This window comes from Melozone crissalis, unplaced genomic scaffold, assembly GCF_028551555.1.
Source record: "Melozone crissalis strain CALT ecotype California unplaced genomic scaffold, PUWL_Pcris_2 ptg000036l_1, whole genome shotgun sequence".
NCBI lineage: Eukaryota > Metazoa > Chordata > Aves > Passeriformes > Passerellidae > Melozone > Melozone crissalis.
Window position 1 is genome coordinate 890,409 of NW_026535814.1, and position 144,179 is coordinate 1,034,587.

Below are 144,179 nucleotides of genomic sequence, written 5' to 3' on the forward strand. Positions count from 1 at the left end.
ACCCAGTGCACTTGGGGATAGTGCACTGTTCTGTTTTTGGCTCACTGTGTGGGTGCTTGGGCTTATTGTAGGTACTTGGTTCCTTGAAGGTATTTTAATAAATGAGAACATCTTTCTCCAGAGAACATTTGGCCTCATTCATATTGGTAACATTTTTTTGGGAGAACGTCCGGGATAGTCCATGCCCTGAAACAGTTTGGGGTAGCCCAGGACCTGGGAGATGCGTCCAGCCACCTTCTTGGCTGCCAGAGATTGGACTACATCAGACTGCGGAAGGCCTTGCGCCTATACCCGAGGCTGCAGGGAACATAGCGACCCAAACGGTGAGAGCCCTCCAAGAAGGAGCGGGGCTCACGTTGCCTCAGAGCAACGTGAGTGGGGTTAAAAGTAATAGGGGGTGCGAAGTGCGTGTGAGTGAATGAGATGGGGGCTGTGAGTACAGACCCCAGAAGCAAGTGCAGTCCTCTGAGTATCGCAATTCTGAACTCCCACGGGGGGGAACGGAGGGAAGCGAGTACCCCTATGGACCCCCAGGAGTAGGGAAGATGGGGAGTGCCAACCTATAGCTGCCCTTACCCGCGCAGGCTCCCCTTCCTCCAGTGATTGGAGGCTCCTCGGGGTAGTTTGAGTTGTATCCCTCAAACTAGGATCCCATTGGGGGGTCATAGAGGGGGACACACTCGGTATCCCGAACTAGGATCCCACTGGGGGGTCATAAGGGTACCTGAGGGGGTTAGTGGGGCAGGCTTTCCCAGTGAGGAGTAGAGCTCCGACTGCTAGCTCAAACCACGTGGAGGGCTGTTCCTCAGGGATAGACTCAGGGAATCAACTCCCTGAGGAACTAGGACCTTGGGGGTGGGAGAAATAGTCCTATACGGAGACCACTGAACTAAGTGGCCACTGTGTAGGGGAGTGCCCCTTTTCTGAAGCCAGGGAAGGGGAGGGTGCCCAACCAAGGGAAGTAGGGTCCCCTTGAACTACGACCCCAGTGGGAAGGGGGTCATAGAGGGGAAGTAGGCTTACCCTGAGCTAGGATCCCAGCTAAAGAGGGTTGTAGAGGTGGCTGAAAAAAGACTTCACAGGGATGGTGGTGCGCAGGGGGGAGGTGGGCCACCAGCTGTGGAAGGGCCCTTTCAGTCACTAGGGCTGAAGGGGAGGTTAGAACCAGCTTACATTGCGGAGAATTTTTCCTTTTTTTGTATGTTAAGAGTCAGGGCCCCTAAGGAGTGAGGTTTGAAGGTGAGGGCAGGCCAAAAGTCCTTTTACCACTCCTTAGGAATTTTTGAGTTTTCTGTGTGGCGGGCCAAGGAGCGGCCACTTTGAGTTTTCAGTGAGGTGAGCTGAGAAGCGGCCATTTTGAGTTTTCTATGTGGTGGGCCAGGAAGCGGCCATTTTGATTTTCATGTGTGGTAGGCGGGAAGCGGCCATTCTGAGTCTCGTGTGTGGTGTACAGTAGTCATTTTGAGTAAGCGGCTCGTTGAGGCCATTTTGTACTTGGTTGAGTGTGGTGTGTGGAGGCCATTTTGAGTAAGTGGCTTACTGCGTCTATTTTGTATTTAGTTGAGCAGGTAAGTTGTTTCATTTCTTGAAATAGCCATCATTGTTGTTTAGTTTCCCAGCTAAAAGGATAGACAATATATTTCTTTTTGGAATTAACTTAGACATTTTACTATTCTTAGGTTATAAATGTTCATTGGAATTGACATTAATATTCCAAAACCCTTGTTAAACCGCCATAGTTATTTTGTTTCCCACACTAAATATTTCTTTAAGTCGCCATTTTATTTGTTTTGTTTCCCACTAAATCCACCATATTTATTCTGTTTCCCACGTCAAACATTTTTAAAGTTACCATCTTTGTCTTGTCTCTTATGATAAGGAACTTTTTAAAGTAACCATTATTATTACATTTTCCACAATAATTAATATTTTTCTTCTCTTCCTCATTTATAACTAATACATATACCTTATTAGGAAAAAAAATTGTGTTTGGATGCCAATTGCTAGTTAAAGATGGGACAGTGTGCTGGCAAAAATGCCAGCAGAAAGATAAAAGGGAAGGAAGTTTTTAAGAAAATACCTCCTAGTAGTCCTTTAGGTGAACTTTTGAATAATTGGGATACTAATGAGGGAATGAAGGATCTAGATAAGATAAAGATGATAAGATACTGCACAGAAATATGGCCTAAAGAGACTATTGCTGAAGGACCTATTTATTGGCCCTGGTATGGGACAAAAGAAAGATGGCTATGTATAGTTTTAAATAGATATGTCAATACCTGAGTAGAACCTTGCGACAAAGAGATTAGATATGCTAAATGTTGGTTAGAATGGGAGAAACAGGAAGAGGAAATAAAATTATATAAAGTATCCAGAGAAGAAGAAAAAGAAGAAACTAAGCTACCAGAAAGGAGGTGGGATCTTTTAGACCATCTTCCTTCGCCTGCCCCTCCTGATCCCTTAGATTACCTCCTGTTACCTCCTCCTCCAACTCCTCCTATAGATCACCTTCCTGCTCTCCCTCCAACTTTGTACCCCTTGGTACCATCTCAGGGAGGTGGAGATGGTACTAATTTCAGTATCTACTCCCACAGAAGTTTTAAAATCACCTCCACCTTTTAATTCAAGTTGTCCAGCTCCCAGCATCCCGTCATCTGTATCACCTCGCTTCCCAAATATACCAGAACCTGCCCATTCCAGTAGTCCTTCAGTTTTGCAGATTCCCTCCAGTTCCTCGAGTACCCAGACACCAGTCTCTAGCACCACTCAGAGTGTCCATACCCCAGTCTTGGCTCCCAAATCTTTCCAAAATACCCCTCTTTATTTTCCCCCCATAATTCAACCCATAACCCAAAGTACCTCTTCCCCTATTCTTATTCCTGGAACATCACAAAACATTCCTTTTTATTTATCCCCCATATCCCAACATACTGAGAGTCAAAAGCAGGAGCAAAGTTTGCAAACAAAAGGTCAGGGAGTGAAAAAGGCCTGTTGTTATAAAGATATAGAGGAAAAGAAGTTAATTGAACTAGATGAGCATGTAGCAAGCCATCAGTATACTACAAGGTTCCAAGCAAAGAAAATTCAAGATGAATGTGGGAGAACTGAAAAGTTATATCCTCTAAGGGAAGTGCCTATGGGGGGGCCAGAGGTGGTATTGATTTTGTGAATGCCCCATTAGCCGCCTCTGAAGTTAGAAATTTTAAGAAAGAAATTAAAACTGTATTAGAAGACCCAATAGGCATCTCCCAACAATTAGACCAATTCTTAGGGCCTAACATCTTTATGTGGAAGGAATTCAATTCTATCCTAGAAATATTGTTTTCTTCCAAAGAAAGACAAATGATTCATACCGTGGGTATGAGGATTTGAGAAAGAGAAAATAGAGGGGGTCCTAGAGGGGAAGATAAAATACCTGTTAACCCACTTAACTGGGATCCAAACCAGGAAGAGGGAAGAGCGAGCATGAGGCAATATAGGACACTAATTGTAAGAGGGATAAGAGAGGCAGTCCCAAGAACAAATAATGCAAGATTGGCATTTGATAGTCAACAGGAGCAAGATGAATCATCCAGCACCTTAGAAAGATTAGAAAGATTAAAAAGAAACTTTCAGTTATACTCAAGTGTGGATCCAGATAGTCCAGAAGGACAAGTTTTAGTTGAAATTCAATTTGTAACTAAGGTCTGGGTGGATATACGAAGGAAATTGGAAAAGTTAGATGATTGGCAGGAAAAAGAAATGAACGAGTTATTAAGAGAGGTGCAAAAAGTATATCTAAGGAGGGACAAGGAGAAAACCAGGACAAAAGCAAAAATTATGGTAGCAGTAGCTAGAGAGTGTGCTAGATTTGAGAATAGTGAGCCACCAGGAGATGGAAAAAGCGAGTACACAGGTCCAAGAATAAGTGAGTTTAAAGATCAGCCAAGTAGAAGGTATGAGCCAGACAGAGATAATAAATCACCTTGGCCTGAGAGAAGACTACCTTGGGCAGAAATCACATGCTTTTATTTTGGTAAGAAAGGACATACCAGAAATTTCTGCAGAAAAAGAAAGATGGATGAGGCTATTGCTCAGGAACTAGACACCTTAGGGAGAAGGCTGAAAGAAGAGGACTAGGGGTATCAGGGGCTCTACTCTCTGAGGGATGATATTGGACATCAAAAGGAGCCTAGTAAACCTAGAAATTGGCCCTCAGAGTGAGGAAATGGAATTTTTAGTGGATACTGAAGCACATCCTTCAAGTATTTCAAAGTTTCCCAAGGGATGCAAATTAAGTAACTGAACCTGTAAAGTTAAAGGTGCAGAGAATAACCCTTTTGAAGTACCCATGATTGAAGAAGTACATATAAAAGGAAGTTTCAGAGAAGGCTGTGCTGACCTGCTGTATATGCCTGATTTAGACTCTAACCTCTTAGGCTTTAGGGATTTACAAGTGCAGTTAAGAATAGGAGTAGTCCCTGAAGGAAAACGTATGGTAGTGAAAATGATGGTTTTAAAAGAAGAAGATGAGAGAGAGATAGATCCAAGAGTGTGAACAGAAGGAGGAGGTCGTGGACTGTTGGAAATTCCACCCATAGAAATCAAAATGAAACCTGACATTCTCCCAGTAAGAGTTAAACAATGTCCAATTTCTGTAGAAGGGAATGACGGATTAACACCTGTAATTAAAGACTTAATTAAAGAAGGAATTTTAGAACCATGCATGTCTCCACATAACACCCCAATATTACCCATAAAGAAACCCGACGGTACATATCAATTAGTCCAGGATTCATGAGAAGTAAATAAGCAAACTGCTACTCGATATCCAGTAGTAGCCAACCTGTATAATTCATTGAGCAAAGTACCATTGAGACATGCATGGTTTAGTGTTATAGATTTAAAAGATGCTTTTTGGTCCTGTCTGCTTGAGAACGAAAGTAGAAAATGGTTTGCATTTGAATGGGAAGATGAGGAAACCGGGTCAAAACAACAATTACAATGGACAATGTTGCCTCAGGGATTTGCGGAGTCACCAAACCTATTTGGCCAAACCCTAGAAGAACTAATGAAAGAGTTTATACCTGAAGAAGCATCTCAAATCCTACAGTATGTAGATGATCTATTAATTTCTGGGGAACGGAAAGAAGATGTACAAACAGCAACTGATAATTTACTGAACTTCCAAGGGGGAAAGGGGTTAAAAGTATCTAAAAGAAAGTTACAAGTTGTGGAACCAGAAGTAAAGTATCTAGGCCATATAACTGGGAAAGGATATAAGAGATTAGATGCTGACCGAATTGAGGGAATACTGTCATTGCCAGCACCAAAACCAAAAACAGATGTGAGAAAATTAACAGGATTAATTAGGTATTGTAAATTATGGATAGATGGACGCACAAAATTAGTTAAGTTTCTATACAATAAATCAGTTGAAAATGAGCCCATAAGCTGGGATGAAAATGATGAGAAAAAGTTAGAAGACCTAAAAGAAAAGCTGGCAAATGCTCCAGTACTAAGTTTATCAGATTTAAATAGACTATTTGAACTATTCCTCAATGCAGAAGAAGGAATAGCTTGTGGAGTTATTGTACAAGAATGGTGTAGGGTGCGAAAACCCACTGCTTATCTCTCCAAATTGCTGGATCCCGTAGTTAGAGGCTGGCCCACTTGTCTCCAGGCAGTGGCAGGAACTGTAATTCTTGTGGAGGAAGGTTACAAGTTGACATTAGAAAACAAGATCAAGGTCTTTACTCCGCATGATATAAAAGGTATACTAAGTAAGAAAGCCTGTCAATGGATTTCAGATACCAGACTTTTAAAATATGAATTGATATTAAACAAAAGTGAAAATATAGAATTGACAACAACAAGGATCCAAAATCCTGCACAATTTTTATATGGAGAACCAAAAGAAGAATTGGAACATCACTGTCTTGAAACCATAGATTTGCAGATAAAAGTTAGAGAAGATTTATGAGAACTACCTTTACCTGAAGCAGATATACTGCTTATAGATGGTTCATCACGGATAGTAGATGGTAAGCGAGTTTCAGGGTATGCTATTGTAAATGAACGTATGATGACAGTCATAGAAAAAGGAAAGCTTCCCAATAGTTGATCTGCACAATGCTGTGAGCTATATGCATTACTGAAAGGGCTAAAATGGCTTGATCAAAGGAGTGGGACCATATTCACTGACTCTAAATATGCCTATGGGGTAGTATATACTTTTGGGAAGATCTGGGCAGAGAGATGATTTGTTAACTCAAAGGGAAAAACCCTAATTCATGGAGGCCTTATAAAGGCAGTGTTAGAAGCCTTGAAAAGACCAAAAGAAATTGCAATGGTACATATAAAGGGACATCAAAAAGGCAATACTAGAGAAATAAAAGGGAGCAACTTGGCAGACGTAACTGCAAAAAAGGCCCCTCTAGAAGATTCTGAAAAGATCTTCAGGTTAAATTAGGTAGGAGATGGGAATGAGGAAGATCAAGAAAAGGAGGAGATTCTCTATATTTAATGAAAAAGAACAAGAGGAGTTACTAAAACATGGTGCAGTCCAAAACGGAAAAGGAGAATGGAGGATGCCAGACGGTAGACAAGTATTAAACAAGGCATTAACCAGAAAGATATTACAGGACCTACATGCCTCAACCAATTGGGGTACTCAAGCTTTACATGATCAGTTTATGAGAACTTACATGTGTATCGGGGTGTGGGAAATTGCCAAGATAATAACTTGAGAATGCATGGTATGTCAGAAGATAAATAGAAAAACTAATGAGAAAATTACCTCAAGGAGGTAGAGAATTAGCGAAAAGACCATTTCAATGTGTACAGATAGACTTTACAGAATTACCACAAGTACAGAGATATAAGTATTTACTGGTGATAATAGATCATCTAACTCATTGGGTGGAGGCACACCCAACCACAACAGCCAAGACTGTAAGTAAAATCTTATTAGAAGAAATCATACCCCAATATGGAATGATTAATACTATTGACTCTGATAGAGGTCCTCATTTTACCACCAAGATATTACAACAAATAACAGAGGCCTTAAATATCATCTGAAGATTTCATACCCCATGGAGACCTCAAAGTTCCAGAACAGTAAAGAGAATGAACGAGACTCTTAAGATAACTCTCACAAAATTAACAGAAGAAACAAAAATGAATTGGTTAAGATGTCTCCCTCTGGCATTATTGAGAATAAGGACTAAACCAAGGGCGGATATTGGGATTTCTCCATATGAGATGATGTTTGGCTTACCTTTCTTAACTACTCCAGGTAATACAGGAACATATGAAGAAGGAGAATTAGGCATGAGAAAATATATAAAGACCATAACCTGCACTTTAGAGGAGTTAAGGAACAAGGGATACCTTCCTCAAACTACTCCTATTGATTTTAAAATCCACAAATTCCAGTCTGGTGACTGGGTGTTAATTAAGATCTGGAAAGAACAACCACTAACTCCAAAATGGGAAGGTCTATTTCAAGTTTTACTCATCACAGAAATGGTCATTAGGATGCAAGAACGAGGATGGACACGTCACCAGAGTAAAAGGGCCAGTTTCTGCTCCTGAGAGACGATCCCCCACTACAGATAAGTTAAAGAAGACATCAGGAACACCATAAGAACCACATAAGCTATAAGTTATAATAAGAACTTTGTTAGATTTATTATAAGATATTTAATTGAGAAGTTTTTAACATTCTTTTAATTTAAGGAAACGGTGTTTATATATGGGAGTGAGATTATATGAATTATCAAAAACATGTTTTAATCTCTGGCATTCCCTGTTACAGATCCTGTGATCCGAGAAGCGATAGAGCATTCTCCCAGGCACCTAGCAATCTGGCCCTAAAAGAAAGGAAGAACAGGTTGATACAAAAGGGGAAGTAGACTCCTGCAACAGTAACCAGTAAGAACAGCACAGTAGCAAGGAAAGGGAAGGGGGGAGGGGGGCACGACCAGATCAGGATATAGTCTTGCCGAAAGGAGTCACTTATCCTCTGTGGAGGGGAGACATCAATGAGAGAGTAGCCTGTTCTATTGATCCTCCTACTTATCAGCATCAATAAGGGGGAGATACAACTGTGTGAAAAATGCTATCATCCTCTGTATGCAGGAGAGTCTCGGACTGCTGTCCTCAGAACACACTTGAATCCGAGCCCCCAGTTGCATCAATTTTTTATCATTAACCGCCTGTATAGCGGACGGCGAAGTGTATTGGCTATTCAAAAATATAGGAAATTTTAAACAGAAGTTGTTTGGGGAATGCCCTATGAAAGAAGATCTATTCAGAAAGGAAGCAGATTAAAGGAGAAGTAAGACATGGGGCTTATGAACCAGATTTAACAGAACTATTTATAAATCAGAAAAGCAACCCCAATTTTGGAAAGCCCCAAAAAGTCTTTATTGGTTATGTGAAAGAACTGCTTGTGCCATGTTTAATCCCAGTTATCACGAAAACAGTACTCAGCTCCCTCAAACTTAGCCTGAAGGCTGGAGCCAAGAATGGAAAGACAAAGAACATCCTGCTATAACAGGAGCATGAAGTAGGAACTGCCCAATGTTCAGAGGCTATAGACACACCTGGTGAAATATATAGCAAATACTGGACGTTGAGACAACTATACACGATTGAAAAGAAAACATGTTAAAGAACTGATTAAAGGACTGGTTAAGAAAGTAATTAAATAACTGTCAAGAGACTGTTAAGAGGTTGATGCAGGCTAAAGTCCAATCAAAGTTTTAGAGGGGGGAGTTGTTATAGGTAAAAGCTAAGTTATGCTAAATTAGGGTATAGTTCAATTATATTGTAAAAATTATGTTATAGTAATTGCATTATGTTAAGAGTGGGGGTGGTTATTAGAATGTTCTAGGAGAAGGGTCCAGGGTTTGGTGGAAGGGCGGTCTGGTGGGGCAAGGCGAGGTCAAAGAGGGATTGGATGGGAGATCTGACCAATCATTCGAAGCCCTGCAGAAATGATTGGTACGGAATGAAAGGCGTTAAAGACCAATGAGAAGCCTGGAAATGGACAAATCCTGGACTCAAAGGGGGCTATAAATGGGGGGAGTTCAGTTGGGTCGGGATTCTTCGTTTTGGAAACTTGTTTTCTGGGGAGAACCCAGTGCACTTGAGGGTAGTGCATTGTTCTGTTTTTGGCTTGCTGTGTGGGTGCTTGGGCTTATCCTACGTACTCCTTCCTTTATTTTAATAAACGAGAATCTCTTTCTCTAGAGAAGGTTTGGCCTTGTTCATATTCATAACAGTATTACACACTCACCCCTGAATTATGGTTCTTTTCCTTCTTACAATGCGCTTCCCTTAACTATTTCCCTCTTTACAGCTGTTTTTTAATATCTTCCATTACTAAAACTTTTAACCAGTGTTAAGAGACATTTATTTCCATCTCATTGCTTCTAGACAGGGAATTACTCAGAGAAATCCCACTCAATATATAATATATGCCTTTTGATACCTTTTATCATTAAAAGCTGGGATTTGCTTGTCCTTTTAAATCCTTTTGGAGCAGCAGGATTCTCTCTGAATCAATCTGTAAGTTTGCAGTCAGAACTGTAAGAACTCCTGCTTGAAGTTCTCCTTGGAAGTTCACCGTAACTTCCTAAGGCAGATCCCTATTTAAGCTCTCTATGCTCTCTTGGATCAAAAGGTAAATATCCTTGGAGGTTAATGGGATTGTAACTTTTTCCATGCTGTAAATGTTCTTGTTTGTGCAAGCTGGAGGAGGAATTGTCCTCTGAAGATACTCAAACCTTCCTTTTACAAGGAGGGAGGGCTGATTTTATAGCCTATTCAGATGTACTGTGCTTAGGGCAGAGTCCTGCTCACAGTCTTTATCTGGAAGGTGTTTTTTCATTTCTGCAAGAGAACTATCTCAGATATTGAGCTGTAAGCATGACGGCAGCCTGGTATTTTAACAATAGGACTTTGACTTTCTGGCACTCTAGGAGTGTAATTTCTCAGAGTTGTCACAGGGTTGTAGTGTTGGTACCTCTCAGCTCTGAGAGACCCAATGCACAGTGCTGGAGTCCTTTGAATTAGCACCAACACCTGTCCTTTGCCTACTGGAAAGAGTTTATACGTAAGAACCTCTCATGGTCCTTTCTATGGTACTTTATTGAGTCTGAAAAGATTTGAAACATACTCCCTAATTAGGGTCTGATCCAAACCTACAGGCATGAGCCAATATGTTCTCACATAGGCTTCAAAAGACTGCCAGACCAGGCTGCAAATTTCTCCTGGACAATTTAAAAATGCTCTCTTTCTGCCTGCTTGTCTCCACATTTGAGCTTAAAACTGTCTTTATGGCAATTTCTCACTTTACTAAGAAAATGGTTTATGCAATCTACCAGATTAATATCAAAGTGTTATGTCAGACTGGCCTCCTTCCTGCCCATATTCCAGAAACTGGACCTTGGATATAGATCCTTATATTATCTAGAAATGATTCCTCAGAGAATGAACTAGAAATTTGCTACTGATGGGATAGCAGTTGCTTCTGGAAAGTAGGTATCTTACTTTTTCAGTGGAGATGATAACTGTCATCTAAATTTTAGATACTTAGGGCAATTTCATCACACAATCTATTGTTAGGTTTACAAGGTTAAGCTTCCTCTTAAACAAAAGATGTCCAGGATTCTGGTAGTACATAGTCTTCTCTGTATGACTCCAGAAAAAAATAATAAAATATTTTGTTTTAAAAATTAATTTGTCTACAATATTTTTACAGATATAGGAAGAGTAGAAAGCATGTGCATTATCACATGAGAATAATTCCCTTGCTTAAAAAAATAATTGTAAAAAATCATTGTACAACACATACTATTGTGATGGACAAAGACTGGAGGTTTTGCATAAATAATGGATAATTTCTTTACATATGTGTGGAGTGTAGAAAAAATATCTTTTATTTGCTAGGGCAACTTATGAATTGATCCATACTAACTTTTCGGATTGTGAAGTCTGTCTTTACTCATAGTATAAATTAGAGAATTTATAGAGAACATAATTGTATGTTTTCTACATCCAGATGAGAAATTTGTAGCTGAAAGAAAACCTGACTGTTGGAATGAATTTCAGCTTTCACCTGGAGACCTGAAAAAAACTACTCCTCATGAGGCATCTCACTTGTTGCTGTCCTTATAATGTCTTTATTGTGATTTTCTTTCTTTTTACAGTGATGTTCTAAAAAAAGCCCTGCAACCAGCTGTAGTGCTGAGAATATATAAATACAAAATATATTATCTGTATGCATCCAGGATATTGTATTGCTATGCTTTGAAACAATGACTGTTAAAAACTAAAAGTTTTAATGGAAAAATATATTTTGAAAGTTGCCCTTGAAAACACACTAAATAAATCTTTGAGTTGTGATGGTTTCACTGGTTGAGTGTTCAGGATAATAGCAAAAAACTTAGCTTTACCTTCTTATTCTTATTCTCAGAAGTGGCCTTCAGTGATGTTAGGATATACCTCTTTTTTACAGTAAAACCCATACAAGCCCCTTCTCTTGACCCTCTCAAACCATTTCCCATCTGATATGACCAGTCCAAAATATCTCATCATTTTGGTCCTGAAGGAGTTACTTGAAAGGCTCCTTAGGACACATAAATTGTTTCTTCCTAAATTATGTATGTAAAAGAACCTAAAGCCATTTGATAAAAAATACTGCTTGTTTTTTCCTTCCTGTTTCTGTGTCTCATCATCATGGTAAATTAAAATGTGGGAAAATTCAGATATTGCTTCCCTGATTCCTTCGGGAGAGCTCACTGGAGGATTCAAAAACATAGTCTGTAAGCATATAACACATAATACAAAGGGCAGAGAATTAATAATCTTAACAAAGACCATCTTTTATGCCTGAAGGTTTCTAAGGCCCTCAGATAAAATAATAATGGATGGAAAAGAAGTTTTAAAAGGAGTAGTGAAGATAATTCTTTCTATGGCAGTACTATTACTTTTTGAGCTAGCAGAGGAAGTTCTTACAAAAGCATACGTAAGACATGGATTTTGAATTTGTATACCAAAAAAAACCCCAAAAGAAATTATTTTAAAAAATTCTTCTCATAGACACTTCTTACACCATACAAATGAAAAAGAGAAAGGAATCTAGTTTGTTTCTTTCTTTTTACAAGTCATCCCTAAGACAGATTTCTCTACAGCGCAATCTTACTAGTGCAGGTTTACGCAGACACACATTTTATGCTTTACAGAAAAGCATAGTTATATCTCTTCAGCTCCTAGTAAAGATTTAATAGGAGATGCCAGAATTTAGTTGTAGAATCACTGAATCATAGATAATTTGTATTGTAAGAGACCTTAAAAGTCATCTAGTTCCAATCCCCCCTTACCCTAGACCAGGTTGCTCCAAGCCCCATCCAACCTGCCCTTGAATACTTCCAGGGATGAGGCATCCACAGCTTCTCTGGGCAATCTGTGCCAGGGTGTCACCACCCTCACAGTAAAGAGCATCCTCCTAATATCTATCCTAAACTTTTTTTTTTTTTCAGTTTGAATCCATTCCCCTTTGCCATGTCACTTCCAGTTTAGGAAGGATGTTGAGATGCTGGAGTGTGTTCAGAAAAGGACAACAAGGCTGGTAAAGGGCTTAGAAGACCTATCAGGAGTGGCTGCGGGAGCTGGGGTTGTTGTTGTCATGGTTTGACACTGGCACAACGCCAGTGCCCCCATGAGAATACCCTCTCCCTGGTGTCTGCTGTGAGATGTGACCAGGAATAAGCAAAGTAGGCTCTTACTTAGAAATAAAGAAAACTGTATTAACTAAACTACAAGAAAATAGCTAAACTACAAGGAAAGACAAAAACACACAAGGAAAATGCAAACCTTACAAAAACATTTTCCTCCTCCCCCCACCAAATTCTAATACAATACATCTCCCAAATCACCAACTCTTGGGCCGGCACCACCCTTTAGAATACTCAATCCTCAGTTCATCAAGATGAGAAGGAGTCTTTCTTTGTGCCATGGACTTCTTGTTACACGTAGCACCACCCGGAGATCATTTGCCATCGTGACATCTTCCTTCCATGCCAATTGCTCTCACCACTGCGCATGGACCAGGGCTGCTTCTAGGGTTCCTCTTTTAAGGAATGCCTTGTCTCCTTCCAAAAAGGCACAGTCTCAACTTTGGGGCATCTGTCCCCCCCATGTTTTTTGCACCCCCTGGGGCCAAGGGGTACCCACACTGAACCCTCCTGGTTCTGAGGCATTGTCCACCCTGGAAGCAATCTCTGTATCACAAGGAAACAGTCTATGGCCATACAAAAAAAAGAGTCCAGCAAAAAATGCCACTCCATCTTCTCTATTTTTCCAGCATGTCTCTCTCTGCCCAGACCTTCATCACTCTTGTAGGAAGGGTTAATGTTCTGTAAAGTTTTCATTGCCCACAAAGGGGTTAAAAGCTCCCACAAGCGGCTGGACACATCGCTGCCTCCTTTGCCTCCTTCCCCCCCCCTTTCCTCCTTCTCAGCTGTGCTGCCTGCTGCCGCACTTGTTTATCAAGTTTCAAGGTAACTCTCAGGCACAGCTCTGTTTCTCTCTCTGTCTCTGTGTCCCAGAAGTGGGAGGGGGGAATACTTCTCAGTAGTTCTTCGATGCTTCCACCCTTGGGCCCCTCAGCCGTGGCTCTCCCCTCCGCCCAGCAGCTGGGTCAGGGGAGGAGTTGAACTCTCTCCCGCCAGAAATCCCAAAGAGAACCTTCCAGGGAGGAGCCCTGCTTTTAACCCTGTGTTAAAAGGGCTCTCAGAGGCGGATCCAAATGTCCCAATGGCCACATCAGGTGCCAATATTAAAATCTGAGCACCCATTGGTTTCACTACAGCATCCCAGAAATCCCATTTCCAGTCAAACCACCACACTGTGCCAGGGTGTCACCACCCTCACAGTAAAGAACATCCTCCTAATATTTATCCTAAACTTAAATTTTTTTCAGTTTGAATCCATTCCCGTTTGCCATGTCACTCCATGCTCTCATCAAAAGGCAACTTGTAGCCTTTTTTATACTGGAAGGTACTATATTACTAGGTCATCTAGAGTCTTTTTAGAAATCCCACACACTGGAAGAAAATAAGCAAAAAAAAGAAGAAAGAAAATCAACCCCAGTTTAGGAAGGATGTTGAGATGCTGGAGTGTGTCCAGAAAAGGACAACAAGGCTGGGGAAGGGCTTAGAAGACCTATCAGGAGCAGCTACGGGAGCTGGGGTTGCTGATCTGGCAGAAAAGGAGGCTTGAGGGAGATCTTATCACTCTACAACTGCCTGAGAGGAGAGTGTAGCCAGGTGAGGCTTGATCTGTTCTTCCAGGCAACAGGTGACAGGATGAGAGGACACAGACTTAAGCTGCACCAGGAGAAGTTTTGGCTGGACATTAGGAAGAAGGTCTTCACAGAAGGGTTGATTTGGCATTGGAATGGGCTGCCCAGGGAGGTAGTGGAGTCACTTTCCCTGGAGTTGTTTAAGAAAAGACTGGATATGGCACTCAGTGCCATGGTATAGGTGACAAGGTGGCGTTAAGTCACAGGTTGGACTCTAAGGTCTCTTTCAGCATAGCTGATTCTGTGATTCCCTGATTCTGTGAAAATAAATAAAATAGTCAGTTAGAAAAAGTGTATTTTGTGACTTTTTAAATTTTTCTTTAATTGTATCTGTTGATTTACATAGGTTTGAATGAGGACAGTGGTTAAAAGGATATGGCATCATCAACTATGATTTTGCACAGCATTAAATTCAGGTCCATATAGATGAATCTTGTTGGAACGCAGGACATTCCTATGGCTGCCCTGGAGGGCTCAAGCCCCTGCCCAGGGGGCTCAGAGACCTTGGCACAGGGCCCAAGACCCCTGTGCCTTTGATTTAGCTCTAGGAAAAAATAATTACCAACCTTATATGAAGAATTACAAGCCACAAAAGTTTAAGTAGAATGATAGGGAATTTATCACGGGGAAAAAAATAGATTTTTGGGGTTTTTTAAATGGAAGTTCAGGGGGAAAGATGGAGGAATCTGGGCGTGTCCAGCCTTCCTCCTTCTTCTTCCTGGCCTCCATCTTTTGCTGTGATGTTGGCACTTTTAGATTGGTTTAGAGTAGAAGCTCACTGTCTAACATAAGTGATAAGTATTGGAAAGTAATTGCAAATATTGTACAAATATTTGTGTAATACTAAATATGACACAATATTTACAATTACACAATTAATATTGTGTAATTGTAAATATTATACACATATACATAGTTTTAGTATAAAAAGATAACACCGCCCTGGGGGAGGCAGAGTGCCTCTGATTGTCTTGCTGAGCAGGCCTCTGTGACAGTGGTCACAAGGATTTTTCAGGATGAAGAGAGAGGTAAGAATGTTGACCTCATGTTCAGAAGGCTTGAGGCTTTATTATTTTATGATATATATACTACATTATGACTATACTAAAAGGAAATAGAAGGAAAAGTTCTCAGAAGGCTAGCTAAGCTAAGAATAGGAAAGAATGAATAACAAAGCTCTGTCTCTCGGCAGAGAGCAAGACCCATCTCTGCCGTGAGTGGTCAGTAAATCCAAACATCCACAGGAGACCAATCTTGGATCCACCTGTTGCATTCCACAGCAGCAGATAACCATTGTTTACATTTTGTTGCTGAGGCCATAGTTTCTCAGAAGGGAGAAAAATCCCAAGAAAGGATTTTTCACAAAAGATGTCTGTGACAGGCCTCGGCTGGACAAGAGAAAGAATTTTATACATAAGGTACAATAAACAATCTTGAGACCAAGAAATGAAGAGTTCTGACTCCTTCTTTGACTGATGCACTAGGAAAAGAGATTTTCTAACTTATCTTGGAGTCGCTCTGACCAGCTAGAGACCCCGAGAGAATCTGTCAGGTAAAATTCAATGAAAATTTAGTCTTGATTCTGTCTCACTGATCTCATCAGCTCTACTAAAGGCTTCTGACTTTGGGGTTATACTGAACCACACTAAAATAAATATATACCAGTCAGACATAAACAGGAAGAGTTTCCCCCTATTCAATCTAATATTAATCTTAATTTTCAACACCAGTTTAATATTTTATTCTGTCAAAAGTTTGTTTATTGTATTTCTTTCAATATGTGGTCTTTTCATAGCTGCTTTGTAGCTACTAATTCTAATTGAAGTAATAAAATCTCATTTTTGTCTACATAAAAAATGGTCATGTGTTATGCATTATTCTGCTCAGAATGACTGCATATGAAATGCAGCACTGCTTTCCCCAGAACATCAGAAGAGGTGCAGTAATAACTCATTACAATAATTTATTTTGAGATGAGCCTTATGAAAAACCTTTTGAGATATTTTGAAGTGTCTTGGGCACGGCTGTTGTCTCTGCCCCAAGATGCGTGGGATGGTTCTGGGGCAGCCCACGCTCGGAAGAAGGAGACTGGACTCTTCACTTTTCTGTCTTCAGGTTGTTTATTATTTGTTATCTAAAAAATTTTCTTTCTGCCCAGCCAAGGTCTGAACAGCAAGGCAGCCAAAGGCACTCTGACTGTCCCTGAGGCATTGTTGTCTTTATATACTACGAACTATGTGTATCATATTTACTTTTAATTCCCAATACCTATCATCTATGTTAGACAGTGCACTTCTACTCTAAACCAATCCCCAAGTGCTAACATCATCACAGAAAATGGATGACAAGAAGAAGAAATAGGAAGGACGAGACATGACCTGATTCCTCCATCTTGTCCCCATAACCCCTATACCAAAAACCTTAAAATCTAGATTTTCACCCTGTAAATATATCGTTCCTGCACCATTCAAACCCGTGTGACTCTCCTGTCCTCATACACAGGTGGCAAATCACTAGAAGGATGAAAGTCAAGCTACCAGGTGCTCCTGGCAACATTCCAGGACTTCTGAGCCCCCCCAAGAGGGTTCTCGGCAACTCTGGACATCCGGAGGGATGTGCTGAGTTCCCACAGAAGTACATATTTATCAAGAGTTAAGAGTTTGCTGGCTTAATATTTGTTTACTTCATGAGGGACAAAAGGGACCTTGCCTGTTTCCCTATGGGCAGAAATTACCATGTCATCAAACCATGAACTAGTGCATGCAATTCATGTATTTACAGTGTTGAGACCAGGTAAAAAGGAATTCTTTGTCCTATTGAGCAAATACAGTGTCAGAAACCCTGAACTTTTTCATGGAATTTCATGAACTTTCATGAACTTCCTGAACTGTTTCAATGGAAAGTAGTAAGAGAGTGACTCAACACACCCAAGAGTTTTTCACAAGGGTTTAGGTTATTAGAGGAACTTAGCTGATTGGGAAGGCTATAACTGGATGTTATTAATCTGGACCTTAAAGCAACTTAATTAATAAAATAGGATTTTTCACATAAAATCTCCAATTACTCTAGCAATCAGAGTAATCCAATAAATTTTCTCAATTACAGATAGTAGGAAAATAAAAGAAAATCTGCTATTGGCTAAATAACTTACTTTTTTGTGATTTTGAAGAGCAAGTGAGGGTAGACTGATAAATAAGTTGTTGGGCCAAAAAATTAGAACCTCTCTCCATTCTGTTTCATATTAATGGAGGCCATTCAACAGATATTTTAATGGTAAACTGTTAGATAATGTTTAATTTTTTTTTCTAGGCTATTACTAAGATACAAATTTATCTAGTGATTCTGAGTGGACTGCTGCGACAGCATTTAAAACAGTATATCAAATGTGACTCATTGAATTATACCATTTTAGTAAATGAAACTTTTCTTAATTTTCCTTATTTCTCATTATTTCATTAATTATTTCACATTTCAATTTTCATTATTTCTCATAATTTCATTAATTTACATGTTTAGCTATTTAAATAATTAAGGTTTTAAAGAAATGGGTTAACAAATTTGAGGTGGTGCTAGGTTCAACATCACTCTAGTAAAGAAGGGAAAATATTTGTCAAGTGTTCACAAATTGAAAATTCACGTCCATTTCAGTGTTCAAGTCCTAATTCAAAGCTATTTGACTCCATGAATTTTACTCATGCGGAAGACTTACTGAACAATCACCCTTGGAAGGTTCATGGCTAATAGACATCTTGTGAAATGCTAGCAAGTTAAATATTCTTCTCTTGAGAGCTGCCTCATTCCAGGTAACTGCAAAACCTCTATGATCTCTCTCCATGCCAAACCAACATCTTGTATGTGAAGGATTTACTAAAAGACTTCCATACACTGTTGGGTTGCATTTTCATGGGTAGAACAGTGTAGAAATTGGCACTTGGTCGATGTTCTCAGCAGCACTGATAGAACAGGCAAGCACAGGAAGAATAGTCATGGTCAGAACTGTAGAATGTCTCTTACAATGTAAGAGATAAGGAGAAAAAAAAAAAGGTCTAATCCTGCTGCTCTTCTCCATGCATCATGATACCCCACCTCCTACCCATATGAATTAGTCCTCAGAAAGCTAAACCAGTCAATCACATAATAATCAGGTTCTTTATAAAGCTTCTGAGTCTCAGTAGTATTGATAAATAGAGGAAGTGGAAGGGTTTTTTTCTGAGCAAAGTGGCTGGGGATAGATTTAGCCTCGACACGCTGTCTTTCTTCAGGGAAAGTGATTCTCACAAAAAATAAATGGCACAACAGTAAAGGTCAAAAACATGGCTTACATTGTTATCTAAGAGGCTTTTTGGTACCAGTATGATAGGTTAATCCAACCAGCAGGGAGAATCCTGTGGTGGTGCTGGTGGAGAAAATACAGGATGTTATTCAGTCTGGTAATCATGTTATTCAGTCTGGTAATCATAGTGAGGAGTAGCTCTGATGGACAGTGAGGTATACTGATTATACAGGCAGAACAAATGCATGTGGGCTTATTCAGCTACTCACCACATAAAGCATAATTTTCAAGAGTCAGACACACAGATGCAATGTCTTATGGGATTGCTTGGCAAGCTTTTGAATGAAGAGGTTAGGCAAAGGGAGAGATCTACACAATTATATGTAGACTGCATACTAGTGGGAACTCATGGGAAGGTGGACAAAATGTTGGATTTTGTGTTTTTCCTGGAAATTGGCCTGGCATTTTTCTGTCTGCATCATCATCTGCAGTACCTCTTTCTGCTTCCACCCAGATTTCCATTTGTTGATCAATGTAACCTCAAAGTAGAAAAGGGACTAACATATGCACTCATGGTCCACACTGTAATAGAATTAGGAATGTCAAAATACTTCCTCATTTTAATGAGGTTTGTTACATGGTACTGTGCAGTCCACTTCTTTTCTAGGAGTTCTTCAGAACTGAGGCAAATGGAAGATCAGGGATTATTTTAAACTCAAAAATACAATGTCTTAATGCCCAGGCTGTGGTACAACAAAAGGAATATTGGAAGAGAGACAGTTAAATTTTACATCCCATCCTCACTGATGCTTTAGTGTAGAAGATGAGGAAAGAAGACATGGGATCACATCTCTAATTGGCTTGAGATGTATTGGGTACACAGCCAATATAATATATTTTCTTAAAACACGTGTCATCTGTCCCACAGGAAAGGGAATGAGATGCCCTACCTTATGGGAGTAGGTTAATTTGTTTTTCATGGGTCTTTTTTATATTTACTTATGTTTGGAATAAAGTCTGCTACGAATTTATAGTACTTCATTTATAGTATATCATTAAGATTTGCAGATAGTTTGAAGCTGATTTCTGCCATAGATGGTCAGGATATACTTCTAGGAAATATACACGAAGATATTACAGTATGACAGAGAAAATACATTTTTCTGCCTCTTTTTTCATTAACTTCTGTTTAAGTCTTGCTGTTGATGAAAAGTAATATATTGATTTCTATGGAGAGGCAGAAGTCTTAGCTTCCCCCAAGTCAGTGTGTAAGCCTGGGAGATGCAAGAGCAGGAGTTTATTTTTGTAAGCTTTTGCAAAATATGTTTCAACTGAAACATGTCATGTTTTCAATATGGCATGAGCGTTCTTAGAGTCTCAAGTACTAGGAATTCGGAGCTGCATTCATGGCACATGGGTTATGCTGCCTGGCCCCACAACCCAGAGATCTGTACTTCAGTTTGGTACTTGGTCTGAAGTGACTGATTTCTTTACTACAGGAAACATTTCACACGCATGGCCATATTCACAACACCTTGCCATGTATTTACAATTCTCTACCTTGAATATTTAATTTTATGCAAATGTTCACTAGATTTTAGAAACAGTTTTACCTAGGTTTTCTTTGAATTGTCATTTCCTATACCAGTTTTTACGGACCAGTGGAAGCTTATTTTTCTTGTTTATTCTGCTGTATTTATTTTGAAAGCAATATGTGAGCAAATCAAGAGTTTCATAAAATTAAAAAAACTAAAATTATGACTGTGAAACCAAAGGCAGTCTGAACTATAATCAAACAGGAGGATATAGATGTTCATAAAATTTCTAGATATTCATAAATTTTCTTGAGCACAATATTTTGTTCTCTTACTGCAGTCCAACTCATGTTGGTTTGTGCCATGCCCAGAAGTCCCTGTTGCTCTGATTCCATAAGTCCACATCTAATGGTTTCTGCACAGCATCAAAATAAGCAGGGAAGGGTGATGAAGAGCAAGCTTCATGGTCTTCCTCTGTGCTTTGGTAACCATGAGACCCTAATTACTTTTCTCTCTCCCTGTCTCTCCTCACAAGCTAGCATACATCTGCAGGAACAGGCAGTATTTAGACAAATCCACCAATAGAAACTGTTTTTTCAGACTTATATCTCCAATTTATTGTGACTTCCCTGTTTCCAAATTCAGAGTAATAGAATCTGAAGATCATTAGTAGACATATTTTTTCTAGAATTCAATATTTTATGTTTGAAAGAGATCGTATTTGTACATGTAAGATCTTCAGGAAGACCTTAGAGCACCTCCCAGTAACTAAAGGAGTTCTAAGACAGCTGAAGAGGGATTTTTGACAAAGGCATCGAGTGATATTCAAGTAGGAAAAGTAGGAATCGCTTAAAATGGACAGTAGTTAGGTTTAGATTAGATATTAGGAGGATGTTTGTTGTGAGGATGGTGAAGCTCTGGCACATATATCCCAGAAAACCTATGGATGCCCCTTCCTTGGAAGTGTTTGAGACCAAGTTGAAGAGGGCTTGGAGCAACCTGGTCTAGCAGAAGGTGTCCCTGTCTAGGGCAGGGGGTTATAGCTACATGGTCTTTTAAGACCCTTACAAGCCAAACCATTGTATAATTCTCTGATTTTATTTTAATTAAAAATACATAGACTCAAGATTCTGCACTGAGTTTTAGAGGTTGTTTAGGTTTGTGAGGATTGCAATCCAAACTCATCCAGAAATGTTAACAAACTGAAGCAATGCCTGGCACACAAGCATTAGCAAAGTTTTTGATGCAGAGACCCACAGTACCTAGTGTTATGTACTGCTGACCTAAAATCCTCACAACATTTTTCAATCTCATTTTTGAGATAGTGGTGTTGAAATCTGCTGCTCTTCCAGCTGGAGTTCAGGTACCTCAACTGTGGACAAATAATAATTTCATAATTAGTATTTGGGTTATGCTCAAATATAATCATAATTTACTTTCCAGCCTGCTGTTTTAAGAAGATCGCTGTGCCAATTTAAGAAATAGCTGTAAAATTAAGCTTGGGCTTAGGTCAGTCTAGTATGCAGGTTTCATAACGGTTTGCTGAAACAAAGGGAATGTGAAGCAAATGGCAAAAGCATCAACAAAAAGACTGATCAACACTTCTATTGAGGCTTGGTTTCACTGAATTTGTGCCTCACATGAGAGTGTCTGGCTCTCACTTAGAAAAGTACTTAGGACTGTATCTAGGAACACATGAAGCAATTTGAAGTTATTAAAAATTCTTATTTGAAAAAGGGGACATGGCTTTAGCTATAAAAACATTACCAAAGCCACCTTCAACAAATTTGCTACTGTTTTGTGTATTTGCTTGCCATTACCTGGAAATGAAAATCACTCTAACAATATTAACCATGAGTGGAAATATGACAGTCAAAATTTTAAGTATGTTATTCATTTGTGGTCAGGACCCTGGACGCAAAGGAACACTAACACATCTTATCTGTTTGGAGGAGGGGTGGAAGGGGTTTAATTCTTAGAAAATTTATTATTTGGTCAGACTTAAAATTCTTACTGAGTGAGCTTATTCCGCATCTGCTGATACAAATTATTAAAAGATCAAGAAATAGAATTAAATGTCATTGAATTTCAGAATACAAGAAATTAACTGCTAAAATAAAAACACGCTCTATGTTAGTATGTTATATGAACTGATTTTCTGTAGTGCTGAATTCCTAGTGAGGTTGCTTGGAGCTGTATTAACTTGCATCTTTAAATATCCAAGGTAAGATTCTATGGCAATCAATTACAAAATTTTTCTGATTTTAAAAGAAGAAAATTCTCTCATAAGTTCACTCTACATGTTAGACATTCATATTTGAAAATATAATGTGGAAATATTTTGTAATAATTTAGAAAGATGAAGGTCTGACTTAGAACTTTGTACTAAAGCAGGACAGAGCCTTCCAATGTCTTGGGTACACATATCCTAATGGAAGTGGAAGGTTAACCAGTTAACATCTCACATGATCCTTTCTGAAAGTGTCTATTTTGGGGAAAAGAGATTAAAATGTGATGATTAAAATGTTCATAAATGTTCATAAGATGTTCATTAAAATATTCATAAATGTTCATTAAAATGTTCATAAATGATGATGATTAAAATATGATGAAAAGAGATTAAAATGTGATGATTAAAACGTTCATAAGGATGAAAATTTTTTCCAGGTTTCTGAAATTTTCATTTTTCATGAGATGTTCTTTTTCTTGACTTATTATTTGGAAAAAAATCATTTAAGTCTTTCCAGGTAATACACAGGAATCCCATGTGGTCCTGTTGGATTGCACTGCAGTTAGATGCATCAGAAAGGGACATTGTCTAAAGCCTGCATCAAGACATTTGCTGTGATGCTGTAGTTGTGTTATACCCACAAAACTTACCCACACTTGTCGCCATGCTATTTTAAATTTAGAGAACAGGTGACTTCACTGTTAGTAGGCACCATGACTGAACAAGAGATGAGCTGAAAAAAATGCAAACAAATTGAATTTTAAATGCTATGAAATAATCCAGAAATCTCAACAGGGGGGTTATACTCACCTTTCTCACCTTCTGCATGGAGATAATTCAGAATATATGATACTAGGCAAGGAAATTCTTTCTATTTCTTGGGAAAGTGTACAGAATAAATATGTATCCTGTGTTACTAAAAAGTGATATAATCAACAGGAATTGTGTCACAACAGTTATTTTATAATTCCTTACTAGTGACACAGTTTTTGAGGTCTTAATTGCACAGTTTTTTCCATTACATGTCTTTCTAAAATATACACAGAGAGTATGAGAAGGTTATATGTGTTTCTGAGTGACAGCATGAATAATTTTAGATTCAATACAAAAAGGTATGAACATATCACAGTTTTGGGGTTTTTTTCTCAAGCTCCTTAGGAGAAGAATGATTCCATTTTAGTTAAGTCAAATTTTAAAAAGGACACTTTAAAAATATGCTATCAGTCTGTGTGTAACATGAGCTTCAATAAATAGTAGTATTCTGAGGTGAGGTTGTGTTCTGGTGGCGCCCAGTCAATTCTGCTTCACATTATGAAATGGTGAGTAACAGAAGAAAACTACAGCTGTGAGCTGCCATATAACAGATACAGTATTTTATTGCGCAAGATTGACATGTCAGAAGCTGATCTAGCATATCCACCTGCAAAACTTTTCAGATAATAACTTTTCAGTGGACACAGGGATATTGTCTTTAAAATTTGCCTTAGTTTCAAAAAGAGAAAACTGTGATTATCCTAAAGGGCTCTTTCAACCCAAATTATTCTAAAGGATAGACATGAAATTCTGAATGGCTTGGGCAATATGAAAACCTCTTTTTCTAGTAAGCATAATAGTTTAAAACAGTCAATTTGCAAAGGAACTGCCTCTTATGTTATTTCCCAGGTAGCATATCTCCTACTGCAGGGAATTTTTAATTTTTTTTTTAAATCTGAATGTCTTCTGTCTAGGTGATGGGAGCCCATGTCTCCCATTTCCCACGACAGTTTAATGTAGTCAGTGGGGTATGCATTTCAAAAATTGTTAACGTACCTCTAAAGACTGTATTTACCTCTCCTTGTGCCTGCACTGTCCCAGCAGAGCAAAGCTGTGCTGTGGGAGGAGGGTGACTGGGCAATGGATGCTTCTCCAGCCAACCCTGAAGAGACCAAGGAAGAAATTTTGTGTTTGACCTGGGAATGAGAACTGTCACTTCTGCTGCTGATTAACTTGCTGCTGATCTGGCCATGGCTTTCTCAAGGGTAGGGCTTTTATGCCAGGTACAAAGAGGTGCAATACTTAAGACTGGCAGTGGCAAATAAGGGGATCAGTGTGATTAGTACCCAAATTTAGAAGGAGGAAAGTCACTCCTTTTGGAGGATAAATTTCTTAATATCTCTTACTATTTACTGTAAAAATATGGTGTGTAGCATAACCAGTGTCAGCTGTGTGATGGCTCTTTACCCAGTATCAGGGAGCTCTCTATCCAGGTTTGGAGGCACAGGAACATCAACTCCAGTCACCGTAGTAATCTCAAACAAATTACCAGGTTGGAAAAAATATGCCTACCTGCTAGGCAGGTCTTTTCCTACCACAAATTTTGAAAATAGTAAATAAGTATTTCTGTCCCTAAGACTGTCTGTTTTTTATATTTTGCTGAGTGGTTAAAAAATAAAATAAAAATGAAAAGAAACATCAGGTCTTGCACTGAAATGTGCCTTTTCAAGGAGTGATTTCCTCTCTTCCTAAAGGAGCATTTGATGAGAAATAAAATGCTGGAGAGTTTCTTGGAAAGCTTTTTACAAACCACAGCGAAATAGATACTCAATGATAATGAGAAGAAAGAAATTAAATTTTTTGTGCAAGTGTTCAAAGTGACTTGTCTTCAGCCATAGAAATAATCTCTCTGGGATTTCATTGACAGAAATATGTGCAGTGAGGGTGTTTGCATCACAGTCCCACCTAATACAGCAGATTTATCCTGCATTTTGGCACAAAAGCCAGCAATCATTAGGCACTGCCAACTGGCCAGGTGCAAACCCAGCATACTGTATCTATCTCTCTTTGGTTAGCAACTCATTCACATACCTGCCTAAATGATGGATTTAGCAGTACCTTTTAATTTTAATTTATTTTTAGCAGTCAGATTTTGCTTGCCTTGAAATCCACATGGCTGCTTAGTAGAGTAGAGCTGCTCATGCCCATTTAGCTTTGCTCAACATAACACACCTCATCCTATTGTTTCAGTAGTAGCTACCCTCTCATCAATTGGCAGATGCCCTAACAAGGAACCTGATACTGTAGGTGGCCTTGGCTTTACTCCTATTTGTACTTCTGTGGTACTTTGATACAAAACACAAATGCTGCTTTTCTTATGATGAGCTACGGTAGCCTTCAAATGTGTTTGAAAGGATCATCATGGGAATCCCCACCTCCTAAAATATTCAGGAGCTTTCAAAGCCAAATACGTTCTTCTTTTTCTTCCCCTGCACCCCCCCCCCCCCCCTTTTTTTTATCCCCAATGTGATTGATTTCAGGAGTGAGATTACGTCTTGGCTAGGTACCAGACAGCCTGGTTTGTGTTTTTCAATGTTGTTACCTTCCTAATATGCTGCATTAGCAATAGTAATTACCATCGTATCAGCCAGTCAGTGGCAACAGTCTTAATGAAATGAGTCATTTGTTATTCAGCACAAACTACAGTCTTTGAGATATCAAGCTAGGATATGATTATTTAGTGAACTTTCATTATCCAAATGTGAACAGTCTTTTAGAAAAGAAAAATGTGTAGAACATGATTTTGAATACTAAGCATGAGATGAGAAAAAGGAGTTATTTATACTAATTCTTTTAAATTAAGTCTTACCCAATTTTGCCTGTGTAAAAAGGAAGAAAATTAAATTTGCTTATTCACAACTTAAGGTCCTTCTCAATCTGTTAGAACAAAGTAAATAAAGAGTCTGGTTCAGCTGTGTTTTATGTCTATACTAGTAAACTTAGATTAATTTTGCATGGCAGAGACAGTGAATCTAGTATCACAATACTGTTGTGAACCTGAAAATATAGGTTTTGTGGGAATGGCATTGGCAACATATGCTATTATAAAAGAAAACCTTTTCTTGTAGTATATTGACATGTAGAAATACACATCAATGATTAAAAACTCTCCAGTCAAACCAAATCCACTTCATTTTTCCATAATAAATAAATACAACACAGTTGTTCAAAGGACTGTTTCCAGCTCTGAAAGTGCTGGGAAAGTTCACTGAAATGCCAGATGTTTCACCAAACAATTACCTCAGTGTAGTGTTTTGTTACTTCAGAATTATTTTCTGTGCTTTTCACTAATTTCCCCACGGGGAAAAAACTGGAAAAATGGGAGTGAGGGGACAAACCGTGGGGTAATAGAAAAAGTAAAATAATAAGAACACAAACTGTGAGAAAATATTTAATTTAACTTTTAAGTTAACAAAATGAGGCCAGTTTCAGTTTAAAAAAATACTCAATGCCACTGAATTCTGTCCATGGAAGGGACTGTAACTAAATAGCCTGCAAGGTCTCTTTGAATCCAAACTATTCTATGATTCTATGATTCTATGATTCTGTGGAGTAAGACAGAAAGGGCCTACAAAATCTTGCATGGTGTGAAAATGTGCTTTTGAATATAACCTTATTTTTCCAGTCATTACAAGTTGACAAGGAGCAGGCTACAAATCCCAAGAAAATAGCTTCAGCTATTCTTCTCCAGTGACTACTGAAAGCTATTGGACAATGAGGACTGCCCAAAAGAAAGAGAATAAAATAATTTTTAGCCATTTTGTCTTCTTTTTCTTTTTCTTTTTCTTTTTCTTTTTCTTTTCCTTTTTCTTTTTCTTTTCCTTTTCTCTTTCTCTTTTTTTCCTTTTTATTTCTCTATTTCTTTTTTCTTTTTTTTTCCCGTGGATGTGCTAAGGGTGGGAGCTTTATCCCATTTTGGCATAAATGGGGAGGGAGGGAGCTTTATCATTGCTGAAATTAGAGGGAGATGAGAACCATGAGTTTAGTGAAACCATCTGCAAGTGGAATGCTTCACCACTAGGTTATTAGGATGAATGTGCACTTTATCCCACAGAGGAGTAGGACTTGCTAGGCTACCTCCAACACCAGGAATGCAGGAGCAATAATGTACTTACATGTTTCTGAGTTTTGGAAAATAAAATAAGTTTTGGCATAAAATGCAATGTGGCACTGAGGTAGTTTTGTAGAGGAGAGACAAGAGGAAAGGAGTCTAATGTCAGTGACAGTGGTTTACTCCTGGTTGTGACTTACAGAGGGCAGAGGTGGGACAGTTCGCTGGGATGCCTCTGTGTGGGAGGATGCTTGCACCCCAGAAGCTTCTATCCCAGCCCTGTATCCCAAAGCTGCTACTCTCAGCCCCGCTGGTTGGTCATTCAGAGGCTCCTGACAGCAGCAGTGAACTTGGGAGGGAAATAAGCCACCCTTTCTTGATAGAAAAAATCTGGCAGGTCTGTTGAAATCTCTCATCTTACTCGTGCTGTGTCTTGAGATTCATTATCATCACTGTTGTCGTCATTCTCCTATTCATAAGGTTTTGTCATAAATTACAGTCAGATACTATGCAGGTTTTATGATTGATGCTGTTTACACCTTTCTATAGGATCAATAATGGATCTTCTGTGAGATATAGGTGTGGGGAAGGCGAATGATGGGAATGCCCTTATAAAGGTTAGCTTTCCTTGGATGCTTTCTTCAAGATAATTTCCTCAAGCTTATGCACTGTGATCCTGTTGTACTAAGAAAAATGTGATGTCTGCACAGTGAGAAGGAAGGCAGAGGTATCTGCAAGCCTTTCCACACAAGGACAGTGAAAGGGCTGTCCATGGGTTATGTTACAAGTAAAATGGACCTATGGCTAAACCACTACTGAAGAAGATTGGGCATCATGGAGAGCAGAGGCTAGAGGGATCAGACAGATTTGTGTATTAAAAGATGTCCTGTCCTGCCTAATCCAGTCACATTACCCACTGCCCATCTGCACGTCACATCAGAGGCCTCTTTCCAAGCTAAGCAGAACAGTTCCATAAAATGTTCCAGACCAGGCTGGATGGGGACCTGAGAAACCTGGTTTAGTTGAAGGTGCCCATAGCAGGAGAATTTGAACTAGATGATCTTTAAGGTCCCTTCCAAGTGAAACCATTGTGAGATTCTGTGATTCATATTTAACCCTCTACTTGAGCTATCAATAGCTGTAAGAGCAGTGGCTAGATAACCCTTTACAGTGTATCAAACTACCATATCAGCCAGTAATGCATGAATAAGGGTAAGTTTTGTCTTTTGGCTTCAGGTCCACAAGGAGTAAACAAACACTGTATTCACTCAGATTATAAGAAGGTGTAAAATGGAGATTTTGAGTTGAGACATGGGACTGAGTTTCCCTTGAAATTCTAAACTCTCCACAGCTTTGTCCCTGCAAAAGTCAACTGTGAGCTTATCTAACAATAACATGCAAGATGTGCCTGCTCAAAAATATCCAAAATACAGCCTTTCTGGAGGAAACAATTATAGCATTTTGATTATTGGAATGTGTCATACTCACCTAGCATGAGTGCTCTACAGAGAAGAGTCTATATGCTTGTACACATCCATCTGACTTCCCCAGGTATGCAGGCAGAACTTCCCTTTTCATTTCACCTGGAAAATGTCTTCATAATGCAATTCATCAGTTCCTGAGGATTTTCAAGCCCCTTGCTGTTAGGATTGCACAAAGTGTTCCTCCATTTCATAGGCATATGTTAGCATTGCAACTGTGCCACCATTGCTGTGAATCCCAACCTGTGAAACAGGCTTAAGAAACCCAAACCAACCACACCACACCACACCACACCACTAGAAAATGTAGGGAGAAATATATATATGCACGGTGCACAGTGCATATATATATTTATGCACTGCTGTGGTTTTATTTTTATAACAATATAAGACACTAAGTAACAGATGGCCAAACAGTGACTAAAAAGCAGTAATATGTGAAGGGCTCTGCTCATGTTATGAGCAGTGAAAGCACAGATACAGTAATTTAAAATGAGAACTAATTCAGCTGCACAGATAAAACCAAAATCAACTAGATTCTGATTTTAACTATGCACCCCTCCCATCCCTCTCCAGGAAAATATAAATTAATAAAGTTAAACACAACATCACAACATCACAACATTAAAAGAAAACCAAACAAACAAAAAAAAGAGGGAATAGGCTGTTCTTGCATAATTTCTAGTTTTATTATTTGCAACTCCTAACTTTGGACATGTCAGCTATTGTAAGAAATGAAGGAAGTTCACAAAATAGATACACGAATCTAGTTTTTCTGAAAGTAAATGTGAAAACTGAAATAAAACATTTACCCAAAAGCCCATCATTTCAGTGCCACAGGCCTAAAGATTTATTTGGGCTTTAAATTTTTGAAATATATTTTTCTGAGCTAGCAACCCTCTCTGGAGTCCAAAAGTGGCAAATGTATAATTACAAATCATTTGGCTTCTGAGGTCTCACTGCCCCACCTCTGCAGCAGAAAGCCTCAGCATTCTGAGGTACTGAGTTTTGAAAGTACCTCAGACAAATATAAATCATATCAGCAGAAAACAGGTAACAGCCACAAAAACTGTGCTGGAAACCTCAACCTAGTGCCACAACTTTGAATGCGCTTGAACACAGTTGGAAGGTCATTATGCTGTACCTGTGAAGAGTATTTTCAGATGCAGAAAAACAAGGCTGTAGGAAAAGCTTAAAAATCTCTTATTTGACCAAAAAATATTGTGGAAAAAGATAGAGAGGGGTTGGGCTCACAGTCCTTTCCACAGTTACAATAAAAAACATAAATATCCATTCTTACACAACTTTTTGCAGTCAAGTTCAAGGCATAAATGATGACAAAGTGTTAAAAATTACAATAGTGTAAATCTCCTGAAAACTGATAACAAAGTTAATAAGCAGAAATACTGTATAGAGTGGACAGGTCAATGGTACCTTTTCACATCCTGTTTTGCTTTAAAATACAAAACTAAACAAAATATAATCAATTCCTCATATGGAAAAAAAATTATAGGAGAGTTCTGGTTAGGAAAAAAAAATTTAACATTCGGACCATATCCTAAAGAAGTGGCCAGGGAGTAAGGAAGAATTTGGGACATCAAAATTAAGCCTGGATACTGGAGACAATATAAGGGAGGGACAATACAATGTGAGTGGGGACAAATGAGCTCTTATCATCATTTAGGAGATGTAGGATGGCAGGCTTCCTGAATGCCAAGAGCAACACAGAGAAGGAAAAACAGAGACTCCAGAACTGGAATCAGTAGGAGACAGGAAGAAGAAACTCCACAGGGGTGGGTGGGCCAAGTGGCTGAGTTATGGAATCTGAATTGGAGGGGCTTTGGAAATCTCCAAGTACAGCAGGGGTTCACAGCAGAAAGGGCAGTAAACAAGTCAAGAGTGACAAGGGGAAGAGCGTGCCTTTCAGGTGTTACCAGTTCTTCTTGCAGGGAGTTAATAAAACCTCAAGCAAAATCAGAGAGACCTGGGGATGGAGATGGAGATTTTAAGCAGGAAGTCAGAGGTGGAAATGAGCTTTTGCAGATTAGAAATAGCTGAGTAGATAAGATAGAAGAAATGGAAAGGTCTGGCCAGAGAGAAGATAGGGCTGGAAGGAGAAAAGGAGATACAGTAGAGGGGGAGCAATATTAGAAAGGAGAACAACCCCCTACACACAGAAAGGATCAGGAATAGTCAAAGAATACTCAGATTAGGAATACTCAGAGCTGCAAAAAAATCTACTGTTTTCATCACCACAGTGGCAGCAGTCCCTGGTGTTCTTCATCACTTTGATATTCCTCCAGGTCTCATGAGGGCTTGTCTTCTTCATCTATTTTTTTCTTTCCAGCTCTAATCCCTTCTCATCTCAATCTACCAGTAGAACAATAACAAAGGCATATTGAGTACTGTCTCCTCTCAGCTGTGCAGCAGATGGCTGAAAAGTAGAAAGCCAATGCAGCTCCCATTATTATCCCATTGTTAGCCATGAGAGTGTATCTCTAACTCTTCTGAGCAAATATCACTGCCCACTAATCTGAAACAATTTGCTTCATCCCCACTGGAGGAGCAGAGGCTTCACACCATCTATCATGGCTGGGAGCATTCAAAGAGGAAAAAGTGGGCAACAATGAGGGCTTGGAGCTAGCCCTGCTACAGGAGAGGGGGATTTTAGGAAAGACTTGTTGAGGCAAGGCAGAGGTTCTGCTTGGGAAGGTGGGCATGGTGAGCAAACTACAGCTGTCTCCCACAGGCAGTCATAGCAGAATAAAGACAGCAGTTGAAAGGAGCCACATATATGCAAAAAACCCTCTGTGAGACTTGCTGGTTTTGCTCTGTTTGGGTACCAGACCTGGAACAGCCTGCAGCATAACAGGACTTGAACATCACCTTCACATTTATCCTATTGGATCAGGATGGAATAACATTGCCCATTTAGAAGATAACATGAAGTGACCTATGTTTATATAAATGCTGAATTTTTAAAGCTACAAAGATAAAACTGTAGCATTGATATCCCTATTATTGAGTTTATATTAGAATAAATAGAGGAATGTGTTCTTAAATGTTATTCACTTGGAATTCTTGTTCAAATTTAACAAGGCAAACAAGAATTGAGTTTAAACATTAAAATTGAAAACCATCCTATTTTTTCTCCAAGTACTGTTTCAAATGGCACAGAAAATTTTATACAAACTAAAGGATCCTCTACATATAATTCCTGATAACACTGATATTTCCGCAGCTCCTCTGACAGTTTGGTCAGGTACTGTTGAGTCAACCTAGTTCTGGGACCTTCCTTGCTTAGTTAGGCTACAAATAGCCCTTGACTTTCACTATTTCACTGCTGTGGCATTGAAAACAAAAAGAAAAATAGTTGTCCTGTTGGTTTAGTGCAGCTTATAAGTAATGGCTTAGGATTTCTTAGCATCATGTTTACTGTCTAAAAATCCAAACCTGAAATGCCAGTTCATGTGCAGAAGTGGTTTCTTTTACATGCTGTGGTGTTATTTCTCTCTTGTTTGGGTGCCCTCATGATTATTGGAGGACTCTGAGAGCCTGCGTTTTATAAAACACTAAAATCTAATTTTACTTTCTGCAGAGCAACATGGAGTGTCAAGCTTGTTGCACTGAGGCTTCCAGAAGATCTACTGTGCATGTGTTATACAGCAACACTTCAGTGCTTCACTATTTCTGCTGGTTCATGTCACATACCATGTGAAGCATTCTGCTTCCAGGGAGGAAGAATGTATTAAGACCCCAAAGGAATGCCTTTAAAGAGACATTTTGACCTTCAAAAACCATTGGAGAATATCATTGCCATGTGAAAATATTTGGGCAAGGCAAAAAAGGATGAAGAAAGCCACAAGAGAATTTGAACAGAATATAGCAAGCAAAAATCAAGCAAAAATAAATTTACACCTGAAATGTGAAGATAATCCCAGAAATTTCACCTGGATGGATGACTTTATAGGAATCATGAAGAAAACAAGCCAAAAACAAAAAACCAATTGACCCAATGCTTGATAGAAGCATTCACAGAACTACATCAACTTAAACATGGTTCAATACCAGGGTGATGGCCATCCCATAAGATGGAAGTCTTGTAAAGGTTCTGGTCTAATTTTTCCACATTTTCCTGAGAAAAATTGTGCGCTGCTGAAAATGTGATTATATAAAATCTAGTATCAAATATTACTGAATCTCTGCTGAAAATAACTTCAAGAATTATTGGGAAGAGCAGAGACCAAAAAATATGTTCCCATAAACCCAAGTGTCTTCAATCATACACTGACTTCCACGTGAGACAGATGAAATGTATGAACATCATTCAAGTCTTAAAAACTACATTAGGGAAGGGTACTTAGAGACATCTAATTTGTTCTGTTGTTGTTTGTTTGTTTGTTTTGTGGTTGGGTTGTTTTTTGTTTGTTTTATTTTTGTAGAGCTAAATTCTGATTGTCCAACTCATCTGTTTAAGAAAGCCAATGACAGCAAGTCCACAACTCAAATAGTAACTGAATTGTGTCAATACTATGTTACAGTTAAACAGTCATACTATCTCTCCCAACTCACAGACAGGGTGGTTAAAAATAATTATTTCTTGTGGAGATGGAATGTAGTTTCCTTCCTCACACATTTATTTTTCTTTTAATTTCTTATAATTTTTCACCTATCTTTTAGACCTTATTTATCTCTGAGGAATGTGATAGAAAGATGCCAGCACAAGTACATTTCTCAAAATCACTAAAAGCTAGGTCAAGCCTTACTTCCTCTGTCCAGAAGCTCAAGACAAATTTTCAAAGCTCAACAAAATCTCACTAAGACATAGTGCCTGAAAGTGGATCCTAACTCAAACAGGCATTTTTAACAGTTTGCCTTACCACTTTAAGGTGAAAATGTAATCTTCTAGTCTGTAAATTACCTCATGGAGATGATGGCAAAGTTTAATGAAACCATGGTGGAGAAACCCTGTCATTTTATGATACTGCTGGTAGTGAGGGTACACAAGCAGGACACATATTGTGGAGCTTGTCTGGGTCATCCTGACAAAGAGAATTATTAAAAGAAGACACTTTTATGGCCTTCCTGCATCTTTGCCATTCTGCTCATATATTTGAACCTTAAAATCACTACACATATTTGAGAATAAAGGGATCTAGAGCAGATTCTGAGGGTTTTATGAATCAGGTGAGGAGAAGACTGATACTTCAGTTACATCTTCTTTTTCCTTCAGAACAAAGTATAATTTCTCTTGCCATAGTTAAGGTAAAATATCATTACAACATATTATCACTATGACTCTAAAATATTTCCCCCATGTGGTTGTAAGATAAAGTTAATTTTATACTTACTACTAATGAAGAAAAAATCCACCCTCCAAGATGTATCAAAATAATGAATTCTTACATTTCTTTTATTTTTCTTGAACACTCATTCACACATTGTACTAAACTAATTTTCTTCCATAATTTCATCATGTGTCTGTAGATGAATTTGATAGTAGTAACATAAACATTACTTGCATTTGTCATTAAAAGATGGTCATACAATCATTGTTTAATAACAAAAATAACCTAGCATGGAAATGAATATTTTTATTGAAGAGACTGTGTTAAATTGCTTTTACTGTAAAAAGAGAGAGATAAAAATCAACTCCACATTGTATTGGACTGCAAAATGCTTGTATAGACGAAATCAGAAACATTGAAAATACAAGAAAGCATTTGTGAGGTAGAGGAATTATTCTCAGGCTCTGATCATCATTGCAAAAAGTAAGTAAGGTACTATCAAGCTGATATATGAAAAAAACAGATGATGACAAATAATTCAGTAGTTATTGCCAGATTGGTTCAGTAAAACTTACCAGACAAAAAGGACGAAAAACATCCAACTACTTCTGTGAAAGGGGGAAAAGCACAGGATTTTAACCCATTCCTTCCAGCTTGTCCTTCCATCCAAAGGAAAATTTCAAAGTTGTTCATGGCCAGGATCATCCCTGTCCTCCCTCCACAGGGAACAGGGCACCAGGAACTTTCCCTCTCCCCACCCCCCGGAATTTTGCTGAGCCAGATTCCTCCCCCACCCCTCCCATCCCCCTTAAATTTCATGCAGCTCCCTACAGGGTCGAATTAGGGTAGGGTTTGCTGTCTCTCTGGATGCCTTTTCTCCCTCACACAGAAGGGAATCATCCTAGAAAACACCTTCCTTATCTACTCCAACTGCCCTTTTTATTCCTCCACCCTCACTTTTTTCCCCTTTCTCCCTCTCATTTTTCTTTTCTTTTTTTACTCTTTATTCTATTTTTTTATTTTGGTTAGTTTTTTTTTTTTAATGCTAGGAAATGAACGATCTGCATGTTATAGCCCCTGCACGCAACTAGAGCAGTATGAAGGGGCAGAAAGGCTGCGGGAAGGAGCATGTACAGCATCTCACATATGCACAGTCATACTGCCTTCCCTTAGCTCTGCTGGTCCCCAAAACTGTGTGAACAGTTCTAAGTAACTGTGGAACTATTGGCTTTCACTGTTATGTGTTGACTTTTGCAAATTACTATTAACCACAACAATTTTGATGTAGTACTATTTGTAACCCCTTTTAACTACTTCAATATAGTATAATCTGTCAGCTTTTGTATGCAGACAAATAGTAGTGAGATCAATATATGTTAGTTTATGTTTTAGCAAAACCTGTTAATTTCTGCAGGATGCTTTCATTTTGTAACTAGTCAACAATAGTGAGAATAACTTAGAAATAGCTGAAACTATACCAGTCTGTATGATTAGATAACATTGAAGGAACCACACAGAAAAACTATGTGGAAAAACTCCTGTTACTGACTCTGCATTTGCTGTCTCTCATTGTTAGGAAGTGGCACACACATTGTGAGGAAATGGCATATACATTGTAAGGAAATGATATATTTGAGTCCCCAGAATAAAATCTATACTACGACAGGTCAAGGGTCGAACAAAGATAAAAGAATTCCCAGAAAAAGTAAAAGAACTCACAGGAATGTTTGAATATATATGTATGACCTTATTAATATATATGTAACCAGTGTACTAAAAAGGCACATAAGAAAATCGTTTTAAGCTAACTGTGTGGTTCTGGCATTTACCCTAGGCAATCTAGCACTGGATATTGTCCCTTTTGTGCTTTATTAAACTATCCTAGGGTGATGCTTCTATCCCCAATTGTGTGTTCTATTTATGCTGGATATTTTGTTCTGTGCCTTCAAGACTGGCTCTGAAGGGTGAAGGTTTGTTTTGTTTTGTTTTATTTTCAGCCTGCTCACTCCCCTAACGGTCAGTGGGACACAAGGACAGGGGCAGTACCTAGGGTAGCTTTTGCTTTTTGCTTTGCTTTTTCTTTGCTCTTGCTCCTGCTTTGCCCCTGCTTTGCTCTTGCTTTCGCTTCTGCTCATTAGTTAGTTTAGCTAGGCAGTCCGAATTTTCCCTGGACTGTTTTTCTTTTTCTTTCTTGGAACCACTCAAGCCTGCTCCCCACTGGGAAATACCAAGTTTGCACCTTGTGGCCTGCAGCAGCCATTCCCAGTGCCAGAGGGACCAATAACAGAGTGACCACTCCCAGGAGAGACTTTCTAAATTTGTAATCTTTTTTCAGAGTGGTAAAAGAGTGTTGCCATCCGGTATTGTTCATTTTGTGTGCTGGGGGGTGTTGTGCCTGTTAAATAAACAGGTTCTTTCCACTTCTCTCTGAAGAATCCTTCCCGAACCAGTTCGGGGGAGCGGCTGTGTGGGTTTGTTTTCTGGAGGGGCCCCCTTTGGAGGTTTTCTCCTAAACCAGGACATAAACATTTAAAAATTTTATAGAGCAAGCTGTGTTTCTCATTGAATGATCTAGATACTCTGTGGATAAGGGAAGCTTTTGGGACGTCCTCTGGGAGGGTAGTGCCTGTCCAGTGCGGCTGCAGTCAGTCAAGAAAGGGGTGGGGGGGTCCTTCAGGGGTCTGCCTCCTCTGAGGCTTCCCAGCCGCTTCTTCAGCAGCTGAAACTGTCTTTTGAAACAGAATTTTAAAAATCTAAAAAAACCAAAACAAACCAACAAGCAAACAAAAAAGCCCCACAACATCCCCTCTAAACTACCACCCCCCTCCCCAAACAAACGACTAAAAGAAAAAGACAAACCTAAAAATCTCCATCCACTCTCCCCAGACCAACAAAAGGGAAAGGAACTGAATCACCCCAAACCAGGCCAAGACACACTTCCAAGACAACGTCCAAGAAGCAGGTATTTGCTTTATTCAGCATGCCGGGTGTGTGGGGGATATCTCCTCCTAACACGTGCACATCCAGGCACACAGCAAATCACAACATATGGCGACATGTCATGTATAGTCATTGTTTTCTTTGAAAAGGTGTGGTTATGCAAACTATTTCTTAGTACTTACTATTGCTGGCATAGGCGAAGGTCAGGCACAGTGCACCCTGGTGGTCGCACCGAGGAAGGCTCCGCATCTTCCTCTCGGGTCTCCTAATGAAGGCTGGATGTCTTCCTTGCCGCGCGCTGTTCACCTTTCTCCTCTATGCAAGTGCAGTCTCTTGTTAGCTGTTTCAATTATTTCCTCACTGGTTTTAGAAAGCTCTGTCCTTCATTTTTTGCAAGTTTTGTTGCCTGTTTCTTGACAAGTTTCATCCTGTGTCTCTAGCTTGTGGCTAATATTTGCTAGCTCTTATATTAGTAGTTATAGTGTATCTTATTCTTGCCCAAGTACGTCTAGGCACAATGCTTTTAATCCTTTCAGAACAAAGAAAAACAACAAATAAACAGCAACAGAAAAAAACCTAAAAATGAATTAAAGTAATCTAAAAAGCAACTACTGAAGAAAAGCAGGAGGCAAGGAGGAGGAGGGTGGAGGAGTAAGTATGTGTGTGGTTACTGTCTTGTTTTGCTATGGCCTCCCAGAAGCTCAGGAACATCCTTTCTTGCCAGGACGGGTTGAGTCAGAAAATCCATGTCAGTATTGACTTGATAGAGAAATCACTGAAATGCTATTATTTTTTGCTTTAAAGCAGATGCTTATATTCCTCTGCTCCTTCAGTTCACTTGAAGCTGAAGGAACTATAAACTAAATTTTTTTTAATTGTTAAGCATGTACTGTTAGTTTGGTTATTATATTGTAAAAGGGGTTAAAAGGGTAAGTATAAGAAATACGGTACTCAATGTACTGTACTTCACCTAAGTAAAGTGCACCACACCCCAAGCAAAAGAGCCAGCCTGGACAGAACTGTAATGGGCCAATCAAGTGCCTTAAACCTTCATGAAAATGAAGTCTCTGAAAAGAAACCAATCCAGAGGGACCAAAAAAACAGGATAAAAAGGAGGATCTGACCCACTGAATCCATACCGCTCCACCTGGAACACTGGGGATATCATTGCTGAAGAAGGCCCTGTGCCGGCACTGCAGCATCCTCAATGGGAATGCTCCTGCTCAGCCTACGGACCCCCACACTTTAGGCATTTTTGTTATAATAAATGCTAAAATCACTTTTAGTACCAGGAGTCTGCTCCCATTTTTAACATTAATGATTGTAAATATCAGGACAGCAGTTTGTACTTTGCTCTGCAGAAAACTTTTTAATCAAGCAGATTAAAATATTTTGGAGAATAAAAGGCCTGAATAATTCAATAACCATAGCTATCACCCCCACCCACCATGGAGTTGGGTGTATTGCATGTATTGCATATCCGTACTAAATATTTGTATCCATACTCATGTTTGAGTTACTGATTTGTTTTTCTTTATTTTCTGTTTAGAAATCCAGGATGTTTTATAGATTGCAATTTTCCTTTTTTTTTTTTTGCTAGCAAGAGATGCATTTGCAAAATGACGCAGAAGTCTAGCTTATTATAATCCAGGATCATTCAATTTTACAAAAGTTTAAATTGTTAATTAAAACCACCCTGCATCTAAATCAAAACGTTTCTGTGCAGGGATTTTTCATCTGTTGTTTTAGTCTTGTGCTTCAATCATTGGGAGCACCTGGGGCTTTCCAAACAACACTTTTCTGCTGTGTTTGTCAAGACAGATAAAATGAGCTTGCCTGGGAAAAACCCTAGGTTTTTTGCAGGTATGGTAACTCCTTTATCCAGAGAGGAGAGAAGTCATGGAGAGCTGCCTGGCAGAGCACCAAACATTGTGTGAAGTAAAGGGAATTGTGCTGGTATGTCCAGGCACTTTTTGTTTTGGTAACAGTGCAGCTTGGGGAAGTTAATGGGAAAGGTCTGTTATGTCAGAACCAATGCTTCTGCCAGTGGCTTGAAAGTATTTTGGCTGGGGATACATGGCTACCAAAATCAAGCACCTTAATGCTTTTCATTATTTTGTATTTTTTTCTTGAGAATGGAGGGTTCATTTTATCAATTCAGCAATCAAGGACTGCATGAGATATGTCCCTTGTGGGTGTCAGCAGACTGCACAACTGCTAGAAACTTCTCCTTCCTTCTGCCAGAGCAACACTTTTACCCAGTGGTAAAAAAAAATCTTTGATTGCAGCCTAATTCTGTCAAAATGCAGAATGTTTATGTCAGTTGTTGCAACTATTATCCTTTGGAGTTTAAGAGGAAAAGTTTGCAGTGGTAGGGATTTCCCCCAAAAGAAAGAAATCACGAAGCCAAGCAAAGTTTTAAGGTGTCTTCAGTTCTAAACAAATCAAACATATTCATACAAAATAATGTATTCGCAACAATTTAATTGTAATTAAAAGACCCAAGAATAATGACACAAAGAAGAATTCCTTCTTCAGCCGTATTCTGAAATTCTGTTGGTCAGTAGGATCCAGTTTAAAAAAAACCTGCATGGGAAGCACGAATAGACATCACACAGATGAAACACCAAAATGATTACTGAAGCTTCCATAGCAATTTTGTATGATTCCCGGAAAACTCTTCTGCAAGAGTAGTTTCATTCAACCCATGACCTGCCTTCTACTTTAGCCAGAGGAGCCTGGGGTACCACAGTTGCACTATGCCCTTTGTAGCCTCTGGAAGGGGTGGTAACAACGAAGTGGTGACAGAAGTCTTTATAAAATACTGAAGAGCAGTTTCTTTTTTCATTTTCATTTTTCTTTTCAAAGAAGCTGCTTTGTGCTACTTATGAATTATCTAAACCTTGAAAATTTACCTGCAGAAATCTTTCTAAGTTTCGAGATTTTCTGTGAGGTGATAGTCTAGAGAGGGTGATGTAGATGCTCCCTCTCTGTACTCTTCTTCTAGCCACAGAACATATTCACACCCATCATCTCTGGGAAACAGAAATATGCTTGTGTCTGTGTCCCAAAATGAGTAAAACTTGGCAGGGTTTGAATTGAGCAACTTTGCCACAGAGCTGTGCACACAAGTCTTCTCACAATTCTCATGCTTTCCTTCTGACGTTATTCTATAATAAGGAATGTGAACCAGTCACCTCCCTAATACAGGAACATTTTTGGGTTTGTAGGGCAAGATTTTTGTATAGTGAAATGAATGTAGAATGGCAAAAAGGAAAGGACAAAACCAGGTTAATTAAATACTGTCAAATGCCACACAGGCTTCATTGCTTTGCTGAAAAAAAAAAACCCTGCTAAAAAAGGCAAAGCACCAGTAAAATTCCACCATTTTACTAGGTGAACAGTTCTCTGTTTTTCTAGTCTTGTTTATATACAAGTGAAGAAAACTATTATATCATTGATGATCTAGGTGTTAAGAGCATGTTGGGTTCTCAGCTGCATGTGCTGGTGGAGTGACAGCCACCTCTGAAGGACCAGCAGCGGGAAGCATGTCATAACCTTGCACAGGCTGGAGGTGGAGTGTAAGGGCAGGGGGCCCCTGAACAAATCACTCAGGGCTCACCCTGCAGCCCAGCTTCACTGGTCACCCACTTACCCCCTTCAGCAAGCAATGCACAAGCATCAGACTGATGCCTTGTGAAGGCTGACCTAGAAGAGAGACTAGATGGAGATAAAGAATAAAGTAGGTGTTTATTAGAAGGCCTCAATGGTTACACCTTGGGCAGTACAAGAGCTCAGCCAGGGCTAGACCCAAGATGAACCCAAAATGATCACAAAGTGGATGACTGGTCATGAGGTACCACGCTTTTATAAGTTCTGGTCCATTAGCATATTGGTGTGAATTGTCCAATTATATTTTTAGCTTATGAAGTCCCATCCTTCTTGTTTTTCTCTTTTCAGCCCACAGTTGTTTATGCTTTTGGACCTGAAATTTGGATCATTTGTCCTTGGTCACCAGCTAGAGAAGGACTTGTTTTGTCTAGCTACTCTGTGAAGAGAGCTTACTATGCCCTAATATGAAGCTTAGAACTACACACTAAAGCAGCACAAAATCTGAAAAATATGAAAGCTAAAACCTGAGGCATCAATCCCTCCCTTTAGAGGCTCAAAAAACCTTTACCTTGTTGAGTTTTTATTCTAAATATTTACTAATAATGGGTGTTTAATAACAGATAAGTAACTAACAATAGTAAACAACTATCAATATAAACATCTAATAATAAACATTTAACAGCACATAAATATCTAATAGTAAATAAACATCTAAGACTGGATAAATATCTAATAACAGTAAATATCTAACAGTAAATGTCCAATAATAGGTATATATCTAATAATATTAATAATAAACAATAATAAACAGTAGTAAACATCTAACAACAGTAATGCAGAGTTGGGTATCATGCAAAGAAGAATAATGATTATTGTGGACAGTTCTTTGGGCACAGAAGAGGAATAATTTAAAACAGGTTTTCATCTGCACTAGTCTCTGCTTTTACAGTTGTTTCAGGAGTAGAAGATTTCCTAACTCTGGAGTAGTAAATCCAGGGTCCTTTGCCAGCAGCTTGACTGGTGTGAGGGTGGTCATGAGAAATTGGAGTGGTTCACTCCTCTTGGCTTGTAGGGGATCACTGTCCGCTACTTAGCATAGACCCAGTCTCCAGGCTGGAAGGGATGTACAGGTGTGTTCAGTCCTATGGGTCTGGAGAGCACAATATAATTCTAGAGCTTCTGCAAAGTAGAACCTGAAGCCATTAGATAATTCTGCAAATCAAGTTTCCTCTTCATATGAATTTCACCTGGAATATGTGGAATCTGCTATGGCCTGCCATAGAGAATTTCATAGGGACTGATGTTATCCCTTCACCTTGGCTGTACATGGATTCTTAGTAAAGTTATAGGCAAGGCCTGAACCCATGTCATGGATGTTTTCTGACAAATTTTGCTAATTTGTGTTTTGAGTCCCATTCATACATTCAACTTTACCCCTCAAGACAAGTAAAAAACTCCAAAGTCTTTTACTTTGTAGTGATTACTTCTGGAGTAGTTGCTGACACTTTACCTTCACTCCTGATTTTGTTACTGGGATTGGAGTGTTTCATACTGGAAGCTTGTGGGAACCTTTGTCAATTAAGTTCACTTAGTTCTAATGGGCTTCTTACTTTCCACACATGAGCTGCTATTATTTATAATTATCACCATCAACAACAGCAACAATGTAAAACAAGTCTTTGTGTTTTTCAAATCCATACCTTCCTGAAGAGCCAACATGTTTTTCCCTCTCCTGTGTCAAATGGGAATAAAAAGAAACATTGTAGGATCATCTTGTTAAAATATTGAGTGTTTATAATCACGCTTTTTCCCAAGAGGCTGTTCTTACATATGCAGAACCATTTATTACAGATGAACTTTCAGCTAGCAAATGCAGAAAAAAATTCCCAGAAAAGATACAGTACTGACAATGATGGGCATTGAAATCCTTTATCCAAGACCAGAGGTGATTACTGCTCTCAGCTACTTTTGCATGCCACAGTATCCCCAGCCCCTTGGTAGTCCCATGTAATGTGCCACATGAACAAGACACAGACTAAAAAAATTAGGACCAAAGCCATTTATTAACAATGTCAAGTGTTCAAGTCAATCACAACCTGTTGCTGGGGTTACCCCTGCAGCCAACAACAAAGTACACTGATAGCCATTGGAATATAAAGGCTCAGATCCTCTTCTTTTTTAAATCTATTCTTCTGATGATTTTTATTTAGCTGACACTTTGCAGAGCTCACTTACAGTATATAAGAAATTATTTTGTAAACCTATAAATCTGCAAAGTACTGAAATTATGCAATTCTAAATTAAAAAAAACACCCCACCTTTCTGCTTTGATAAATCAGTCTTTAAAATTATTTGGTTAAGCAGCTGATTAAAGGTACAGAAGTATAAGGCTCTTAGTAATTGGACTCTCAACTTTGATCAGTCAGATACAAAAGCATTTTCATTTCACTAATGACATTTAATTATACTTAATTAAATATATTTCAATTAAGCATACTTAATTATTCTCACTACAAAAAGTGAGTAATTCTGCTCCCTTCATCAATGCATATATTTAAGTCACTTGCAGAGAGACAAGATGTTGCCACTGCATTTTCCAGTCAATTCCAAGAGAAACTGACAGCACAAATGGATTGCCTTCACCTTTTGGCATATATTTACTTTTGTAGCCAAAGGCTCTTATTTTTCTCAGAATGTGAACTTGTTGAATGGTTAAAATGAATCCCAGCAACTTTAACTAAGTTAAAATTTGAGTCTGAGCACTGGTATTTTTGGTTCCTTCATTTTGAGGTGACAAAGAAATAATTAAAAAGAAAACAAAAATTCAGAGTCAGCCAATTATTTTACATTTCAGTGATAAGTTCTCTGTTTTGGACTACTGAAGTTGGCCATGTAGATCTACTTCCTCACCAGAAGTCTCACAGTATATTCATACATCATTGAAAATGAAAATATGTGAAAATTTGTTTGAAAACCATTAAAACATTTGGTTTTGCCTTTTAAAGTTTGGCTGTGAAAAGGCTTCTCATTCTTACACTGCTGAGAACTTTGTCCTGAAAAGATGGTCGTCCACGCTTAGAGTGATTTAGCAAGGGCTTTTTCTGAGCTGTAAATTTCAAAGCAATGCACAAGAAGCTGGCTATTAATATTGATGCAATGGCATGTTCTAGGTGCAGCATGAAGTTTCTAAAACAGTTTTGTTAGCGTTCTTACATAACAACCTCATTCTTTGCTGTGAGTGGTGTGGAACTGGCACAGGGCCAGAGAAGCTGTGGGTGCCCGAGCCCTTAAAGTCCATGCCTAGGTAGGATAGACCTAGGAGCAGCCTGGCCCAGTGGAAGGTCTTCTTGCTCTTGGCATGAGAGTGGAATGTAGGAGCTATAAATTCCTTTCCAAAGCAAAGTATTCTATGATAGCAACAAAGGCCACAAAGCCCCACTTCTCACCTGATTTCACTCTTCCTGTATTTATTTTTGTCATTCTTTGTAAACAAAACAGCTTAGAGGACCCAGGCAAATCAGTCAGGACAGGCTTAAGTTGGAAAGAGAACTTAAAGGGAAGAGCAAGACAGCTGTCTGCTACAGCCATAACCCAGCTGGGCACTCTGAATCTCTCAAAACTAGATGAAGGGAGTTAAATTATCTTTGAAGATGATGGGCAAGGGAGATGCATACACATCCTCTGAGCATTACCACCATGACATCCATAAGCACTGATTGATAGCTCAGTGAAAGAATGAACCATCTATCAATCAAATCGTGCTGCTGGGCCACAGCTCAGCAGCTTTCAGAACGGATTTTTTTTCTGGGAAGTGAAGTCTGGAAACAAGATATATGATATACGAGATGGCAGCAGTTCTCTGCATTCAGAGGGAAGAGGCAGGTAGTAGATAGGAAGGGAGAGAACTACATCAAGAGCTAATCTTTCTGTTTTTCTTTGTCATATACACAACCCTACACATACATACATAGGAAGGGATCAGTGTTCAACAGAAGGTGTAATTAAGACGTAATAACACACAGAGGAGTAACCTGCTGTACTGCCTGAAGATACTAGCAATGGCAGCAATGGCAGGAACAAGGTTTGGGGGAAACATTGCTGGAGCAGGCAGAGGTACCCTAAATAGTAATGATGCTGCTAAATTCTTAGAAAGGAGAGTATGATGAAAACTTGAAGTCATGAAAGGGGGAGGAATACTCCTGATGATGTGGAGTAACCTGTCACCCTAAAGAGGATAAACGGTAGAAAATAATTTTGACAGAAGAGAGAAAAAGTGATGGAAGAAGGTCCCTTGAGATTGTAATTTGTACAACCTTGAAAGAAGGTCCCTTGAGATTATAATTTGTACCTGTGAAATCATGCTGTTGGAAGCTCCAAAGTGGCCCTGAAGAAGATTAATTGTGCTGATTTGTTGGAATAAGCTCTAGGAGAAAACCTGGCACAGCCGGAACAGAATTTTGCAATGGATGCATCTGCCCACCATCCTCAGCAGAGAGCAGGAATCTGAGGGAAAAAATACCTGCAGCATATCTCATATTGTTGCACCTTTTCTGCCACCAATTCCAGTACAGACCTTTTATATTGTCCTTGTTGCTGTATCACATGAATTCTCACCTCTCCTGACATCACTTCTTCCTTCTCTCACCAGGACTTGCACTCATGTTACACCATGTTGTGCTTCAATGGTGGGAATTAAAATTTCCAGTGCTATGGGGGCAGCCAGGGCATAGGGTAGGCATGTATTTACTGAATGGTGGGTAAACTTGGCACACCACACCAAAGGTCAATGAACCTTTGCTGCCTTCCAACTGTCAAATCATGTATGGGCCTGAGAGCACTTTGAGTGGGACTCTTAGCAGGCCTTCCTCACCACCCAGCTGCAACACTTCAAACCTCCAGGAATTTGCAACTTCATGACTAGAATGTCTTAAATTTTATGTATGTGTGTGTAAGATTGTGCATAATTGTATATGACTTACTGCCACTTTTTAACACTCCTTAGTCGTAAAATGTCAGATGCATCCATGGCAACAACGAAAAACCAGTCTGCCAGGCCTTACCAACAGTATTTCAAAATGATAGCTATACAGGGTATGGCATATTGGACAAATGTGTCCTTAACCTAAATGCTCTAAATAGGAAAGTTTAAAGATGCATCATTATGGATAGACCTGAATACTAACACAAATTTTACATGAATACTCTATACTTTTTTTCGTTTTCCTTTGTGTGAATGTTCCCATCAACTTTGAAGGAATCAAAGTGCTGTCACTTGCCTCCAGGCAACCATCCCTTGAGAAAACAAATACACATCTCTGAACAGGCAAACATAAAGTTAGGGAGGTAGAACCAGATAATCCTGCCAATGATCCCTTGCAACCTTACTGTGGTTCTGTTTATGATCTAGGGTTTACACTCATTCAGAAGACAAAATACAATTTGAAGCACAGCTGAGAAGATGTTGAGTTTCAAAAGTTAAAAGCAACACACACACAAAAAAAGACACAGACCATTCCAAATGCGTAATGCTGAAAAGAAAAATCAAGCTTTTGCAATAAAATTAGTGTAAATTTTTTAGGAAATTTTACTTTATTCTGTGTAATATTGACTAGAAAATGCACATTGATAGGATCTGTGAATGCTAGTTATTTCAAGGCAAAATGCCTATAATATAAATCCACAGCTTTGAGGCATTCCTGCCTGACTAGGATGGACAACTGAAATTGCTGCAAATCAAACTAATTTTTTCCCATATTGCTTTTCAAAATGAGATGAAAAAATTGAGGAAAAGCCATTATATATACTCCAAATATCCAAACCACACCATCGCATGAGACAGTTTCTCTACAATTCATAAGACAACTTTGAACAGGAAAATAATTTCATGTCCTGGATAGTTAGTAAAAAAAGTGACAACTTCAGGTTTTTGTGTTTGGGTTATTTTTGTTGTTGTTGTTGGTTTTTTTTTTTTTTAACTAGTATGTAATTTTTTTAAAACTCATTTTTGCAAACTGTTTAGTCATCAGATCTGTGAGGGCAAAATGCACCCTCTTTTTCCACAGCAAGGGGGTTATGCCCCTTTCACATGAATATTGTCACCACCAGGATTGGCATATGGTGGTAGAGCTGCACTGATCCCCCTCCCTTTTGCCTGGCCAGACTGACATATGGGATGCTGTTGCTCACTGGAAATATTTATATAAGCTGAGGAAGACTTATAGCAATAGCACCAACATGCAGATTGGGAAAAAAGACAGGAAAAATTACAAGACCATTTACAGGTTGTTCACACAACCTTGCTAAGAGCTCTACAAAACTCATTGCAATCATGCTGGAGTCACTAACAAATTGAAGCATTTTACAAAACTTGAAGTGCTTCAATAATTCTGAATTGCTCTGAAACACTTGTGCTCCAAACACTCATATTCCATAAAGTCTCTTTCAACCACTGCAGATTTATAAAAGGAATATAGTCAAAATTATGGTAATTCAACTCCTTCAATTGCAGGTGTGAAATGAAATGGTTCTGTATTTTTCTCTTGTAATTTTTGCTATTCACCAAGTAAAAAAAGTGGATTATTTGATGCAAGAAAAAAATAAAAAAAGAAATTACTTTTCTGAATTAAAAAAAATCAGTAATGCAACATTGTCTAAGCTATCATGAATTCTTTTGTTTTTGTTAATATCCACTTCATGACCAAAAAAACACCAAAACATGAAGGGGCTGGACAATCTTCAGAGATTTTCCTTTAGTATTGAAAGCACTTTATGGTCAGGAGAAGATGTACACCTGAAGCAAGTTGTGCTGGGAACTGAAAATATATTAGAAAATACATTAAGCTTACCACTTTTTTTTTTTTCCTATTACACCACACAGCAGAGAGCAACACTGAATTGTCTAGATCAGACATCCTTAACTAGGAAGTTGTGTGAATAAGGCTTATCTCAGTTTAGCTACTAAAACAAAAGAATATTGGTGTGTGGGAAGAAAAATTTCAGAATAACTCAAAAGGACAGGAAAATTTATTCAGCTTCAATTAAGAAATCAATTACAAAAACATACTAAACTAATAAAAATCAAAATAATTAGAAAATATGTGTTTCACCACAGTTATTAATGTAATTCACAAATATCTAAGTTCCTTAAAGAGAGTGGTCCTTTGGATTTTGATTTTAAGAAAACACCACTTCCTCTCATGCTGCTCACTGACAAAGTATAAACTTATCTTCCCAGGAAAATGCATTTCTGCTCACACTGTTGTTCTAAAAATCCTCCTGTCTCTGCTCCAAGAAGAGGCCTGACGAGACATCTGCTGAAGCTGATTATCATGCAGTGGCACAGTATATGAGCAATCCCGAGCTTAAAAGATGCAAAAAACCAGAGAAAGCCGCAAGGGAGAAAAATGAATGCATTGACAGAACTAGATGCAAAAAAACTTCTTTCTTTTTTCTGATTTCTGCCCCATCCCTTTTTTTTTTTTAATCTTTTCTTCCCTCCCTCCCTCCCATCAACTAAATTAATCACAAAATCTAGGTCAGCACAAATGAAAAAGGTGACCCAGCTTCAAACTAAATGGGTAGAACAGCAACAAGTGAGGTTGCTGTGAAGGCCTGTGCCCCAGAGTTCAAATTGCTAGGGAACAGCTTCATGCGGCTCTAACCAATTTTCAAATGTGCTTACTCTTGGTTTTTACAAGTGAGTTTAAAACCACATATTGACCACTAATTTCTGAAATATATCTTTTGATTCATCAGGGACTAAGAGAGCATCTGTCTTGGTTTGAAAGACAAGTGTCAGCTAAGGAAGGCAGGAGCCCCCCTTGAAATGGAAAATGTAAACCCCTTCTCTCCAAATTACTGTAATTTTGAAACCAAGGGGCCATCAGGCAAAGATATGGGGAAAAGGAGTAACAGTTATTTACTAGTATGTATAACAAGGCAAACAAACAATAACAATGGCAATTTAAAAAAACAGAACCAGAAACCCAGTATCAGCCTTCTTGGCAGCAGGCACTTTCCCCTTTGGTGTAGTTACGGTCACAGCCGGCAGGAATAAGCAAAACTCCCGGGCTGGTGGACGATTTATCGGAAGCTCCGCAACTGTAGCTGGAACCACGGGGCCCCTCAGCAGGCAGGGGGTGCAGGGCTACAGTCCGGCGAAGCTCTGGGCACTGGCCAAGTGGCGGGGCGGAGCAGCACGCAGGGCAGCGAAAGGCGGGCTCGGGGTCCGGCCACTCCAGCAGATGATGAAAAGTCTCTTTTTTAGTGAAGCAGCTGTTAATAAGGTCCCAGTTCAGCGGCTGCTTTCATGAGCGGAGGCTCACCCCACAGCAGAGAGAGAGAGAGAGGGAGGAAGAGAGGGAGAGAGAGAGGGAGAAAGGGAGAGGATATCTCTGCCCTACACTGGAAACCTCAGGTAAAGAGTGAGTAGCCAGCTTCTCCGTAGTACAACTTCTTTTCTATTTATTATGTATCCAGTCGTTATGTCTACTAGCGGCATGTATGAGGGAAAATTCCTTAAGTGGAAAAATCCAAAAGGAAAACTCCTAAAACCCCAACAGCATCTGTGCTCAGATTCCCTTAAAAGCTTTTCACACATGAAATCTGTAAAATGTGTATATTTATTGGTGAAACACAAGTTAAAAAAAAAAACCAAAAAAACCCAAAATAACAAAACCAAAACAAACCAGAAAAACCAAACAAAAAAATGCTGTCAGTACATGGCAATTCTCTCAAAGAGTAAGAAAAAGTTTGGAATAAAGGAAGACAAGAACAGGAATTTTTCAGAAGGTTGCATACAAAAAGAAAATACCTGCAAGAGTAAACTACATACATGACAAAACCAGTTCTGTGAAAAGGAACCACATGTGCTACATGAAACAAATGAAGTAACTCTCATGTAGAGATGGATCTCATACCCATCTTTGTCCAGACCATAGAAGGGGAACCTGCTGCCTCCTGGATCATTCCTCATCCTTGGAGAAATATCCAGCCCTCATGCAAAGGGTGACTGTTCATGGGGGAAAATAAAGAATTCAATTGTGATTTGCAATGGGCTAAACACTGCTACATCTAAATCCAGTATCAATGTGCTTCTACTTAACCAACAGAAGACCAGTTAGACACATGCCCGAGTATAAACGTCTGTGGTAATCACATATTCTCTGAACAGAGAGAGACTTAGCTGTCCCAGTATTTTCTTGGGAAGCTGTGAGAAGCTGTGAGAAAGCTCAGAGAAATAATTAAAACAATTATCTCTCTTTTTGTAGCTGTTGTTTATAGATGTGATTCTCCAGAGCGTGCGAATAGTGTGAGAGAAGATTCCTAAAGGCTAATCAGGTCTTGGGTCAAGCATTGTTTCTAGATGAACTGTAAATTTCTAATAATAAAGTGGTTTTTTTCATGCCTTCTGATGATGGGGTCTCTGTATCACATTTGTCTGTCCCCAATACCCCTCCGGTGATAAAAGTCTTAGCAAAACAAGACCAGGGCATACACAAATATTTAAGAACTCATTCTGAGGTGGACAGGCTTGAACATTTCACCCTGTAAAACTCTCTCTCCATGTTTCTAACCATGTAATGGTCTAACATTTACCCACTAAACAATTTAGTCTTGTTCTTCACACAGTGGGCACCAATTGTTCAGGATACAGAAAGATGGGGTCAACTGACTAGGCAATAAAAGGTTTATTGGAAAATCAGTTTCATGGAAGGGTGAGACTGTAAGGTTGTTACATCCAAAGCCATCACGTCAGAAGCCATTCTGATAGTACGATTTACAATTCTTCATTGTAATTCTAGCTACAAGGTCTTTTATAAATTTCTTACACAATCAGCTACTTCCACAAAACTCCTTAGCATCTTCATAGATCAATTGCTAATTGCTACGTTCTACACAATTTGCCGCAATGCATATTTTTCCATCCAATCATATAACTCTACAGAAACTTATTGCTCTATCTTCTACTTTTTACCACCTCTATAACAAGTTCTATTGGTAGACTTTGAAACTATTTTTTTTATTTACAAATTTATTTGCTTACATGAGGCATATTTCTACTTGCTTAAAACACTTCTGCTTAAACTACAAATCTTTATTCTTATTTTGTGCTTGTTTGACTATTCTATTTTAAACCTTCAAGCCTTCTCCAAGGTCTTAGATGAAATACTGTATTCATCTCTATCTCTGAGCTTGTATGTCCGAGGCCTTAGGAACTCTCTGTTCTTGCTCTTTCTCACACATTGCTAGTTCAGATTCATTGCAATATTGCTTGTTCAGGAAATTTAATGTAAAAACCTTTTTAATTGAATGACCTGCTACAAGTATATTAAAGTCATCTCATGATTTTAAAATTTTTTAAAAGAAAGGTTATTTGCACAGTGATCATTTTTCACATGCAAGACCAGTGGCTTTTTTCAGCATTCAGATTCCACATCTTCTTTCTCACCTTATATTTAATTTTTACACCCAGTAGCAGATAGGTTAAAGAGGTTTTCACAACCATGAAATACAGTCAAGTAATTTCAAAAGAGTTTAAAATACAGTTTAAAAGCTAATTTTATATTTTTAAAAACTAAATTTTATATTTAGCTAATTTTATAAAGCTAATTTTATATTTTAAGTCTATGAGGCACTTGTATGTTGTCATTTTCTCAGATGACAAGATATATATAGTACATTGTATCTATATCTATAAATATACATATATATGCATGTATATATGTACACAATATATATAGATATACATTGTACGTTGTCATTTTCTCAGATATATGTATATATGTCTCCCCATAAAGACTTTGCCAAAAATAAAACCTTTACTCTTCTATGTAGTTGAATCAAAAGGTACAGAAGATAGAAGTCAAAACAGGATTGTAGAGACTGAATGCAAATTGAGGAAACAAATTTTATTTAAAAAATAAAATTTGCATATCCTGCCCACTTCAAAGCTTACTCTTCAGTATTTCAGGTTGATGTTTACATACCTAATTGATTTGTTAAAAAGCAGAAATACTACTAAATCCATTTGGGCAAAGAAACCAACTTGCAGGGTACCTCCTCTGTCCTGCTGAAGAGCTGCTCTATTCAGCATAGCTGGGCATCACAGGCATCAGCAGCTGACATTTGGGCACATTTATCTCTAATGCGCATCACAGATACTGCCTTCTTGGCAAATGCCGCCTTCCTTGGTACAGCTCTGCAGTGGAGAGAAAATACCTAGAAGCTTTTTGTGTTGATTAGCAAGTTAAGAGAACACAGACTGAAAGAACTGTGTTAATCAAAATCTGGTAAAAATAATGGTAAAACTGAAAGTAATCATTAATTTTGTAACAAAAATCCTTTTTCTGTGAGTTTAGAATAACTGTATTTTGTAAAGATGCAAACATCAGAAACTTATGGAGCTGCCAGAGATGGGATGTTTTTACAAAAGGCAGCAAGCCTGGACTTAATACAATTTCCCAAAATGATTAATTCATACTGTGGGGTAACTTAGGTATGTTTTAAATTTTGCAACAGCTCTTTCTCTAAAATGTCTAAGAAAAGTGACTTTTCTAGTGGGAGTGAAGAGAGGTGATAAATAACAGTGGATAGGAGAAGCAGTAACATGAAAGGAGAAAATCAGTGCAAGAAGAAAGCTGTATTTCTTTCACAACCAAACTCAAAATGAAAGCAGACAAACAGTACACAAATAAGAGGAAGTATAAGAAGAATCTACCACATGAAGACAGGGGAAAAAGCTAAGAAAGCTGAGAATGTCTGAGGGACAACCGAAATAAGAAGGAAAATTTATAGCTGTCATTTAAGATGGAGACTAAACAAATAAGCTTCTATGATGCCAGGATGATTTTCTGCCTTTTCTTTTATATACCTTTTATATTACTTTTATGTATCCTCAGTATTCTTATATGCATACTTGTAATTCCTTAAGTCTGATAATAGCATAGTCCCAGTATTTTGTTAGGCCAGGAGACCAGACATCCTAAAGGTCTTGTAGTACAAGGCCAGAAACTCTTACATTATCTTGAGAAACTGAGGCCCCCTCTAGAACGTATCCTGTAAACTAGAGATTTGGCCCATCCAGGAGTGTATTCCTCGGACGGGGGAGTATTATGCCATTCATCCAGGCCTTCCAGTGGGGCATCCTTGTTAGATATGCTAATTTGCAAGGTCTATAAATTGTACACACAGTCTATATGTCTGTGCTTTGCAGCACACATCACCTTGGTGAAACAGAGCACCATAAGTATCCTTACTAAAATACAGAGGTAAAAACCCATTATTCCCTAAACCATGTCTGGCTTTTAAATTTTTTCAGACCAGGAAGAGGCATTAGCTGGAATACTCTTGTTTGTTTTTCAAAATGGCAGGCCAGGATACAGGCAAAAAGACTAGGGAATATTAAGACAAATTAAATGTATAGACATAATTAGAAATGCTTGAGGAAACTCACTGGGTACCATGGAGTTGGTGGTCATATCTTAAAAGACATATATGTAAACTTACATATAATGCATGTGTGCATGCACTTCTGTGATGGCAACACATTTCAGTGTTTTCCTTAAGATCTTGGGGACTGGACTACATGACCCTTAAAGGTCCATTTTAGCCCAAACTATTCTATGACTGTAAGATCCTAGTATGTTTCTATAGAAAACAAACAAGCAAACAAAAAGTTAATTTGAATTGAAGTAACTTTGATGCATTGGCGAAATGGTCTAAAATTAGTATTTCTTTAAAAAGAAACACAACAAAGTGCTAACTGTTACACTTAATAAAAATGACAACACATATATATACAAAAAAATGGGAAACAATTGTTTTGAATTAGTACTGTCTAAAAGGAGCTGAGAATTATCAAATATCCATGTAAGAATCAGAGCTGCAAAGTTATTGCAAGACAACAAGTAAAATTAATTGTGATTTGCATTAATAAGGCTACCTAATTAGCACTTGAGAGGTTATTATCTTGGGGGGTAGCATAAGGGGTGGCATGAAAAGACCATGAACACAGCATCCATTAACATCTTCAACAGTACTATTTTGTATGAGTATACACAGCGTGAGTAATAGTTTTGTAAATCTGTAATTACAGATCCATGTAGGACCATTTGTGCCTGGTGGACTTCTTTGTGGGAGACAATGACAAAGGTATGGGATGCAAAGAGAAATGGTAAGTATATACCTGGGCTGCCTGGCCCACTGTGTCTGTGGGAGGACACAGCTGGCACCTTTGGAGATTGCTCCACTGAAAGCAACACTCCTCAGCTAAAAACTGTGGTCAATGGAGTTGAATTCAGCAGCATTTAGAAAATGAATTTTCATAGAAAGTTTTGCCTTTTAAGATATCATGATCTTTAGACAGAGCAAAACTTTTGTATTACCTTACTTTATTTTCAAATTTTTCAAATTTCTATTACCTTTTTACTAGATGCCAGCAAAATTTTAAAATCTCTTACCACTAAAACTTTTTGAAAGCATTAAAAGCAGTGCAGTATAAAAAAATGACAATGCATAGTCTGTGTTAAAGAAATTAGATTTGCGCCTTTAGCGTGGCAAACCAGCCACAGTTGTGCCAATCCAAAAGTTAAAAAATTCCAATCCTAAGAATAGAAATTGATTAAATAGTCATTTATTTGTTGATTTGTTACCCTAGTTTTCCTAGAAAAACACATTAAAAACAATACACACCACCTCATCCTGCAGTTTTACAGCATTAGTCCTACTTCTTCTGTAGTACACAACATCTACTCCAGCTTGCCCCTTGTGTTTTTAGTAACTCTCATTCCTCATATGGAGGATGATGTCTAGCAGCATGCATTGAAATGACAGAAAATCACATTGTATTTTCCTGTGGAAAACAAATCCCTGTCCAGAACAACTGTTTTCATTTTGTAAATTGCAGCCCAAATTTCTTGATATATAACTCAGCTGATGGGGAGCCATGTCCCTTTTCTGTGAGCTCACGCTCTCTATGGAATGGCAGCAACAGCTTAATCTCACTCCATGAAAAGAGGAAATGGCAATCCAGGAAATGTTAAGGCTGAAAATTTTTGTATTTTTCTCTTCTTGTCAGGCTGATACCTAGATTTCACTCAAAGAAAAAAACAGATTGTATGACCAAATCTTGAAGGTTTGTCCTACTCACAATATAAGCCAAATGAATAGGAAGCAAATGGACATTGCTGATGCTTGAAGACCAACCTAACTCCAACTAAGAGCCTGGATTCTTTTAGTTTCTGACAATGCACAAATTCTACACAGTATATTTCTATTACCTATAGAAATGACAACTTTGAGAAGTCATACAAATTTTATACTTGTTAAAAAGCTGCTTTAAAATCTGACAGTTGAGAGGGATGAGAGTTTGGTTATCCAGAACCACTCAAAGTAGCTTGTAAAGCTCAAAATTCAGAGAGAAAAATTCTTTATTTTCCTGTCTGCTTTAAAAAGAGACATATCATGCTCCCTTTTCATAAAAAGCTGACCTTCCCTCAGAGTCAATGGTGCTGCATCCCCCTGGAAAGGAACACTTTAATCTCAACTCGAGAGTTATGTATAAAAAAAACTACTTTCTTTTAACATGGAATGGAGCATGAATACTCCTCTAAAAGAGGGTTTTCTGGTCAATTTCATGATTCACCAGGTAACAGCCTATTAAGGATGCAAGCAACAATAATTGTGTTTCATATTCTTTGAAAAATTGTCAAAAAATCCAAATCAAACCACCTTCAACATTTTCAATCAACATCTTCAACATTTTCTCAGCCCTACCTAGAACAGACAGCACCGGACAGGTGCCAGATGCTTAACCTTTTGTCTGGAGGATACTTCCAGGCTTTCCTCTCCCACAGCATATACTCAGGTAAAATAAACATTTCAAAAGTTTGAATACTCCCTATGGAACTACACTGAATCATGCATGTTTGCATATGACAGCAGAGGTCAGCTGAAGACCTTTTAAGTCCTTTGAATTACAGAGTGTGGACCTGGTGGATTGAAAAGCAAGATTTCATGTGACCCCCAAGGCTTGCTTTTATCGCAGAAGCATACTGCCAAACCTTTCACTGTTGTATTTTGGGCTAAACCATTCAACTGCAAAGTCCAGAGGACTGTCGATTCCAAAGGCAGCCTGAAGCTTCAGGCTGCATGGAGAAAGCAGAAGGCTAAGCTGCCTTCTGAGACATAAGCAGATCTCCCACTATAGTTCTGTTCTTTCCTCTTAACTATCACTTTAACCATGACTAAAAACCATTTTTACACTTTCAGGAAGGGGTCCCACAGCTCAAATGCCTTGTAGACTTTCAAATTCCCCTCCCAAATGTCAACACTGGCTCTTCTCAGCACCACACCACACTTGGCTTCTGCAACACAACTGATGGCTATTGCTGAAGGTGTCTTTGGTAGCACTTTGGGCTTAGGCTAAAGAAGGATGCTTCCTCAAGGATTTTTTTTTTTTTGCAACTGTGGAACTATTTGAGCAATTTTGGCATAATTCACCTGCATTTGTTGCACACATGGAAAGAAAATGCATGCAGAACCAAATCTGGTATTCCAAAAATCAAATTCAAGATGGTTACAACATTATTAAGATTATTAAGTATACTCTTTCTTAGTGCTGCTATGATGAAATGAATAGGAGAGACAATGTAATGATTTTAAATACAATTCTTTTTATAAGAAGCAAACACAACCCCTTTCTAAGCCCTAGGAAGGGCAACAGTCAAGAAGGGTGACAAATCCTTTGAGTGTAAAACCCAGAATTTCCTCCACTTATCATGGTGTACAACCAATCTTTCTCTAGAAATGGTTCAAAAATTTAAATACTTAAATACACAAAAATGGAAACACTCATACGAAATCTGTAATGATTCTTTGTGATTAAACTGCCATCCACATGAATAAGACACTACCTGCATTTAGACTCAAAAAGTATTTATTCTGCTACACCCAAAAGAAGGAGGGAATAAATGGCCTACTCAATTACTTCTAAAAGAAGTAAAAAATTTAGATTCATAGAAAAACTGATAAGAAGTCTGGTTATTACATGCTCTTTGGAGATTTTGCAAGCTGATAAAGAGTAGCATATATCACAAAAAGCAGGAAAAAAGCACACTGGTAGACAATAAAACATTTATTGATCTTTGGCTTTAGAAATTGTCTTATCTTGGATATGGGAAAACCTATGTAAAATAATGAGGTTTTTTTAATTCTTTACAGTGCACAAGTGCAAGGCATGCAGAGTACATGTAAGGATACTAAAATACTATAGGAACATTACTGCAGTAGACATTATATGTCCAACATGGGTTAACGCTTTACAAAGGTAAACAAGTTGATGGAGCCACTTGATAAACAGCATATATCAGTTTCTCTTAGATTTGCTGTGGTATTACCATAAGCAACTAATAGACATAAATTTGCATACATTTTATAATTTTATAACGTATGCATTATGAAAGCAGAGTTAAACTGTAACATTTCAACAAAATTAATAGGGAATAAGAAAGTTGCTTCAGTTTTGTGAAATTTACTGTTGTTAAAGAATTTTAGGCATTTAAATGACAAACCAATTCTTATTATTTTCACATTAATATAAAATGACCAAGGCAAAACTATCTTCTTAAATGCTCTACAGTAAAAAATGTAATGTAACTTCTTAAAAAGTGGTGTAAGGAAATATTTAGCAAGCTTACTGTACCAGGTTTTCCCAAAGAGTGTACTATATGCAGTACGGATTTCTATAGCCACTTTTTAGAGCTAAAAGCTCAACATGCTGTGACAAGCCTTCCTCAGAAGAAGGCTTCCTTTGGTAGATTTGAATCAGCAACACCATCTCAACTTACAAGCACTTCACATACAGAATGTATCATTAACGCAGGAGCAGGGCCCTGTTGTTTCCTCACTTTTTTAACCTCCTTGCTGAACAAGTCAGGTTCTACCTTCAGCTCTTGCATTCCTGAAGGTGGACAAGCAGTTTTAGAGTAAGGGTGGTTTCACTATTGAATACTCTTTAACAGAATTCTACAAAATTTTACAAGGCTCAACTTTTGGAAGCTTGGTGTCAGTCAGCAGTATCACAATTGGTACTCTTTGCGCTCCAAATCCATAAGGATTCAGTGGCCTTCAATGTTGCCTTTCTGAGCCCGGGCAGGACTACTTACCTGGCTGAAATCACCCACGTGCCTGGGGTATAATTAGTGACACCCAGGTGTCACTACAGAACGTTGTACATCAAACCATTCCAAATCTTGTAAATACTTGCCCTCAGTCATACAGAAACCAATGCAGAGGTGGCAGGTGGCAGAGGGAGGGGTGTTAATTTAAATTAGGGGTGTTCAATTATCAGTCATATATGGGCAAAATCATTAGATTACCACTTAAGTAAGAGGAATGGAAAAGATTTCTTCAAAATCGTATTTGTTTCCAATACGTAAATAGCAAAAAACCACACATGGATATTACATAAGCCAAAAACTGTATGAAAAAAATAATTTCCTAGCAAACCCTATTTCAAAGGCTACCAGAATCACCCACAATTAGGCACTTTACAATGTACAAAAAGAATATTGGAGGTTGTTTATTAGCTGTAGTAGTTGTACCCAAGTATTATCCACACCACTAAAAAAACCCAAATATAACCAAAAAACACTCCAAAGCGAGATTTTTCAACTTGTGCTGTGCTTTTCTGATCACAGATCCTGATGAACATTTAAAAGCATAGAAGCCAATTTGGTTTTAAACAACAGGTAATGCAGCACCATATCCATTTAACGCAAACACCACTTGACACCATCCTCATTGTGAAGCATTACAGTCTTAGTACTTGTAAAGCTGTAACTATAAAAATCATTTTAACAGTATTCTTGCAGTAAGAGGAAGCTAAAATTTACATATATAACACCAGTCTTCTCCATTTGGCAAATACTGAAATGAAGGTAGGGGAATCTTTTTGTCTTAGGTCTTTATTCTAGAGCAGAAAGTACTATGTGCTTTTCACTTAAAGACAAAAATAAGTAAGACTATTAACTGATAAACAACATTGAGTTTGTGTGTTCCCAGTAACAATGAGACAAGTAGAAGATTTAAAGTAAAATATTTATAACTTGGAAGATGTTCCCTGTGCAATGTGTAAGATGTCTGCTTTATGAGAAATTTTAGGCTGAAATTATTTAATAGCATCTTTGCATTAATATTTGCTCACATAAATAGGAAGATTGAAACATTAGACAGCTTTCAGTATCTTCTATTACAGAATTTTTTTCCAAGTATAATCCTCCTAGAAAGCCTTACATACTGTTAACAATGGAACAGAGAAATGACCAAAGATAGGAAAAATAAAAACTGTTGGCACATCATGACATGGGTATGAACTGCAGTTATGAAATATAATTTTTGGTGCCTTCTTCTTTGTCCTATGCTTTTATGAAAAATACTGTGAATATGTATTCTGGAAGCTTAGAGCACATACAGGAAGCAGAGTTACTATGAACAGAAGAAGAGAGAATAAGTCTGACTTTAAGGAATTTTAAGCCAGGTTTTAAAAAATATATTGCAGCACAATAAAAGAATAATGGCTTACTACTAAAGAATTTGTAAAAAGCTATTCAAACTATTTTGAGATATGTATTTTATAGACAGCAGGGTCATTATGGATAGTATGTTGTTGTGAAAAAATGCTGCAAGTAAAAATTCTAAGGGCTCTTGACTGATGTGTAATCACATGGAAAAAATCTGGTATTTACAGGCTATTAATACTTCAGCCTAAGCATCAAGCTTTAAAAAAAAATAGCATAGAAGTTTTTGACTTCTAGTTGCAGGCACCGATATTAATTTTAAAAAATAAAAATATGAGCCATGGTATTAGGATTAGAAATAATTTCCAATAAAAACACCATTGAAATCAAAGGTATAAAAATACATATACACTGGCATGCAAAAACAACATCCAGTGCAATATTACCCTCCTGGCAGTCCACAGTGAGAGAATGGAAAAAGTTAAGCGCAGCATATACAGATGTCAGTAAAATCAGCCTGGAACATGTTGGCTTCATGATCTCACCTAGGAAGAAGACCTTTCAATCTAGTACTCAGGAATGCAAATGAGACATGCCATCTACTTCATCATACAGTAATGACTGTATGTGCTGCAAAAGTCACAAAGCATGGCAGGCCTTCCTAGAAAAGTAGTTCCACAAAAATCACTCTGAAGCAGACACCAATCTGAATCAGCCTGCTTGGTGAGATCAGACATCTGGCTTCTAAGCATCTGTTGCCTAGATGCTCTTTAGAGTAGGTATCTGCGAGGTCAAAATATTGCTTTCTTTACCATTTGGGATTTAGGCTGTAGATGCTAAAAATAACAGTCTTACTCATAATTCACATTTAATATTTTATTTGAGATACAAGTAAACTGCTGCTGCCTTCCTCCATTAAGATTTTGCTCAGGCATACAGATTCCTCCAAGAGAACACAGAGTATTCTTTGGCCTTGTTCTTGTTCAATGTCTCCATTTTGTCTGGGCACTCAATTCTTAAACTTTTAGTTGAAGTATCTAGGAACTTTATAGTGACAACATTAACTGTGGGGTTAAGTCTGAGTGTAGAGGTGCTGTGTGGAACAAATTAATGTGCAAAATGTGTCATGAGAAAAATGATGAAGCATAGTATTTAAAAACTGATCAAAATTATCTCCTGAAAAGCTATTTGAGAATAAAGAAACATAAGGCCTTTTACCTTGGAGAACCTTCCAACAGCTTTAATATCAGATGTGCTCAATTTTCTATTTGATATATCCCAAATCCCTATTACCACTTCGGTGTAGTTACTATAAGGAAGCACAGCTCTTTGAATTGTTCCTTGGAAGTTAGCTGAAATTTCCTTACTTGCTAACCCTACACATAGTGAGGTGATGCTACCTAAATGTTGTGTTGATGTCTTGGTAGCATTTTTGTTCTTAAAACAAATTTGACTTTACAATCCAGGGAAGAATGCATTTCTGTTTAAACACCTTGCAGTACTTGTGACCCAAATGAGAAGAACAACTGCAACAGAAATTAATTTTCTGCAAGTATCTTCTGTACAAGGATGTTCTCTTGTACTGATGCTACTATTTAATCTGTGGATCCTTTATGCAAGTGAATTCTGGAGGAGGGAAAGACTGTGCAGCTAAGAAAACCTCAAAAACTGGCATAACCTATAATCTGAGAAGGAATTAAAAGAGGACAAGTGCAGCCTGAGAATGTCACCTACAAAGTGTAAGAATAGGCTTTCTATAGTCTATTCTCCTGTTCTTAATCAATGTCTCTTAGCTCAGAAATAGCCCAGGTGTTATGTTTGGACCTCCCTGAACTTGCTGGAAGACTTGGATTTTTTGCTGTCTTAACCCTTTTTCTAAAGGGACCCACATAATAAAAGTGCAGAGTTTAAACAAATATCAACAAGTTTGTTCATATTTCAGATGGAATTTTAAGTGATTTGAAATATTTAAAGGAACTAATCCTTCAAAAATAGATAAATTCAAACTAAACAGAAGTCAAAATACAATCTTGAACTAGTTTAGCCTACTTGGTTCTGAGAAGGGAACACAGGGACAGTGCTGTAGATCGGCAATGGAAGTCACATCACTAAGAGAGGAAAAGAGATCAGAATCTAAGAAGAAACAGACATGGACTCTTTGCCACAGGAACATTTCCTTCTAAAATCTCTCAGAAACTAAGGGAGATCTCACTGTGGCCTCCCAGTACTTAAAGAGGGCTTATAAAAAAGAGGGAGAATGACTTTTTGCACAGGCAGGAAGTTATAGGACAAGGGGGAATACTTCTAAACTAGAAGAGGGGAGATTTAGATTAGGTGTTAGATGGAGACTCTTGCCTATGAGGGTGGTGAGGCATTAGATAAGGTTAGCCAGAGAAGCTATGGCTGCCCATCTCTGGAAGTGTTCAAGGCCACGTTTGATGAGGCTTGGAGCAACCTGGTCCGGTGAAAAGTGATCCATTCCAGATTCATTCCAACCCAAAACATTCTACAATTTTTTTTATTAAGTAGTGGGCAAAAAGCAAGACAAAATGTTTAAGAAACCTGAGTAACACCTACCAACCTTTCAGCCACATTTTATTGCTTTTCCATTTCTGCAAGATGCTTTCCTCCCATTGCCAGGTGCTGCTAAAGGTCTCCATGAAACAAACAAAAAAGGCATTTGCCAGCTGCTGTTTCAAAGGAACTTACTACAGAAGTAAGCAGATATTCCTTTGACCCTTACACAATATATATGGAAGTCAGGACTATCAGGGTTGCTGATTTACTTTAAATCACATTTTTGATCATATCACATACTTGTCTGAAGCACTGCTCACAACCTTAGCAATATGGTCCCTCTGGTTTCACTGTCACCACATGTTTCAAAGGTTTTTATTAGCATGTTTTAGTTTTTCATAAGCCTTCTGGACTCATGTCAGGATTAAATGGACCCAAAGAAGGACCGTCCCCCACTCACTGCTGACTGGAAGGTCAACCATTCAATTCTGCACAACAATGGTCTGTAGAACAATGGAACAGCTCAGCAGCTACAAGCACTGATCTTCATGTTTGTAACACTAGGTGCCTATTTTTCACTGTGATCAGTATAATGTCTGAATTGTAAGTCAGCATGAGCTCTTAGCAAAAGCTTTGTGCAGTTGAGCTACATGATCCTTATTACTTTTGCTGAATGCATTATTATATAACTACAGTTCACTTTTGCTTATAAGCTTTCAGAATGACTATGTTAGCAAAAACTGTTGCTTAACATTATTTTGAAGTATCTCCAAGTATCCAAAATTTACTTCTTCAGATTTCAACAACAGGTTACATCTCCTATATAGTGAGCTTCATCAGGAGTTCACTATCAGAATCAAACTGTTTTGCATTGTTTTATTTTTCTGAATAAAAGATTGGCATTGAGCACCTAACTCTAACTTAAAAGCTGGCCTTACTAATTCTGTTAGTAATGATGTATCTCGCAATGATATATCTTGAACTAATGTGAAAGCGGGTGCAGTATTACTGGACCTGTCATATTTTGCCATTCAATTATTCATCTGAAAAATACTTCCAAGGAATGACTGAAATTTGAAACTATGAGGTCAAATATTATTCTTTAGGCCAATTCACAGTTAAGCACTTGTCCCTATTAGTTACAAGAAGTTGGTGTGAAAACAACAAAGCTTGCAGTCCCAGTCACACTGAAATACTGCAATGAAACCAGTAGCATCATGCAAGGTGTTCTCAGATGTCCCAAACCCATGCAGTAGGTACTATGCTGGTGTACACAAATCTTTCTCCAGTAAATGCAACTTAACAAACTAATAAATAACTTTAAAAGCTTTCAACACAGCAAGACAGTTTATCACCAGCTTAAAATCTTGACTTTCTGCATTCATTAAGTTTGTTCTCCCATATGGTAGGTTTGCTACATATTAAAAATTAGTTAAGCTTTTCCATTTATAAATGCTTATTATATGCCAAAGCTGTACACAAATTCAAGAGAAAAAGAACAGTAACATAAACCAGCCAGTATTAGCTAAAAAACCCACTGACCTCTGTGAAGTTTAATATTAACTGTTTAAAAAAGCTACTGCATATAAATCCCCATTCCTGTTTTGCAAATACACAAAACATCTGAAAAACTGTAAATAATTTTATGACTGGAATATATCTATCCAGTTAAGCAAAAATTGTAAAGTTAATACTTTGCTCTTTTTCTTACTACATGGCTGTTTTATTATACAGAAAATCTATTTCTGAAGCCAAGATATATTAATTGTCATTATATGGTCAAGTTAGCACAGATTAAAGTGGCAAAAGATGATGATTTGACAGAACAGAAATGTTAAGATTAACAGTTAAGGTAGATCTTTTCTTCCAAGACATAGTAAGTTCTTTAGTATAGTTAAGTACCTCTAAAGAGGCACAAAAACCAAACAGCCCTTTCAACTGAACTGAAAAAAAAAAGAAAAAGAAAAAAAAAAAGAAAAAAATTTAAAAGTTTAATTTCAAAAGGGAATCTTGAAATTATTAGATACATATACATCCCTCTCCTATAGCTCTGTAAGATACATTCAGGAATTTAAAAATTTAAAATAAAGATTCCATATTTCATACCTTCATATATATTATATATTTGATATATAATATATATGTACATTACACATATACATACACTAGCAGTCAGCAGGATTAAGCTGTTTTGTTTTGAAATGTTTGACTGGTGTCACTAATAATTTTCTATTCTTTTGTAAACTCAATGGAATTTATCTACTACCTCAAAAGAAGAAATTTAAAAGATCCAGATGCAATGTGTGGATCAATACTAGCACCAATACAGATGGCCATTAATTCAAATGACTGCAGGGACTGAAATAATATAATTGTTATAACTCTCTTCTTACTGCACAAGCACTCCTGCAAAATATGTAGGCAGCAATACCTGTCAGGTACATACATCTACTCCTGTTTAATTTATATTTTATACAACTTTCCTTACTGTAATATACAGTATCTCTTTTGTCCTGTTGGATTTTTAATTTTCCAAGGAGAAAAGTGATCAATAGCTATCCAACAGATCTATTTTTTAAAATCCCCTCTCTCTCCTTTCACTTGTATGGCTCAGTTTCAGGACTTAATTGATAGGCAGCCACCATCACTATGTCTAGTACCCTTTGAATACAGTTCAGTCAGTGACTGTTGATGCTTAAAAACCAAGTTTTTGAGTTTGGCTCACTGTTTATGGAAACCAAGATACCCAGAGGTCATATCTTTTCAGCATGCTTATCACCAACTACAACACAATAATGTCAGTCAGTCCCAGGACTGTAACTGAATTAGTTACCTACCATTTGGGTAACAAAAATAACCAACCCAGTTGCAATTTTAAACATTTTAAGATTATTCACCCTGAGAACACCAAGGAAGTCTTTAAAAATAATTATGATATGTTTTCTCTTCACATATATAGTTTTCTTTTCTCTTCATCTCCTCTTGGGTACCTGGGATACCTTGTATCTAGAATTTGACCTCACACTTGCTCAGTCAGTTGACTTCATGCCACAGTCAGGTACTGGTGATAGAAGAGACCAAAAAGGCTTGTAGAAAAAAGGCAAGCAGCAATCCACCAAGTGAGGAAAGACAGGAGTCCCCGGAACAGGAGAGGAGTGAAAATATTCTTTAGGCTTCCCAGAGCCATCGTTATTTGTACTGCAGTTACTTTCATCTTTCCATCAGCAGGTGGAGACTCAGAATAAACAGAATTGGGAAGCAGACTGCTTTCTACTGGAGTGTCAGAATTCAATCCTGGGTAGATGCCCCAAGAATAATTACCTGTTAAAAATAAACAAGTAACAGATTTTTGTAGAATTAAATTCAACTTAGGTTAATTCAATCACTCTACAGGTCTTTGATATATTTTTAATAGACACACACACACACGCACACAAAATGCTGCTTTTATAACTTTGTAAATACAAAGTATATTCATCTGCATGACTTCCTGGTCATATCAGGAAGTAGGATGAATCAATCCTACTTCACCCTGGGGTAGGATTCATCTTGTATTTTGACATCCTAACATCTACATGTGATATAGCTGCCTTGAAACCTCTGTATGTCCTGGGTATGACTGATCTTACCAGATGGAGACGTCTCCTCTAAGGCAGGATGAATCACAACTTAATAAAGCCAATCTCTATCCACTGCCTTTTTGCAAAGAGAATGATACAACCGCATGGCAGGCTATGAAATACAAGCCTCACAGGAAAGAAAGAAAGAAAAAAACCCAAACCAGAGCTACTTCAAATCTCCCACTAACTACATGAACCCTCTATCTCACAATTTCCATTCTAAAAGCCTACTAATGATAAAAAAGCTGAAAAATTCGTGTATGAGATGTTAATGAAGTACAGGCAATCATACTTTATACAGTCCACTTTTAAAATACTTCTAAAAAGACAAATATTTCAACAGAGGTAAACAGTTTAATTGATTGCATTACACAATCTCTCAGAAATAAATAAAACAAATTAGCATGTAATTGGAAGATATCAAAAGCAGCAACAGAAATAACTACTTACAAGACACATATGAATGTTTTAAATTACAGGAAACTACAAGATGTTTTTGTATTGCAAGTACTCATGAATTCTAATTCTCTTTAGTCAGGTGAAAATAAAAAAAGCCCCCTGTAGAACAGAATAAACTACTGTTGATCCAATTTTGCCTACCTAGTGTTTTTAAGAGCAGAGTTGTGTGAAGAAGCATTACCAATGGTGCAACATACTGCAGTGCAATTACACAGAGATAATAGAATACCCGAGCCACCTAGAAAAAAGAAAGAGTATAAGTTCATGATTCCTGGTTCATCAAAGCAGACTTTTATGAACATGTCTAGAAAAAAAAATTATTAAAAAAACCAGTATTTATGCACTAAAGCTGTTTTAAAAATTTTCTAGTAACTCCTGGCATGGAACATATTGTCTTCAAAAGACTTAAGAAAGAAATCCCCATAATGAATTCTAGTTTCAGGACATTTACAAAACTGAAAAGAAGGGCTGAAAGAAAATAATAATTAAAAGCATCAAATCTGTTAAAAAATAGAGAATCAATTTTGCTTCTGCAAACTGTATGACATTATTCAATGACTCCTACTTTAATACATCAATAACAAAATTAAATATATATGTTTAATTTTTCAAGTTCCCAGCCATTTACAAGCTAAATCCTATTTCAAAAATGAAGTAGTAGTCTAAAGCCCCATAAAAGGTAAATGAAAGCTTCATTAATATTACAGTCCTTTTTCAAAAGTGAGATATTTTTAAGATTTCCAACTGGAAAACATTTGTATTTTAGAAACAATGATAACTTGAGTTTTCATTAGATCAATAACAGCATTTAAATGATCTTTATTTCAGTCATACACCATGGTTCATCAAAGTCCATTCAGATATATCCCTCCCTCTACTCTCCCACATGTTCCATTTTTCTCAAGATTGTAATATTACGTATTTTCATAAGCTATTGACCAAAAAGATTAAATTAAATAAAGACGGGAAAAAGTGATAAAATAAGAGCAAGCAAGCAGTGAAATAAAACTACTCATATTTTATAAAAGAAGAGAATGCAGGTTGGCAAAAATGATGAAGATAGATGTGATAGTTTTGGGAATACCTCTCAACAGGCTTTTTAATGAGCATGTATCAAAAAATTAACATGAGAAAGAAAAGTAGTAAGACACTGACAGAAGAAAAAGCATGAGACAAAAAAAATTGTCAAAAAATTGATGGAATATGACAAAAATAACAAATTAAAAAGTATTGATCACTGTAGAATGACAGACAGGAAAGAATTCACTGGCACAAATTCCTAAAAAAGGTAAAGCAGGTATGATTAGCAAAACAAAACAAGTCATAGGCCATCTAGTAACTATGGCCTTCTCAAATATGAAGATGGAGAAATGGATATAAGAAATGCCACATGGAGAAGACATTAATATTTTACAGATAGGAATAAAATTCCCAGTATTAAAATAGCACATTTACAGCAACTGGCACAGTTCCATCCTAACCAGCTGCTACTACATGTATTTCGTAGTTTTTTTTCCTGGAACAAATTCCTAGCCACTTTGTAAATAACTACTGCACCTTCAGACTATGGCATTTAGACACTTAGTGTAACTACATGTAATAATGACAATCCTAGAAGAGGAGTCTCTGTCTTACGGCATGATTCAAATATTCTGCCTGAAACAGACCCCAACTCAGCAGAATCATTAGACAGCACTATCATACAACAATAGAAATGTAAGTTTATTTTGCAGACAACACACAACAGCCATTCTATCTCATCCATTTGTTCAAGGTATGCTTTACTACTTTTCTTTAAAAAAAAAGAAACCTTGGAAATTTTGTCTTGTCCACAATATGGTAAGTAATTTTTTAACTAGGCTGGTGCACTTCTAAATGGTCTGACAGAATCAAACATCTGTCATTTTATTCCAAAATATAACCACCTTGTCATAAATTTTCCCTCAATTTAAAAATCATAGTTGGTAACAGTATATTACCCTTCAATAAAAATTCAATTTTTTCTTTCCCATGTTGTAGTTACAGATCACCACTCCTTGGAAGGGATCTTTTATACAAACTTCCAAATAACCCAGGACAAACTACCTGCATAACAGAGATGATACATCTCTCCATATTTTGGTTTGCCGGATTTTTCTGTATTTTTATAGGAGATATAGTCTAGAAAGCTTCATTCAGATTTGAGCTCTGGTGCCACAGAATACAACAAATTAGAAAAAAATCATTTCCACAGTCAAAATACTACAAATACATAATCTAAGTGCCACCATACTTACCATTTTTTGTAAATCAACCATACTTATTCTACCAGCTTCCTTTTTCATCTGGTCCACGCTTTTCTGGGCTAAATTCAGATAGGCCTGTAAATGATGACGCATCATAGCCAACCGTAAAACACACAACAGGATTATAATCCACAATCTGATGGTATCAAATGTATCTTCTGACATTCTGTGGATAAAGAAAAAGGGTAATGCTGTTTTCCAAAGACCACCTACTGCTACAGTTATTTGTTTTTATCATGTGTAAAGTAATCTTGAGACAAACTGTCAAAAACAGTTAACACACAAACTATAGTTATGAAGTTCACATGCAAGTAATGCCTTCTATTTCTCTTTCCCATTACTTCTCAGTAGCCCCACAGCATAGATTCAAATTAGTATTCATTTGTCTGTAAACAATAGCAGTTCTTAACTGCCTAAATTCTAAGAAATGAAGGCTGGACACTAAAAACAAAGATTTCTCAGATAATTAGAGGTTTTTGGACACACTAGATAGTAAATAGTACTAGATTGTAAATGGTAGCACTAAATTGCATCTAGTACTAAATTGTATCTTCAGTTACCTGAGATACCCAGTAAAAGCTCAACCCTTATTTTAAGACAAACTGAGAAACAGAAGACATACAAAATATGTATATCTGTTGTATTTTATGTAATAGCTCAATGGTCAGAGTATCACTTTAGAAGATTATCTCATCCCTTTCAAGTCTATTTTGAATTAGCAAGACTAATTGTGACAATGACAACTCTACTTATACATCATTTCAAATACCACTCTTCCTGGAAACTCTCTCCCTTTCTATATTCTAAATATTTTACCTATCAATTCAATACCACTTCATCCGTATGTAAATATTAAGACAAACCTCCTAGCTTAGTTCTCATGCCAACATATCTTGACTGTTTTCACTGAAACCACTTCTCTCCTACACCAATATGCAAGACATAAGGTTCCAGCAGGTAGCGAGGTGGTATTCCACCCCCACAAAAAACAACACATTACTGCCAAGGAGTCATCAAGAGACAGCAGTTTTTTGGGAGCCACTATCTTAACACTCAACATTCTGCAACTCATTCTTTTGAAATAACAGATGCTCCTTATAATTCAGCTGCATCTTCCACAATACCTCTGACAGCCAATCTATTAAAGTCTTTCACGTTTCTTCAACTTGCAAAGAGCGCTAAGACAATGTTTTGTTCTCAATACCCCAGAAAGAACTTTTAAATGAAATCTTACAAAGGAATGCTCTCTTTGCCCAAAGGTGGGCTCATAATGTAGTCCTTAGTGATTGGTTTTACCCACAGTAGAACCATAAATAAAGGTGCCAAGAAGTTTATATGTAGCAATGTTCTGAAAAAAGAAAAAAACCAGGGAACTTAGTAAATGAAAACAATGACCATACTGTTGAAAGTATATACAGATTCAAAAGGAGAAATATTAACTTTAAAATAATTGGAAGAAAGATAAATAAGAAAATTTCTTCCCTATTTTATAGGTATGGCTTACATTTCAACAAAACAGTAACATTATATATTGTGAAATCACACTGGATTTTGGCTTTAAAAAGAAGAGGATAAACAGTTGTCAGAGGTCAGATTACACAGTTTAATGAAGCATTTTATTTAGAAACCCTGAATAAATTAAAGTTGGTACTTACATTAAAGATACTCAGACCAAAAAAATACTGTATGAAACTGCACAACAAAAATAAAAGTGGTACTCTTTAGTAATTTTTGAGTACAACCTAGCAGAATTTTAAAAGGCGATACAGTTTCTGGAGTTCTCCCTTAAATTAATATCCTTCTTTATTCCTAAACTTCGAAATTTTCTTCTCTATTTCTAAACCCATTTTCCCCAATCATTTTTCGTTACTAAAATGAAATGAGAACAGTTGAAGGGATTGGGTTGTTTTGTTAGCAGTGTTTCCTCACTAATAGTATCAGGTTTGTCTCTACCTTCACTACAGTACTTCTGCACTACAGAAAAAATTATGTAATCAAAAATTGTTCTAAAGAACACAAGACCTTCTTGATTGCCAACTATCAAGCTTCCTAAAACCACTAAAATGTTTGCATAATACAGAAGCTGTCATCAAACACAAATTTAGATCTTTGGTTTCAGATGAAGAAATAAACCCTGCTAGCTATTAAGTGGTGCTTGGGAATGCAACAGCACCAAGGATTGGCCCAAAGCATTTAATTAGATTGTGAAAGCCTTTTACCTGAGCTTCTACCTATTTAGGAGATCCTACTGAGTTAACGGACTGGAGTAATGGACTGCAATGTGCCAAAGGGTGGTGGGAATCTCTATTTTTTTGTTCTTCTTTTTGTTTTGTTTTTGTTTGTGTTTAATGGAACAGGAAGTAAGGCTGAAATACTCTTGATGCAGACTCTGGCAAAGGAGGAAATGTGTATGAAAATTGTACAACTTTGTTAAGAGGACTCCAAATATATGCAAGTAAGGATAATACTGCCAAAGAAAAAAAGTCAAACCAGTTCTCAAAACTGAAAGGGACATCAGATGATTTCTATTCTGTTTACCTAAAAACAATGAACTTACTCCCTACACTCATAAAAGAATCACAATAATAATTTTGAACATATTAGTAAAATAGTTCTTGCTCATTAACCTTTAAGTTTTGGGGCTTTTTGTGGTCAGTGCTCCCTGCAAGTTAAGTGTTCCATTCCATTAAGGAATAGATTTTGTGTTGGATATTTTTGAGTTGTTTTGTTTTGGTTCTTTTGTTGGGTTTTAAGAGAGATTTGTGGGTTTTTCGGGCAGCTTAAGGGATGTGGGGGCTTTTAGCTTGATTATGGTTTTTTCTTTGGTCTAAGCTGTTTTTGTATTTTGTTTAGTTGGTGAGCTTTTTCTTTGCAGTTGTTTTGGTTGAGGTTTTTTAAGTAGAGTATGTATTTGACTGCAAAGATAGACATTGTTTTAGTACCCAACTTAGAGAGCTTCTATCAGTGACAAGTCATCCTCATTTACAACCCCCCCTCTTTAATCACTGTCGAACAAGTGTAGTCAATAACACTAGCAAAAATGCATCAGCAAGGACAAGTTCTGTTCTTCAGGTTTGTTAGAACCTATCACTTGACAAATATTTTTTATAATGGCTTTATCTAATTATATGGATACCTTATCATGTATCCATTTAATACTCATTTAGTGTAATTTTCACATTGTACCAGTTGAATAGTCTATTGGTAGACTTTCAAAAATAACTTGGTGGTGTTGAACAAAGTTGTCTTCAACAACCAGTTCCAATACCGTCTAAAGAAGCTAGAGAAGTTTTAATTTTCATAACCACACTTCAGTGGATATTAATTGCCCTTTAGTTCTTAATTAATGGATTTTTGTTTCAGAGAGTTTATGTTTCTGCCTAGGATGTTATGTCCATTGATCAAGGAAGATGCTGGAATACTTAGAGAAAAGACACAAAGAATTTTAAAATAGTGAGAACTATAGCAATTAAGAACTAAGGAGTTTATCTGTCTGGAAAGAACAGATTAGGAAGTGACTCAGTCACAGTCTACACACAGACAGAAATGCAACAGCAGATAAAACAATCCAGTAGCTGGCTGCTACATAGAAAATTATATTGAGTGCAAGTGTACTCAATGCTTATAAATTACCAAGACTGATGGACTCACTTCAAACAGATTAATTTTTAAGCTGGGCATTCCTGAAGGGAAAGGAAAAAAAATGCAATTTGAACAAAAATTATTTTCCTACTGGAAAACATAGTGATTCTCTTAGGAAATTTACCACACTGAATACCTAAACTGCCCTATGCTGCAGAATCTGTCATTATCATGTACTAAACATCAACAGTCAAGATCTCTGAAAGCCACTTGGAGTTTCACCCTCTCAACCAGAGAATGTTCAAGAGAAATAGTTAAATTGGACAGAACATTTTACTACCAAATGGAAGGGCGGCAGAAAATGAAAATACTCCTTTAAATTGGTATTAACATATGACCCTAATTAAATATTCTGGGTCATTTTTGCATTTTATCCTATGCTAAATTTATTAAAGGAATAATTCCCATCTGTAAGTGTGGGTGAAAAAAAACAGTCTGTGGTCATATTTGTATTTCCTAAAGGTTATCTTAACTTCTGGAAAGACATGATGGTGGAAAGAAAGCTGGGCACAGAGACATTCATGGTGGAGTTTTTGCAGGAGGAAAGGAAAGCTCCTTTAATTGAGACTCTTAATTACAAGGCAAAGAATGTAACAGACTGGCAAAGCACAGGTTGAGCAGAAAGTGGCAGGTGGCAAATCTGCTCAAGATACAAAAAGCAGGCAGCAACAGAAGTCTTAAGTCACTACCTTCTTGTTGGAATAGTTTGCTTAGACATTTTTAGACATAAAAGATTTAAGACTGAGTAGCATATACCTATTTGCATATATTTTCTCTTACTGTGTTATTTTTTCTGTAGCTAAATTCAGAGCATCCAGATGCATTTGAGCCAGTCGCAAGCCAGGGAATGTCAAAAAAGCACCAACAAGTGAACACAGAACAGCCAGGAACAATTTGAAGGTTAGTTTAGACACAGGACCCCTAAAAGAAAAGAAAGGAAGTAAGCATTTTCTTGCTGAGGACGTTGGGGCAGCGGGGAGTATCAGAGACTGCTTTCAATCCAACAGTATCTAACATTTAATAAAAAAAGCCAACAGTATTCTATACACTTCCTCCAAAATACTAGCATTATTAAAAACCAATTAGGAATTAAATTTTTTAAAAATACTTTCAAAACCAAATCAAATAATCTATTTATTTCCTAGAAAAACAGAAAACCTAATTTACTGACTGTGAGATATTAATTTGTTAGTATAGAAGAAAAAAAAGAACAATTTTATATTGTAATTAGCAACAAATTACATAACAGAAATAGCTAAAATAGAATGAATTTCATGATTGTGTTTTTAAGAGGAACAGATGTTTCATAAGTTTAACTGCTTGAAGACAAAATGGATACTTTATTCTACCATTATCCATTAAAAATCTCTATCAAACTGTTATTACTGCAACTTTTCACAGATTTATCTGAAATGTACACATGGTCGATAACATGTCTCTTCTAAGTGATTAATATTGTACATAAGAAAAGCTACAGGAAAAGTATCTATGATCAAAGAAACCACAGAATTAATCACATAATTAACAAAAACAGGTTTACACAAAGAAAAAAGAGAACAAAACAAAACCCTCAAACAAACAATAAAACCATCATAGCTACAGTGAAATGTAACTAGCAGATCAAATAGGAACAAAATCAAATGTTGTGATTCAAATGAGTTTCAGATCCTTTCTTAATCTATGTCACCTAAACTAACAAGAGACACCATCATTAACTCGGGTACTGCTAAAAAAGGCAAAGCACTGCAATAATTTATAACTAAACAAACAACATGAAAATGAATACAGAAGGTAGTGACTTTGCAACAGTTTAGGAAAGCATATTAAAGAAAGGCTAAGAAACACATGGGATTCAGTTAATGGTTTCCCATGAGTTTATTCATAAATTACACTGATCTAGTTTGAGGAAGCTTCTGTTCCTCAAAAATAAAGATATGCCATGGCTTCTGCATGATACTTGAGACCTACCAAGCAAGACATTCAATGTGCTCCCAGTGATGAAATGGTCCCTAAATTTTAGCACACAAGTATAAGGAACTGTAACAGAAATCCATTTTGCAATATACATAGCCTGCTTATTGTGTATTTATGTAATATCACAAGATATGGCATGCTCCTTTAACAGTCTATATGAAGCCTGGATGCCCTGTAGCAAGCAGATGTTTTTGCATGACAGGAACACAGCTATAACCTGAAAACATGAATAACACAATTTATTCCTAATACGAAATTTAACACAAACTCCATCTTGTAGCTTTTGCACACTCCTCCTCTTACATGCCATAGGAATGACAAAAAATATTTCTCTATTTAAACAATCCTTTTTGAAGGGAAATACTGTGAAAAAAGTGTTTACAGTTTTGAACTATATTTTATGAACTACAATCAAAATGTCAGTAATTATCTCCATATTAAAATGAAAACTTTAATGCAACTTCAGTTACTTATGGGTACTTTTCAGATCTTTCCATTAATCTCTTTAAAGTGTTGTAGGGATTATAACCATGTACAAAAGCAAAACATGCAAGACAAAATCTTGCAAACAGAATCCATATGGTTCATAAATTCACATATAGACAGACAAGTTAAAAATTCACATATAAACAGACAAGTGTATTTTCAGAAACTTACTGGGATTCCAAACCTTGTTTTTCAAGAAACTGCATAGCACTCTCTGAGAAATTCGAGAATCCTGCAGGGACATATATATTTCTTTCATTACAGTACAAACAAAGAATCCTTTTTGTGAAATAAAACGTTGGGTAACAAGTCATTTTTTAAACAATTTTTCATATGTGTAACAGAGCTCTTTCATGTGCTAATTAGTTGGCACAATAAAGTAAAGCTTGATTAACATCTGTAATATTTGAACACTTCGGGAAGATGAAAAAAGATAACTTTTTAAATTCTTTTCCAGTAAGGGAGCTACACTTTACTATGGAAGTCAAAGGGGGCTAAATCTGTAACTGGAAAGCAAATACAATTAACAAAACAAACAACCTAGGCAAAAAATAGACTATTTAAGAGAACAGTAGGAAAAGATACAGGATATTATCTAGAATCTTCATTCCGAAGCAAATTTCCTTAGAAGCATTTAACTTACAGCATTCATTTTAACACAGCTTCTCTCAAAAACTCTGGAAATAATTTATTCAGATCATGCAATCACTACAGCTGTTTCAAACACTAAAGAAAGGAGTTACCTGATTCCAATCCAAACTCTAGATAGTTTTCTGTCACAATGAGTATTGCCATGGCTTTCACAAAGAAGAAAAAACCAAAGGTGACACAGACTGATCTTTCACCTCCATCTTCAACTTTGAAATAGTGCGTAGTCAATGAAAACAGTACCTTACTATGTAATGAAAAGGTCAAGGAAAATCAAGTTTGTAAAATAACAAAGAATCTTATAACTAAGAATTATAATATTTTATTCTGTTCATCCACAGGTTTGTTCTATGATGTGTATTTATTTCCTTGGAAGGTATTACGTGTTCAGTCGATTTCAGGTTAAATTACAGAACACATTAAAGCATAATAATCTCATAACGCATAGCCAGGAATACTCTGGAGTAGCGTTTTGATTTAGGCTTACTTATAGTAAGAAAGAAGACACATGAAAAGATGAACTTATATTTCTCCCCTTTCAGATAAATCCTTTTGTTTGGAAAATACTTTTAGGATCAAATCCAATCATCATCCTAACACCAGCAAGTTCACCACTAAGCCATTTCCTCAAGCATCCTTTTATCTAGCCCTACTGCCATGAAGACAAACATTTAAGACATCATCTGCTCTGTTATCAGGGTGTTTTAAAAATATTTTTAAAGTATTCTTTTTTACACATTTCTAAATCAGTTCTCAAGTGTAACAGATTAGAATAAACTTTTCATTATACACTCTTATTACTACGAACTGCAGTTCATTATAATTTAAATGGTACGCAATATCCAGCCCAGATTTAAATAAAGTATTTGGAGATAATTCCAGGCATTACATGATTTGAAAAAAATACAGACAAAAAGGAAAAAAAAAAAAGATTTTAAGTGTAATCTGTAGCACTTTTTCCCTCCACTATGCAATAATGCAGTTGAATTTGCCTATTTCTAATACTGAAATAATATTAATATGAAGAGTACATGAAAACATTTTTGGGGGTATCTATTCAGTAAAACATTTGAACAGTCATCAATCTCTCAAGAAACAATGATTATGCTTCAACAGGCAGCACACATTTAATATACACACTGCTGAATTTCATGTACACGCAGAAAGATTCTAATATGCACTATGTGGTCTAAGGACAGCATCCAGTAATTCTAATCTCATATAGTAACCACCTTCAGATCCCTCTATACTTTACAGAAAGAACTGATACATTAAAAGGAAGACTTAACTCATCCCAAAAAGAAGTACATAACAGATCATACAGACTGTGGTCTGGATGTTGTTTCTCTAATAACACATGCTTAAACCAAGGTTCTTTTTATAGCTAGCGGCATTAATCACAAATTGAAAACACCCTGAAGCTATACAAAGGACTCAATAAGTTTGTGATCAACAAACCTAATCTATCATCAGATTTATGACCCCCCAGATACTTTATGACTTCAAGTATGGATTGTGCCTGAAGGATTTGGAAAATTCAAAGAGGAAAAAGAAAGCATTCTAAAATTATAGTGCAGATCCATGGTTATGCATACTACACATGACCACTGCTCCTATTTTTGGGTTGGAGAAGATTGAAGCATTATGGCTTGCTTCATCACTTCCTTCATTGCAAGACCTAATATTCAGGATGTACTGAATGAATAATTTAGGAGTATTTAGTGCTAAGTTAATAGAATGCCTGCACCAGTTCCGCCCTTCATTTAGTTTTTTTTTTTGCCATAAGAGGCATTATAGAATTGTATACTTTGCATTTTGCATTTAGTTGCAGACATTGTAGAAATCATGGTATACCCTTTTACAAAAATAATTATATTTTTTAAACTACTGCGATTATGGAATTCTTTAATTTTATAGTTCATATGTTGAGGTGAAAGAGATCCATCTTCTGTTCCTACTAAAACACATGAAAACTCTGAATTCACAGAAGCAGAGAACATTCTGAGTTGGACGGGACCCATAGGATCATCCAGCTCCTGGGCCTGCACAGCATCATCCCCAAGAATCACACCATGCACCTGACACCGCTGTCCAAATGCTTCTTGAACTGTCAGGCTTGGTGCTGTAATCACCTCCCCAGGGAGCCAGTTCCAGTGATCAATCATCCTCCATGTGAAAACTTTTCCTTAACATTCAATCTAAACGTCCCTGACTTAACTTCAGGCCTTCCCTGGCCTAACTTAACTTCAGGTCATTTACTTGAATCCTGTCACTGGGCACCACAGAGAAGAGATCAGGGTCTGCCCCTTCTCTTCCCTCACAAGAAAGCTGTAGGCCGAACAGGCCAAGTGACCTCAGACACTCCTCATACAGCTTCCCCTCCCTCATTCTCCTCATGGCTTATTTAGACACTTTAATAGCTGAATGTCTTTCTTAGCGCAGGACAAACTGGCCAAGCTGGGCCAGTTTGCCCTCCTGGTTGCCAGGGCACTGATGTCTCACACACAACTTTCTGCCAACCAGCAGCACCAGTGCTTTTCTATGGCACTACTTTCCTGTTCCCTGGTCTGCCCATACAACCAGGGTTGCCCCATCCCAGGTACAGAATCCAGCACCTTCCCTTGTTGAACTTGGAATGGTTGGTGATTGCCCATATCTCTTTGGGTTTGATTTTGTTGAGGTTACTCTGCAGGGCCACCCTGCCTTCAGGGAGTCAACAGCTCCTCCCAGTTTTCTATCATCTGCAAACTTGCTCTGTATCCACAGTACAACTTTTCACCTTTTAACACACTGGCATGAAACAGAAGAAACACTTGTCAACAAAACACAAAATTGCTCTATATTTAACTTTGACATATCATGCTGACTGCTTTCTGTCAAAAATATGTAGGCAACCAAATTTTTCTGAATCTTCCATTATCATAGAATAATTTCTGGTCTTGACATATTGAGTTAGTGAGTAGTTGAGTAATTTTTAAGTATTCTCTGCATCCCAAAAGCCTGATGTCACAATACAGGAATGAACCCCTTCTGAAACCTCATCTAACTAGGTTCCACTGACCACAGGAATTGTTACCAATACCCTCTGTATTGTACGACTTCCTACAATATACAATTCACAACCCTGTTTCACCTAGAATTGCAATTACTATAGGGTTGTTTAAATTGATTACTCCTGAGATACAAGAGATGAAGCAAACAAGGCATTGTCACCAATAAATCTAAGAGTACATTGTGGCTTTTGTATTAGAAGCTTTTTTTTCCATTAGTTCTATTAAACTCCCCCTCATCCTTAAAAATCAGAGTGAAAGGTGTTGGCTATCTTCTGATTTTGAAACAGTAGCCACCTCTTTCTCCTTCCTTCTGCGGAAGCTAAAGTAAAATTCTCAACCTCACACCAAAAAAATTAAGGATGTGCAGTAACAATTACACATTACCTATACTATCGCTATGATACAATTAGAAGGTGCCCAAGAGCCAGACACTGATTTTCTTCCCACAGTAGACTAGAAAAACCACCTTTCAGACCATGGATCTGTTCACTGACATGTCTAAGGGCAAATACCTGATCTGGAAGTATGCTAACAGACATTCTTTTACCCAAATGTGAGTTGACCTTCTCTTCTAGCAAGTTTTTATACATTACAAGGAAAATATTCTGGAGAAATTCTATGATTTATGCTCCAGTATACTTAGAAAAGAACCCCTGTCCATGATATAAAGGCATCACACATTTTAATAATTATCAAGGACAGGCAAGCATGAAGCATATTCAGAACTCTTAGACAAATGTAACCAAACATTAGAGTTCAAGGTTTTATATAACACCAGCAGCTACTGCTGATATTACAAAACAACTGACCAAACCACAACACATTAAGAATCTTTAAAGCTGCCATTTATATAGAGGAAACAATTTTGAATATTCAAGACATTTATCAACTGTAACTTAGCATTTTATCTGTTCTCAGCTGCTGAAGGAGCAGAGGAGCTGTAGCAATTCACTTCCCAGTTCACCTTTCTATAACATGCCCTTTTAAAAGCCCTTATTCCATTCTACTGCTTTATCTCCAATCATATCTTTAAACTGTAACTTTCCTCCCTAAAGCAGGAGTCTGGATTCGTATATGGTACACAGTTAATTACCATGCAAGCATCTATGTGTGATAATGCCTTCTCCAGTAACATAAATTTAAAAAATTAACTGCCTCCTCCATAACAAAACAAACATTTTATGGTTTGATAATGCCTGTTTCCTAAATACTGCACTTCTGTTTCCCTCAGTTTCAGAGGTGAGTTTAGCTTTTCACAGAGCTCAGTTTCTACAGCTGTTTACATACCTTATTTTCTGTAAGAATACCTTGAATGTATTTTAAAATTATGAATCACACATGTATTTTTGCAGTAAATTAGTATACACATCACTGTGCTATTCTGATCAAGAAGTATCAGATTAAACATATTGAAAAAAAGAAGCACACTAAATTTCCAAACTTCTTCAAAAGCTGTACTTTATGTACATATAACCACTTCTGATTGCCAAATTGAACAAAATCAAGTTAGTTTAGAACCACTACATACTACAGATGAGCACTAACTATCTTTGCATACATGCATTTTTCTCCTAAATGGTCTGGTATTAATGTTAGCAAGCTAATGATACCAGCATTTGCAAAGAGCACGTACAGCGTATATATTATTTAACAATAGCATTAGCTTACAGGACCCTTTTTCCAAATGCCAAATATTTTTGTGTCCCGCCCATCAGTGGCATGGAGATTTATATGAATTGCAGAATTATGTAAACTATTCGGAACAGGTAGAGGGGGATTCAACACAACAGAAAAGGATACACTGCAAAACCCAAGACAAGCAGACACCACACTATGCTGATATTCATTTCTTGTGAGGGCTTCATAATGCTGTAGTAGACCTCTGTCACCACATACACAACTGTAGCTGCAACAGTGAAATCCACCAACCACTGATATTCTGGAAAGTAATGCAATGCTGAAAAATACATGTTTGTGAATGTTAAAGGTATGTTTTAAGGCAGTTACTGATATATATAGAATGGAGCAGCAATCAAAGAGGTTTTCAACTGTGTATTAAGTGTATTGAAGTCAAATTTAGGTAGACCAAGATCAACCAAGTGAAATGTAACAATGAAAAAGTTACTTAACAACGTGAACATCATTCTTTACTTCTGTCATCCAATACTTAATAACTACTCAAATTTATAAGGCTTCAGAGGTTTTACTATTTTATCACCTCAGTTTTTATACATTAACATCCTCAATCCAAAAAGCATACTTAATTTAGATTTCACAACACAGAGAGTAAGCAGTTTTCCAGTTGAGTCTGGCTGCAATTCCAGGTAAGAGGGTTTGTTTTGATCCTTTGTTAAAGATTGAAATCTCACTGGCTATCATTTATTATATTACAAATAAACAGTTCTATTTATTTTACAAACCCCCCCATTTAAGATACCTGATGGATTGCTCATCAAGATTTTGTTAATACATCCTATAAATAATCATTGTGTAAACTTCATTGTAAAAATTCTGGGAATCATACTGTGCTGCATATAGGCTAGATGTTATGGAGAGAGTTCCCATAGGTATTGGAAACTCCAAAGAACCATTTGTGACCACACAAATTGTCTCCCCCAAACACCTTCCCTACATTCAAAAGTGAGAAAACACTACTGAACGTTTGACTTGACTACAAGCTGCCTGTTGGCAAAGATACGAAACTAGGCAAACTTAAGTATTTCCAAGTCCTACACTTGTTATTTTGAAATAACAATCTGGTTAGATTTACAAACAAATTGTATATTTTATTTCTCAAACACAGTCAAACCCTACCTTGTATCATTCAGGTTGACAATTACATGACGTAATTTCAGGTAAGTAACACTAATTGAAACTTGTGAATGTTTTGTTTATTTACTTCAAAAACTTAATTTATGTTACACACATGCTGTCTCCTACAATTTAAACTGAGAATATACATCCTTTCTTTCTATATTTGTCCAGAGTACACATAAATACAAAAATGTGTAGAAGGAAAACATGTATCACATACATACTCATATGTGACCTTTCTGTACAGAATGACAGATTATTATTTAATAATCAAAAATTACTCATCTAAAAAATAATAGTCATACTTTCCACTTCCTTCAAAACACTTAATGCTGCATATTTCTGTACTGTCGCTTGCTATTTTTAAACATTTTACCTGAATGTTTGAGATGTACGGCTGAAAGGGCTTAGGTTCCAATACTACAGCACATACCCTATGTTAGATGAGCAGAAAGTATGACTTGACATCTACCCATTGTTATTTTCTTGCACAAAGTTAAAAACTCTATTTTGAATAGACAATTATCTGATTGTTTCAGTGCTGTCTCATATTGCTATAACTGATAAAGTTATGCTTTACATTGGCTGTCATCCACTCATTCTTTTCCATAACACTGCTATTAACTGTCACTCAGAGAACAATAAAGGAGACTGAGCCCTACTACCCGCTTTCTCATTTATGATCAGTTTTGCATTCTATTCATCCACATTCTACAAAAAACACATTTCAGCATTAATTACAAATACACACTTGATAGAAAGAAACAGGATATATTCGAAATAATGTATTATTGTTGCATATTCTTACCAATAGTGTCCCTTTCTGTTACAGATTTTGTTTCCAGATGAAGATCAATATCTTTTGGAATGGTTAAGGGTTTGTTTTCAATATGACCATTATATTTTCTGTAAAAGAAATAAATAAATAGATAGTACAAGCATAGGTATGACAAAATAATTTTTTTCAAAATAGAATGACATTTCAAATTTTAGAAAAATGCAGAATGTTTTTTTTTCCAAATAAAAGTATTTTTATCATTTTAACTAAAAGTAGAACTTCAAGTTAAAATCTTGGAAAACAACCAGATATGCCAATGGCTCCCATCTATAACTTGACAGACTCTGATATACTACTGTGGTACGGATTTAAATGGCTTCCAGCTGCTTCAATCTGAGCATGTATTGGATCAAGGTCCAGGAGACAGTTTATTTCAGTCCACTGATTTTATCTATTCAGAGCTACAGGGTGTTACCAAGTCAAAAAAAAGAAAAAAAAAAAAACCACTTGCATCAGTCCTTCTTGTCACAACAAGCAGGTACATCACATGAGCTGAACTAACCTAGATCTTTGAAACACCCAACCTACTAGCCATCAAGTGAAGCAATTTGAGGTATCTTTCTAATCTAAAAGGATGTGTATTTAGACCAAAAGGTGCTTTTCATCTGGAGCTCTCAAACTATACCAATATCATGATTTTCACTTCCCTGAAATTAAGTCATACTAGACGACTTTAAATTAAAAACCCAGCACACTCTTAAAAGAAGATTAACAAAGTTAAAGAATTTAATCTGGTAGACCAGCATTGGTAACTAATGTAAAACTTCCTTCTCACACTATTTAAAAAAAAATCATTAAAGGAGATCAGAAGATGTTTTGCTACATTAAAAAATCATACCTAAAACTTAAGACCTCTAAAAGGCTAGGAGAAAACAATAAACTGCCACATTTTACAATATCACCTCTGAAATTAGAAAAAGAGAGGTGGGTTTTCCATAGGAAAACAAATTACTGCAATATAACCATTAAAAAGAAATCAAATCAATCATGAACTTAGTTTTCAGGAATGCTTTCATCTCAGCACATATATGAGAGGAAAATACAAGCACAAAACACTAATAAAAATTTTCAGGTTATATTAATGGACAACCTATAGATAGGAATCTAAAGTATTACCCAAAAAATTCAGTTATGCAAATCTACAAAAGAAGTCTCAAACACTGCCCAAGGACTAGACTACCTGCAAGCTCCTGTGTACTTCCATGCCTGCAGCTGTACTCCTGATTTTTTTCCTACTACCTGTATCCAGGAGTACTGTCATCTTGAGTGAGATGAGCATTTTTATCACTGAAGCCATTTCAGATCAACAAAACTTGGTGTTCCTACACTTTAATTATCCCAGAGCCCCACAGACCAAGAGGCACAGACAGAATCTACCTAGGACCATTGAATGCTTTAGTTCAAAGTAATTCACAGTAGCTATGGACCTTTTCATAAGCCTAACAATTTTGTATAATTTGATAATTTAATTTGTATAAAAACCTGCCTAATATTCTTGTGTTCCCAAAGCCTAAAGTATGATACACTGAAGGGTAATATGTGCTGAATAAAATTAACTAAAATTTCACACTACAGCTGTTTCTAAGGCAAATTTTCAAGCAAGCTCCTTGTACCTCCTTTAACCATTTCTCTTTAAACTAGTTCAGACTGAGAGTGTATTTAAGGAGCTGGTATTTCCAAGACTATGGTCCTGACAAAGCAGATTCTTTATCCTGCAAAGTATTCTTTATCATGGGGAGTATAAAACAGATGCATCTTTATTTCTCTCACACTATCTGTTTCACATCTCCTTGCTGGGATGACTCAGAAGATGTACATTCCATTTTGTGCAACCTAGATCAGTAAATCCAAACCAACTCGACAGGAACAATTCCCACTTAACCATGGTTCTTCACAAACCATAGTCACTTCTTTCAAGGACACAGAGGTACACTCATTCATTAAAAAATAAATTATTATTCATTCAGCAGTTAAACAAGTAAAGCAAACAAAACATCATTTAAGCCTCCACATTACTGCTTCAGTTTCTTTGAAGTTTTATATTCCCCTTTGATTAACATTCACCATGATACAAACACCTACTACTACTACTGCAAAAGACTGGCAAGGCTGAGGAAAGGCAATAAGAGCAAAGGCACAATTATTATGTAGAAGTACAATTGCGTTTTTCAGTTTAAGGCTCCTACGCGTGGACTTAAACTTAAAATTACATAAATTAAGTTATTTCATATATGAATAAATACCACTGGTTACATGGATAATTATAAATTAAGTTCTTATTCACAATTATTTTGCTTCATTTTTGTCACAGAAAACTGTTAAGATAAAAAGACATTCTTAATTTTAAGGAATGTTGTAAAAAAAAATTACTACTTTACAAGGAACAACTTAACCCAGAGAATGGCAGTGAATGATGCTGCATCAAGTTGGCAGCTGGTCACTCATAGTGTTCCATAAGGCTCAGTACTGGGCCCCATCCTGTTCAAGATCTTTACAGATCATCTGGACAAGGGGATGGAGGGCACCCTCAATAAATTTCCAAACACTAAGTTGGATGGGAATGTTGATCTCCTGAAGGGCAGGAAGGCTCTTCGGAGCCATCTGGACAGCTGGATTGGGCTGACAACAATGGCATGAGGTTCAACAAGTCCAAGTACTGGTCCTATACCTGAGTCACAAAAACCCTATGCAGTGCTACAGGATGGGGCAGAGTCACTGAGAACTGCCCAGTGGAAGAGGATCTGGGGCTGCTGGTTAACAGTGACTGAACATTAGCCAGCATGGGCCTAGAGGGCCAAGAAGACCAAGCACATCCTGGCCTGTGTCAGACATAATGTGGGCAGCAGGACCAGAGCAGTGACTGTATTCTGTAGTCAGCACTGCTGAGGTCATACCTAGAATCCTGTGTTCAGTTTTGGGCCCTTCACAACCAGAAAGACATTGAGGTGCTCGAGCAAGTCCAGGGACACGGAACTGGGGAACGGTCAGGAGTACAAGTTAGATGAGGGGAAGCTGAAGGAGCTAGGGGCTATCAGCCTGGAGAAAAGAAGGCTTACAAGGAGCCTTTTTGTTCTCTACAACTGCCTGAGGGAAGGCAATAGGTCCGTGTGGGATGGTCTCTTCTCAAGGTCAACTAGTAACAGGATAAGAGGACCTAGCTTCAAGCTGTGCCAGGGGAGGTTCAGGATGGACCTGAAGAGGAATTTTTTTGTCGTGGAATTGGAATGGGCTGCCCTTCCTGGGCAGTATTTGGTGGAGTCTCATTCCTAGAGGTTTTCAACAAATGACTGATGTGGCCCTCACAGCTGCAATTAACATGTGATCAAAGGCTGATCTCTTTTCCAACCTAAAAGAGGCAAATACAATTGCTAACCATGCTGCTTAAGAGCTAGGAAACAGGAAGAAAAATTAAATTACAATTAACATTATATGAGCAGTGCACAGATTAATTCAAAACTTAAGACTTATAAGGGAGTTCATTCTGGGATAGAAGAAACAGAACTAGAAAAAACCTCCTGTGTTGCCAAAAAGAAAATCACAGTGAATTGTCTGGTTATAAACAAAGCCAATTTAGACATATTTCATTCAACATGGGCAGTTCCACCACCTCAAGATGTCTCAGTTCTTGATGCAGCTGTACTTTTGGTACAGCTGTTTGGAACTTCATGTCTGAATACCAGAAATCTATTTCCACCTTAAGCTGGTAAGACAGCTATTCCATCCCCTCAGTTGTCTTTTGATAGATTCAGAAAGCCTAGCTCTTTTAGCCCCCTTGAGTAAGACAGACTTTGTTTCCTGGATGATCCCAGCAGCTCTCTTTTCCTCTTCACATACAAATTTTATTTTTCTTGAACACAAGCGATCAGAACTGTACACAGTAATCCAGATAAAGTTCTACGTTGGTGTCTTGTCCAAGAGGATTAATACTTCCCTCTCTCTTCACTAGAAACATTTAATGTAATATATCCTAAGAGCCCATTTGCCTTTTTCACAGCTGTGTTAAGAGCAGTGGCTTAGAGTAATCCTATGTTAAACTAATATACTCAAATCTTTCTTCTCTCACTTCAAGATGAAAAGCTACAATCCTAAGATTTGTTTCCACAGTTTTTATCTACATGCATACACTCACTAAAAAAACTTGCCATTGAATTAGCATTTCACAGACCGTTTTGTGGGCAGAAATTAACCAGTTCTGCACAATTTGGGAATGTCCAACTCTGTTAAACTGATAAAACATGTTTTGATAAAGAACTGTGACAATTAATGCAAGCAGGGCATCATATGCAACTAGCAGTTTTTAACTTATGCTAAGACAAAAGGTAGGCTGGTAAAGTTACCAGATGAACCATATAATGCTGAAAAAAACCCAAAAGATGGGGGAAAACATGCTTAAAAAAAGTATTTACCTATCTTTTTTACTTTTCCCTCTTTGCTTCCCTGCAAGAATCCGCAGTTCTTCTTCAGTGGGATGTTGATACCACCGTAAGCTAAAGAAAAAGAAAACCTCAAGTAAAACAATACCATTATTTGCAAATTAGAGCATGGCTTTCAAAAAACTGTATAACAACACAGATTTATATACTTACTAAGACACCTGTAATTTGTCACTCCTAAGCAAGACACTTTTGTGTATCAGTACCAACCCTGCCTGAACTGAACAACAGCTAGAGTTCAGTTCTCTACAGCAAATGAGGTATTTATACATAACTAGAAAGCTTTGCCACTTTGTCATTCACATGAAAGCTCTTCAGGTCTCTGAACACCAACTTTTAAAGATATCATCGAATACAGCAAACACAGTCATACAAGGTGGGAAAGTTCACTAGAATAATTATACCACTACAATTACTCATTAGAACCATATTCTAAACAACTTAATAAAGCACATTACCCAGTAATTTCCCAGAATCTGAAATATCAATTATCTAATAATCATCACCAAACATAATCAAATGTTTTTTTTTAAGCAGAGCACATCATAACCCCTTTCCTTAAACATTTCTCAGTGATATCTTCAACTTCTACTAGAAAAAGCACTATTAAAAAAATCAATTGACCTACAAGTCTTTTCACTCTCATAGATCAATGCACCATTAATTGCTCATTCATTTAAAAGGCAACAAATGGCATGGAAATTTTGAAGAGGACAAACAGAGATGGTTAAGTGTCTAAGATGGTATATTTTACCTAAATTTTTAAGTATGGCAAAAATCTTAGTAGCTGAAACAAGCCTTTTCCACATTCTGTCCTGATGCGGGAAGTCACTATGATCTCCAGGTATCACTATGATCTCCACTCTGAAATGCTGCAGTAAAGGAGACCAAGTATTAACAAGGACAGACATGAGAAATGTGTGTGGAAGTAGAAGGCCACTAATTGTCACACATAGTGACACAGGTCAATACGTGATAAAGGAAACCTCAACCACCACCTTGCATAAAGAAAACTTCACCAAGTAGGACCATTCAAATCCATACTGGTGAATTAGAGATGATGTCAGATGCAATTTCAAAAAGTTAGCAAAGGCAAATTTGGAAGGCATCAAAACTCAAACAATCTCAAGCCATTTAATAACACTTGATTCCCGGCTCCATTTTAGAAAGGCTTCCTTCATCTTGGGAACTCTTCAAGAGAAAAGAACGCTAATACCAGCCAACAAATCATCAAACCATTGCACAGTGCAAATTTCCGTTGAATGAATTCACTGCCAGTTCCAAAATTGAAAATGGCAAATATTACAAAGTTTGCATGAACAGTTTTGGATGGGCAAAAAAATGAACTCAATTTTGTATAAGTAAGAGTGAAAGTTACTTCATTAATTTATTTTTATTATGTATAGTACAGTTGAGGCATCTGTGATTTGCAAACTTTGCTGCAAAAGAGACTTTAAGACTGAGACACAAATAAATCAGAGAAACAAGCTTTGCATCCAACTCAAACTACTCTGGAGATGGTAACTTCTGTCCTTCACATGACTCAAAGCAACTGTGATATTCTTCTGCTTTGTCATTTACCACATCACCCTGATCTGTACTTGGGATGCTAATGATGAAAGCCACCTATGTGATAAAAAAACTTTTCAAAATCTTTCCTGCACAGACAGAGAAATGGTACCTAATGCAGCAGAACAGACAAAATTCTTGTTCTGTGTAGCATGCTAACACAAATCAAACCATAAATTATACCACAATTTGCTCCTAATTTTACTACAAAATGACATTGCAAGTGATAGCTAATTAGAACTAATAGGATAAAGAGTTTTGGTATTTTTCAGTTGATAAACCCTACACATCTTACATTTAAAATCTCAAAACCAAAAGACTTGGACAAACATTTTCATAAAGACAGAGATAATAAAAGGTAGTTTATATCTGTTTTAGCTTACATATGCTTAAAACTGAAATCCCACAACTGATTACCTTGTGGCTTTGACATATCCAAGTCAGTCTGAATAGCAACAGACACACAGACATGCCCTAGTTAATTTGAATAAAGGTCATTAACGAATCTACGGCAAAACATCCATTTGCCCCTGTATCCTGACATGCCCTGAAAACATAGTAGCTGAAATAGCTGAGTGACTTAAAAAGCAATGTTTTGGTAGAGAATGTTTTATTAGTTAAAAATGATGCAAGGCCTACGCAGATATTTAGGCTGGCAAATCTATTTAATTGCATTCAAGTTCTGAAAATAGCACTGATTGAAAAAGTTCATATTTCTTAACAAATTTATGTAAATTGCTCTTCAAGAGTCAGTGATAGCTATTTATTCCATTAATAAGTAACTACCTTAAATCTGTCTATCCTAACAGTTCTTTTAGATTTTGAGAAGTCTTTGTTTCCTTTTAACAAACTTCCCATGAACACAAACAGCCATCTTTAAACAAACTAGTCACTTAATGTTTCTGTCTTGTCTGATAACATGCTTATCCTCCCTCCCATTTAGCAAGGACTATCCACAGACATTTCAGATCCGTCTTGCCTGCTAATCCTTTGGAAGCAGGACACTCAAACAAAGTCACTTAAAAACCACTGTTAGATACCAAAGATTAGTTGAAGTTTACTAACAAAGCTAAGGAGGAGCAGGTGGTAATTTTTTCTTAGACAGATGGATTGCTTTAGGAGTGTTCCCGTACCTGCACACTTACGTGTGTAAAATCCTCTATAAAACCCACCCCACCCACACAGGTCTTTCAAATATCACTGCCAAAAAGACTATGAAGAAATGGGTTAAAGATAAAAGATAACCTTAGTTATCAGGTTAACTAAGAAAATAACTGCTTTTCTTTCTACCATTAAAATTCAGATTCTTGTTGCAGCCAATCTTCTGACTTATTCTTTTTTCTAGACCACAGGCTTACTTCTGATTCTTCATACAATTCCTGTATTCAGGGAATTATTCAGAGTGCCTGACATGACAATACACTAAAATAGTGCTATCAAATACATAAAAGAAACTGAAAAGCAACAACCAGCTACTAACATGGAAGGCAATAATAAAATTCCCACTGACTTCAGTAAGAGCAGAATTACCCAAGCACAAGTGCTGAAATCCTGCTTGAAGTATTTATCAATCTGCAGATGCACGAAGATAAATGGAGAAATGGATTTGAAAAATATTTGAACAGCAAACTTCTCCCTATCGCTGGCATGTGGCATGCCTTAAAACAAGGATACAGTAAGTGAAAAACTTCACAAAAATGAAGAACACGGGCATAATACTGACAAATTATTTTGCAAGAGCAATTAGATATTTAAATTTTCAAATAAAAGTTTACATCAATCTTAGACATAAAAGGTACAATATGCAATTTGGATAATTGCTGATAAAAAAAGACTCTCACGGTGACACACTTTAAAAATAAATGGTAGCCAGTTTCATATTGATTAGTGTCATGCTCTTTTTAGAGCACAAGAAAGGTTATCAATATCCTGCCAATATGGTTAACAGTGAAACTTCACACAACAATTAAGAGTATGATTCCTGTTTGTGTCATCCACCTGCCAATTACTGTTTTCTGTTATATCTAACATACATCTAAACAACATTTACAGTCACTTTTCATTAGCAACTTGATGGGTGATGAAACCTGGAATATTAAAAAGGAACAAGTTGATAATTATGAGATGCAGAGAAAAAAGACAATGCAAAGACTTGTTAATACTCCTATGGAGTACATTATTATTCAAGGATACTCCTTCAGAAGGTAGGCAGTAAGGATCTGATATTCTCAAAATTTTAACAGTTACAAAAGACAGCACACTACCTGCTAATCATACAAAGTGTTCCTCTTACCAAATGAAAAGACACAGTATCTATGATTCCTTTTAATATTTAACATAGTGGTTCATATTCAAAACAGTTGCTGTTTTAAATTATTATTATGGATACAGCGACACAGGGAATGCTCCCCTTGCAACTCATTATGTCTGTTTGATCTATTGCTACAAGGAAGTACTGTACTGAAATTTATATTAATCCTGTCCTTTGACATATTAAAAATTAACAGAATTTTTAATAAATACCTAAGCACTCATCATATGCAAGGCTAATCAGGAGGTAGATTATCAACAACACAGAGACAGTGCAGAGGAAAAGAAAACCCTTTTATTCTTCAGTATATTGTATTGAATTTAGCTTTTTAATATTAAAGGATGAACCTTGTACCTTTAATATAAGAGCTGAACAACAATTAACTTTGTGACTGATACAATTAATAGCAAAAACAAGTAATGTTCTTTTACAGCAACACTGTCATTTTGCCTTGAGCCCACAAATCAGGTGTAACAATGCTATGGTAAAAAATTTAATAAAAGTCAATTACTTAAAAAAACCCCAAACAAGATCAGTATGTATTACTTTTACTACCCTGATGCATAATTACCATATTCACACTTATCTTACCTGCCACTACAGAGAAGCCAACGAGCAAGAGAATAGTGAGGTATGATCTTCTGTATGACACTAGCCATTACCATGGTAACCACCAACTGTACACCTATCACACCCTGTAGAGAAGTAAGTTAATAACAAGTCAGTATGTGCTTCAGAAAAGTGTTGAAGTATCTTTAAAAAAAACCAAACTTAGTAACAGTCTGTATAACAGGCATGATAACACTGGGGAGGAATGGGGGGAGTGAGCCGGCAAAATACTAAAGCTGTTAAAAAAAATTCTCTGAAACTTGCTACAATAACTTACAAACTTCATCAAAGGGAAAACGCATTCTCAGGTCACCACAGCTAATCTCCCTGAAGAGGTCTAAGATTCTCCCCCTCATAATGCTGACCCCATTATGTATGTACAGACATTTCCTCTTTGTTTACCTAAATCTGTGGATTTCTATCTTCTCTAATTAGTCATTTTCAAGGACTCCTCTCCACATCATCATCATCCTTACTTTACCAGTTCAGTTCACCACCTTTTCCTCTTGATTTAAGGGTCATCAAAATTTCCTCTCTAAATCCTAGTCTAAATAACAGTTTGGCCAGACTATTGGCAAAGATGCTCTTGTCCCACTTGATCTGGTGGATACTGCTCTGTCTTACCAATCCTTGCACCTCAACAGTGTCCCATGGTCACATAAGCCAAATCCCTTCTACCAACACCTGCTATGCAATGAGCTGTTAACCTACAACTCTACATCAACCCTTCCCCTCCCTACCAGCAGTATAATCTTTCATCCTAAATAATGCACTAAGGAAAGTGCATGCACTCTTTTCTTCATTAATGCTTTCTCCCTTAGTAAAACACAAATTGTGCAGATACTGCTTTTATTAAAAAACGTAGGCAGATGAAATGTTTTGGATATACATTATTATCTGTAATTCAACACAATTGAGGGAAATAAAGACAGAATAAAATGTTCTTCAACTATTTATAAACACTTTCAATATGTTACCACATGTCTCACAAAAAAGTGCCATGTATCAATAAAAGGAGGTGCTACTTTTTTATACTTTGAAGTAACACCTTTGGAGGGCGTCAGATATCAGCAAGTTTCTTTGGTGCTCGAGTCTCCACCTCCTCCCTCTTTGGAATTTCTACTGCTTCTACACTTTGGTGCCATCAACCCCTTGAGGAATCTCAAAAAGTAAAGCCTCACTTTTGTTTATGTTCTGTTTCATTGATATTAGGATCAGGAACTATACATATTTGAATGCTCAATCTTTATTAAGGATTATGCATAGTTCTGCACATAGATTACTCAAACCAATTCCACGAGCTTCCTAGCTAAGAGAAGTGCACTCCTAACAAAAAAGTGTTACCAGCTGCATGCATAAAATACATGCTATACTTACATTACTAAATTGCTAAGTATATCCTCTTTGAGTACAAAACAATTTTAAAATCAAATGTTTCTTCTGACCATCTCACACTAAGCCCTATTACCACTTCCACCCAATGTAAGCGAGAAATCACTGTCCCTTCATCTAGCCTCTCCACTAAGCCATTATTCTCAGAATTCACTCTCTCAGGGTGAACTTACATTAATATTCCTCTAGAATAATGTATTTATTAGAAGCACAGCCTAATCAGATGCCAGTATGTCTCTTCATTTACTCCTAGAGCTTCCTATCTGTAAGGGAAAGAAATTGCCTTAAGACAAGAGAAGGGAAAAAGAAGCAAAAGAGGCAGTTTTTTTATATAGGGCAACAGGTCCACTAGCTAAGCTAAAATACTTACAATTCAAGAGACTACTTAAAAGTGTACCAATAGAAACTAATTTCCTTACTCAAATAAAGCCTGCAGATTGTAACAGAACCCATCAGGAACAATTCCTCTTAGCCACTGAATGCCTTGCTGCACCCTATATACCCATTTCCAGCGGAAATTTATAGTGCTCAATCCCATAAAGTTACTGATGTATTTGATAAAAATAGAAACACCTGCAAACCTTTCTGTGTACAAATTAAATAACCTAGCAAGTTTTAAGCCACTTGGAAAAAAAAAAAAAACCAACCAAACCTAAAACCCCTATGATATCTCTAAACTTAATTTTGACTTTGTGGAGGAAATATCCTAATAACCTTCTGGTATTTTTCTACATTTTAAGCAATTAAAAAATGTATATACATCTATATACACACATATGCCATGTGTGGGCATTTTTCTTGATTCCTGAAGGTTACTATTTAATCACAAGCAATATACTAATAGAGAAAAGCTGTCACAAGAAATTTTTAAAAAAATCCACTGCATTAATCTTCCTGCAATCTACCAAGAACACTAGTCACAGGAACACATTAGACAATACAATGAGTCAAAATAACCAGCTATGTGCACAGCACAACTTTTTGCCAACTCCACCTTTCTGCCTGGATGTGTTTACACTGTACTTGTAGGTTAATTAACACACTCCAGAAAAATGTACAACACCCCAAACTACCCCCATATTACAACACTAGAACACATTTTCCCTCCATCCCCAAATACAGCGTTCAATTCAGGCTCTGTCTAGATCCAGTCTCCCCCAACTTCTGAGTCTTCACTTTACACTAATAGCAGTTTAAATTCAAAACAACTAATTTCAGAACTATAAATGAAGATTAGGTGCTGGTTTCCACCAATATCTTACATCCTCTACTTGCACATTAGAGGACACAGGATTCAGATCTTCATCACAAATCTACAACTTTAAAAATCTACAGTATGAGAAATAGAGTGATATGTGTTTGAGGAAGATGCTCAATGTCAAAGCTGACACCGCAGGGCGTTTTGAGGACCTCTGGTAAACAAACCCTGGAACCTACCACTTGATCTGATTGAAGTAATAAGCACACAGTTGGTGACTGGGTTGACTCAAAACTAAGAGAAACACTACTCACTGTTAAGAGATGAGGAACTGCTGCACAGATTAAATAAAGTGTCTACAGTTACAGAATAGTTTGTGGAACTGAAACCATTCATAAGGCCTCCAACACTGATTCCATATACATCCATGTCCTTATCATGCTTCAGCTTTGCAGCTTGAAACTTGAGACCAAGTTCAAGACACTAGAGAGAGAGGTCTGCACACTGCTGATCAGAGACATTTTTGTCAATCTCTCTAATACTGGGAAGCATAGGGACCAAAGCTGACTATGTAAGTCAGTTTTTCTGCAAAACACAGGCTGGCAAGCAACCTCCTGGTCAAAAACAAGACTGAAATGGTACAGCCATGCAGCAACAACACAGTCTAATAAAATGCAGTCTGTCTGTCTTTCTGCCACAGAGGAAGATCTTTGATGAGAGGTGTCTCAGAAGTCTTGAGGACTATGTTCACTTCCTGACCCTCCAGCAACCGTGACATTCCTACCTTTGTTTGAGTAACATAACACACTTTACATAAAAGCTTTAAATAAAACATAGCAGAGAACACATTAAGTAGTCCACAAGAATAGTTTCAGCAGTTACACTAATGTGAAGCTTGACAGATTTCTTAAAATTGGTAGGAAAGAAATGGCAGGCTGAAAATGCAAAAGTGTAAGGTTGAAAAAAGTGTAACCTGGACTTTGGTTTTCAGCCCTTTATAGTACATACCTGGAGACAGACTTACTGATTAGTAGAAGGACAAAAACTAAGAATAAGTAATTAAGATAAAGTTACAATACTCTTATCTACACAGTGAGTGTACTTATAAAACACCAACAGCTCCCTCACAGTAAGAAAAAAAACCCAACAAATTTTTCAAAGTACTTCTACCTAAAGAACATTTTTCTTTTCATCATTACATGATTTATAGAACATGAAATAAAAAGATAGACAAGGTTGATTATATTATGCAAAGACACCACTCCAGTCTCCTTATTTTGACCTTGCCCAAGGTCATTCCTCCTTACCTGTGGTAAAAGGGCACGGGTTTCCATCTTTTCTTCCTTTTACCACTTATCTACCTATTACAAATAATTCAAATACCAGCTTTACACAGGACTTTGAAACTACTTGTTCTCATACAGTAACCATCTCCTCCATTACAAGATGAGGGCCTTGAGCTGAAGCCAACTGCTGTTGCACCAGGACTGCAGTAGGGATACAACTGCACGACTGAAAAACAGCTGGTAGAATCCCATTCACAACTTCACCTTCAGAAATTTAACGCCCACTGCTTACTTTCTGAAGTGGCAAGTCTTGTAAAAACAAGATTTTAACACAACTGTACTTGAGCATCCTACAGATGTTAATACAGGCCATAATAATACCTTTCAGTGGTAGCACACAAACACACTAATATGGCTGATGATTTTTCAAGTAAGAAACTGAAAAGGCATTGTAATAGTAGTGGCCACCAAGATTTTTAAGAGAATATAACAAATACTCCTATCTCCTGCAATTTTAAAAGTGCAATGGTATTTGTGAAGTCTGGAAGATAAATCCGCTTTGAAATGCCATTTAATAGCTGACACATTACTGCTTTTCCTGTAAATGAGACTTCCCCGTATAATTTTTTCTTCATATGAAAATTTTTCTCCTTATGTCCATGTTAAAGCTCCAGCTTGCAAGAGCAAAATAGCGTTCCCCTGAAACATAAATGCAATTCAGAATTGTTTCCTAAATAGTAGAAAATATTATACAGGATGGCCAAGAAAAGTGAACTTGCTGTACAACATCTTAAAGTGAATGGTTCCTGTGAAAACTACTACTTTCACAGATATCTTTAGTCATTACGATAATCAGCATCCTGAGGCAGTTCAAATCCTACGTTTTGTAGAAATCAGACATTCATACAGCTAATTTTGGAAAAGAAATCTACGATAAGAGAACTCTTTAAAAAAAAAATCAGATTTTTACTGTTTTTTCTATTCTCATGACCAAGGCTTCCCTGAATTAAAATTTTCACACACCTATCACTGTTTATAAAAAAGTTGCTTAAACGGGCATGAAGAATATACCAGGTGTTCAATAACATCACCTAACTGCTCACCCTCACAGTCTTTCATACCCAAAGGTCACTTCTCTCTTGACCAGTGTCCTTCCACAGAGACAAAGAAGAACCATAAACTGCTGCTTAGAAGGACTCAGACATGCATGACTCCCTTGGAAACAAGGTGATTTGTTTGAAACGAAACAGTTTTAGTCAGTGAACAGCATTTCACCTGACAGTCTTGCTTCATTTACCATTGAGGCTCTCTAAGTTCAAGATTACAGAACTAGTGGTCATTAGGCAAACCACATTATTGCTACAGAAATCTTAGGGACAGAACAAGGGCATTTATAAAAATGCAAATTTATCATTATTACTGAAAAGGCAATACAGAATGCCTGTTGCAGTGAACACCAATATATACAGAATATATTATTAAATTATAACTAAAACTAGTTCAGAGAAATTATGTACTACACAGGGAAAAGGTTATACTCCATTATTACTTTTCCAAGATTTTCAAAATTTCGTTTGCCCAGTATTTCCACAAATCAGACAAGTACAAACTACAGAAGTTCCCACTCTCTAAAAGACTGGCTTTTTAAAGAACAGGCTCTATCATTACAGGAATCATTCCAAGTACAAAAAGTGCGAAGACGTTAATGCCTCTGCTGAACATTCTAAAACACCATGGTCTTAAAAAGTGTTAAGACACTTGTGCAGAGCTTAGTGTCATGGCCTAACTGGCACTGCAACCGCACAGAGGAGTCCTGACAGTCCCATCCCAGCAGGTGTTGATGTTTATAACCTGATTTCTAAGCTTTTGGTACAAAAGAAACTGATCAATGTTTCATTCTCCTGTTGCTTTGGAACTTGAAAATACAGCTTCCAAACAGCACAGAAGTAGACTACCATCTTTTGCCTTCACTTGTCATGGAACCACACACAAAGGTTATTTGCCCACACTGCCAGCACACAGTAAAGAAAACTGGACCTGATCTTTCAACCCCATTAGGCCACACAAGCAAGCACTCAATTACTTTAAATAAGGACCTACACTGAAAGGAAAAACTTTTTTGCTTGCAATTTTCCAAATGTAGCTTCCCATACTAGACCACAGCACTCACGGACTCCTACAAATGAGAGGAGCATCTCAAGGCCTTTTGAATAAGTATTTTAACCCCTGTGGAAAAGAAAAAAAAAAAAAAAAAAGAAAAAAGTAAAAGACTTCATGAGAAAAAAATCATAAATTTTTTCAAAAATTATAAAGAAATCACAATTTCTTTCATATACAAGAATTTACACTATAAAAACTACTTTAGTGAAACAACATGATTAAACTTCTAAGTAGGAGAACAGTTAAAAGGCAAATTTTATCAAAAATTTACTTGTAAAGTGCATTTCTTAAGACTTAGATCAATGAACAAACACTGGTGCCATAGCTAAAATGACATATTGACACTTAAATTCATATAGTCATATGGAAGAGAAATATATTAATGGCACACACAAAATACGTTTTTATACCTGCAGACTCTGTTCCTCATATCTCAAATATAAGTACATTCAAGGCTAAGCAAATCAATTCCAGTGTTTTAAATGCTAAGACCTAATAACAAAATTCAGCATACCTCTACAGAGATACATCTTTATATAATTTAATATTCATTAAATACTTAGCCTGCTCTATTGAATCAACATATATCCAACAAGGCTACATTGTTAGTAGGAATTACACCAAACTTAATTCTACTGTGTTACAAGGTCATTTATTGTGCACTACATTAAGCCCAATAAATTGTAGCTGTGCTGAAATACTTGCTGCAAATAAGCGATTTGAGGTGGGACTCTTTTCATGAGATCCTCTCCAGACCCAACTGTACTGTGATTCTACAACACTCACGCGCTGCCATCGCACACATGGCTGCTGTGACATGATCCAGAGCACCAAGAGCAAACTTGTGGCAATGAACAACAAAGCATATGGCAAAGGTTTCTGGATACATCGAAGATCACATACACACTCCATTTACAGAGGATTTAAGGAGACCCGACAAGACAGTTCTACTCATAGAATCAATGCTGAAAAGAACTTAGGATCATCAAGACCAAATGGCAACCCAGCACTGCCACTGTAATCCCTGAACCTCTAAAACACATCACCGAGCACCAGGTTCAAACGTTTCTAAAACACTTCCATGGATCGTGACTCCACCACCTCGTTGGGCAACTTATTCCAATGCCTGACCACTCAAACAATGAATTTTCTTTTTTCTAGTATGTGTAGAAATTTGTATTTCCAATCTCTTCGCTTGAGGCCATTTCCCTGCATCTCACTGCAGGCAGGGTAGAAGAGACCAGCCCCCACCCCACTACAATCTCCTGTCAGGTAGTTATAGAGAGGGAAAAGAATCTTGTGCATTTATACAGAGACATCCTAACCCCGCTACAGAGCACTAAGTGCAGTGGCTCACTCTACTTGCCAGCGGAAAAGCAGCACTGGGCAGTGGAACCGTATCGACATTAGACCGCGGAATGCCGCAGACGCCGCGGTGTTCTGTTCACGAGCGCCAACTGCAGAGCTCGATAGTGTCACGCCGCTGCCTCCCTGCCCCTGACGCGCCCAAACCCCCGAGCTGTCCCAAGAGCCAGGGACCGGGGCCTGCAACAGCTTAGCCCCGATTCAAGGGAGGCGAGCGGACTCAGCCGCCCCGCTCACCATGGCGCCCGCCTCGGCCCCGCCAGCCGCCGCTGCCGTCCAGCTCGTCCCCACTCCCGGCACATATATCCGCCCGCTCGCCGCTCCCGACCAGCGCACCCCGAGGTCACGCCCGGATCCCGCCGCCAACAAGGCCCGCCAGAGCTGTCCGACCAGCTGCCTGCGCGGGCGGGGCTCCGGAGCGCTGGGACGGCACCGCGACGGACAGCCCCGGCCCCACCGCTCCACCCCCGCCGGCCCGCGACAAGCGGAGCAGGTAGAGACGCCTGCCACGGCGCACGGGCCACGGGCCCCTTGGCGACAGCCCTCTCAGGCGTCGCGTAGCCAGCCTGTTCCGGGCACGGCACCGCCGCGACCCCAACCACGTGACGCGGGAGGTCGCCCCGAGCGCGGAGTTTCTCCAACTCGCGACTCCCCGCGTGAGGCACGGCACCGCTGGAGCACCGGAGAGGAGCGGGCGGAGCGGGGAGGGGTCCGACACGGAGGCAGCGTGAACGGAGCCCGGCGGAGGAGTGGTGGGAAGCAGGAGGTGCGCATGCGCCGAGGTCACAGCGCTCTCTCCCGCGCCGGCGTTGCGCATGTGCAGTGGTGCGGACTGAGGTCGGAAGGGTGGCTGGGCCGGTACGCGGTCCTGGCCGCGGTTAGCGGTACCTAAGGGAGGCCCTCCGAGGAACGAGGCGGAATCGCTTGGCCCGGGGGAAATAGGTGTTCTCCTTGCAGAATACTCAGTACTGCGCACTTCCTGGCTCGGTCCGAAAGGGATACTCCTGGGTAGTCCGTCCCAAAACAGCCACGGGGAACAGTTGCTCAAGTTTTGTCGTAAATCGTGCGGTTTCAAATGCGTCTTTGTGGTCCTTTATGCATGAATTGGAAACAAATAGGAGCATTCTGCTTGAATAGATAAATAGTATTTCTGTAGAAAATATTTAACGTCTGTTCGTATTTTGGCAAGTTTTATCTGCCTCCTGAGAAACCTAGGAGGGTCGCAAGATGGTTTGAGCTGGAAGGATCTGTATGGATAATCTCATTCCAAGCCTGTACCATGTCAGGGACACCTTTCATTAGAGCAGGTTGTTTAGAGTCCTGTCCAGTCTGGCCTTCCAGGGATGGAGTGTCCATCCAGTTTCCCTCACCACGCTCACAGTAAGGAACTTCTCCTTAACATCTAATCTAAATCTCTCCACTTTCAGTTTAAAACTGCTTGTCCTGGTCCTGTCACTATCTGCCTGTGTAAAAATTCATTATTGCTCTTATAACGCCCTCTTTAGGTGAAGGGGCTCTAAGGTCTCCTAGGAGCTTTCTCTTCTCTGGACTGATGATTGCCAACTTTCTCAGCCTGTCTCTTTTGCACAGGTGCTCCAGTCCTGTGATCACCTTTGCAGACTTCATCTGGACTCACTCCAGGAGGTTCCTGCCTTTCTTGTGCTGAGGACCCCAGAGCTGGACACAAAACCCCAGGTGAAGGTCTCAGGAGGTCAGAACAGACCTTCTCATCCTTCAATCCTCCTCCTCCTTCCATCTGCTGACCAGGCTGGTTAGGATGCAACTTGGGACATGGTTGTCTTTCGGTGCTCCACATGCAACTGGTAGGCTCATGTCCAGCTTTTCGTCCTCCAGAACCTTGAAAGAAGGATCTCTGCAGGGCGGCTCACAGTGAATCTAAATCTTGCTTCACACACAAATCCCTAGGGAAAGCTAATGTAGTGAAGTCTCAACAACTATTAGGAAGTTACAAACTCTCTAATTCTGACATTTTAAATTCTTCCTTTGAATTATGTCGCAGCTAAAAAAACCCAAAAATAACTCAAAATCACATTCTAAAACAGTAGAACAAATAGATTGCAAAGGAAATCCTCTCTGATACTAGAGATTATACTGCCAAAGACAAGATGATTCTGAGCTATTCAAACCATTCAATTTTAGTCAACAAGTAGGTCTTTGGCCTCCAAATTTATTAATGCTAATTTGGTCACATTTATGGGAAATGTTACATGTCAAGAAAATAGCAAATTCTAAAGGCATTTGTTCTACTCCATGTGTTTCTTGTACACAGAATACTAAAGAAAATCAATAAGCTCTTTAAAAGGCAAAGTTACAACAAAAAGGTATCAGTCTTATTGCAGAGATGGTAAGAGATGAGATGCATTTGGAGAACAACTGATTTGAGGCTTGTTTACTTGTGGAGGTAAGAGTCTCAAAAGTGTTTTAAACAAAATTCTTAATCTGGAACTCTTTGGCATAAGATTTCATCACTGATACAAATTGGTGGCATTTTATGAAAAATTATCAAAATTGGAAGTGAGCAGAACTGTTTAATTAACTGAAACAAGAATTAGTCAGCTTGAACTCTAACAATCACAATTTCAGAGCAGTAGTATTTTAATTCTAGTGTTGTTTGAATTTGTATTTCACACAACAAAGACAAGGCCAAAGTTGTTCTAATCACTATGGAAAAATGTATTTTTGGATGGATGTATATGGGCTGAGTGGACCTTTGCAGCAGCGAGGTAAAGAAAACTGCCCTGTGCATTACTGTCTAACACCACTACTGGTACAAACACGACCTGACCTGTGAAGTTGCTCTCTTGAGTCCTCTTGTCTCAAAGAGTGAGTAAGTTTTAAGAAAAGCATTAAAGGAGACACATTTTTACTGCCTGTGCCAGCTGAATACAAGGCAGTCTTAAGCTGGAGGTTTATACCTCATTATTCAGAATGTATGAAAGTACATATTTTTAATACATTGGTTCACACAGCTAAGCTATGCACACAATATTGATGCATGCATGCACCTCTATAAGCGTAGAAAAGTTAATGCTCTCTAAATGTGCTGTTTCAAATGAAACACAACATAAAACAGCACAAACAAATATATCACTGCTAAAACTAATAACTCCTCATTTTATCTACTGTGTGACATTTAAGTCATTATTGCTCTGTTCAATTAATTTGAAACATGCTTTCTGATAGCACTTTTTTTCCCCCTAAAAAATCATGTTACTGAGCAAGTGCCTTCTTGCTGAGCAGTTCATTAGTGCTAAAAGGTGTGTTGTGATTTGATTTAACCACTATTAAAAGTGGATAAAACCACTTGTTAAAAGAACTTAAAAATACATGTCTCTGATGGTAGTATTTCATTTTAAAAAGCACAGAGAGGTTTTGATGCATTTTTCTTTGTATTGTGTCTTGAGGCTTCATGTACATTGTTTTAATATACAGTAAAGTATCTTACAAACAAAGTCATAACAGCATAATCAGAACATAACTATATCAGCAATGGGCTGGTACATGCTGCGGTGTCCCAGAGTGGCATTTGTGTGTAAAAAATCTTGTCCTGAGTCAACGGGCTAGAAATTGGCAAAGCATTCCAGATGTGTAATGCAAAAAAAAAGGGGAAGTTCTTTGGGATGTTGGTACTCAGTAGTAGATGATGAGTGGACTGCAATCTGCAGTGCAGTTGGGGAAAAGATCTTGTGCTTGTGTGCGGGAGCTGGACCACTGGAGGTCTTGCAGGTCAGAACCAGAATTTTAAAATTAATCTTCTGCTTCTCAGAGAAGCAGTGTAGTGGGCAGACTAACTCTGGTATGTTGGACGCTTGGAAGCAAGCTAGCAATCTGTCAGGAACATTCTTTAAATACTTGGGGATGGTGCCACAAGCCTTTATCTCAGTTCCTCAGGCATACTTAGGAAGTATATCCCAAGCACTTGTAAGTATTACAAACATATTAAACAAACGAACAAACAAAACACTGACTAGAAGAATATTCTCCATCTACAAATCAGAATATAAAGGCAGCATTTGTAAGACTCAGGACTAGGAATTCTCCAGCCCCTCTTGATGCTCTGATCACATACCTCTCATTCCTTACAAGAATCATGATTTGTACAGCTCTAAACCCCAAATAGAATGACCATGAGTGGGTGGTGATCAGGTAATTACTTATTCTAGTCCCATGCTGTCAAAGGGGAGATGAGGGTCAGGATGCAAGTTCTGCACCCCCTCCCAGTTCCTCTGACCTCAAGGTCAGTGATGAATTTTTTACCTTTCTATGCTTTCAGGGAAGAGAACAGGTGAGGCTTAGTCAGCTTTGTACAGAGGGCTGCATGCACAGAAAACCAAGCAGCCTCTCATTTTTTCTGTTGTTTCTGTCTACCTTTCAATGCATAAACAAATCATATGTGCAGTCCTTTCTTCAGAAAAATCCCCAAAAGGCTAGCACTGGGAAATCTGTCACACAGTCAGCCCTGAAGAAGTTAGCTGTTGTTGTAGTGCAAAGCACTGCACTAATAAACTGCTGTCTAATAAGTGAGAGTTAATAAAATGAAGTGGTAAACCAACATGTGAGTTATGAAGATCATCTATCACTAACGGGTGTTATCTAGTGTCCCATAGATGCTCAATATGTGTTGTTTATATCAAATAATAAAGTCTTGTGTCAGTAGCATTAACTGGAAATGGTGTTCTGTGATCATAGAATAAAAGCTATCAAGGAGTTTTGTTTACTGTACTTAGTTCTCCTTTTTTTCCTTGCTCTTCTCTGTGCTTCCTATCAGAATGGTATTTATAGGAGCAATTCTTCAATTAGTTTTAAAAAAAGCTTAAAAACATCTTGATACAGATGAAGACTTAGGGATGTTAGTGCAACAGGCCAAAGTAATCCCCATTATAAATCCATTTTTTCAACACAGGTAAATCTGGGTCAAAAATGTCCAAAAAAAATTTAGTCAAGATGTAAAGCTCAAATTAAAAAGTGCAACAGAACAATGCATCTGTCGAGTGTTTTCAAGTGTGTCTTTATATGCTTTATTGTGATTCCAACATAGCCCTGTGGTAAAAATGTTAAGAACTCTTCTATTCTTCTGTAATTTGAAGTGTGACATTCTTCTGTAATGTGAAGGCAGAGTTACCACTATATCTCTGGTATGTAAAGGAGAGATAATTTTATAAACTGGCTTTGGACAAATGACGCTGAAACAATCAGTGTTTTGATGTTAACAGGAGTTACACAGTTTTGAATGCCAGGATTCTTAAATTTTGAGACATATTGAAAAAAGCTGAATGTTTTCAATTGTGCCCTACTGTTTCTCTGAGATTAAAGGGAATAATAAATTAAAAATTGAAAAACATTTATATTTAAAAAATTTTTCTGTCAAACTCTTGCTATAGTGCTCTAAAGTGATTCTCTAAAAGCCAAAATACTGTGGGGAACAGGAAGACTAAAACATACTTAAAGTAAACATGTTTTTATATCCTTTAACATTTTAGTCTATTTTCTAGGGAATTCTGGTGGTTTTAATCATTCTGTATTTGCATGTGAGTGTGTGCATGATAATGTCATAGTTATTTCACCTGGTTACTTTAGGCCTTGTCCAGTTCCTACCTAAATCCCCTGAAATATGCTAACTTCTTACACGTCTGATGAAATTGTGAACCCTGGGGATTGTCAAGGGGTGTGTTAGTTTTGGATTGCTTGATTTTTTTGGTGAGGACGGAAAAAGCAGGAGGCAGGAGATGCTCTGGGCACCAGAGCTGAGATTCTTCTACAAGCCATGATGAGGACTAATACAACAAATTATTTCCCTGTAATTCGTAAAGTGCATGCATGGATGCAGAGACTCACTCGCTGCCTTTGAGAAAAGGTGTTCACACTGGAGCTCATAGATGCTGAAAGGCTGTATTCTAGTAGGAAACTCAGAAGATAGAGAAGGAGAACCCTTGCTTCCAAACTCATCCTTAAAAACTTAAAACAAATCATCCTTAAGAAACTACACCCCATGAACTAAAATGACACACGCCATGTAGTTCAAGAAGACTATTTTGCCCATGGGAGAGACTCACATTACAGCAGGTTGGGCAGGACTGCTACTCCTAAATAATAGAACCATGTTGGAGAAGTCCATGGGAAGGACCCTATGAAGAGACTCTTCTCTCTAGGTGAACTGAAGAAAGATTCCAGAAGTGATAAACTGACTAAAACCCCATGTTTTGTCTCCTTTCACTATCGGTGGGAAGGAAAGTAGGGCTGGGGAGGGGGGGAGACATTCTAATGGTTTGTTGTAGCTCTCTTTATCCTTTTATTATTGTAATAAATTTTTCTTTATACCTATTAAGTTTTGAGTTGATTTTGTCCTTAAAGTGTTTTCTCCTAATCCTTATCTCGCCCCACGAGCCTTTTGGGGTTTTTTTCCCCCTCCTCTGCTCAACTATAGTAGAGGAGAATGAGTGAATGTTTTTTTGTTGGTCCCTAGCTTTTAGCCAATGTCAAACCCCAACAAGGGGAGACCCTTATTATTGCTACAAGCAGGGATAGTGCTACAGTGTGAACTCTCCCCTTATTAAAATTTATGTCTAAATGCAGACAACGCATCAGCTGGCCCACATATCTTATTCAGACAGTAGCAAATCCAAGCACAAGAAAGAGATACCAAGCAGATGAGGGCTCATTAGCTCCCCTGCTAATATGAGATTTATACTCATTTGAGTTTGAGCCTCTTGTTCAGTGTTTCTGACAACTTATGCACTCTCTTTAATGCAATAATCTCTAAAGTGTTCTTCACAATTGTTATACAGGTGGAACCTGGCCGTGAAGATGTTCAGAAGTACAGAGAAAGACAACATACATATATATATGTATATACACACACACACACGTGTGTGTGTGTGTTTGTGTGTGCACGCTCGTCTATAAATATACATACATTTGAAAAAGTCTTTAGATATATGTATATCTATATACGTATATCTAATATACATATTAGATATATGTATATCTATAACACACATATCTAATGTGTGTTTGTGTATGAATATGTGAGTCTATATTCTATGAATGTTAGTACTTACAAAAAACTTGGTAAAATGGTATTGTGTCATTCTCAATTAACATTCTCAGAATAGTCCTCAATTGAGGACTTCATAGTTAGACTCCAGTGAACATTGATGAATTTAATATTTTAAAACTCAGCAACTAAGGAGACCAAAAAATACATTTGCCAAAATATATTTGTCTAACTACAGAACAAATATTGGACTTCAGGCAGAGGGACAATGTCCTTCCCTTCCCTTCCCTTCCCGGAACCTTCCCGGAACCTTCCCGGAACCTTCCCTTCCCGGAACCTTCCCTTCCCTTCCCAGAACCTTCCCGGAACCTTCCCGAAACCTTCCCTTCCCTTCCTTTCCCGGAACCTTCCCTTTCCGGAACCTTCCCTTCCCTTCCCGGAATCTTCCCTTCCCGGAACCTTCCCGGAACCTTCCCGGAACCTTCCCTTCCCGGAACCTTCCCGGAACCTTCCTGGAACCTTCCTGGAACCTTCCCTTCCCGGAACCTTCCCTTCCTGGAACCTTCCCTTCCCGGAACCTTCCCAGAACCTTCCCTTCCCGGAACCTTCCCTTCCCTTCCCTTCCTGGAACCTTCCCTTCCTTTCCCAGAACCGTCCCTTCCTGGAACTGACCCTTTTCTTTCCCTTTCCTTTTTCCTTTCCTTCTTCCTTTCCTTTCCGAACCTTTCCTTTCCGAACCTTTCCTTTCCAAACCCTTCCCCTTTCCTTTCCTCTTTCCTCTTTCTGTTTTTTCTGAGTGGATGCCTGAACAGGGGTTATTATTCTGAACCACTACAGTCATTAATTATCTGTGTCCTCTGAGTTATTAATAATAATTAGCACTTCAATGTGCTCTGCATTAAACAAAATGCCGATGAAACAAAATACTAAGCCTAATTAGTGTTGTGATTCTATTTTACATTTTAGGCCTTTTCTTTTCCTTTTTTTACTTTTTTTTTCCTTTGGAAGGGAAAAGTTTTTCCTTTTTCAGCAAGCTTTCAAACTAATTTAAACTGAATACATTCAAACTATACTACTAAAAGTTAGTCACCAACTTGCCAATATCAGCTTGATCAATTACATCTGCAGCAGCTGATGCGGAATTGAACGCTATGCATGTTAATGACTGTTGCTGACGGCATTAATTTCTTTGACAAATTGCTTTACACTCTTATTTTCAGGTTTCTGATGGCCAATTCAAATTTTAACTTTTCTTCTAAAAAAATATTACCAGGTAGGGACATCATAATACTTATTTATGAAATTACTAAATTACAATAAGCAGATTTTGGGGGGGGGGTTGACATTTTATTTTTGAGACTAAAGAATTGCATTAAATATTCATTTAATGTTGAAATATAAGCAACATTAACAAGTATCAAATCTCTTAAATATTCCACTGTGACAATGTGAACATTTAAAACATTAATCAGTTTTTTTCGATAAATATTAGCCAGAACAAAGATAATTAGGGGAGGGTTCATCCAGGAGATTTCCAGGAACACTTGTTTTAGTGTTCCTGAATGGCATACTTGCACATTACTTTGCAGGCAAATTGATCTTGTTTACAATAGTAATATTTTGTCTACATATTTGCTTTGTGCAAATACATTTCCACAAAGGGCCATAGAATGCAAGAATTATTAGATGTAATTTGTAACCACTAGACAGTCACTGCCTGAAGTGTCAAAGGGGAATACTTCTATTGCATATGGACCAATTAATTTATGGGTTTTTTCATATCAAGTACTACCTTTGTGGTCAAACAAGCTAAAAGCAAATAAAACAACAAAAGAAAAGAAAGACTCTGTGGGAAAGAATCACAGAGTAAAAGTGCAATATGACACCTACAAGATGGCTGCCTTTTCATTTTTTGTCCATGATTATAGACCAGTTTCTATAAGAAACTTAATGGGAAATGTCCACTACCAAATGTCCTAGAGGAACTACAGCTACATCCTCCTAACACTCTCGCAAAGAGTAACAAAATATATTAAACATATTAAGCTTATATACACACACAGAGAACATCACACAGGTTTGTCTGGAGGAACATCTGCACATGAGTCATCATACTGATATCAACAAGTTTAGGTGCATAAGGAGGACAGAAAGACACAGAAGAATATGAATAATATAAAAGAAATCCCTTCACAGATGAATAACATAAAAGAAATCCCTTCAATATAATAGGCAAAATTGGCATAGATTTATCCAACAGTGACACCATTTTAGCAGATGATTAATATATATATATATATATATGTACAACTAATATATATATAGTGTGTTAAAAAGATCTTTAGGGAGGCTTCTCAAATTTGCAGAGAAAATACAACTTTGTATGAGTGTATCAACTCCTCTGCTCTTGGTTTAAAAGTTATGGAAACAATATAAAGGTAATGTTCAACATTGTATTACAAACTTGCTAAAAAAGACCAAACAGTCTTACAAAACGTTAGATCAAGTCCAGCAACAATTTTGTGGACAAAATTAAGGTTTCTTAAAAACTGTAAATAGTTTGGATTTTAGTCTATTCAGCAAAAATTGGTAGGTTACAAGGTTACTCAGTGGGCTGAGATGAAGAACAAAGCAAAAGGTTCAGTTTCAATAGGAAATATAATAAAACCCCCTTTATCTAAAAGCCATCAGGGACAAGCACTCAATACAAGTTAACAAGCAGGAACTGATAAGATAACATTTATGTGAGGTCAGAAGTCAAATGCCAGTCAAAACCTTTTAGCCTCTTGGGTTATAAACAAGAATAGATAAAACACATAGATAGTTACTTATTGGATTTTAAAGGAATCTGATAATCGTGACTGAATAACTTGATGATTTATATAATTGGGACTTACAGAATAGGAACTTCATCATTAATATAAAATGCAAAGCTTCTGGTCTCTAATTCTCCTGGGTTTTTGGCTTTCTCTTCTTTTAATTCACTTTTCTCTCTCTTGTTAATCCATACAACCCAAAGCAGACAGGGAATCAAAACGATAATAATTGTCTTAAATCAGGTGCATATTTTGTCAATAAGATAATTGATCTGTGCAATCCAAGGTTTTTCTGAGCATTCAAGAGGCTAAATATTTACAGTCAGCATATATAAAAGAACAATAGTCACTCTTCCCATTGGGGTGTTAGTGCCAATGGAGTTCTGTTTTGTTGATTTTCTTTGAGTCCACTAAAATAAAAAGCAATCTCATTTCACATTAAAGGGATGTCCCTTTAAAGAAATGACAATAAGAAAAAAAATCAACCAGCATCTGATATTAAAAGAAATCTAGTTTTACATGCATAAATGTTTCATGTGGATTTACAAAAACTTTAATTATACTTCTAATACATCCAGGGAATAGTAACTTCTCCTCTATGTACTACTTCATGTAGTTAAAATCTTCAAATTCTGTATATTGCCTGTATTTTTGCCCAAAAGTAATTTTGAAGGTAATGTTAAAAAAAATACCAAATAAACTGTAATATCCACCATCCAAGAAAGAAACAAGGATTGACAGAAGGCCTTGCTAGGCCTGCTTACTGTTTCTTTAAACAGAGTTCATAATGCATTTGGCAAACACTGTGGATTTAAAATGCTTTAAAATATTTATCAGAAGAATTTTATCACTAGATTTAAATGATACCTGGAGTGCATTCACCTTTATCGACAATCTCTGTTCCAAATGTCCATTTGTTCCACAAGAGATCCCGAAGCAAAACAACAAGGACTAACTGTTTTGATTCAATGTTTAGTAAAAAAGCCAAGCAACCCTAATCACCATATTGATTGCATTGTCGATCAACAAATCTGAGCATTGCATGCCATTAAAAGCTCATTAAATTTTCTGTTCTACAATGGGAGCTTTAGCTTTTGAGCTGCATGCTTTTTGCTCCAAATTATTGCTTAATCCACACTTTTTTCACTTCCTGACTGTCCCCCTGTGCCCCCCTCCCCACATCATAGGCAGAAATTTCCGTACCTAGATACATGAAAGCAAGGTAAATAGAGCTCAGATTTTTTATTTCTTTTCTGAATTCAAGCTGTTTGGGTGTGACAAGTGATCAAGAGTGAAACTACTTTGCTAGATTCTCACTCTAAGCAGTTTAACTTCAGTGAAGCACCCCTCTTCCAAGGACAGGAATGGTAGGTGATTTAGGTATGGGAATTCTTTGAATAATTTGGTGGGTAGGGAGAGAAACACTTAAGACAGCACCATTTTGTCCTTTAAATTGGAAGTGATTGCTTAATGAGAGAGAAAAGAAAAAATTGTCAAAAACCCCCAAACCCTTTCTATTGTATTCATGTAAACACTGAACATAATAAAGAAACCCACCCTTTAGGTTACAGAGCACAAAATTTCTTGTCTGTCCCAAATATCAAGGACTGCAGTTAGGACACTTTGGTAGGGCTCAAAGGGGAGTAAAAAGTTTATCTGCCTCAGCCTTGCATACTACGGAGCACATAATCATTATTAAAATGCAAGCAAATGTCAGCCACTAAATTAAAATGCATCTCTGGATTGCTAATTGTGCTTATTGCAAATTTGGGTCATTTTGCATGAGTGACGACTCTAATGTAGGGCTGAGATTGCCATGTAGCACAGTGAATTCCTAATTCCCTGCACTAATCCTGAACTCAGTGATTGTGTCAGGTGCAGTCCTGTATGCTCTAGCAGCTGGTTCATCTGTATCAATACAAATAAGGCAACTCCTACAATCAAAGCCTCGTGAGTCTAAAGCTTGATTGCTGAGAGCAGGCTTAAGTGCTACACAGGCTCACTTTCAAATCATGCTAACTAGCGAAACAGCTGTAATGTAACCCTGGTTTCAAAGCCAGCCTTTTGCCAAAAAAGACCAAACAATGCAAGACAAGCTTAGAAAATTAATATATATATATATTTATGAACTTGAGTGAAAGTCTGCAGTGGTGATAATTAACATAATATTTGAATACTTATGAGAAATATACTTATCCCCAGCCAGTGATTCCTGGCATGCCCCACCTCTTTTCTCAAGGACAATCTTCCAGGTGTTGTGGTGTATCCACTCCTGCCACCCCCCCAGCCTGTGCATTGTCCCTGCCGCCCATCCCAAAAAGGAGCTGGTTTTGGCATGTCTCTCACTCACTCACCTCTTCCTCCTGGCTTTCAAGAAAATCCTAAGGAAACCCCTTACTGAAATCTTCCTTCTGTCTGCTCCCCAGTTTTAGGACTTTTTCTGTCTGCCTTTCCATTAAGACTATGAAGCTGGAGAAAAACGCTACCTTGAAAAAGAATAAGGCAGTGAAGGGGTTATAAAAATCCAAAGGCCACTCCTGGGGATCTGTATCAACGTATATAATACGTGAGCATATCCTATAAATATAATACACACAGTACTATAATTGCAAAACAGGAGAAAAAATAGCCTTTCCAGCAAGAACAAACCCCTTGGGCAGGGCAAAGAGGAGACCTACATCCCAAGTACCCCGCCCGGAAGCTAAAAAGTCTGTCACAGCCAACAATGGTTCCAGAAAACCAGAGTTTCAGGCAGCAGGAGCTGCACCGCTTTCCTCACTCCGGGCAGAGAGTGGCCACTTGTAATCATCGATTTGAAGGATTAATTTTTCAACATTCCACTTCATCCAGAGGATGGTAGCATGGCAGCCCAGGGCCTTTACACAAGGCTTTGAGATCACTTTTGGATGGGAAACTGAGCAAAACCAAACAACCTCTGTAAAGTATGCAAAAGGAAACACCAGACTTTCCTTTCACACTTTCCTCCACGTCTTACCCCTTCTGTTTACTCTGCTCACAAGTCTTAGGAGGCATGGGCAAGGCCAAAAGGGTGACAAGTAAATCCAACCTCAAAATCAAATCCTGCATTCCCACAGTGGCTGCAACCAGACAGCTGGTCCATGCCCACTAGTGCCTCACCCTCTCCCATCTCTATAACAGAATTAACAGATATTTTCCTAAGAGCAAATCAGAATTTGGCAAGTTGTGTGTGACAGTCGATTTGCTCACAATATCCACTCTTTCCTAGTGTTATAGAGGATAATGAGATGATTGGCTCTCACAATTAAGGGATTAATATTGTGTGACTATTAAGAAAATCTTGAGTGATGTATAGTTATGTTTATTGTAGTTTAGATGTCCTCTCTTCTCCCCATAGTTCCCTTTCCACCCACCCCCATACTGTTGCCATCAGACAGCCTGGGTTGTCTAGGATGGGTAGAAAGATGTTTCTTCTTCTTCACATATGTGCTCCTTACCTGGGACAGTTGGGAATGGAAAAGCTTGTTGCTTAGGGGGTGCGGCATGGCAACACCTGATCTCCAATCAAGTTAAAAGAAAGCAGTCTCCATTGATAAATGGCAAAGAAGAGCTGACTGACTGACTTTGGGAGAGGCCAGGGCTGTCTGATGCAACCCCCCCAGGGGTATAAAAGAATGTTGCATCCATCTTAAAGATGAGCCTAGCCACACAGTAGCCAGCCATAAGGGCAGCTTCCAGGCCTGATTTTTCTTATGTGGTCATTTTGTTGTATTTTTGTTAAGGTTTAATCAACCCTTTAGATTTTCAAAGTGAGCAGTCATTTCTCACAAAATGGGGGCTCATCTGCAAGCATCTGGAAATATCAGATTGAGGGTCACCAGATTGAAGCAGTGTTAGAGTGATGGTGAAAGTCACCATTCAGTAGAAATGGTGCTCATGTTAAGGCAAGTAGTCACAGCAGGTGGGGATGGGACGGAAACCGCTTAGCTACTCCACTTGGAGGAGCAGGGTGCACAGCGCTCAGTGCAGTGAGCTTCTGGTGCACAAGCAGCACAATAACTTCCAGAGCTCACCAACCGAGACACGTGCCTGCCTGCAGTGACTTGGTGGTGGCCGGTGCCAGCGGGGCCGCTGCTTGGGGCGGGCAAGTGGGTTTTCTCAGGATGACGTAGTGGTTCTCCTGACCCACGGGCATGGAGGAGGCCAGGGGCCAAGTCTACATAGAGTCACGTTCGTGGCCACACTTGGTAGGGCGGCTTTCATGAAATCAGGGCATTGGGCAGCTGGCAGTGCCCAGAAGTGGTGGAAAACCATGGGAAGCGGGGAGGCTGCTGGTGGCAACTATTTTGCCAACTATTTTGCTCTTGCCAAGTGCACAGAGTTTCCAAGCCAGGGACCACGTGGGCCCACATGGCCAGTGGTGTGCTGGGGGAGGTGCCTGGCACGGGGACTTTCGGTGCTGCCAACCAGTTTGAAGTTGGCTGCAGCAGGTGGGGGCGTTGGAGCCCAGAGTCACCGGTGTGGGACTGCTGGTGGTGAAGGATGTGCTCGTGGACCGGGGAAGTTTGGAGGCATAGGGCCACAGCGGCAAGAGCTACAGCCACTGAGAGCCTTTGGGCTTGGTGCTGCTGGGGATGAAGCCAGAGCCCCTGGCCCATCGGTGCAGGCTGCTCTCGTTGTGGGGGCTGTGCTCTCGTTGACCGAGAGATAGGGAGGCACAGAGCTGCAAGTGGTGAGGGGTGGCTGCTGGGTGTGGCGGGGTGTGCAGGGCACTTCATGACGAGGATTGGGGATGGGCTCAGTTGTGCAAGGACCTTGTGGACACAGAGGTCACTAGCCCAGCAGCAGTGCCACATGATGCATTCTGTGTGGAAACTCCTGAGGGTCGAAAACACCTGGTTGTGCAGGGGCTTCTCTGTGACCCATCAGTATTGGGCTGACCTGACCTGGAGCGGGGATGTGTGAAGGTGTGAGAAATGACTGCTCACTTTGAAAATTTAAAAAGGTTTTTTAAACCTTGACAACAAAAGGACAACATAAGGAAAAAGCTGCAGCACTGGGAACTGCCCCTCGTGCATACCACATGGCTAGCTCATCTTCAAGATGGATGCAACATTCTTTTATACCCCTGGGGATTGCATCAGCCAACCCTGGCCTCTCCCAAAGTCAGTCAGCTCTTCTTTGCCATTTATCAATGGAGACTGCTTTCTTTTAACTTGATTGGAGATCAGGTGTTGCCATGCCGCACCCCCTAAGCAACAAGCTTTTCCATTCCCAACTGCCCCAGGTAAGGGGCACATGTGCACGTCTTCTCTCTACCTGTCCTAGACAACCCAGGCTGCCTGATGGCAACAATATAGAGCAGGGAGGGGGGGGGAAGGGAACTTGGGGAAACAGAGGACATCTAAACTACAATAATATAACTATACATCACTCAAGATTTTCTTAATATTCACACAATATTCATCCCTTAATTGCGAGAGCCAATCATCTCATTATCCATCTATAACAAGGATCAGTACCAGCTCAATGGGGAGGGGGTGGCGACTCAAGGATACTGCTCCTGGCAGGGCTGGCCTGAGGGGACCATTCTGCGGAGACTCCCTTGCAATGTTCACCAGCATGCAACTGTGCTGCTATATGTGGATAACAATATTTGCAACTGATGGTCTTTGGTAATTTGGGGTTGAGGGAATGAGACAGGTACATGTAACCAAAATGACACATTAACTTTTGAAACATAAAAAAATAGAGTGACCCACATTTTCTGAATAATTCACAGTGAGATGTCAGAGCAGTAGCTCCATAATTTGCAGTTTTGAAGAATGTGGTATAAAGGCTTTAACCATGTCTAGTCAGAGGAAACAATGGTGCATGAGCATGTCTTTTCAGCAAGGGAGTCCCCCACCAGCAGCAACCTTCTAAATCCATTTGAGCAGATAACAGGTAACTAACTCTTCACAACATAACCTGAGAGCTGTTTGGCTAACAGCTTTCCAGGACTAGTAAACAGATTGCAAATGAAATAAATTCCTCCTCTCTAAGAAGCACCAAAAGCTGCCTTATACTCATCTCCAGAAGTCTCTTAGTGGGCTTGGTAGGCTCCTTGCAGCTTGATCCAGCCCCCAGTCTTCCTTCTGACTAGTGCAGAAATAGACACTTAGCTTTCCCTGCTTTTTATACTATCAGCTTAGCATTTCTGACTTGTCCCACAGTAAAGGCTATGTATTCCTTTTTCACTGGGGGGGAAACATGGTGGCAGACATTCATGCCATTGCAAACTCATAAAAATTAATCAAGAGCCTCCTCATGATCAGTGACTGTCCTCAAAGAGGTTACCTGAAGGTCTCTTGTTAAGCAACCTATTTTAATAAGGCTTCACATTTGTACACTACTTACCTGTCAGAGCCGTCTTATATAGGTGATGTTCATAGCAAAATCTCACCATGTTCTATTGTGTACTCACACTCCATGACTTTTCACAGGCATTACGCTTTAAAAATTGGGATATCCATTCAGTACAGGCTAAACAAACAAACCAGAGTAATTAAAAAATAGCAATATAGCTAAAAAACCCTCAACAAACAACAATCAGAAAACCAAAACCACAAATAATGAATATATGAAGATGGCCTAATGTTGAATGTCTCAGTGACACACGCTAAACACACTAGTTCTAGATAAGAATAGCATATTCCATGGTAAGAGTCATTGTTTTGGTCAACACAGGTTATTGAACTGGAGTGAAACATAAACTTGAAGCTAAATTTGAGAAGACAGCTGCCACCCAACCTCTCAGCTAGCAAAAAAAAGAAAAAAAACAAAACCAAAAAACAAAACAGCCCTGTATAAGAAAAAAGGAGAAAATACCTGCCAGAGCATAGAGATCATTTAGGTATATATTATAATCTTTAAGATTATAATCTTTATAAGTACAGACACAATCCTTATGTATTCATGGAACTATCTCTTCCAGCTGATAATTTCTACTGGTTTGAATTTATCCTACTTGTACATGAAATTTTTATTTGAAATTCAAATAAAAACAGTAAAGTGATCACATAATAACTGTAAAATGATCATAATTTTAAATGTGCCAATTCTGACCATTAAGCAATATATACTCTGAAGATAAACAAAGAGGATCAATTATTGCTATGAAGAAGCAATGTGTCAAATCAGAGCTATCAAATCAATTTTTTTTTCCATGATATCCTCATTTTCTGCTTTTCCTTGTAGCAATAAATCATGAGTATTTAAAGGAATATGGGATGGTGAAGCTGATTGTAGCATATTTACTCAATAAATATGTACTTGGGTATTGTAATGAATTTGTTTCAAAATATTCATATCATATAAATGTTAGTTGAAGTTGACACTAATTATTGAATAGAACGTATCAAAAGGGCAGTATGTCATCTTCACTTCTCCTGTGTTGTGTAACATTTGGGCTGCTGTTTGTTCTGGTTGTATACATTTTCTTATGGAAAATTAATTTTTTAAATTTGTACCAAAATGATGATTGAATATGACAGATGAAGAAAGAAGGAGGGAGTATAACAGAGAGAGTTTAGAGACTGAGCCACCCACAAGAAATTATGATAAACTTCCCAGAGCTACTGTTCTATTTGCATCAATTAATACTATTTAGTTATTAGGTCTCTTTCGCCAGACATTAGAATGGAAGACACAAGGAAGACTGAGGTTTAAAGCTATTCCAATTTTTCAGCACAAGGGAAGAATCAGGAATATGCTGTTACTAAATGTCTTGGTTTGGAAAGACAAGAGTCTGCTAAGGGAGGCAGGAGCCTCCCCTGAAATGGAAAATATAAACCCCCTACCTCCAAATTGTTGTAAATTTGAAATTAAGTCTGTCAGGCAAAAATATGAGATCAGGAAGAACAGTTCTTTACTAGGGAAGAAAATAAAAAGATAAAATAAACTAAACAACACTGACAGAGTCAGAACTCAACCTGACACTCTGTTGGTCAGGGTGTTGGTAGCAGTCCAAGTGGAATTGTGGCTGCAGTCCTCCTGGAGTGTCAGGTGTGGTTCTGTTGGAGCAGGGATCCTATAGAAAAGGATGTTGTCTTCCTCTGAAGATCCAGTGGAAGAGGCAGCAGTTCCTCTGGGAAATCCAGTGGAGAAGCCATGCTTTTGTTCCAGAATCTCAAGAAAATATCTGGGTGGGAATGCTTGGCTCTTCCCTCTGGGCGGAGCATCTCACAATGGGACGCTATTGTTCTTATCAGTCATGCAGTGACATTCAATAGCCTGATATCAGCATATGGCTCCCCAGAGGGAGGATTGGTTGTGTAAGAGATAAGGAAAACTGCCCACTTAACAGAAGACAACTGCCATACAAATGGCAAATAGAATACAATTTGTTTGGCAAATCCAGGACACTAAAAACCCCAAAAACTTTCAGGATTTTTTTTTTAATTGCTACATGACAAAGAAGTGTTTCATAAGCATTTGTACCAACATGACTAAAAACAATTGGACTAAAAAGGTTGTGAGAGAGTACCTCAGCTCTATGTTTTCTATATGTCTAAAGATGGTATTCTGTGGGAGAAAGCCAGGGAGAAGACAAACCTGGAATGCTATGGGAGGACACCTCTGTTTAGTTAGGGTGAGAGGCTGGCACAATTCCCTATAGTTCTTTGCTCGTTAATGCTAATATGCTGTTGTCAATTGACTGCTGTTCATCCCCCAGTTCCAGAAAGTTCTGTGTTCCTGTTCCTCCATTGGTTTTCCCTGAGAGACCCCTCCCATTTTGCTCCCCCATTGGTGTATCCTGTGTCACTCCACTTTAACTCCACCCCTGACTCCCTTTCCGATTGGATAAGTTGCACCCTGTCCCCTCCTACCTCCCCACAGTTATATACCCTGGCCCCACCCGAGCTCTTCACGCCTGGTTGCCTTCAGCAGAAGTTGTGTTCCTGCTTGCTCTTTTTTCTCTTGTCACCCTCACCTCACCTGGACCTTTGGATTTTTCCTTGATAAACCCTGCTGGATCTGCTATGTGAGGAGTCCTCTCATTTTCTCTGGTGAGGCTTTGATTACACCATCTGGGCTCAGGTATCTGGTGGGTTGGGGGAGTTCTCAAAGCAGCCTGAAGTGGAGACACTTTAGGTACTGCAGGCACCCCGACAGCGCCTGCCTGGGGAAGCTACTCTGGCCACCTGCAGTATTCTCCAATTCCCTCCTGTCTTTTACAATATGGTTTTTAAATACAGCATTATTTGCCATACTTTCTAGTACTATTTCATCCCTATCTCAGGGAAAAGAATTCTGTTACACTTAAGAGACCTTAGCATAAAAACACTTATGTTCCTAAAGACGCTGTGTACAGGAGTGCGAAATGGAGGATGAGTTTACTGGCCTAAAATACAGCTTATGGGATGTGAGCAGACATTTGAAGAGGGAAGAAATAGTGCCATCTAATTTCTTCCTAATTTAGTATTGACATAATTCTGTCTGCTGCTAGAGGGTTACTGCAGCTGGAGTTCACATTCCTCATATTCTTTTACTAATCCTTTAGAATTTATATGGGTGGATTGAGAATGTTGAAATGCAAGTGTATGGATCATCAAGTTTGTTTACTTTCAGTACTATCATATTTTTCATTGTCTTTTGGGCCTTTACAAACTTATATATAACTGTTGCTACTATTAACGAAACAGTTCTAAGTTAATATCCCATTATGAATGCCTCCTTGTTTTGAGACAGTCTGAATTCAAACAATTTTTGTAGAGAACTTAGTTATAGTAGCTTTTTTCTTATTTTTCATCCTCTAAACCAAAATACCTTGAAACCAGACAAGCAAACCAAAATACCATGAAATATTACAAAATCCTTCCTAAAGGAGGAAAAAAGCCTCAGATGGTTGCAGTTAATAAATGAGTGTTTTGAAAGTCAAGAAGCTATTAAAGCATTGTCTTAACTCTTCTTTTTTTCCTACAAAGTCTGCAAAGTTATACTGCAGTAGAATTCTAAAAGAATTCTTCACTCCAGGGACAGCTTTGGTCAGAGACCTGCTATTAACCTATAGTCTTCCAAACGTCTTAGACTAAGAGTGGATGTAGAAGCACATACTTGTCTGGAAATAACACATGGAGCAAAAATTATTTGTCCTGGGCGGCTTTTGCAACTAGCAATAATTTTTGAGCATTGGATTTAAACTATTTCTCAGCTGATACACATGGTTGTATTCTTTAGGCTGTAACTGAGAAAAGACACATTCTTTTGTAAGTATTTTCATGCCAGAAAATTGCCAAACTCTTCTCTCCTAGCTTACAACACAATGATCCAATTCTCTGCTTGCTTAGCCTAGAGGAGATAGAAGATTAAGGGTGGGGAGGGGAGTTCTGGGAAGGGAAATCATGGGAAGTTCCAGGGAAGGAAGTGGTGGAAGAAAGTGGTGGAAGTGGCAGAAGGAAATGGCAGAAAGAAAGAAATGGCAGAAGGAAGGGAAGGGAGGGGGGGAGGGAAGGAGGGGGGGAGGGAGGGAGGGAGGGAGTGAGTGGCAGAAGGAAGTGGCAGAAGGGAGGGAGGGAGGGGCAGAAGGAAGGAAGGAAGTGGCGGAAGGAAGGAAGTGGCGGAAGGAAGGCAGTGGCGGAAGGCAGTGGCGGAAGGCAGTGGCGGAAGGAAGGAAGGAAGGAAGGAAGGAAGGAAGGAAGGAAGGAAGGAAGGAAGGAAGGAAGTGGCGGAAGGAAGTGGCGGAAGTGGCGGAAGTGGCGGAAGTGGCGGAAGGAAGGAAGGGAGGAAGGAAGGAAGGGAGGAAGGAAGGAAGGAAGGAAGGAAGGAAGGAAGGAAGTGGCGGAAGTAAGTAGCGGAAGGAGGGGAGGAAGGAAGGGAGGAAGTGGCGGAAGGAAGGAAGGAAGTGGCGGAAGGAAGTGGTGGAAGGAAGGAAGTGGCGGAAGGAAGGAAGTGGCGGAAGGAAGGAAGTGGCGGAAGGAAGGGGCGGAAGGAAGGGGCGGAAGGGGCGGAAGGAAGGAAGGGGCGGAAGGAAGGAAGGAAGGAAGTGGCGGAAGGAAGGAAGGAAGTGGCGGAAGGAAGGAAGGAAGTGGCGGAAGGAAGGAAGGAAGGGGCAGAAGTGGCGGAAGGAAGTGGCGGGAGGAAGTGGCGGAAAGAAGGAAGTGGCGGAAAGAAGGAAGTGGCGGAAGGAAGTGGCAGAAGGAAGGAAGGGAGGAAGTGGTGGAAGGAAGGAAGGAAGTGGCGAAAGGAAGTGGCGGAAGGAAGGAAGTGGCGGAAGGAAGGAAGTGGCGGAAGGAAGGGGCGGAAGTGGCGGAAGGAAGGGGCGGAAGGAAGGAAGGAAGGAAGGAAGGAAGGAAGGAAGGAAGGAAGGAAGGAAGGAGCTTACAGCTGCAGATATGTAGGTGATGTGAAGAAAAAAGGAAAATGGAATGTATCTCCTATCTAGCAGGGACTTTGTAGATTGAGTAAAATACCAAGTGACAAACCAATTATGTAACTGAGATAATAGGAAGAAATCATTCTGTGAAGTTTGTGAGTTGTTTTTACAGATGCTGTGTAAATAATAAACAGTGTTTAATTCACTGTTACCTCTTCAAATTTTGTTTATATAAATTTCCAAAATACATACTCTGCTTCATCTTTTGAATTTATTGAAGCAGTTTTTTCATTTATATATTTCCTCTGTTGTCAGAGAACATGGGAAAAAACCATTTTCTCATGTAAACCACAAATTTACAAGCAAAAGGAGTCCTGCCAGTGAAATGAAAATCTGCAAGCAAAAACAACATTCAAATTAATTAATTAATTCATTTCTTGGTTTTGAATACTTGGCTTTTTTCAATGGCCATTTTAACAGACAACTTGAGAATTAACAGCTAATCCTCATACTTACACTGACTCTTTGGCAATCCAAATTAGTACAAATTTATTCCAGTGTAAGGGTATTTAAACTCCACTAACTGTGTCTACAAATGTGCACATGGAGGGATGTTACTCAGACTCTAAAATTAAGAAAACAAGGTGCATAACTTCTTTATTTCCAATTATAAAATACTGAATTTATATAGCACAAGAACATATGTAAATGTAACACATGCTTTTGCTGGCATTCATGCACTTGTATAAGCTTATCATTTAGTAATACCTACATATACACGCACACAGATATGGGGGGACATAATGCAAAACATAGCAAGTAACGGTCTTCATTAAAATGGTAACTGCAGGACCCCAACTTTGTCTGTAAAGCATTACTGGAATTTCCTTCATTTGTCCTTCCAAAGTACGTTGCGTGTAGCTAAGTGGCTTTTATTTACTTGGAGATATTTATGTCACCAGTAGCACTTTACTCAACCGGAGTAAGTAACAGAAAGGAAAAAGATAATGCAGAGAATATATGATTCACATAAATGAAGAAGAGACATTTTGTTTTGAGGTTTGTTTCCTTATTTCTGGTGAGCTTTTTGGACCCAGTTACAAACCAATAGAATCCTTTTTATATATTTATGTTTTGTTTTTGTGAGGAACCAGTTCAGTTTTGTTATGCCCCAACAATGGTTGTCAGAGGCCTTTGGGGGAGGACTTGCCCATATGCCATTTCCAGGAGGCAGCTAGGAGAAGATGGAAGAAAGCTTTGTCACTGGGGAGACTTTGCCTGGCCACAAGTTCATGTCTCATATGGGACAGGCAGTCAGCAGGGGAACAGTGAAAACACTCTATCCTCCAGAGATACTCTGCAATCAATAGCAAGAGGTCTCTACCAATGCACCACAGTGGGACATTGGACTGGGCCAATGGTCTCCTGTCAGCAGGCAGATTTTGGGAGGAGCCAGGAGCATAAAAAATAACTGCATCATAAGCCCTGGGGGCTCTTTGGGGGCTGTTCTGTACTTTGCCTTTTTATTCTTTGGGGGTTTTTAAATTTGCTCTTGGAGTCCTGCCTTTTTTTGGCTCTCCTGCCCTTGCTGGCTCTTGCTCGCCCTCACGTCTGTCCTCCCTCCCTGTGTCCCTGACCAGTGTCCTGCCTGCTTTGTCTCTGCATCCCTGCCTGAGCCACCTGTGTCCAGCCTTCCCCACCTCTGAGCCTGCCCACCACTGTGATGCTCACTGCAAACCTGTCCAGGCTTCTAGATCTCCTGCCCGAGCACCCCCTCACCTTGTGTCTGGTCGCCTGTCACCGCAGGTGCTGTCCACAGGCAGCAGTGTGCACAGCCCTGCCTCGTGGACATCGACAGCACTCCTCAATGCCCGGTAATAATGCCGTCTTTTCCTCTGCCTCCCCCTCCCACTCTCCCATTTTTCTTTCTCTTGCTCGGTCTTCTCTGGCCCTCTTTCATAGGGTAACTCCTTTTCATTTTGTTTTTTTTGTTACCAATAAACAGTTCTCAGATACAACATTTGCCTCATTTGGCTTAATTTCTTTCCTGACCATCCATTATTAAAATACCTCCTTGCTGTTCTCCACATTGGAATGATACACTTTTACTTGGTGTTCAAGAAAATCCTGGGAGAGAAAATTATCTACAAACGTCCCTTATGAAAATACTTGAGTTCAGGCTGATGGATACAACTTAAGTCTGGCCCTCCAAATACGGCTTCACTTCAGCCCCAGCGTTTGTTACGCTACTGGCTTGCTGCTCATTGGTACCTTCTTATGGCGTCATGGAGTTAAATATAGAATAATTTGTTTTTTATTTGGTAAATAATCCCTGTTGACCTAATTGGTATCAAAACCTGTACGGAGTTTATTCAAAGTATCCCTGCTTCTCAACCACTGCCCTCACTTGCATGAATTATTGGTCTGTTGTCCTGTGGATTCATCAGTGACTAAAAAAATGCAATCTGAGTACAAAACTTTTTTATTCTGATTGCAAAACAAGTGGCATGTGCTCTACATGGAGGTAACCGTCAAAGGCAAAGAAAGGGTATTGTTTCAGTGCGAATTGCAATTATAAATACTGTTGATTTTCCCAAGTTTCCTTTTTCACAGAGGTCCTTGGGAGAAGAGGAAGGAGAGATGATGCCTTATCAACTCAAACCTTTCCTAGGAAGGTACATGAAGTCTAATAGTGTCAACACCCCAAAAGAGGCTTAAGCTGGGCTAACTCTGCTGCTCAAAGGCATAAGGAAGGTATAGGAGCTGGAACATCTCAGTGAAGCTCAATTTGACAAAACTGAGGAAAATCAAGGACCAGAAAGAGAAAACTGATAATTTAGAAAGAATACATTGGATAGGGTTATGGACAGCAGGAGACTGGAGTTTATTTCTCAGAGTCTGTGTTTGCTATGGTACTTCATAAATGAGGAACATTGTGCAAGTTAAAAATAACTTTCAGTTATGAAGAAAATTCATTGGCGATATGTTGCAGTGTGTTTCTTTGTTTAGCAGGTTCACTGCTTAATTTGTGGTTTTGTTCACTGTTTAATCTGTGGTTTTGTAATCCCCCTGTATTGTCTTCCCCCTGTCTTTGGAGTGGCATAGGCTCCTCATTTTGTATCTTGTGTTTCTAAAATTAGACCTATTCCCTAGTTGTTATTCAGTTCAGTTAGGTGTCAATCTTTTTGTTTGTCACCCAGCCATTCCCTACCAAGTTTTAATCCCCAACCTTTCCAGTTGTCAATCCCTCCTATCCCTGCCCTTTTTCCCCAGAATCCTCCTTGCCCCCCACCCACTGAGTGTCAATCCTCCCCCAAACCTGCCCTCTCTTCTGAAGAATTTCCTGCCTATCCTGTGTCTTTTAGAACCCTATTGGTTTGCCCAAGTTATTCCCCTCCCTAGTGCTCCCTTATTGGTTCAAGTGTAAAATATCCTGCCTTCTGCCTCTCCCTGTATTGGTTTGCTGCCCTAAACCCCTTCTCCCAAGTGATGTTATAAAAGCTCTTGTTTGCCCCAAGTCTTGTCTTGGGCAGTGGTCATGAAATAAAGCTACTCATGTTTCACCCTGAGACCTATGCTGCTGCCTTTTGTTCCGGCGCCCAACCATTGCTGGTAGCTGGGATTTGCGGAGCTTTTGAGGGGGATCTATCACACCCCTGTTGTCGTCATCTCCTGGCTGGGGCATAGTTCATGCTGTGACAGCGACAAAAAAAAAATCTCCCCCCATCTAGTATATGCAAGGATGCAGCCTCTTGTTCAGGATGTTCCACAGCCTCAAGATGCTGATAAAATGTTAAAATACACTTGCCAGTACTTAGGCTATTTCCTAAGTATCTGCTATTGACCTTGGCTAGAGATAGGATAATAGGCTAGATGGACCTTGGATTTGATTCACGAAAATCTGTTGTCATGTTCTTAAGGCACAGAGGGAATTCATTTATCACCATGGACATAAATGGTGTCTGGAAATCGTTCTGTAAATACAATAGTATTGAGGCAGATAACAAAGGGAAGTGTTGTTTTACTGCTCAGGGGATTAAAGGATATGCTAACAACACTCCAGCAAAAGAGTTTAATTTGTTTTTCAGTCATTACTTGACTGAAATTAGTTTTTGTGGTTTTCTGTAGAAAAAGAGCAAGTTAGGGAAGATTTAGGTTAATTTACCTCTCCTGTGAAAACAGGCTGAGCAGGTTGTGGTTATTCAGCTTGGAAAAGGCTTTCAGGAGAGCTTTGAACCCCTTCCAGTACCTAAGGGGGCTACAAGAGGGATAGAGAGGGAGTTTTGACAAGGATGTAGAGTGATAGGACAAGGAGAAATGGCATCAAACTGATTTGGATTGGATATTGAGAATAAATTATTTAGTCTGAGGGTGGTGAGGCACTGGAACAGTTTGGCCAGAAAAGCTGTCCCATCCATGGAAGTGTTCAAGGCCAGTCTGAACAGGAATTTGTGCAATCTGGTCTAGTGGAAGACATCCCTGTCCAGGGCAGGGGGGTTGACACTAGATTATTATTAAGGTCTGTTCCAGCCCAAACAATTCTATGACTCTACTTGTTTTTAAAGTCACCAAAATTGAGGAATTTTACCTTTACGGTACTAGGCAGTTGGCTGAAACAATTTATTTGTGATCTTGGAGGAGTCAAGGAACAACAGGCATTGATGACTCCTGTACAGTTCAAATATCAATATTTGCCAGTTCTCTAACAAATCTTCAAAGCAGAGTAGATGCTGTGATCTTATTGCAGGATCCAGCAGGACATGAAATTGATTTACAAGGGAGATCTTAAGTTTTCAAAACTAAAACAGAAATGTGGGGGGAGGGAAAGTGGAAATCACAGAAGTCGCTGTTTGATTGTCCTCTTTACAGTTTGTTCATGTTTCTACTTTCTTCCCTATAATGAATTTGCCTCCCCCCATTACTCATCCTAGTGAACCTCTGTGTTGAGTTCAAGGTATAACATCCATGCAGGACTGTGAGAGGTGTAGAAAAAACAGAGCTTATATTTTTTTATCACCATGGTGGCAAATGTAGCAGACTCTCGAGAAACAATTAAAGAATTGTATACATTTGAGATTATTAAAGTTGTGATCCATAATAATGAATTAGCATCTCTTTTTTACTTAGGATCTCTAAATGATACCTATTGAGATTGACAAAGAGGTTGCACAAAACCAAACTTATTCCAGCAGCACAGTCAATTCCAATATCTTCCAATTTTTTGCTCTTTCAATAATAATAATATTGCCCAAGAGTGAATTCTATATGTTGCATGCTGAGGTTTAGGAGCTGATAAACATTGAACAATGGTAAACACTGGAGTCCACACATTGACATGCAAAGCCATTTATGACAGCTTTCTTCTTTTAAATAAAATGAACATGGAAACAGTGTATAAGTAAACTCTTCTGTGTTACTGTAAGAAAGCAAAAGTGTAAGGAACCAAATGGTGGGAGACATGGTTAAATTGCAGCTCTCTGCTGTTTAAACATGACATTGTCATCAGTCTTAAGACTGACTACAATTTTTTTAATATGGAAAAGCAGATTCAAGTCTTATGTTATTTATGTTTAGGTTGAAAGAAGCACCATTTTTATCAGCATTTTACTATGCCTATTGCACAGGAACATTTCCATGATATTAGATAATTTAGTGTCAGATTAATTTGTAATTCCAAATGGAATAGTGATGTTTGATCTGAATGCAACTATGACAATCACTGCTAAATCTGTGTTGGATTATATTTTCCTGCATGATCTATGCAATCAATTCTCCAAATGTACTCTTCAAAGAGTACATCCAGAATGTCTCATCATTAAACATCTTAGTGCTTGTTCTATTTCCCACTTCAAACTGCTGCATTTTGTTGTGAAATGGTCTCATGTAGGAGTGGAATTCTATTAACTCTTCAACCTGATGGTATGGAGATGAAAAGGCCAGTGAAAAGGGAAACATAAAAATGTACAGCTGTGGACTGGCTCATATGGTGGAATGTAATTGAACAGAAGTTCTCTGACTAAGTGATTGCATATTGGTTGCTATTGCTGACATAGCTTTCACCCTCCTAGGGTGTTCCAGGTCCATATGCATCTCTTTTTGCTTTCTGTTAAGTAAAGCGGGACTAATTTTGTCTTCAAGTATGTGATACATCCAGTGGTCAAATTTTATGGTTTTTTCCTTTTTACTTTCTATTGTGCTATATTCATTACATATATGAAACCAGATTTACATACTCTATTAATTATTAACAAGCAAGTAGGGCTAAATGAGTTCCCATGTACAATGCTCTTAAGAGACTATGTGTCACAGGCGCACTCCATCTCTTGATTTTGTCTCTTCCAGAGTGGAAATGAGACTCAGCAGCCCTTTAGCCAGCACAGGTGATTCCTTGTTCAGTGCTGTGTTGGCATTATTGCAAGTGTTTAGAGGTCAGGGAAGAGATTCTGAATTAATGCAGAGTAGGATAGTTGTCCATGGGCAGATTTTCCACTTTTCTGTGTGGTTACCTGGAATTTGTCTGATATCAACACTGCATTGCAGGGAAACGTAGCTGTACCTGCAGCTAAATGCACCAACTGATAACCCCACTCTATTAATTTAGGCAAAGAAACACTGAAAATCTAAGCTGCTTTGCTACACTCTGAAATGATCACTGAGCAGTTCAGCTCTGCCCTGGTTGTGAAGAAGCAATGCCACAGATATCTTGGATTGAACTATTGCCATCATGCAGATTTAAGCTCTCTTACTCTATGAAGTAAATTCCCAGCTCTCAAAGATGAACATAATATGGTTGCATTGAGAACCATTCAGGAATGGAAGGTGGAACTTCTTTTGTTCCTGAGTGACTGATTATAAGAGGCCTCTGGGGAGCGTGGCAGCACAGAGCTTGGTGAGCAGGAACGGACAAACAGGGTCATGGTCACGGCAGGTTGCGTGGCAGTTTGCACAGGCAGGGCAAGCAGGTAGTGTTGCAGATCATCTTGCTAGTTAGGTGTGCTGTGTGTTGTTTGAGGTGTTTCTGTTGGCTGCTTGATTTTGGGCTTTCTCCTAGTAATGGTTTTAACGCAGTCAAAAACTGTGGCTGGTACAAGCGTTTGCGACTAAGCCCTCCAAAAAGGATGTGTCTGTACAGACCCATTCCTTCCTGGAGTGTTTGAGCTTATCCATGGTTTCAGGGGGTGTTGTGGGGGAGGCTTACCTATGGTGTGAACAGGTGAACAAGCTCCTTTCACTGGTAGCCGAGCTTAGGGAGGAAGTTGAAAGATTAACGTGTATCAGGGAAAGGGAAATAGACTGGTGGAGTTCAGCCCTTACATCTTTAAGGGAGGCCCACCAAGAGTCAGAGGACTCATATGCCTCTCACTCTCAGGCAATAGAAGGGCACCCGGTAGATGAAGGGGAGCAGAAATGGGTCCCTGCTTGGGCAGGTAAAAATTCCTCCCAACCCCCATTCCCTAGCCAGGTGCCACTTCAGAATACGTATGAGGCACTGGATCTAGAGAGCTAGCCAGAAGATGTAGAAGAAAATGATCTGCCCAGTGAGTCTCCCAGTTGTGACTCATCTGTAAGACGGATCACCACCTCTAACATCAAGAAGAAAAGAAGGGTAATCAAAAAGAGGGGAACAGAGCGCCCCATATGTGGACCGGACCCACCCCACAGAAAGGTCTGCTGCCCTCCTGGGGTCTGGGTATGGGATATCACTGAGGCACTTTCTAGGCTGATTCAGCCCTCTGGTTATTACCTGCTGCTGATACTACAGACATGGCCGGGATGAGATTGAAAAGAGGAGTATCAAGGCAATTAAAAGGGACTTTAGGGCATTGAGTCAAGTGGTCAATAGGATAGGGGCACAGGTAGTGTTCTGCTCAGTCCCTGTGGTGGCAGAGAAAAATTATGAAAGAAATAGGAGAACTCACATCATTAACAAGTGGTTTAAGGGTTGGTGTCATCGGCAAAATTTTGGATCCTTTGATCGTGGGGCAACTTTTATGGCACCTGCTATACTGGAACCAGATGGGATACATCTCTCTGTTAAGGGCAGAAGGTTTTTAGGTCATGAACTGGCAGACATTGTTAAGAGGGCTTTAAAATATATTCGAAGGGGGAAGGGGATGCATTTGGGCTGTCAGGAAGCAGGCCCAAGGGTGTTAAGCCTGAGTTAGGAGAGAAATCAGTAGCCCAGCTGAGGTGCATGTACCTAATGCACGCAGCATGGGTAACAAACAAGAAGAACTAGAGGCCATGGTGCAAGAGCAGAGCTATGATGTAGTCTCCATCACAGAAACATGGTGGGATGACTCACATAGTTGGAGGACTGCACTGGGTGACTGCAAGCTCTTCAGAAGAGACAGGGAAGGGAGAAGAGGTGGAGGGGTGGTCTTTTATATTGAGGAGACTTTTGATGCTGTAAGTATTGAAACTTACGGAGTTGAATGCCTATGGGTAAGAATTAAGGATTAAGGGGAAGGCCAACAAGGCTGATATCCTACTGAGAGTCTGTTATCATTCACCCAACCAGGAAGAAGAGGTGGACAACTTGTTCTACAAGCAACAAGATACTGTTTCCTGATCATCAGCCCTTATTTTCATAGGTGACTTTAATGTACCAGACATCTGCTGGGAACTTAATACAGCAGAAAAGAGGCAGTCTAGGAAATTTTTAGGGTGTATGGAGGACAACTATTTGTTGCAGCTGGTGGGTGAGCCCACGAGGGGAGGGACTATGTTAGACATGCTGTTTTCAAATAGAGATGGGCAAGTGGGAGATAGAGTGATTGGAGGCCGCTTGGGGCAGAGTGATCATGAAATTATAGAGTTCTTGATATTTGGTGAAATGAGGAGGAATACTAATAAGACTTTTACACTGGACTCCCAGAGGGCAGACTTTGGCCTGTCTAGGAGACTTATTCAGAGAGCTCCTTGGGATGCAGCCCTTAAAAACAAAGGAGCTCAGGAAAGGTGGGCAAGCTTCAAAACAGAGATCTTCAGGGCACAGGAACAGACTGTCCCTGTGTGTCAAAAGATGAGTTGATGAGGTAAACGCCCAGCTTTGATAGGCCAGGAGGTTTTGAAGGAACTTAAGAATAAAAGGAGGATGTATCACCTTTGGAAGGAGGGTCAGGTCTCTCAGGAAGTATTTAGGGAGGCTGCTAGGGCATGTAGGAAAAAAATTAGGGTGGCCAAAGCTCAGTTTGAACTTAAAATGGTGATTTCTGTAAAGGATAATAAAAAATGCTTTTACAAATATATTAATAGTAAGAGGAAGGGTAAGACCAACCTTTGTTCTTTATTGGATGAGGGAGGGAACTTAGTAACTGCAGATGAGGAGAAGACAGAAGTGCTTAACACCTTCTTTGCTTCAGTCTTTAGTGGGAAGATGGCTTGTTCTCAGGACAACTGTCCTCTTGGGTTGGCTGATGGTGCCAGAGAACAGAATGGTACCCCCATTATCCAAGAAGAGGCAGTCAGAGAACTTCTGAGATGCTTGCATATTCATAAATATATGGGACCAGATGGGATCCATCCCAGAGTGACGAGAGAACAGGCAGATGAGCTTGCAAAGCCACTCTCCAACATTTACCAACAGTCTTGGCTCATTGGTGAGGTTCCAGATGACTGGAAGCTGGCCAATGTGAACACCCATTCACAAAAAGGGTGGGAAGGAGGATCCTAGTAATTATAGACCAGTAAGCCTGACCTCAGTACCTGGCAAGATAATGGAGCAATTTACAGTGAGTGTCATTATGCAGTATCTAGAGGATGGCCAGGGTATTAGACCAAGTCAGCATAGGTTTAGGAAGGGTAGGTGGTGTTTGACCAACCTGGTCTCCTTTTATGACCAGGTGACACGCCTGGTGGATGCAGGATGCAGGAAAGGCTGTCTGTTTGGACTTCAGCAAAGCTTTTGACACTGTCTCCCACAGCAGACTCCTGGTAAAGCTGGCAACCCACGGCTTGGACAGGAGCACTCTTTGCTGGGTAAGGAACTGGCTGGATGGCTGAGCTCAGAGAGTGGGGGTGAATGGTGCTGCATCCAGCTGGGGCCTGTCACCAGTGGTGTCCCTCAGGGATCTGTACTGGGGCCAGTTCTATTCAATGTTTTTATTGATGACATGGATGATGGTATTGAGTGTTTTATTAGTAAATTTGCAGATGACAATAAGCTGGGTGCATGTGTCGATCTGTTGGAAGGTAGGATGGCTCTGCAGAGAGACCAGGAACACTTGGATAGATGGGCTGAGTCTAACAAGGTGAAGTTCAATAAGTCCAAGTGCCAAGTCCTGCATTTTGGCCACAATAACCCCCTGCAGTGTTATAGGCTGGGGAGGGTGTGTCTGGGCAGTGGCCAGGCAGAAAGGGACCTGGGGGTGCTGGGTGACAGCTGGCTGGACATGAGCCAGCAGGTGCCCTGGGGGCCAAGAAGGCCAAAGGCATCCCGGCCTGTATCAGGAACAGTGTGGCCAGCAGGAGCAGGGAGGTCATTCTCCCACTGAACTCGGCACTGGTGAGGCCCACAGCTTAAGTTCTGTGTCCAGTTCTGGGCCCTCAGTTTAGAAAGGACATTGAGACACTTGAGCACATCCAGAAGAGGTTGGTGAGGGGCTTGGAACACAAGCCCTAAGAGGATCAGCTGAGGGAGCTGGGCTTGTTTAGCCTGGGGAAAAGGAGAATCAGAGGCAGCCTTATCACTCTCCACAACTTCCTGAAGGGTAGTTGTAGTCAGGTGGGGGTTGGTCTCTTTCTCCAGGCAGCAACTGACAGAACCAGAGGTCACAGTCTCAAGCTGCATCAAGGGAAATATAGCTTAGATATTAGGAAAAAGTTTTCCATGCAAAGGGTGATAAAGTACTGGAATGGTCTTCCTGGGGAGGTGGTGGAGTCACCATCCCTGGAGGTGTTTAAAAAAAGCCTAGATGTGGCACTTGATGGCGTGGTTTAGTTGAGGTGTTAGGGGATAGGTTGGACTCAATGATCTTGAAGGTCTCTTCCAACCTTGTGATTCTGTGATTCTGTGGTCATATATCATGTGAGTCTAAATGTTTAAAAAAATAGTATTGAAAATGAAACAGTGCTATGATAGTTTAACTTTTCTGTTGCTATAGGATGGTGCTGCACAGACTCTTAGGCTTTAACCATCAGCATAATACCCAGATGAAAAGTGATCAAGGTCAAAAAGAGAAGCCTAAGAGGTTTAGAAATGGGAAGTTAAAAAAATTTAAATATTTTAACCAGATATCCAACCAAAGAGATGTGTTTAAGCAACATGAACTCTATTTTATTAGAAAATTTGGAAAAACATACACATTACGTACATCAAAAGTTAAGTTGTGTTGGTGGAAAAAGTGTTCTGAGCAGACAGAACACAAAAGAACACAAAAGTATTCTGAGTAGACATGAAAAATGATCAGGAGCTGTGTTACACACACACAAGACCAATCTCAAAACTCCATTTTATAATCATTTCAAGCAATATCAACAAAGATTTTGTCTGCAAAGGATCTACAGGATTTCTAAAAGACTAAACTTGTTCTGGATACGGAGTAGATGGGGTCAACTGATTAAGAGATTAAAAGATGGTTTATTGCAAAATCAGACTCATGGAAGGGTGAGACCTCTAGGTGGTTACATCCACACACACCATCACATCAGAAGCCATTCTAATTCTAGTTGCAGTGTCTTTTATGAATTTCTTATCCTATCAGCTACTTCCACAGAGCTCGCTAGCACCTTCATAAACCAATCATCAATTGCTATGTATTATATGATTTTTCCGCAATGCAGCTCTTTTTATCCACTCATATAATTCTACAGAAACTTATTGCTGCATCTTCTACTTTTTAATAACGCTTTAACAAGTTCTATTGCTAGACTTTAAAATTTTCTACTATCTTGCTTTACATATTTATTCACTTACATGAGGCATATTTCTACTTGCTTAAAACATATTCCTGCTTAAACTACAAATCTTTATTCTTACTTCATGTCTGTTTCACTTTTATTCTTACTTCATGTCTGTTTCACTTTTCTATTCTAAAGCTTCAAGCCTTCTCCAAAGTCTTAGGTCAAACATTGTATCCATCTCTATATCTGAGCTTGTGTGTTTGAGACCTTGGGAGGCTTCTGTGCTTGTATTTCCCATCTAAACTCTATAAGATGAATGCAAAAAAGTAATAAAAGTAGAAGAGAGTTGAAAATGATTTAAGGTTCTTTTCACTGGATATTACTTTAATATACTGCTGAGCACATGGAACAGTGAAAAAGCAAAACATTTTGGGAAAGCAGTAGTTCAATAGGGAATATGAAGATAGATCATTCTCTAAGAAACTTTGAAAGAATGAAATATACATAACCACATTTCATAGAAACAAACCGGTTTTTAAGTTTAAGATATAATTTTTAAATTTTACAAAATAGACAAAATCATACCCTAGGTACTAATCAGAGCTTTTCCCTGATGGTTTCCATTGGAAAATTTTGACAGACCGTAAACAACCTATTTCTGAATGATATATGTTTAAATGAAAAGAATGTAATTAACTTATTTGTCTATTAGATTCCATGGTGATGAAAGCAAGCAAGAAAGTGAGAAGAAATCTAATAGAAGAACTGCATTTCTACTATATGTTGCAATAGGTAAAATAATAAAAAGACACTGAGAGTCAGACTTTTATATTCTGGTGGTTCCTTCTCTTAAGGATTTTTGATATGCCACATGCTGTCCAAAAGCAGAATTGTCCTGTCCCCAAAACAGTGCAAACTGCACATTTCACTCTACAGTTTTCCCACAATTATTGCCTTCAGAATATTCTACAATGTGGGTAAAGACCTAGTTTTCTTTTTGTTGCTAGCATATGTTGTTTCCAAGGTATCCAGAATTACAGATTAATTTCTCAGTAACTAGTAATCCATCTTGGTAGCAGCCACAGGGCCTGCAACGCCTCCCTGGCGATCATTGCCTAAGATAAGAAATGTTGAGTCAGAATGACTGGACCAAAAGACCCCTCTTCTGCCTCAGACCCTTGTTATCTCTCTGTAAAACCATAGGTCATATTTACCTTGACCTTTACTATTGGACTGTTTTCCAAAACTTTCATACCCTATATAAACCCCTACCTCTGCCCAGTTCAGCAGAAATGCTGTCACTGGCACCCTTTCTATAGGCTGCCAATAAAGACACCTCTGTAGAGAGAGACCTCACACAACTCTTCCCCTCTCTCATTCCTGCATCTACCAAGGCACTTAGCAAGCAAAGAGCTGAAATCACTAAAGAGCTGAATTCACCAAAGAGCTGACCTCACTTAAAGAGCTAAGCTGCTTGCTAAGGTTGCCTGCAGCTGGGAGACTGCCTAGGGCACCTGGACTGGTTTTGCTTAGCGGTACTTTGCCATCTGGGGCACCTACGGCAGCTAGGGTCAGACAGACCCCAGAACCCAGCCATAATACATCTTAAATACTTTTATGGAACACAGCTAAAATACATCATCTGCAAAACAAAATAAAACAAACAAAACCCCACCCAAGTTGGCATTAACTCTTTATTTCAAGATAAATAACATAAGCTACTTCTCCTCAGACAAGTCAAACAAAATAGTCCATGAATATATTGTTACCTTTCTCCATTCACTTTTGCACTTCAGATATTAAGAGAAGCAAAGGAAGAAGAATTGAGTTTAAGATGTGTAAAATGTTATCTAATGATTGTGATAATCTCATTTTTTTAATACACAGTCACGTATAAATACTTTTTAAAAGGTGCAAAAATGTGGGTGGAACTATGTTTTCATTCTTTTTTTTTTTTTATACAAAACTCTGACCGTAGCACTATCCATCCAATGCTGCAGTTAATTTTTTACTCAGAAATCAATTTAATTCAAATATATTTCAGAATTGGAAGTATCTACATGAAATTATACAGTAATAATTATGCAGTCAATACCCTCTTTCACTGCAATTGTAGAATATTATGCAACCTTCAGAACAGATCAACTACATCGAATTGGATACTTAGCATCTCTGTAGCAGAAGGTAGCGAGTGCTCAGTTCTGCAGACAGCACACCTCATAGCCCTAGGGGGGTATTTCTTTCTGAGAATTCTCCATGAAGCAGGGATACATCATAAGTAGTGGAATCTTCTTAATGATGTATCTGTTACAGCCTTCTGAAAGTTTAGAGGGATAACTGTGATTATCTTCAAGTCCAGTTAAAACTGAATTCTTCTTGTAATTGCTTTGAGAGTATTCTGCCTTCCTAACACAGGACCAGCCCTTCCTAACTGCCCACCATTATATATCATACCCATCAACCCAGGAGGAGAAAGAGGCAAGGAGAACATTCCTCTAATCCAGAGAGTGAAAGAGAAATCAGAACCTATTATCTCTTGATCCTCCATTATTTCACACCATGCTGATAGTCCTGTGATTTACTTTTATAACTTTTCATAAAACATTTAACAGGATTTTAATGGAAAATCTTCTGCCTACCTCACATAGAAATGATGCAGGTTTATACCATTGTTAGCATCTCGTGCTTTTTTGCTTTAGGAGGGAAAGAAAATAAAATGCATGGCCCCACATGGGATGCCGTTCTGAGTAGCTTTACATGTCTCCAGTGAAGAACAGCGAACTGGTAGACAGCATAGGATTTGTCCTAGAATTGTCTAGCTGGTCTCACTTAGATAGCAGAATGTATTTCTTCTTTATATATTGTCCCACTGCACCTTTAGCAAAAAAAAAACCTTGAAAAGAGAATTGAACCAAATTTTTAAAAGTTCATCTTCATGCCAGGAGCCCCAAGCTATGTGTGTGTTTTATCTGAAGGGAAAAACCAACTAAGTTGGGTTTGTGAAAATGTCAGTGAAACCAGCCTGGCCTCCTCTCTCACTGCAAAACAGAACTAGCTAAGACCCAATTGCTTTTAAATTTAATTCTATGGCAAATTGACAAGAGTTTTGACTTTCTAACATTGGTCTTGAAAATAATAGTTCCAATTCTCATACAAAGATTTACGCCTATACATACATATAAGCATATTTTTATCACACTATGGAAAGTAAGCATTTACTTCCCTGCAATTATTAGCAATTGCATGTTGTATCTTAATTTATACATTATATAAAGATTAATTATGTTCATGTAAAGTGATGATGATGATGATGATGAAGATGATGGTGGTAAGATAAAGGAGCAGGTGTGTGAAAATAAATGCCTGCTCTTTTAATTTATGTATCAGATAAGTTAAATTGAAGCTCTGTTATCTTGAGGGGATAATTTTATTATCAATTGTGACTCAATATACATAATTCTTTACAATTTATTCTATGTTTGAAGATAAATTATATCACAGTCAAATGTTCTTCACAATATTGATACTATAGAATACTGATGTCATCCCTTTATAGGTAACCAATTGATAACACGTTAGGTTAAAATGCCTTTTAAAATGAGAAAATGAGGGAACATAAAATTTGGTGGGTCTCATCAAGCCTTGTAGGTACTCACTCTTAACAGAGTCTACTCTGTTGCAGTACAGTAGACTTTAATATTTTAATACTTAAAGAAGGCTTAAAAGAAATGTGTGGACAGGCTTTTTTGTGGGGCCTGTAGTGATAGAATGGGGAAATGGTTCTAAGCTATAAAAAGATTTGGTTTGGACTGGACATAATGAAGACTTTTTGTATGAAGTGGGTTGCGACCGTGTTCACAGGGGTCTTAGGATGAAGGAAGAGATGAGGATTTGGCTCCATGTTTCAGAAGGCTTGATTTATTATATTATGATATATATTATATTAAAACTATACTAAAAGAATAGAAGAAAAGATTTCATCAGAAGGCTAGCTAAGAACAGAAAAAGAAAGAATGATAACAAAGGCTTGTGGCTTGGACTCTCTGTCTGATCCAGCTGGGCTGTGATTGGCTGTTAATTAGAAATAACCAACATAGGCCAATCAAAGATGCACCTGTTGCATTCCACAGCAGCAGACAACCATTGTTTACATTTTGTTCCTGAGGCCTCGCAGCTTCTCAGGAGGAAAAAATCCTAAGGAAAGGATTTTTCATAAAACATGTCTGTGTCATATCACCCTTTTTATTTTAGTTAAATTAAAATTGTTTGTCATTTTCTCTGCGGGGCTCATGCAAAAGAAAGAACAAACGCTTGACAGGTTATATGTTGCCAGTCAAAACCTCAGTCAATGGCTGATGTGGAATGATCAGGGAAATAATTCACCCATAGAACATAAAATTCTATAATATGCTAAAACAATCTTACAATGTAAGAAATGCAAAAAACAATGCAAAGAAAGTTCATTGCTTTAAGTCCGAACAGCTGAGTTTCAGAAAAAGTCCATGGACTGAAGATGTTCCTCTTTGACATCTCTGGAAGTCCCTTTTGGTCCTGAAACAGGCTTGCAGAATCCTGAAACAAAGAACCGCTAAAGAAAATTATCAACAGTTATCAAAATTCCATTGATAGTCATCAAACAATTTTGAGAACATTTCTGGAATGTCTTGGCCACAGCCCTTTATTGAACCACTTGGGCTGAGACTAATTTTTGGCTCTTCGATGCTTTTGAGCTGTTACTACCTCTTTCAACTCTTTTTTTTTTTTTTTTGAAAGAGCAGCAGCAGCAGAGAGGAGCCTGAGAGGCCCTGAGGGGCCCTGGCCCACGTGGAAGAATGGTGGCCCAGGTCCTGACGGGGAAAGCAAAGCCCCCAAACCCAACAGGAGGCCGGGTGGTGGTCCAGGCCCAGGGAACCGCGCCAAATGGCCCAGACCCGGCCCGTGACGCGGGCTCTTTGGTCTTACAACCCAGCACCCTGCTGCCAATGCCAGGGCAGCACCAATGACCAAACGCTTCCCTCTCCCTGGACTACCGGTACAGTCCGGCACCTGGAGAAGAGAAGCTTTCCCAAGGACCACCACCCTGGTCCGGGGGGTGTTTCGTCCCCACACCAAGCGAGCAACGGTCGCTTTCCGCTGTTTCACTTGCCTCTGCAATGCAAATGCAAAAGGTGTTCCGGCTTCCTGCCGCTTGGTACCACCCCAACTGCCTCTGGGCTGGGGACCAGAGGCAGAATTTTTGGAAGCCACCTCCCCCATGCCACTGGAGTGCACAAGGGACGGCAGGGAGCTTTGCAACCCCTAAGGGGGAACCACCAACCAAACGCGAACCGGCCCACGAAAAACACTGAGTTTGTAAGCAGGCAGCCGAGCTGCGCTCACAATCAGCTGCCAAGCGGCTCGGGACGGTTCGAACTCGAACTAGCCGCCGGTTCCAGGGCAGCTTCTGACGCAGACGCTGACGTGATGGATGGGGTCCCTGAAGGCAGCAGGACTGCTGGAGGCTCCGGTGGGGGCAGCAGGGCTGGAGGGAGTGCATCCCCCACTGGGCCAGAGGCAGCAGCCGTGTCTTCTCCGGGTTCTGGAAGCTGCAGCACATGCACAGACAACAAAACCGGCAGAGCTGACACAGGAGATGGCAGGACAGCCAGGGGAGGTGGCAAGGCCGTGGAGTCAGCCCCTGGGGCATACGCAGGCGGCGCAGCCTCGGACACACACTGCCGTTGATTGCCATTGTCGTTGAGTGTGTTTCCTAGCAACACAGGCGAAGCTGTGGGAAGCGATGCTTCTGCAATTGGAATGCCAACAAACTCTGCTGGACGCAGCGGGGCTGGCGGGGCCCAGGGACCGGTGCTGCCCATAGCACTAGGCGGGATGGGACCCGCGGGGCTGGGCGGGGCCCGCGGGGCTGGGCGGGGCCTGCGGGGCTGGGCAGGGCAGCACAGCCCACTCAGATAACCCCTGAGGGCAACAAGGGGAGAAAAAATGGCTCCGTTTGAGCATGCTCCAAAGGCGCAGAAAAAAACTCCCTCGCTGTGGGCAAAGCCTCGCCTGCCCGCTGTGATTCAGGGGGGCTGGGAACCAGCAGCTCATGTACCTGGACAGGGTCCTCTCCTGCCGGGCCCAGTGGGAGGGGAGCTTCACCTCTGTAGTCGGCAATCCACTGAAATGAGGCTGCTTTCGGTTTCAAAACTGGGATGAGAGCTCTGAATGATGGATAAATCCGAGGGTATCCAAAACCCTGACACCGAGCCTCTATAATAATGAATTCCATGCATTCCAATACGTACGAATCAAGGGCATAGAGCACATTCATGAAAAATCCATGGAACTTCGCCCATTGGCAAAACTCATTGAAATGTCTCTTCACCATAGGAACTCTGTTCTCATGACGCCATTTTTGCTAGAGGGCAATAAGTTTCTCCTCTGAGGGGGAGTGACCTCTGCCTCTGTAGGCACCCTCAGTGACCTCAGTGACCTCTGAGGGGGAGTCACCTCTGCCTCTGTAGGCATCCTCTCCCACATTCTGCGAAGGACAGCATTGTCAGGAAGGGAAGAGTTAACAGTACCTTGTGACAGTGTCCTCTAGGCTTTAGCAGGCTGCTCTGTGCTGCTGCCGGACATCTTGTCTGGGAGACTTTTCAAAAGGTTCTCTCTGTGGTCACCCTTGGCTGTGAACTCTGTCCAAATTCAGGATCTTCAGCTCCTGGCTAGAATCCACTTCTGTGGTCACTTGTGAGGTGACCATCAATGCCACACACTTGGGGTTTACCCAGGGTAGCAAATGCTCCTCTGGGGTCTCACCAAGTGAGGAATTCTTCAGTCACTCAGGGTCACCATCTGTGACGGTGTTCACAGGGGTCTTAGGATGAGGGAAGAGATGAGGATTTGACTCCATGTTTCAGAAGGCTTGATTTATTATATTCTGATATATATTATATTACTACTATAATAAAAGAAGAAAGGATTTCAGCAGAAGGCTAGCTAAGAATAGAAAAAGAAAGAATGATAACAAAGGCTTGTGGCTCGGACTCTCTGTCTGAGCCAGCTGGGCTGTGATTGGCTGTTAATTAGAAATAACCAACATAGGCCAATCAAAGATGCACCTGTTGCATTCCACAGCAGCAGACAACCATTGTTTACATTTTGTTCCTGAGGCCTCGCAGCTTCTCAGGAGGAAAAAATCCTAAGGAAAGGATTTTTCATGAAAGATGTCTCACAGTGGGTGGTGAAGCCCTGGCACAGATTGCCAAGAGAGCTGCTAGGTGGATATTTCCCTGGAAATATTCAAGGTCAGTTTGGGTAGAGTTTTGAGCTACCCAATCGACTTGAAGATGTCCCTCCTCATTTCAGAGGACTTGTACCAGATAATGTTTAATAGTTCATTCCAAAACATTCTATGGTCTGCAGCCCCTGGGGCTTTTTCAGCTTTGCAGATCTCATGAGATCTTTAAGAAAGCAATGCTCTGGACAGGACAGGGTGTGGACATGATCCAAAAAACAGTGTAGTCAGAGGTGTCCCCCACCTGTTCTTTGGCAATTCAGTGGGGGTGTAAGAAACACAGCTGCATGTCACATCTTTACCTCTCGAGCTTTATTTCTTCCTGCAGCCATTCAAGACTTGACTTAACCACTTGATGCCCCAGGGCAGGAGACCCCATCAGCCCACAGCATCTGTACTTTTTGTAAGGTATTTCAGTTTTGCTGGGCAAGGAAGAGAGCGGCTGCAGGTTAGGCAATAGATGAGGATGAAGGAAGAGACAGTGAAGTTGTGTTAGAGATGAGATTAACCTCAGTTGCAGTGACTCCTTCATTTGAAACACCTAAAATGTGTGAACATAGGGAAGAGGTGAAGTACCACCAGGGCCTCTCCATGCAATATATAGGAAGACAATTCACATTGTTTGGCACCAGCTCTGTAAGGCATAGCTGAAGGTCAAAGTTTGCATGCTGAGACCCAAAGCCACTTTGGAGATGTGGATTGATAGGATTGCTGCATCCCAGTGTATATCAGAGCATGAAGTTATACCTGTTGTTTCAGTAAAGACACAAAAGAATTTGTAGACAACAGCAGGAACAGGCTCTTGAATGGGGTCTGTAGGTTTTTATTGTCCTCTGTCACAAGCCTTCCTCACATTTCAGCTCTATAATACCTGACAATATGCAGGAAGAGCAGCTTCTCCATCCAATCTGTGATGGATAGACCTAGTTGAAAGGAGCTACAAGAGTTGTAATATAAAATATTTAAAAATTTCTAAGAAGAAAATATCAAGGATTTTTTTCCACTGCTCTTAACTGATTTCTTGATATTAAATCATATTAAGTCACTGTTATTTTTTTGTGTTTGGCATTTTTTCTAGATTTTGATGCTGATCCTACCAAATGTGGATTATCTCCCCTGTAAAAAAATGAAGTGAGATAATTATGTTTAAGGGCATTGTATATAAAAGACATAGGTGTAGCTTCCTCTTATGTTCAGGTGGAGAGCAAAACCACAGTTTTAAATAGGCATATCATGTGTGGTGTTTGATTAGAACATGTATAAATAATACATTCAGACATGCTTCACACACGGGACATAAAGACAGTCTAGGGATCTCAGTAACCTTCAAGTTGTGAGCCTGAGTGAAAAATTTGTATACATTTCATATTTTATTAAATATTTGTTTTCAGACTAATGCAAATAACATCTTCATGTCATGTAACTATGAAGCCTTTTGTCAGAGGGAAGTAAATCAAGGAAAACTCCACTCAGCTTAGATCAAATCATAGCTATAAGAATAGAAGTGTGGTTGCATGTTTATATACACCAACATAGTTACTCCACTGAGTCTCTTCTAGGGGCAATATTGAGTCTCGCAGTCCCCAGGTGATGTTTTGACTCTTTAGAAGTTATCAACAAGTTGGATGTATTCTGCAAGATTTATAATTCACTGTACTTTGGATTTACTATTGCAAAATAGGGTCACTTGAACTAGTATTCATAATACATTCAGAAAACATGTAGATAAACCTATTAGAGTTTTAAAGTTGGCTTATTGGTGAAAGTATACATATTAATTAAGCTGATTAAGAACACATGGAATATCATAAGAGGGCCAGGTCAACTTAATTTTTCTCATGAGAATATAGTATATAAGTCACACAGTTAGACAATATGAATACTAATTGATTAATATGTTCTGCAGCTGCACTGGGGATGTCAGGAATTGGCTGACTTTTAAACTAGATTAGTTTGAAAAATAGTTTTAGCTGCCTATTTTTAGACAATTAAATTCAAACACTTTATCCCATCACTTTCAAATAGCACAATTAATACATTCAAATTAATTAAAAACTCCTATATCCTAATTGTCTTAGTCACATCCTTATCTGTTTGCACCAGATGGTTCTGTAAAATCATCAGACCAATTAAAAACATTAAAAAACCCTTAAAATTTTTCTTGTATCTGTCCCTGCAAAATATAATCTTAGTATAACAAAAATATCTGTTGAAGAAAAGAAAAAATTACTCATGAATTTAAAAATTGCTTCTCTTGAAATTCTGTGCATTACTTGATCAAAACGAGAGTATGAACAGAAATTTTGGAAAAAACTAAAGTAAAATTGCACATCTTTTACATTTAAGGGTTTGAAAAAAGGAAAAATACAATTCTGAACTTAAACAAAGTTCCTTTTAGTCCTCATGAGTCTTCTTGAAAGACTGAAACCTAGTTTTTTTGGTGTGTTTTTGCTTTGCTTAGGTTTGACTTTTTAAATGTGAAACTTACATGGATAGCTTGCATCTTTGAAAATGGATCATTAATTCTGTATAACAAATTCAGTTAATTCCACAAAAAGGTATAAACTGAAAAATCACCAGTTTACATTTTTTCTGGTTAATAAGAGATTATATATTTCTAGATCTGCAACTGCATAACTGCAAGTATTAAGCCAAGTTTAAAAATTCTTTGTTATTTTCTTGCCATGTAAATGTTACAGATGTGCATACAATAACCAGCTAAATTAACTTCTGGACACTGGTAAAAAATTTTGTTGTCTTCCCTTACCTTTTGGGTACCTAACATCAGCTGAGGTATTTGTCTAATGGGATGTTATCAAACAAAATCTTATGCACATGCCAACATATTTAGCACACTGTGTTTATTAACTATATTTTTCAGTGAGTAGCAAATGCTCACAGTGAACCTTGTCATTAGGATGTGTCTAAAAAAACTTTCTTAAACTGCCCTAACATAGTTTATACAAGTGAGAAATTCCTATATTTACTGTTTCCACGCTTTGTTATTGCTCAAATCACTATCAGGAATACAAGTACTGACTTCCTCGATCCTTCTAGTAAAAAGGAACAATATTGATAGGAATAGGCAGATACATAAAGTCAATTTGTGTTGCCCTGGTGTTTTTTAAGGTTTTCTAAGCCTTCTGATGTTTACATTATTGTAAGGAACTTTCTCACACACTTTATGTAAATAACTTATTGGTTTGCATTCTTTTATGGAGGAGGAGAAATTTCGTGGACTGTTGGTTTGTCCAGTGTCATTGGAGATGTGGCACTGTCATCCTCCAATCCACTGTCACTTTCGGAAATCTGTAAATGTTGGAGTCAGAAATTAAAAGTTCTCTTTTTTACCTTGGGAGAGCTGCGTGTCTGCGTGTTATTTTGTGTCCTATAGCGACAAATATGCGGCTCAGAGCTCAGAGGTGCATATAGTAGGAAAAATTTGGGGTTTTTTACCATGAGAAGATCTATTCAGCACATGGTCTACTGACATCTCACAGGATGTCGCAGAAGGGAGAGAGATCTCTTGCACAGGAGGTAGCAAGGCTCATTGACAGTGCTTTTAACTAGCTTGGCAGGAGGAAAGGGACAAAACCACACTCACCAGTGAGGAGTAATGGGTTGCTGTGTCAAAACTTGAGGAAACGGGGCGGGGGGGCATTCTCCCATGCCCCAGGTGTAGAAGAGGAGAATGCAGAGGAGATGCTAGAACAACGGCGGAAGATGAAAGGGCCGACTCTTAGCCGAGGTTAATCCAAAGTTTATTTCAGGAGCTCTGGGGAGCCCCTACAACCTTAGGGGCCTCCTGCTGAGAGCCCCGGGAGAGATGCCAAGGTTACATTTAAAGGGAGGTGGAAACCTAAAGTAGATTACATTTTCTGGCCAATAAGAAAATTTAAGATATGGATACTGGGGCAATGGACATTTAGGACAGTGTATGGGGTAATACTTGGGGGGTTGACCCCTAGCCTATAGCTAATCACTTGGTCTCCTGGACAAAAAGTTCTAGATGGAGGAGGTGGGATGCCGAGCGACTGAAAGAGAGCCAGGGTGGAGATTTGGGGATGATCTCAGCAAAGGAAAGGGATTACACATGTAGAAGGAGAGGATACAATCTGGGGTAAACCATTTGGGGAAAATAAGGGGATACAAAGACAAAACCATTATAAAACATAAATACACACTACAACATTTTCTACAATAATGCACAGAGCATGAGGAACACACAAGAGGGGCTCAAGGTGTTTGCTGTGTCCCAGAGATTTGACATCACCAGCATAAGTGATGGAATGAGTCCTGTGACTGGATCGCCCTGTTGGAGGGTTCCAGGCTCTGCAGGAGGGATAGGCAGGGCAGAAGAGGCTGGGGGTGGCACTGTATGTAACAGAAGGGTCAGAATGTATGGAAGTGAACAATTGGCAGTGCAGTTGAGAGCCTCTGAGTTAGAACCAATAGATGAACAAATAATGTGGATGTCCCTGTGAGAGTCTGCTATAGACATTCTGGCTAATGGTGCCAAGGAATTATTCTATGAGGAAGTTACGGACAGTTCCAGGTCAACTGCCCTTGTCCTCATGGAGAACTTCAACTTGACAGAAATTAACTGACAGCATCACACAAGCAGTACAAACCAGGACAGAAGATTCCTAACACACCTGGATGACAACTTTAAGGAATAGATCCTAAGGGAGACAACTTGGAAAGATGCCCTCCTTGATCTGCTTCCTGTCAAAGGATCTTGTGAGCAAAGTGGAGATTTGCCACAGCACCCATGAAGTGGTCAAGTTTAAAATCTCTTGAGAGGAAGAAAAGTGCCCGCTAAACTTTAACCCTGGACATGAGGGAAGCAGACTTGAGGCTGGTCAGGGAACTAGTGAGTAAAGTACCCTGGGAAAATGTTTTTGCAGTGCTGCTCTCTTTTTAAACATTGCCTCTTAAGGGCAGAGCAGCATGAAATTCCAAAATATCAGACATCAAGCAGATGAGGTAGAAGACTGATTTGACTGAACAGGAATCTTCTTTTGCAGATTGGCAAAACCAGAATGTCTATACCCAGTGGAAGCAAGGTCAGGATGCCACTGAAAACTGCACAATAAACTCTCCGATAGAAAGTTGATACTTCTTTATTAGCACTGCTAGAGGCATGTGAAATTCTTTTGGTATCATGGATACTCAGTAACCTAAAAGACCAGGCTATATTCCTGAAACTAATACACATTTATCAAAATTCCAGAATATCCACATACATATATGTTGATTTTTTCTATGGACTTGTGTGGGTATGGTTCCAGATATTCTGATGAATCTTTTCTCCTTGAAAATATTTCAAATATGTTGTCAAGTCATAATGTACTTCTCTTACCATTCTTTGATGACACACTTTTGTTCTCAAAACTAAGATGTCAGCTAGTATATATGAAACTGATAGAATTACACAAAGAAAAATTAGCCTACAACAAGACTTAATAGTCACAGATACAGGGAGCTAACATAAAGCCACATTAATCTCTGGCATTTTTACTAAGTACTGTATGGTACAGAACTAAGAATTAACAATGAATATAGGGATCATACACTATTGTGCTAAAGTTTAAAGGGTTTTCAACATCTCCTCTCACTGCTGTGTAGACTTCTTCTTACAGAAATACAAGCTGTTCAGTAACAAGGTGATGTAAGAAGAATACAAAAATGCTGATGCCACTGTACAGAGAAGTTCCACAAATTGGAGTGGAACTTAGCCAGTACTGTTGGAGGACGATAAACAGAGGTTTTTTTCAATTGTGTCAATTACAGAAGACAATGCAAAAATAATGTTGGTCCTCTGCAGGATGAGGATGGTCACCTCACACACAGAGACAAGGCAGAGGTGTTTAATTCATTCTTTGTCTTCAACGCAGTTGATAAACCAAGAGAGTCTCAGCGCCCTGAGCTGGACTATCATGAATATTAACATGGGAAAGTGCTGAATTCTGCACCTAGGATGGGGCAACCCTGGTTGTGTGTATATTCTAGGGAATGAGAGGCGGGAAAACAGCATTGTGTAAAGGAATCTGGCAGTCCTGGTTGATGGCAAGTTAAATATGAGTCAGCAGTGCCCTGGCAGCTAGAAGGATCAACCATGTATTGAGGTACAG

The 144,179-nt window shown here is 38.7% G+C and overlaps 1 protein-coding gene across 4 annotated transcripts; it reads right to left on the reverse strand.

Moving 5' to 3' along the window:
• Positions 1-49,182: 49,182 nt before the first annotated feature.
• TMEM161B (transmembrane protein 161B) lies at positions 49,183-98,112 on the reverse strand. Of its 4 annotated transcripts, none has more exons than XM_054283336.1 (12): positions 96,332-96,410; positions 90,338-90,441; positions 85,840-85,920; positions 81,404-81,501; positions 79,582-79,738; positions 74,824-74,975; positions 74,252-74,312; positions 72,401-72,541; positions 69,213-69,326; positions 67,970-68,144; positions 65,835-65,931; positions 49,183-49,589 (listed from the first exon to the last, which is right to left on the reverse strand). In XM_054283336.1, the coding sequence occupies exons 1-12, from the start codon at positions 96,380-96,382 to the stop codon at positions 49,543-49,545; spliced, it is 1,278 nt and encodes a 425-aa protein (XP_054139311.1). In that variant the 5' UTR covers positions 96,383-96,410; the 3' UTR covers positions 49,183-49,542. The 4 variants fall into 4 exon arrangements, with proteins under 4 accessions (XP_054139311.1, XP_054139312.1, XP_054139309.1 ...); XM_054283337.1 differs by lacking the exons at positions 49,183-49,589; positions 96,332-96,410 and adding exons at positions 60,145-64,935; positions 97,994-98,112; XM_054283334.1 differs by lacking the exon at positions 49,183-49,589 and adding an exon at positions 60,145-64,935.
• Positions 98,113-144,179: the final 46,067 nt, after the last annotated feature.

What these genes read in the sequence shown, in the direction of transcription:
- TMEM161B (XM_054283334.1), bottom strand. Translation starts at nt 96,382, where the DNA reads ATGGGAAGCTACATTTGGAAAATTGCAAGCAAAAAAGTTTTTCCTTTC. An exon ending in AAAAAGTTTTTCCTTTCAGT is followed by an intron (nt 90,442 to 96,331) that starts GTAGGTCCTTAT and finishes ACTTCTCTACAG; the next exon opens with GGTGTGATAGGTGTACAGTT. An exon ending in AACAGAAAGGGACACTATTG is followed by an intron (nt 79,739 to 81,403) that starts GTAAGAATATGC and finishes TGTATTTTTCAG; the next exon opens with CATTGCATTACTTTCCAGAA.